Source organism: Arachis hypogaea, chromosome 14, assembly GCF_003086295.3.
Source record: "Arachis hypogaea cultivar Tifrunner chromosome 14, arahy.Tifrunner.gnm2.J5K5, whole genome shotgun sequence".
Lineage (NCBI taxonomy): Eukaryota > Viridiplantae > Streptophyta > Magnoliopsida > Fabales > Fabaceae > Arachis > Arachis hypogaea.
Genome location: NC_092049.1, coordinates 134,800,127 through 134,901,997, shown reverse-complemented (window position 1 = coordinate 134,901,997; position 101,871 = coordinate 134,800,127). Strand labels below are relative to the sequence as shown.

Genomic DNA, 101,871 nt, shown 5'->3' with positions numbered 1-101,871 from the left:
AATTTTATAGTGTGTATGAATTATTGTCTAAATTTTATTTAATTTATTTTTATAATAAATTTTGATTTTTTAAAAATTATTTATTTTTATATTTTTAAATTAAATATTAATTTTTAATTTTTTTGTAAGTAAACATTATTTTTGATATGTTTATTTGGAGGTCATTAAATTGATAAAAAAAAATTTAAATAAAAAAAAGATTTTTTTTTTAATTTTTTTAGTATGTTTGTCAAATTTTTAATAGTAAAAGTAAAACTGTAAAAGTACTAAAAAAATAAAAAAAAACACATTTTTTTATAAGTTATAATTTAAATTTTTTTTAATTTTTTTAAAAAAAATATTTTTTACATAATAAATAAATAAAAAATAATTTTATTTTATTTTATTCAAATATAATTGATAAATAAAAAATTTTTTATATAAAATATTTAAATATAAAATTATTTTTACTGAAAATCTTTTAAAAAAATATTATTAAAAACAAAAATTTTCAAAAATGACGGCCAAAGAAGCATTCATTGCTGTAGTATTTTCCCTTATTTCAATATTCACGTTTTTTTTTTATATTTTTTAGGTTGTTTTGCGTGGGGTTTTGGATGAACTTCTCTGACCAACAGGCCACGGGTATATGAATGTAGGACCCACATGGGCAGTGTTTCATTCTCAATCAAGTGTAAACTGGGAAGTGTGAACTACCAACTGCGTGACTTATTAATTTCACTTTTGCTGTTTCATTCTCTTGACATTTAATTTAACCGGATTTGGATCTTCTAAAATTTTGAATTTCACTTTAAAAAATAAAGTGTGATCCATATCTTTTGGTACTAGCTACTATGTCTCTCATTCTATTTCTATATACTTAGTTTAGTTAGTTATTGTTGCAATATTATTCTTCATTAACTTGACATAATGTAACTTTCAAGCTAAATTTTTTGAAATTTTCAAAAATTAAATTTATATCCGCGTAATTAGGGGTGGCAACATGTACCCTACTCTCAGGTATTCAACCCGACCCCACTCAATCGGGTAGGATTGTCAACTCAATCTGCAGCGGATAGGATAGGGTGCGGGTAAAGTTCTCGTGCAGGTCGGATAGGGTGCGGGTTGTGCCTCAACCCTACTCGACCAACTCGCACCCTATATATGTATATGTTATATACTTATATAAAAATATGTTTTAAGTGGATGTTGAACCAAAGACCTATCACTAAATGCAAAAGATCTTTAGTCATTGGAAGAAGATCATTAATTAATAATTTATCTTTTTTTTTTTTTACATAAAAGTCAGTTCTATTTTAAATTATCATCAAATTATATAATAATGTTGCATCTTTTTTTGTAACTCGCAGATAAGATCGGGTACCCGCGGGTTAAGAGCGGGTAGAATTAGGGTTAAGATATTCTCAACCCGCGGGTAAAGTAGGTGTGAGTTTATATAAAAATCTCAACCCGCTAATAGAGTTAGGGTTGGCTCCAAACCCTACCTTACCCTATCCATTGCCACCCCTACGCATAATGTGCAACAAATTAATGTTATAAAATTTCTGTACATAATCTTTTAGATCATTAAAAATGATTGATGACTTATTTTATTTTATTTTTTGGTCATTGTCAAACAAAAAAAAAAACACAACCAAGTACTAAACAAGACCTAAAGATTTTTGTTTAATAAGAGCATCTAATTAAACCCAAGGTTGGATCCACTTTACAGCGTCACAATAATGACTAATTATTTTCTTAATACAATCTCAATGGAGGACCTTTCTGATTTTACCGATTAAATCTCCATGTTTATTATGAACTCGTTGTTGGGAATAATACACCATTTTTCCTTGAGAAAATATCTTTCATAGAGAAATAAAATAGACACAATCACAACACAAGAATTTAACGTGGAAACTCCAATTACTGTAGAAAAAACCACGGCCGTTGTCAAATGACAACCAGAGAATATCACTATGTGAAAATTGTTACAACACATAGACTTCTTTCTCTCTAACACCGGCACCCCAGTACACCCACACTCTCAAAGCAAATATTTAACTACACTTCACAACACTCTCTAATCAAAGAATATAGAGGAAAAGAAAAGTCAGATACAAGCTTTAAGTGTTTCCGACTAGTGCAAAAAGTATGGAGAACTTAGCCTCATGTTTATAGCCTAGGCCACCCACTCCATTTGCTATCCTAAGCAATGTGGGACTAATTCAACAAAATCCTAACACTCGTTAATATTAAAGAGACAAAAAATAATTAGAATTTGTCTTATTTAATATTTATTAATTATTGCAACAATTACTGGATGCTAAATAGATAAATTATGACTATTTGTAGTTAATTATTTTGTTACCAAATATTTCTGTTATAAACTATTTTAGAAATAGATTCTTTCAATTTTTTTAATACTTAAAAAAATAAAGTGTGATCTCTCACCATTAATTTTATAAATAAAATTAAAAATAAATATAAAAAAGTTAAAAATAAAATTAAATAATTGATACCATCCAATTTTTTTTAGCGGAGATGATCCACTCCCAAATACTTCCCAATTATTCCTAACAAAAAAGAAAGCTTTCATACAATTAGTTTCACACCAAACTTCACGTGCTCGCAAGCAAGAATAAGATCCCTTTGAAAAGTAAACAATTCAGTCTTTAGTATACCATTAATGAGAAATTTATTAGTGCATCCAGTCAGCCAACTCCCACTAGAATTTCACCCAATACAACTGTTGATACAAAAAATTCGACAAATAAATACACTTTGACCATGATTGAAAATGTCGATCACATTATATGTGATATGAGTCGAGGAATGGTATGTCGGACCTTTATCAAACATGTGAATCAATGCATTAACACATGAAAAAATAAAAAACATGGGTAAATACTTATGACCAAAGTAAAATAAAAAAAAAAAGTAAAGTGTTTAGTTTGAAGAATAAAGTCCTTCTTAATCAAGGCAAGATTCTGAGTTGTGAGAACTCAAAAAAAAAAAAAAAAAATAGATCGTGAAAAAAAAGTATTTAATAATTTATTATTGTAATATATAAATAGAAGAAATTTAAAAGAAATGAAAACTTCAATCTAAAATTTCATAATTACACTAAAGTTTTGCAAAATTTTAAGCAATTATATTATACGTACACTAAAATTACTAAAATTAGTTATTAATACAAAATATACATTGAAAATAAACTAAATAATACATGTATTTATACATAAATATATAGTGGCTAATTTTGGTAGTTAATTTTATTGTACAAATAAATAACATTTTTTATTCTAAACCACTAATGTCAAGAAGAACCGTGGAGTGCAAATACATGTGAGTGTCTGAAGTTAACTTTTAATTCATTTTTAATTTGTTTTCTTTTTTCAAACATTTTAATTTCTTTTAATCCCAAATTTACTTTCTTATTTATTTAAAGCTTCATTTATTTTCTTATATTTTTATTTATTATTATTTACATTATTTGATCCAATTTATATCAAATATTTCATACATGAATAATCATCATTCGACACATACACTTAGTAAATTTTGGGTCAATTAGTTTCTTCTTTTAAAAGGAGTCGTATCTGCACTGTGAATTAAAATCTTGACATAAGTTTGATTCGACACCTTGTCAAAATTATCAAAAATCAAGTAAAACAACAAACTAATATAATAAGATGACCCTTTGAAGAATATTAGTATCAAAATTAACCTTAATAGTATTCGATAGGTCCCAAATACTAAAAATAAGGGAGACATCAATTTATTTTGAACACTCAAATTTTGGGTAAATTTATAGGTTGGGTTAGTACAAAAGAATAGATTTTTTTTCGAGCACGTTTTGACTATCAATTGTTTCGATTATGATAGTAGTGTTTTAACTACAGAAGCAAAAACGGACAAACTGAAGTTGAAGAAAGATGGTATAAATAGCGTCAAAGTCGAAATGTAGTTATTGTCTTTCTTTGAGCATCAAAACTTGCTACTTGACCTTCAACATGAGTGGAGAACATGGGTGCAAATTTTGAGGAGCAAACTAAAAAAACGTGGGACTTAAATATTAAGAGAGACATGAGTGTCAAAACTTGAGGGTCAAGATTTTTCATGATCAAGACAAGGTCATGGCCGAAAAAAAGAAGAAGATAGTGGACAACATGCTCCATAGTAAGTCTCTCTCCATATTTTATAAATAGTAGAAATTCAGAAAAGTTTTGGGACTTCAATTAAAAACACTTTATAGTCACACAAAATTTTGTAAAAATTTTCAGTTTCGGTGACGTAACAGAAGGACATAAAGTGCAAATGCATGTGAGTGTTAAAAAGTCAATTACTTTATTTCAATTTGTTAGTGTTCCATTCATTTTTTCAGTTTTTTTTATTTCGTTGATTTTTTTTACATTTTAATTTTATGTTCAGTAATTTAAATTTTTCTCCATATGTTTATTCATTTACTTTACTCAACATAAATTTGTCATTATTAATTTCAACGCAAGTCATTTCGACATTTGCTAAGTGATTCTCAAGTCAAGTCTACTCTTTTTTATAGAAATCGTATCTGTTCCTTGATATTTGAGAGCTTGATACAAGCTCGATTCGATATCCTGTGAAACAATTACAAAAATCGAGTGAAACAAATTAGATGGCGGATAAGCATACACATCTTATCAATACTCCAAAAATCACCTTAATAGAAAATATCATTATTTCTATCCATTCAGATTCACCAAATCGCATCAGCAAACAAGAATTCATAATCATGGCATCATCGTTTACATTGATATACTACATGTCACTAACCGATATATTATCACTTCATTACATGTGGTTAAATTTTATTTTAACGCATAGTATCAATTAGCACGTCATTTATAAAAAATATTCGATAGACTAATGTGAGTCGTAGATATTAATTTTAGAAACTAAATTGAATAAATTGAAAATTCAAATAACTATTTAAAATACCAATATAAATATTAAGTCTTTTGTATTTATTTACATATTTGTGTATATAGATACTAATTAAAAGTAAACTTTAAAAAAGTAAGGCCAATGGGGAATTTTCTATCTTGGCCTTTCTACATTTGCAAGTTTCAACATTAAAATAAACAGAGCTTTAAAAATGAATAAAAAAATTATGGAGACAATGCTGGCTTAAAAGTTAAAACTAGCTACGTTTGGACGGTTTGGGTTGCAAAGTGAAAACCTTTGGGACATGTCTGTGGAGCTAGTCAAAAGGCTATCAAAAGAGATATTATATAGAGAAGTATAGTCACATCAAGAAGATTATAGTAATAACAAATTTTCAATGAAAAGTTGGCGGGAGAAGTCGTTCAACAATTTAAATAGAATTTAATCATATTTTTGAAAGAAAAAAAATTAGAAATAGTAACATATAACAACAAAAACCACTAAAAAAGTTTCAATGAAAACTGGATAATATGCTTAAAATCCAAAAATTGACATCAATGTATCAACAAAAATACAGCAGCGGAGTGGGTGCAAATTATTTTTTTATGATGGTCAGCGAGGGACAGGGGAGGGAGATCGGAGGCACTCGCCTCTCAAATTTTAAAATAATAATAATAATGAAATATTAAGTATATAAAATTATTATATATTATATAATTTTATTTTTTATTTAAAAAATATATTTAATATTTAATTTAATATAAATAAAAATTCAGTCTAAATATTAATAATTTTTAATATCTAAAAATAAGTGAAATAGTATAATAATTTTATTTAAATAAATTTAGTGACTAAGAAAAATTTTATATTAGAATATAAATTTAATATTATAAATTTGATGTTTCTAATCGTATTAAATTAAATAATTTGTGCACAATTTTTAAGTTATGTTAACTGTTAAGGGCTTGGTTCTGAAAACCGGACCGGACCGGCCGGTTCGACCGGATTAACCGGGAACCGGTCATTTGGCCGGTCCGGTTGATGTTGAAAACCAACCTGCAAAAAACCGGAGAAAAAACCGGTTAAACCGGCGATTAACCGGCGAACCGTATGAACCGGCCGGGTTTTTGGGCTTCCCGGTTCGCTACTATATATATTTAAAAAAAAAAAAAAGCAAACGAAACCAAAGAGCACCCTCTTCTCAGTTCTCTCTCACAATTCACAAACGAACTTAGGAAACCCTAGCAGAGCTGCAGCCACCTTCAAGTTCCAGAACGCGTGCCGGCCCCCGCCACTCTCGCCGCTGACAGTGACAGCCCTCTGGAAGGTCTGCTCGGCCCTCTCAAATGTTAAGCCAGTCGTCGTCGTCGGCCCTGAGTTGCTGATTTTTCTGTTTCGTTAAGTTTGGTTCGTTTATGGCTCTCACCGGCGCGCCTCAACTCAGTCGTGGACTTCTCTCATTGCCGTCGCTCACGCACGTTCGCTTCTCCTCGGCGTTTTTCTGCTTCGTCTCTGTTCTCTCTCTCTTTCTCGTAGCTTAGTCACTGTCATCGTTGGTAAGCCTCCATCCCTCTACTGCTTTTTCAGTTTCATTTTTGGGGGTTAATTACTATTTTTCTGGATTTAATTATGTTGATTGTTGATTTTTTTATGGGTTAATTAGTTGTTTTTTGAGTTAATTGTCTTCGTTGTTCATTGTTGTTAACAGGGATGGATTGTTGTTGTTTTGTTCTGTCTTCTGGGTTAATTATTATTAATTATTGGTAATTTTCTGAGTTATTTTTGTGCTATTTTCTTTAAATTCTGATTTAATTTACTCGTTGTTGGCTTGTTTCCGAGTAAAATTAGTTAAACTTAAAAAATTTTGTTATATTGATTCTGATTTCTGAGTTTTGTTAAGTTTTGTTATATTGATTCTGATTTTTGAGTTGTTGGTTGCTGATTTTTTTTCTAATTCTGAGTTGTTGATGGGACTTTGTTGGGAATGAATGTGTCAATACACACTTGAGATACTTGTGCTCTTCAACTGGATCTAGCTCTGATTTGATACTGGAAGAAGAGTTTTCAGTTGAAATCCCGGATGAGAAAACTGATAAGCTTGCTCGCTATGCCAATGTTGCGAAATACATAGCCTCAGCCATAGCCTGCAGACTAGAAAATTGTTGAAAAGCCTTGAAACTTCACTCTATTATTCTTTTGGAGATGTGGAATTCTATGTTATATGAACCTGTGTTAAGTTTGCTTAGTAGCATATATGACTTAATGTTAGTTTCCTTAACATTGTGCTTTATATGGGAATGTCTTAATTGGGTTGAAGAATACCAAATAATTGATCTTAGCTAATATTGAACACTTGTGTAAGTTTACTTGGTGCTGATTATGATCTTTGCTTTTTTTTTTTTTTTGGTTTTTGGATTCTTTGGCTTTGAATGGCTTTGGATGCTGAGAAGTTTTTGGATTCTAATAAATATACTGATTCTAATTTTTGAGTTGTTGGTTCCTGATTTTTTTAATTCTTCTAATTTTGAGTTGTTGGTGGTACTTTGCTGGGAATGAATGTGTCAATATGCAATTGAGATATTTGTGCTCTTCAACTGGATTTATCTCTGATTTGATATTGGAAGAAGAGTTTTCAATAGATGATCTTGTAATGAATGAATGATCTTGTTTTCAATTGAAGATAAGTGTGTGGTTTGTTTGTTACAGAAAGTACAAAAGGCTCTTTTGCAATTTGTCTGCTTTTTAGTTTTTATTTTTTATTTTGAATGCCATATAGAATATTTTGGATTCTGGATTCTGTAATTCTAGATTTTTGAATGTTATATTCAATTTTGTAATATGAGTTATCTTTATGATGGGAACAATGGAATACTTAATGATGATTATGATTACTAATGAGTAGTGTCTTTATTTAGTTGAAAATTTGTTTAATTTTTGAATGCTATATTCAATTTTTGATTATATATTGAATTTTTTTATAATTTTACTGTATATATAATTAAACCGGTTCGACCACGGTTCGACCCCGGTTGAATCATTAAACCATTAAACCAGTCACTTGATCGGTTCAATGACCGGTCCGGTTCTCGCAACCTTGTTAAGGGTTAACTAAGACAGAAAAGTCTTTAATATATCATTTGATTAATTGTTTAATTTGTTTGGTAATAACTCTTTTTGTTTTAATTGCTACAATTGAGAGATTTTTTCAGTTATGAATATTGTGAAAAATTCGAAAACAAAATAAAAAATGAATTTTTTGTTAATTGTTTTTTGATTTACATTGAAAAAAATTATTGAAAGATTTGACACAAATTCTATTATCGATAAATTTTATGATATAAAGAATTAATGTATATTATTTTATTAGGAATAAATACACATATTTTTTATATTTCAAAATATATTTTCTATCTGTATATTTTTATAATGTATTTTTTATTATATAATTTATTTATATAAATCTTATTTTAATATTATATATATTATTAATTTTTTATAATAATATTTTTAGATCTGTCGTCCTAGTAGATAGGTAAAAGAAAAGGGTGTATTTTTGTGTTTCACAAGTGTGTAATGCAATGTAAAATTGCTATATATATATATATATATATATATATATATATATATATATATATATATATATATATATATATATATATATATATATGTGAAAAAAGATGATAATTTTTTATACCATAAAAAAATATTGTCTACAATAAAATTATACAAAAAAAATGATAGAATCATAATTTATATGAATATTGAACTCACATGTAGTATATATTATTATTAGGGTAATTTATCCATTTAAATAAATACATAACCAATATTACCAGATTATACATTATACAAATTGAATACCGAAATGCATTTTTTTCCTAAACTATGTAAACTGCGACAGGGGTATCGCAGTTACAATATGAACGTAATCCGCTACAGGGGTGTCACGGATTACGTTGGCAATGAACCATCACATAAACCGCTACAGGGGTGTCGCGGTTTATGTGTTTGTGATACGTGCATAAACCGCTATAGGGGTGTAGCGGTTTATGCTTTAATGTGGACTTAGGTCATTTTTCATGGAGAATGCGTTTTTGGATGAAAGTTTAACTTCTGTATAGCGCAACATAGGTTACTAATTTGATTTAATTGAAATTAGCCTGTGTACTCATAGAATTATCAAGAAAATTTGAACCCAAAGAGAATCATTAGTACATAGAGAATCGATAAACAAATACAACTTCACTTAACAGTAAACACGACTAAAACAAAAGAAGAACACAAACAAGGAGAGAAATGTGTGGAAGGCAAAGCAGAAGGCAGTTGCCCAGATTTACGGGAATTAGGAAGAGTCATATGCGGAGTTGCTCCGGTGGATCCTTGGGATACAAGCAACGATGGACGGAAGCGTGGCTTTGTTGAAGACTTCTCCAGTGCGTGTTGGTGGTGAGGTTGACGAGTCCACGAAGTACTTTCATCGACTTTTCTGGATGTTCCCTCCATGCGTTGAGGCTTTTAAACATTGCAAGCCACTAGTCAGCATTGATGGAATGCATCTGTATGGGAAGTATGGCGGAACTTTGCTTCTGGCTATTGCGTAAGATAGGAACTCGAACATATTGCCAGTTGCGTTTGCACTTGTTGAGGGGGAGAATGCTAAGTCGTGGGCTTTTTTCTTATCCCACTTGCGTCAACATGTGACCCCACATGAACGAATTTTGGTGATTTCTGACAAACACAACGGCATTAAAGCTGCACTGGAGGCACCGAATAGTAGTTGGAAACCACCTAATGCATATCGAGTGTACTGCATTCGACACGTTGCAGCTAATTTTGCTCTTAGTTTCAAGCGTCAGGATGCGAGGCGGATGCTCGTGAATGCGGCATATGCGAAGACTGAGGCCGAGTTTGACTACTGGTTTGATATTATGGAGGCAGACGGTTCGGCCACATGACGACGAACATATCCGAGTGTGTTAACTCTGTACTGAAGGGGACACATAATCTTCCAGTAACTGCACTTGTGAAATCCACATATGGGAGATTAGCAGAATTTTTTGTCGTCCGAGGGCAGACAGCAGAGGAGCAGTTGGGATCAGGCCAATGGTTTTGCCAGGCCCTGGTCAAGGCGATAGAGTGCAACCTGAAAGATACGAGGTGCTTCACGTTTACTCTGTTCGATAGACATCAATTTGAGTATACCGTGGCTGAGACGACTCCTACCGGGAACTTCTCGCTCGGGACGTATCGGGTTTTTCTCAGAGATCGCACTTGTGACTGCGGGTACTTTCAAGCTCTCCATTACCCTTGCTGCCATGCGATTGCATGCTGTGCTCAGTCCTGGTTAGACTGGGCTACGTACGTCCATGAGGTTTATACCATGAGTAAGGTGTTCAGCGTATACCGGATGGGATTTTTTTTTCCCTATTCCAGAGGGTCTCTGGCCACCATACGTCGGTCCTACTATCATCCCTGATCCTAACATGGGACGTGCCAGAGAAGGGCGACCGAGGTCAACAAGAATCCGTAACACCATGGATGAGGCCGATATTGGTCGGCCGAAGAGATGTGGGCTATGCAGACAGACAGGACACACTCGCAGGACTTGCCCTCAGCGAGGATCCGCCCCCAGTGCCGAGGCATAGTTGTCTTTAGGTCGTTAGGATTAAGTTGCATTTTTCTCTCCTTGTTTGTGTTCTTCTTTTGTTTTAGTCGTGTTTACTGTTAAGTGAAGTTGTATTTGTTTATCGATTCTCTATGTACTAATGATTCTCTCTGGGTTCAAATTTTCTTGATAATTCTACGAGTACACAGGCTAATTTCAATTAAATCAAATCAGTAACCTATGTTGCGCTATATAGAAGTTAAACTTTTATCCAAAAACTCATTCTCCATGAAAAATGACCTAAATCCACACTAAAGCATTAATGTAGTGGTTTATGTACGTATCACAAACACACATAAAGCGCGACACCCCTGTAGCGGATTACGTTTATATTGTAATCTGCAATATCCCTGTCACGATTTACATAGTTTAGAGAAAAAATATATTTCAATATTTAATTTACATAATGTGTAATCTGGTAATATTGGTTATGTGTTTATTTAAATGGATAAATTGCCCTTATTATTATACCCCATAGCCTGCTCAAATATCTTGAAACAAGCTAAAGATAACAATGATGACGAGGGGTTATATATGCCCTACCATTACTTCTTGGAAAGCATGGCAGAATTCGTGCTTTAATATCAGGGAAACGGAGTTGTTTATTTGAGTTCTAAATTTTTAATTCGTGTAAAGTGAGTTTTAACAATCTAGTACAATAAATGTGGTATTCAGGGAGGTCTTTAACAATGTTTCTTGATGTCATTTCAGGTAGTTTTGTATGTAACTTTTTCGCACGGGTCCTTTCAAGAGTCCATTCCATATTATGGATTTGTGAATCAAAATGTGTACTTCTTCTATCTTTGATTTCTGAATATATTGGCCTATCTGTAACGGTACACAACACATATATTTTTTTATATAATATAAGAAATTCCACTCATGAATTTCAATTCTCCCTTCTTTTTCTTCTTTATATTTTGGTAAAAAACTTTTGTAAATTGTTTTGTCTTCTAGATCATGCTACGTTTCACATTTACATCGTGAATAACTATGGAAACATAATTTTTAATTAGTTTATATTAGTCTATGTTTTATTACAATTAAAATTATTTTTTACTTTTAATTTTTGAAAAATTTAAAATTTATAGTTAAAATTTAAAATTTAAAATGTAAAATAAAAATAACTTAAAAATATTAGTTGATATTAATGAATAAAAAATCGAGTCTTGCCTGAACTATTAAATTATTAACTCGGAGCAATTTGGGATTAGATGCTAATATATACTAACTATATTATGTTTATATTAAAATTAACTACTAAAATTAATTATTAGTATAAAATATATGTATACATATGACGAGATTAGCACAAAGGACGAAGGGGAGTTGGGGGTTAAACCTAGCATAGATCGGACGACTATGTATAAACTATTTATTTTAATGTTTTAGTTAAAAATATTAAATATATAAACCGGATCTAATCTAACAATGGTTAAACAGAATGGAATCAAGTAGAAAAGGACAATGATGCTCTATAAATTGTACTCTATGCGGTGCCTGCCAAGCAATTCAATTCCCACATAATACTACATTTGAAAAGCAAAACAGAAAACGCATGGCCACTTCCAGCTTTTACCTTCCCCTCATCATTGCTACATGGTTTCTTCTTCTGCCATTCTTGCCGGAAGTTGTTCACGGCACCGACACCAAAAAGGTAGGTTTGCTCCTCTTGCTGAATCCCTCCCCCCTCTTCCAGCGTTGAACTTTTTTCAACCTGTATGTTGCTTGATCAGTGCTATATTGTATACTTGGGAGCACATTCTCATGGTCCCAGCCCTACATCTGTTGACCTTGATGTCGCTACAAATTCTCACTTCGATTTATTAGCTTCAGTCTTGGGAAGGTATGGTTTATATTTATATTTAGCTTAAATATGGGGTGGTTATCATTATTATGATAATTATATAATTTTTTTAAATATTATTTAAGATGATATTTTTATTATTTTATAAATTTTTTATTTTATTTTTTAAATTAACACTATGTTTAGATCAAAGAAAATTGGGAGAAAAGAAGATGTAAAGAAGAAAAATAAATAAAAAAATAATTTTTTTTTATTGGATGAAAAGAGAAAGTTGGTGAAAGAGAAAAAGAAGTGACGTAGAGTCTATATTTAAATTTTTTCCTCAATCATGTAAAGAAAACTGACGAAAAGTTAACAAATTATAAATTTATTCTTTATGTAACATAGAAAAAGTAATAATAAATTATAATTTATATATAATATAGATAATGATATTAATATAATTGTATTTTATTATAATTTTTTTATTTTTTTTATCTAAACAAAAAAAAATTTTTCTATTTTTTTCATCAATTTTTTCTTTATCTAAATAATACAGAAAAAATCTATTTTTTTTTTTGTCTTGGGAGTTATTTAAAACGGTGATTTGGACCTGAACGTGAGATCTAAACTCCTTTTGAGTCAACGTTCGACTCGTGTTGGTACTGAGGTACCGTCATGAGGAGCTGGGGTAATACCAGCAAAAAACTTAAATCTAGTAAGAGCTTTAAGCGGATTTTGATTTGATTGGATTTTGAATATACCTAAAGGTGTTAGTGTATATTTATAGTAAAATAGATAATCAACTTTTAGAATAGTTCCACTTTTAAGATTGATAAATGAGACTGAACTCATATCGCTGTGTCCAAACTCTATGAGGTCAAATAAGAGTAGATCAATTATTCATTTTGGGTTTACCTAAGTTGTACACCAGTACATAAATATCTTCTATTTTTTTGTTTTTATTTTTTTTTCTATTTTATATCCAAATAATATCAAAAAGTGTTTTCAATTATTAAAAAATATTATTTTAATTCCAATAATACATTTTTTAAGTATTTATTATAAAAATATTATTAATATATCAAAATTAATTATTAATATATTTATATATAAATATATATATAATTTAATTTATTTTTAATATATATTTTATATTGATAACTAATTTTGATGTACATATAATATAATCTTATTTATTATAAGTTTATAACTATACTCATAATAGCCAATGAGTTATAACTCAAATGTCATAGTCTCCCCATATTCATTTAAGAAGTTGCGGATTCGAGTTTCCTATCTTTGGTTAAAAAAAAAAAAAAAACTATACTCATATAATAGCATGCGCTTTATCTTTGGTCATGTATGATTGGATATACGTTAGAAAGATGAAACTTTACTAAACACATCTTTTGAGTTAACTACCTTTAATCTAAATTAAAGGTTGATATGCAAGTGAACATTTATATGAGACTAACGGAAGTAGTACCGGCAGGCGGTTTAGTAAATTTAAGTTTAAAATTTATATATATAATCCATTAAATTCTATGGAAAAGCTAAAACATGAAACGGAAAACACAAACAATTGATTATTATGTAAAAAATAATATGAGTTTATCTATTTTATATTCTAAGAACACAGGTCAAGATTATAATTAAATTTTTAAAATATAAAAATTTAATTTTTAATACATTTATTTTATATTTATTAAAAAATAATTAAAATATTTTATTAATGCTAAATTTATCATGTGCCTTTAGAATATATATTAACTAAATTAAAAAAAAATTAAGTAACTTTAACCATTTTTTATATATTTTTTAATTTAAACCAATACTAATGAACTCTTTATTTGAATATATTAGAAATATAATATTTTTTTAAAATGTGACAGCCATGAGAAAGCAAAAGAGGCCATTATATACTCGTATAATAAACACATAAATGGCTTTGCTGCCCTGCTTGAAGAGGAAGAAGCAGCACATATTGCAAGTGAGAATAATGCTTCTATATACTCCCAATCATATGTCGTTTAATTTTGGTTCGCTGAAGCTAGTCATCTAAATTTGTATGTTTGGAATACCGGGCCAGAAAAACCAAATGTGGTGTCTGTATTCTTGACAAGAAAGCACAAATTGCACACAACTCGATCGTGGGAATTTCTTGGACTAAACAGAAATGATGGCAACTTGGCATGGAGGAAGGGAAGATTTGGTGAAAATACAATCATTGCTAACATTGACACAGGTAATTAAGCTTTTCTAATCTATCTACATCTACTGCATCCTCTGCATATTATTATAATCCAATCCGTACGGATTAATTTACATTATTATATTTTCCGAGAACAAGATTCCCCGTGACTATGGGCCATGATATATAGAATCAATTTTAAGAACAATGATGATGTTTTTAATGTTTTATCATTTTTCTAGACTTCTTTTTGTTATAATTTTTTAATATAAAAGATAAATTTTTATGTCCTTTAGCAAATATTTTTTAAGAAAAAAATTTAAGGGTAAGCATAATTTATTATTTTTAGTTAGTATTTTTAGTTATTAATCTAATTTTTTTAGTCTAACAATCTAATAATAAATTTTTAAATTTTAATCCACATTTTTAAATATTATCGACTAACTGCTAACTAAAAATAATAAATTCTATTTTTGTTTACATTCCTATTTTTTGATACCAAAATAAAAAATATATAAAAACATTAATACTTATATAATTCATCTAATATTTATATATAGCTCAAGCGGCAGCATACATGTGCTTGCTTATTTCCTTGCTGGGTTAAAGCCAAAAGAAAGGACGCCCTGTCATAGTAGTAGTAGTAGTCGTCATAGACTAGTATAGTAACAATAATAAACTGTGTTATTGTTGAAAGAGTTAATGTGTCATAATATATGTATTGCCAAAAGATGATTAGTTGAAGCTAAGTATATATTGATTTCGAGTTAGAAACTTGGATATAAGAAAATTAATAGTGGTACACTTTTTTTTTCTAATATAATCTCTATGATATATGACTTAGGAATATTAAGAATTTAAATGATGTAATACCTTATCACACAGAACTTTATTTTTAGGTCATAAATTAAAAGTGGTAAGATATTACTATATTTAAAAATAAAATATATACATATAGTATTTAAAAGAAAATGATTTAGCTAAGAGTCCGTGAAAAAAGCGACAGAACAAAAATGCAACATTCTTAAAAACGTTAAAGATCGCAAGTGTCGGTGAGCAAAAACGGTCGGTGAACAAGAATGAACGAGACAAAGAAATATATATATAAGAATTCTAAAGGAGATACATATCAAGTCTCAAGTCTCGACCTGCCAAGTAGAGGCTGACTAGAGTATATATATATATCCCCAAAAGTAAATATAAACATAAATCATGTTTATCTAAAATAACCTTTAAGAGAAAAATACAAGAAAAATACAAAAGTGGAAAACACATATAAAATCTAAGTGCAGAAAATAAATCTCAAAGGAAATCTTCGCTTCCCAAAAGCAGATCTTGTACGCTCATTGAGGTCCGTCACGTCCGATACCTATAAAGTAGAAATTCTCGAAACGAGTGAGAACATCATCCTTTACAGGATTTTTAGTAGGGTAAAATTTTCAAATAGAAATGATGTAAAGACTACACGAACACACTAGACAATCCTAAACTCCGATCATTCAAGGTTAAGCCTTGAGTCTTTTCTAATCTAAATGGGATAAACAAACTAAGTCTCAGCCCTTATTAATAGTCTCTAATCTCGATTCTCCCTAACACTAAGCTATTAATTCTCTCAATATCATTATTATTTATTTCAGTATTAAACCCTTTCGGTTCTATAGTCTCTACAATTATTATCAACAACATTCAATCCCCAAAGATATCAATTATCATCACTAGTCATACTAGTGCTCTCATAAATTTCAATTCTCCCCGATACAAATCACCATCTCTCTCTATATTAATTCTTATCAGATCTCAACTCAAAGCAAATGGGATGAGTCACTACCATTGCATCTACCCGGGAAGCTCACATATCAATTAATACTCATTCAACATCCTTCAATCACTCAATCATTCACATTTTATTAAAAAAAAATAGCCCTCAGCGTCACCATTGCCAGCATGAAGGACCTCTCAATTATGCAAATACATACAAGACAGTACAAAGAATACACAGATAGAGATAACAGATAATGCAATTAGATCAAGTAGCATATAAATATAATTGATCAACTAAGCAAGCCAAAAACCAAAAGCACACCCAAATAAATCATACAAATGCAAATGATGCATGTTTGTCCTATGGCCAATGAGCTCATCTGTCGGTTATACAGCCAATCCCGACACCTTCGGTAGCTAACTCAGATATAGAACACCACAACACGGAATATGTATTACTCGTCTACCCATGCTGGTGTTTCACCACAACCCGGAGTAGACATTACTTATCCACTCAGGCAGGTGCCTCAACCATAACCCGGATAGGGATTAGTCATCTATCCTCAGGCCATGATTCAGATAGGAATTACTCATCTATCCTTAAAATTATAACTCGGATAGGGATTACTCATCTATCCTCAAAATCACAACTCGGATAGAAATTACTCATCTATCCTCCAAACCATCACTCACCATTTCAAATGTCCTTAACTATACACCTGATCACCGTCACCATCATCTCATTCAATATTATCAACGCCTCATTAATCCAATTACTCACTTTGCAAATCTCCCTCAATGTCAATCTACTCCCTCTATATGTTCGCTCTTATTCTAAAGCCTAAAAATTAGCCATCGAACCTTAAATAGGAATTACAGAGGTGAAAAAGCAGAATGAATAGACATGTTGAAAAACAGGGTAATCGTGCGTACGCATGAATCCCTTTTTGCGAGTACGCGCACGAAAAAGATATATTTCTAAAAGGCAAGTTGTGCGTACGCATGGGTCATGAATACGCATGACTTTACTTTTGTGCATACGCATGGTATGCGTACAATACTCGCACAACGCTCTTTTACTCTGTAACACGCATCATACGTACACATGGGTCATGTGTACGCATGATTCAATTTTCTGCAACTTCTGCAGAATTCAATTTTTAACCTTAAACTTCAAACACGCATAACTTTTTCGTTAAAATTTATTTTTCGTCCGTTTTTTGAATGTTGTAAACTACTCGATCCAAGTTTCATTTAAGAGAAGTTCTACAAAATTTGAGGGTTTAAGAGTCAAGTTAAAACCCATCAAAGTTGGTTAACAAACAAATTTTCACCCAAAATTTTGCCAAGTCCACTAATTTCAAAACTCCCACTCAATTTCAATTCAACCACACCAATTCAATACAAAACACTCCTATGCATTGTCAAACACTCCTCAATTACCTCTCAATCGTTCCAACACTTAAGTTATTCAATTCATTCAAATATTTCCATTTATAATTCCATGATTAATCCTTAATCAACCCAATTTACTATTATTCGGCAAAATATTCAATTAGCAATTCAACATATATTTATCAATTCCTTATCCTTCCTAACCATTTGTTACACCAAATCAACAATTCCAACTTCAACCTTTATCACGCACATACTCAACATCCATAATTTATAACCACATTGTCATCAATCATTCTATTCAATAATTCACACCGCTTACCTTCACTTACCTTATAGAAAATTTTCTCACCCTATCATAGTCTCAGACCCAACATCTACATCAATTATCAACATAATTAATAATATCACAAGTCATGTCTCATTCATTCATATAAACATTAATATTACTCATTCACCACTCAATTCACAATATCGCAACCAATTGAATCAAGCATACATTCATTCAACTAATCACAACATATTCCAATTTCAATCCAATCCTATCTTCGGGACAATTAATCTGCGCATTCACATAACTTTACATAATGCCTACCCGAAACTCAAATCCGTACCTTAATGACGGCGGTTTCCAAACTTTTGATTTTCTTTCCTTTCCGACCAAACCAAACTCGTCCAACACCAATCGAGTCTCAATCAACAACTCCAAGATCGATCCAAGTTTTTGAAATGCACCAAATCACCCAACAACTCTAATATTACCAATTTCACACACACACACAAACATTAACCTAGGGTTTATAGAATTAGAAAATGAAAAGGGGATAAAGTTTCGTTACCTTAATCCATTGCTCACGGGGATGAAACTCGGTAATAGCTCATACTAGAGCACCACTAAATAATCATCAAAATTACAACATCTGTCAATACACAAAAGCTAAATTCACGAAAATGAGGAAAAGGGAGAACTAGGCACGAAATTCAGAATTTCTTACCATTTTGTTTAGATAGAATCAAAGAGAATTTTGAGACGAATGCATGGCCATAAACAACTCGTCAATCAGAATTCCAAATCAAAAGTTATGAGCAAATGAAATTGAAAGTAAATAGTGTCACTAGTTTTTTTTTGCTCTCTTCTCTCTTCGTGAGCGTTCCTCACTCTCTCAATGTAGAGTGAATGGTGTTTTTTGTGTTAAGGTGGAGTATTTATATAGTAGATTTAGGTCCATTTAGATCCAGTTTACTCGTTTTAGTCTGTTAGTTTAATTTTGGACCATAACCTTTAAAATTAATGTTTTAAATTAGATTATAAATATTTTTATTTTTTTAAATTATAAAATTTAATTTTTTAATTCTTTAATTTATAATTAATTTATTAATTAATTATTTATTAATCAACCGAATTTTACCATTAACATATTTCAATAATAATCACTACTTAACTATATAATTAACAATTTATTATTAACTACTAAAAGATAGTATTAAAATAATTTGTTTTATTTATTAGTTAAAAATCACTATTTTAATTTCCATTGTGTCATTGTACGATTGTTCTTAAATTCTATGGCATTATCATTGCATGTATGGGAACATCACGATAAAATTTAGAGTCTTAGAATCAAAATATAAAAATATATATCGAAATTCACTAATAGTGTCTCTAGTGTAACTGTTTCACCTTGAGCAGGAGTTTGGCCAGAATTGAGGAGTTTCAGTGACAGGGGATATGGCCCCGTCCCATCAAAATGGCGCGGGGGTAACGTTTGTCAAATACCCAAAAACAAGAGAAACCCTTGCAACAGGTTAGTGCCCTACGTGCTTTCTTAATTAATTGAAGCTTAGCTTAATTATTACCAAGATCTTATGTAATTTATGCTCAATGTAACGAAATAAACGTGGATTGTATAAACAGGAAGTTAATAGGAGCAAGATTTTACAATACTGCCTTCGAGGTCTACAACGGCAAGTTAAACCCATTGCTACGCACAGCGCGCGACTTTGTGGGTCATGGGACCCACACTCTATCAACGGCTGCCGGCAATTTCGTGCCAGGTGCCAACGTCTTTGGAGTTGGCAATGGAACCGCCAAAGGTGGCTCCCCAAGAGCCAGAGTTGCATCCTACAAGGTTTGTTGGTCGCTAACTGACTCAGCCAGTTGCTATGGCGCCGATGTGCTGGCCGCAATAGACCAGGCCATAAGCGACGGTGTTGACATCATCTCACTCTCCGCTGGTGGCCAGTACTTAGTCCACCCCGAAGATATCTTCACTGATGAAGTCTCCATTGGTGCCTTCCATGCAGTTTCTAGAAACGTTGTGTTCGTTGCTTCTGCAGGGAATGATGGACCCACACCAGGAAGCGTTCTTAACGTGGCTCCTTGGGTATTCACAATTGCTGCTAGCACCATTGATAGGGACTTTACTAGTACCATCACTCTCGCTAACGGTCAACAAATCAAGGTATTTATTTATAGAGTAATTATCCAAATCAGTACTCAAGGATTTTAGAATCGGACATTTTAGTCCCAAGAAAAATTAATACACAGATCAGTCTCCAAGGTTTTACTCCGGCAGATAAATCAATCCCCAGTTCATTTTTCGGTAGAGTAATTACCCAGATCAGTCCCCAAAAATTTTAAAAACGGACATTTTAGTCCCCAAGAAAAACTAATGTACAAATCAATCCCCAACGTTTCTCTCTGTTAGACATAATAGTCCCCCGTCCAAAAATAAAATAAAATAAAATAATTATTATTATTAATTGCACAATAATATTGTACTATATTTTTTGTATTTTTTAGACAAAAATAATGATAAATTTATTCATTAAATTCTTATATAATATATATATATATATAGTCACTCAATAATAATAATAATAATAATAATAATAATAATAATAAAATTATTAGATATTATTTTACAAGAAATTCAAAGTTAAAATCATTTGATATTTTTGTATTTAATATAATCAAAAGATGTCTTATATAAAAAAAATTATATATGTTTATATTAAAAAATATGTATTAAAACAAAATATTTTAATTTGAATTTATATTAAATACATATTTTTTAATACAAATATTTTTTAAAATAGTACATCTTTTGATTATATTAAATACAAAAATATCAAATGGTTTTAACCTTAAATTTCTTATAAAATAATCTCTAATAATTTTATTGATTATTATTATTATTATTATTATTATTGAGTGACTATATATATATATATATATAAAAGAATCTAATGAATAAATTTATCATTATTTTTATGTAGAAAATACAAAAAATCATGGTATAATATTATTATGTAATTAATAATAATAATAATAAATAAAATTATTAGAGATTATTTTAAAAAAAATCAAGGTTAAAATTATTTGATATTTTTGTATTTAATATAATCAAAAGATGTACTATTTTAAAAAATATGTTTGTATTAAAAAAATATGTATTTAATATAAATTCAAATTAAAATATTTTGTTTTAATACATATTTTTTAATATAAATATATATAATTTTTTTTACCTAGGACATCTTTTGATTATATTAAATATAAAAATATCAAATGATTTTAACTTTGAATTTCTTGTAAAATAATCTCTAATCATTTTATTATTATTATTATTATTATTATTATTATTGAGTGACTAATATATATATATATATATATATATATATATATAAATTTAATGAATAAATTTATTATTATTTTTGTCTAAAAAATACAAAAAATATAGTACAATATTATTGTGCAATTAATAATAATAATTATTTTATTTTATTTATTTTTGGATGGGGGACTATTATGTCTAACAGAGAGAAATGTTGGGAATTGATTTGTACATTAGTTTTTCTTGGGGACTAAAATGTCCGTTTTTAAAATCTTTAGAGACTGATCTGGGTAATTACTCTGCCGGAAAATGAACTGGGGACTGATTTGTCTGCCGGAGTAAAACCTTGGGGACTGATTTGTCTGCCGAAGTAAAACCTTGGGACTGATCCGTGTATTAATTTTTCTTGGAGATTAAAATGTCCGATTCTAAAATCCTAGGGACTGATTTGGGTAATTACTCTTATTTATAATAGTAACACAAGAGTTGTATATAAATTATTTGAGTTAATAAATTACGGTTTAATTTTTTTCTACCTAGGGTGCGAGTCTTTTCGTAAACTTGCCACAAAACCAGGCTTTTCCTCTGATTGATTCTACAGCTGGTAAATTTGCTAATGCGTCAAACCGAGATGCGTAAGTACAACTGTACAATTAGCACTTTCTTGTTATTGAACGAATTCTTATCGTTTTTAATTTGTTCATTGTTGTGTTGCTTTGTGGCAGTCAATTTTGTAGGCCAGGAACACTGGACCCAGCGAAAATAACGGGGAAGATAGTGTCATGCTTTAGAGAAGGTAAAATAAAATCGGTTGCAGAGGGGCAAGAAGCGAAGAATGCAGGTGCAAAAGGAATGTTCTTGCGCAATCAACAGCAAAATGGGAATACTCTTCTTGCCGAGCCTCATGTTTTGTCAACAGTTGGCGATCATGATGTACATAAAGGCGGCTCTCCCTCTTCTCAACCAACTACAAATCCTACTTACTTTACAACTGCCACGTAAGTGTCAATACCAATCAAAGTAATATCCATATCACAGATCCTCATGTATGTTAACTATGCTTATATTGCAGGGCTCCTGCAGCGAGCTCGTCTAATGAGACACTAACGTTCTCATCAGCGACAACAGTTTATGGAATAAAGCCAGCTCCAGTTATGGCTTCCTTCTCCTCCAGGGGACCCAATAAGATTCAACCATCAATACTCAAGGTTGTCTTAAGATACTCACTTCATTTGATTCGTTATTAACTGTATATAGTATGGTCCCCTGAATCCTTGATATTGTGGTGGTTTTCATCAGCCGGATGTGACTGCGCCTGGAGTGAACATACTTGCATCATATTCATTATTCGCAAGTGCATCAGACCTTCTATCTGATAATCGTCGTGGGTTTAGGTTTAATGTGCTTCAAGGAACTTCAATGTCTTGTCCTCATGCCGCTGGTATAGCTGGACTTCTCCGAACCCTTCATCCTACTTGGAGTCCAGCAGCTATCAAATCTGCCATCATGACTACTGGTAATTTCCCTTATCCTTCATTCAATTTATTTTGTACACTTATCTTTGAATTTAAATATGTTTTCAACTTTTTCGTTTTTTATGTGTGTCTTATTTCAATTATTAAACTTTAACATATCATTTCACATTAATCCTTCCTGTCCCCGATAATTAACCAAGCCATTCAAACCTTGTTAACCATTAGGGCCATTAACATATACAAAACATTTATACACATACCCAATGTTTTAAACTCTATTATAATTATCCCAGAGTTATATATAAACTATTGGGAGTTACTTTGGTTCTTTATATTTTTTTTTTTTTTGAATTATTAACTACTACTAAATCACATTTTTCAGAAATCAATAAAAAAATCCAAATAATTTTAGAATTTGAGTTAATAGACACATGGTAATTATTAAGGACAAATAATTAATGAATACCACCAATATTCTGAATTATTGTATAGGCAGGGAAGAAATTCTCCAAAATATTCAAAAGAAATATGGTGATAAGAGGTCAACTGATATATAAGAAGACTGATAAAGTAATTAGAGGTTGTTAGAAGTAGTTGGAATCAGTTGCAGCTAGCATTAGTGGCTGGCTGTTATTGTTAGTAACTAAAGATCACAACTTGATGAACAAGTCACAATAGCTTACATATATGTAATGATGTACATCACTCTCTACTCTCTACAATTAATTAAGACAATAATGATCATCAAGTTATCTTTCTAAATCTCTGTGTTCTCTCTCTGTTCTATTCACAAGTCTTCACAACCTACAGCCATTGATACCATTTTCAAAAATATAAGGTGGTTAGCTTATCATATGATATTTTTTGCACTGAAAAATTGTGTCAAAATTTATGCATGTCATATTATAAGTATTTTTTGTTTTAAGAAAATTACCTATTGTTATGTGTCTCCTTCAGCAACTACACAGGACAACACAAACAAGCCAATTCAAGATGCATTTAAGAACAAGCTAGCGACTCCCTTTGATTATGGATCAGGGCATGTTCAACCCAATCTTGCAATAGAGCCGGGACTTGTTTATGATCTGCACCTTAACGATTATTTGAACTTCTTATGTGCTTCTGGATACAATCAAGAAGCCATTTCAGCTCTTAATTTCAACAGGACTTTCACTTGCAAAGGAACTCACAGCATTAATGACTTAAACTACCCTTCAATCACGTTGCCAAATCTTAAGTTGAGTCCGATAACAGTTACTCGTACACTCACCAATGTTGGTCCCCCAGGCACATATATTGCAACTGCCAAATTAGATGGATGCAAAATTACTATTGTGCCCAACTCATTAACTTTCACAAAGATATATGAGAAGAAAACATTTCGAATTACTATACAAGCTTCAAGTGTGATAAAGCTTTATAAGTATCAATTTGGAGAATTGCTGTGGACAGATGGAAAACACAGAGTTAGGAGTCCCATTACAGTCCAACGCCGAAGGTGATGACAACTCTTCTGAATTTGGGTGTTAGAATATGTGAAATAATTATTGGTAGATGCGAGCTTGATATCTGATTATCTGTTTGTCATGTATTTATTTTTCCGCTTCAAGAATTGTGTGTTGGTGTATGCAGTAAAAATTGTTGTACGTACTATTATCTAATTATTAATCTAAAAGCTTAGATTAAGTTTCAGTATCCAAACATTATGCTCGAAAAATTTTGATAAGGTGAAAAAGGCGTCAAGAATTGAACAATGGTATCTATTTCATGTACTGTAATTTATAAGTTAATAATTGAGTTCATTGATAGATCACCTTTTCTTTGTATACTGTTATCAGAAAGTATGTTCTTTGATGGGGACTAATTGAACCGCTAATGATAACTTTCCTCTATTGTTATTGAAAAGTTAATAATGACATTGCTTTACTTTTATTCATGCGTTCTGACTCAACAAGCCTATCTCCTTTGGTGGGGGACAAACCAGTGAACTGAGTCTCCCCCAAATTGAGATCAATCAAATAAGTGGAGTTTCCCATTCTTCATTGAGTTGTCCAATCCTGATCATAGGAAATTGGTCATCAGGTAAAGGTGCTTTTCCCATCATAAGCTCTTTAGAAACTTGATGCATGGTTGGCCGAAATTGTGGACTTTGACTCAAGCACTCAAGTGCCCACTTCGTGATCCACATGATTTCCCCAACAATTGAGTTCTTAGGATAAGGAGGTCTATGATCTATGACATCAACCAATAACAAATTGTATGTTATTGATGCTGTTGATGGTGACAACAATGAGTTGATCAAATCTCCTGGATGCTTTCCTATGAGGATCTCCAAACAAAGAACTCCAAAGCTATATACATCACATTTCTCTGTCACTTCCATAGTCTGAGCTAGCTCTACATTAATAATTCAAGTTTAAAGTCATAATACAAAAGTGCAGTAATAAACTGAGATAATTTAAAAAGTACAAATAAAAGGTAAAAATAATGGACTTACCTGGAGCCCCATAACCATAGGTGACTGCAAGTGTGGTCCAATTTGAATCTGGCTTTAAAAACTTAGCAGTCCCAAAGTCAGAGACATGAGCTTCATATTCTGAGTCCAACAGAATGTTCTTGCTTGATATGTCGCGATGAACCATAGGGGGTTTGCAATCATGATGCATGTATGACAAAGCATTAGCAACTCCTTTAACCACATTCACCCTCTTCATCCAATCAAATGCACTTGCTTTTGCTTCATTGCCAAATACTTGATCCAAACTGCCACCTTCCAAGAATTCATAAACCAAAAAAGAGAACCGAGAATGCTGGCAGAATCCATATAGCTTTATGATGTTGCGGTGCCTCATTTCTGTCAATGCTTCAATCTCATTCTCAAAAGCTTTCAAATTGGACTTATCCTCTGCATCTGATTCAGTATGAAGTTTCTTCACAGCAACAACCATTCCTGAAGGCAACTCAGCCCTGTAAACGGATCCTTGCCCTCCAATTCCAATGAGATGTTTGTCATCAAAATTATTGGTAGCTTCAATGATAGTTTCAAACGCCATTTTCCCATCATGGCTCCATATGGAAAACTGTTCTTCTACTTGTTGCACTTCTTTAGCTGAGTTGTCTTTGTTTCTAGCACTTCTACAAAGAAAGTACAATGAAACAGCCGCCATACAAAGCACAAGTACTAGTACTCCAAATATAACAAGTAATACCAATAACATGACCTTGTGACTTTTACGGCTAGGACTGCTGCTTGGGCATGGCACCAAGCCAGTGATATTACCACACAAGCCTTTGTTATTTTTCAATGATTCAATCGTAGCATTCTGAAAGGCTCGGTTATTGTCTGGAAGTGGCCCTTCTAACTGGTTGTATGATATGTTGACAGAAATCAAGCTTGACATACCATTAAAACTTGATGGAATGGTGCCAGAAAGATTGTTGTGAGAGAGGTTCAACAATTTCAATTGTTTCAACTCTCCAAGCACTATTGGTATTTGTCCATGCAACATATTCCCACTAAGATCAAGAGAATACAGAGGCTGCGACGACCGGAAGTCAGAGGGGATGCTTCCCTGTAGTTTGTTGTTGCTCAAGTTTAATTCCAACAAGTTGGGTAACTGCACAACTTGTCTTGGTATATTGCCACTCAACTCATTTCCTCCAAGGTGCAAGATTTGAAGATCATGCAATAGTCCTATTTCTGCTGGAATATTTCCTGAGAAATGGTTGTCACTGATCTTGAATTCAAGCAGGCTTTTCATATTTCCCAATTCTCTTGGAATCTTTCCAGTTAATTGGTTGGAGAAAAGGTGAAGTCTTCCCAAGTTGGTAAGTTCACCAATTTCTGATGGTATGCCACCAGAAATGTTATTGTTGGATATTATCAAGTTTTCAAGATTCTGGCACTTCCCCCAATCTGGCGAAATTTGGCCATATAATTTATTGTCACTCAGGTCAATGAATTTCAAATTAGGATAAATGCCAAAGTCTTGTGTTATGTCTCCTTCCAAATGGTTATACTCTAACCTTATTCTAGCAAGATTAGAGCAGTTCTTCAAGCTACTTGGAATTGGACCACTAAAATGATTGTTACCAGCCATCAAGTATCCTAATGAACGACCTAAGCAAATTTGAGGTGGCAAGTGGCCGGATAGATCATTTTCTTCTACCAAAAAGTAAACCATGTTGGTAAGGTTATTGATAACTTGTGGAATGCTACCACTGAGTTTGTTGGCAGACAATTCTAAAGAGAATAGGCTTTTCAACTTTCCAACTGTGTCAGGAATAGCTCCTGATAGATTGTTTCCTTGAAGAGCAAGGGTGATCAAATTGATCAAATTACCAATGGAGCTAGGAATTTCGCCAGAAAAATTATTGTGGCGAAGAAATATCCAGGTGAGCTTTGTCATGTTTCCAATTGTGGAAGGAATGGATCCTGAAAAATGGTTCTTCTCAATTTCAAGTAACTCCAGGTTGACCAAGTTTTCTATTGAAGCAGGGATTGATCCAGAAAGTTGGTTATTATAAAGGTTTAGCCATGACAAGGTAGACATGTTCCACATGGAAGCTGGGATTGGCCCAAACAAGGTGTTATTAGCAAGGTAAAGCCTATTTAAACTGCTCATGTTAGCAATTGTTGAAGGGATAGTACCAGAGAGAGTGTTTCTTGATAATTCAAGATACTCAAGCTTTGTTAACATTCCAATTTCTTGGGGAATGGAGCCAGAGATTTGATTGTTTCCAATCCCAAGAAACACAAGTTTGTTTAGTTTACCAATCTCAGGTGGAATCTGGCCTGACAGATTGTGATTGTCAGATAAATCTAGAAATGATAAGTTGGCCAAATTCGAAATGGAACCCGGGATTGATCCACTTAGATGGCACAAAGAAAGATCAAGACTCTGTAAACTGCTCAATGTCCACAACTCTTTAGGGATAGAACCATCAAAAAGATTTGAAGACATGTTCAAGCTGTTAACTTTGGACATGTTAGCAATTTGTGGTGGAATGGTTCCATTGAACAAGTTGTTGTAGATGTTTATGGAAATGAGGTTGGGGAATGAAGAGAAACTAAGACTGTGAAGTGTACCTTTGAGTCCAAAGTTTTCAAGATTGATGGTTGAGATTGACTTTGATTTGTCACATTGAATTCCTTTCCATCTGCATGGACTTGTGCCGTTGTTCCAAGATGATAACATAACTTGGCTTTGCTTCTCAAGTGTGGCCTTCCACTTTAAGAGTGCATCTGCTTCAATGTTTTGATCAGCTGAAGAGAGTTTTAGAATAAGGACACAAAGGAATGTTAAGACAATAGTAGTATTTTGGAACATTATTGGTGGCATGGTTCAAGACAATTAATCAGAGTTGTTGGTGAACATCCTATGTTGTTGTAAGTAATTATATAAATGAATGATGTGGTAGTGATAGATAATGATGCATGATATGAAAAAACTTGTGTGGATATGAATGAGTGATGCAAATTATTAGAGGAAAGTTAGTCGAGTAGCACGAGTACTAGGGATAGCGTAGGAGACATGAATATACTTTTGAAAGTTTTGCACAAAGGCAATTCATACTTTGAAAGTTCTGCACAAAGGCAATTCACACGTAATTATGTCTTCTTTGAATAAATTGATAAATAAATCTCTAAAAATTTATATTTTTAATAAATTAATTTAAAAAAAAATACTAATAAAATTTTTTAGTATAATAAATATAGATTAATTAGTTTAAATTAAATTTTTTTATTCTAATTATAAAGACTAATTTAAAGATAGTATATCCATATCTGTTATTTTAAAAAATTTTATTGATATCTTTTTTAGAGACTAATCTATCTAAAGTATAAATTTTTTGAAATTTATTTGTTATTTTACTTTTTTTTTTTATAAATTATGTATGTATTTATATATAAATAAAAATTTAAATTTTAATGTTTTAGTAAATATATTCTGATAACTTTTAATGAAAATGAACTCAAAACATAACGTTTAAATAACTGAAGCAATTATCATTAACTCGTCGTTAACAATCCTTGTGATATATTATATTTCAATTAATCCACATGTTTCACAAGTTGCATTACCTTTTAGTGAAGAAAAATCTGCCTAGATTTTAGCATGGGACGATATAGCGTCCCTTTCACATAAGAAAGTCACATTTATTCAGTGATTGGCCATGGGAGAGAGCAGAGAGAGAAAATTTATATAGAGCAGACTTAGAGCTGGAATAAAATGTGAAAGAGGAATAATATATTTGTTTATGGAAAATATTATTATTTTTTAATAATCATCCTTTATTATTATTTTTTAATAATCATCCTTTAATCAGTTTTAAAATTTAATTTATTAATTATAATATTTTTTAATAAATTTATATTCTAAATTTATAAAAAAAATAAAACACATTATGTAATTTTTTTTTACCAATTGAGATTGTTATATTTTTTTTCTCCTCATTCGAAAGAGGGGATACTTTTTAAATTTTAATTTAGAATATCTTAAATCTTTTTTTATCATCATCACGACCACGATTTAACATTTATATTTTTGAGACTCGGCTCTTCTGCTTTATTAGTGTCTGTTTAAATTTATTTCGATATTTATTAACATGAACAAAATTAGCATCTAAAAATTTGCACCAAAATCTCAAAAACACAAACACTCTTAAAATTAATATGAACAATATAAACACATTTAAAATTTGATATTAGCACATCTAAATTATATTATTATTATTACAAATTTTAAATCATTAATAGAGTAGTAAAAAAAAATTCTCAACACAAACACATCCAAAAAAAGAAAAAAATACCATTGATAAAAAATAATTTCTTTTTCATTTGTCCATTTTTTGCTTTCAAAAAAGAGGTTTTTTGTTATTTTTTAATGAGAAACTATAATCATTTAAAACGTGTTTGAAATATGATTTCGTTTTGGATGTGTTCATAATTTATTTTATATGCAATTTTACTATTATTTTGGATAGGATTTTTTATTTTAATAAATAAAATAAATATAATATTTACGAAAATAAATATTTTTTAGAGAATTTACCGATTTAAATTCCCTTGTTATATCTCGTTTACAGTGTAAACGATATGTGTAAACGAGATATGGGCCGTTTGCGCCTATATATAGAAGTCGTTTACAACTGACTTCCGGACCCCAGTTTGACTTTGTCAACATCTTTTTCTCCTCTTTTAACCCTTTTTGACTATACCTTTGACCCAAACGGTGATGGCGCGCCAAGTGGAGAATGACGAGGACATAAACAGACTGAACGAGACGACACATTACGCTGGAATCGGGTGAGGTGGAGGCAGCACATGCCGCGGCACAGCCCCTGCAAATGTCTCCGGCACAAACTCATCCTCATCGCCACCATCGGAAGACTCACTGTCTCCACTGTCTGCCACGTAATCCTCGTCCGACTCCTCCTCACCCTCCTCTGCCTCATGCTCCGGAATCGCGACATGAATGGACTGTGATGCGAGAGGTCGGTCGTCCTGCACATAGGAGTCGTGTGCAGAACCCCCACTACCACCGTGACCCACCTCGGCGGACAGCTCTATTACCTGTTCACACATGATCCTCCCATGAATGTCGAACATCAGTCGCATACGCTGAGTGCGAAACAATATCGGATCCTGACATTCAAATGTCACCCCATTGTCGTCATTTCTCATACGACAATTCGGATAAAGAAGCACAATTATGAATGGATTGTTATTGGCCATTCAGCTTTGTTTTTGAGACAAAGAGAAGACAGAGAAAGAATATAAAATGTGTGTGAAGAATACCAAGAGTTACACATCCTTTTATAGATGCAAAATATTTGTCTTATATATATATCTCGTTTACAGTGTAAACGAGATATACACGTGTCAGCCTTACTAGTCAAATCTCATTTACAGTGTAAACGAGATATGGCAAGGAAATTTAAATCGGTAAATTCTCTAAAAATATTTATTTTGGTAAATATTATATTTATTTTATTTATTAAAATAAAAAATCCATTTTGGATATGTTGTAGATCTTTGATGTAGTATTTTAAATGTGTTTAAGACACATCTAAAATAACAAATAACAAATATAATACTTTCAAAATACATCAAAAACTCATAAATCTTGTAAGAAAATGTACACAAATACAAATACATCCACAATTAAATAAATAACATGAATAAATTTAAAATTAGATATTAACACATCTAAATTATATTAATATTACAAAATTTAAATTAATAGAAGAATAGTGAAAATTTTTTTTAACACAAATACCTCCGAAAAAAAAAAACCACAGATGAAAAAACAACTTCTTTTTCATTTATTTTTTTGTTAGAAAAAAAGAGGTTTTTTTTTTAATGAAACACTAAAATCGTTTAAAATGTATTTTGAAATATAGTTTCGTTTTGGATGTGTTCATAATTCATTTGTGTGCAATTTTACTGTTTTAATTTGAATGTGTTGTAGTCTTGTAGATATTTGATGTATAGTATCTTAAATGTGTTCAAGATACATTTAAAATAACAAATAACAAATATAATACTTTTAAAACACATTCAAAATTCATCTTTTGTTCACACAAATTTTGTACCAAAATGTACAGAAACATAAATACATCCACAATTAAATAAACAATATAAACATATTTAAAATTAGGTATTAACACATCTAAATTACATAAATATTACAAATTTCATATCATACAGAATAGCGCAAAAAAAAATTATTAACACAAATACATTCAAATAAAATACCAAAGATACATCCAAAATTATGGATAGATTAAAAAAATAGAATCTTTTACAATATCAGAAAAAAAGTACGTTGCTGAGATAGAGAGCCGTGGTGAAAAGACACAGAGGAGGCGGGAAAAAAAAAGAACGTGTTGCTAAGACTCGTTTTCGGTATTAATGAAACTGACGGAAGAGCGTGATGAAGATGAGGAATACACAGACAGAGGAGCGCGGCTCGGCGATAGAGGATGAGCTCGGTGCGGCAATAGAGGAGGAGTTTGACAACGGAGACGGAGTGTGAAGCACTGCAGGTCTAAATTTTATGGGAAGTAAAAGGTTTTACTGGGGTGAAGCTTATTTTGAGATATTTAAAGGTTTATTTTAGGATATGTTAATATTTATCAGATTTAAAACTGATTTGAAGATTTAAAATTGAATTTTCTGATTTTTATTTTACTTAGACTGTTTTTTAAATTTGTATTTTAAATTAAAAAATATTAAATCTATTTGTATGTATTGTTTTATTATTTTTTTAAATTAATATAATAAAAGACTAACTAAAAGAATAGTTTAAAAAATACCTAGTTTATTGTAATTTATTATAGAAAAATAAAAAAATCACATATTTCATTCAATAATACCGTTTTCAAAAAATTCTTGTTATATAATTTTAGTCTTTAATAATTCTAATTATTAATTTAATTTTTAAATTTTTATTTTCAGACAAATCAATGTAAAATTTAAAAATGATTTAGTAATTAAAATTATTTGAAAACTATGAAAATTTGGAATATTATTCTACTTCAATACATGTATAAGTACATAAAGGTTATTATAATAAAGATAAGGTCAAATAAATTTTCTTAAAAGAAAAAATGAGAAAATTTTTGCCGTATGTGGCCCATCTAGACACGGCCAACTCCTTATTTCTTTTCTCATTGTTTTTTAATTTTTTTTCCTTTTGCTTTAGTCTCTGTATATACAACTTTTCTCTTTTGTTTTTATCGTTTCTTCGTTTTGGTATAGGTTTTGTTGTTTTTGAGGTTTGGTAGTAGCTAGGGACACCAATGTTTTTTTTTTCTTTTTTTTTTTTCTCATTCAGATATCGCTGTTCATTTTTCATGATGCAAAAAAGAAAGACATATTAGGCTTTATTGAAAAAGACATTTTTAAACATTTCTAATAATTATTTTTTATGTAAAATAATTTTCAACATTTTTTGACAATTGAACTTTACTAAAATCATTATTTTAAATAACAGTAAGAGACTTTTTTTTTTCTTGTAAATAGTGTCCTTTTTTAAATTCTAAAAAAAATATTATAAAATTATTAAATTTATTATTTTTTATTTTATATTTTTAAATATTAATAATTAATTAATAATAAAAAATAATAAATTCTAACGAGTCTTAATATTCTCCATTATAAAATACACACCATCAAACTTTTATATTAGTCACATTTGGGTTAAATAAAGTGTTTATTCATGTTCGATTATCACTTTATGATCTTAGGCTTTATAAAAATTTTCTTGTATGTAGCGACAAGAAAAGTAAATTTTCAAACATTAATAATATATATCAAAATTAAAATTCAAAGAGAAAACTTTTTTTCCAAATCTATCACAGTCGTAAAAGAGTTCCAACAAACAATGATGGAACTATTCTTTCAAGAAAAAAACAAAAAAGGATACTTATGGAATTCCCTTACCAACCATTAATTAAATCAAAGTATTATTGTATTTTATTTAAAAGGTATCTTTTGTCAAAATAAGTAATTAAACTAATGAAACGTTCAATTCAAAATATAATATTATTTATATAATAAAAAGATTGGAAAAGTAAATTAAAGTGGTAGACCGATAGAGTAAACTTTTTTAAAGATTGAAAAACAAAAAAGAAAAAGTCGAGAATATGGCTCCTCACATCTCAAAAGCAACGTTGCATTGTGTTAAGCACTACTTCCCCAAGATGAGTGAAAAAATTTGTGTTAAAAGTGTTTGTTAAGCATCCATGGGGTATTTATCCTATAGAAAGCAATTTACGTAACATAACTCTCACGGATAAGTGGACAACCTGTCACATAATTCTTCATGTTATTTTTTAAGGATTGTGTCATGGATAATTTCAAGTTTCACATTACATGTTATATAGACTTTAATTTTTTAGATATGTGAGATGCTAAACTTGTATAGTGTAAAAACCTTTTGCCATGGTGACCAAGGGAAGATAAATTAGAGTTTTCAAGTGTGTGTGATTAGCTTCTTGACTTGAAGAAGTTAAAGATGCTAGTCTCATCCAAAAATAATAAATAAATAAATAAGAAAGAAAAAAGAAAAGAAAAGAATAAATGTTTCGGCCACAAAGCCCTTGTATATATATGCAGCATGGTAGCTAGCTAGATATGCGTGGCAATCAATTCTTCGGAAACTGAACCATGAACAATTGTAATCTTTACCTTCGAATTGTTGTTTCATCATTTCTTCTTTCTTCTTTCTTGCTGGAAGCTGTCCATGGAAGTAAGAGGGTAAAATCCTTATGCTTAGCTTGTTTGTTATCATTTATATGTTGATGATGAGATTTCCACTTTGAAATTATTGTTTACATTCACATACAGTGTTACATTGTATACATGGGAGCACATTCTCATGGCTCAAGCCCTACCTCTTTTGATATGGAAGCTGCCACAAATTCTCACTTTGATTTACTAGCTTCAGTTTTGGGAAGGTATCGAAATAAATTAAAGCATGCATGGCTTATATTTTCTATATATTAAAAGCTATATATAGCATTAAATAAAAAAAGAATATTGTTTGGACATACAGCAATGAGAAAGCGAAAGAAGTCATGATATACTCATACAATAAGCACATCAATGGGTTCTCCGCGCTGCTTGAAGAGGAAGAAGCAGCAGTAATTGCCAGTGAGATCGATCATCAAGTGTTTTTGTCATTAAGTAATTAATATAATTGCACGGTCACTGTCAACAAATAATATTTGCTTGTTGCTGTCATACAGTAAAACCAAATGTAGTGTCAGTGTTCTTGAGCAAGGAACACAAACTTCACACAACAAGGTCGTGGGAATTTCTTGGACTTCGCAGAAATGCTAAGAACACTGCATGGCAAAAGGGTAGATTTGGTGAAAATACAATCATCGCCAACATTGACACTGGTACATGCTTATAATTAACTACTATTATCCATTATTTACGTATGCACATTATTGTAATTTAATGATGGGTAGATCGTTACTAGGTAGGTACGAAACGAAAGGAGAATAATCTAAATTCCATTAGCTTTTCAGAGCAACATTGTTTACCGATGATAATTACCAAATTAAACTTCTCCAATATATGAAACTTTAAAAGTGGATTGATGTGGTCAGATAACATATAAAAATTACGGTTTTGCATAGTGATTTTTATAAATAATGTGAACAATAATTTTAAAATTGATCTAATAAAATAAAAAGATATTCTACTTCTAAATTATTTTTTAAATTTTTATATTAAAATAATCATTTGTATACCTAGTGAATTAAACATCCAGTCATTGTTAACTGTGTATAAGTAAATCAAATCAAAAGAAATAATCATATTAAAAATAATGAACATAATCATCTGCATACCTATTGAATTGAACATTCGACATATCCATTATTCACATGGTTTAATATTCTCATTATCTATCTATACTTTTTCGTCTTCTTGTCTTTGTTTCAACTTTTAAGTACTTAATGCTATCTTCACCTTGTTATTAGCTAGTAAAGCAAAATGAAAATGATATGTGGTTATTTTGTAAATATGTCTTTCTTTTAAATTTTTTATGGTACAAAGATAAATATAATTTTTTATTTTCTTCATTCACTTTTAATAAAAAAAAATATACATAAAAATAATATATAAAAAACTATCAATTAATTATATTCTAAATTTATTCTTAAAAATGACTCACCCACAAAAGCCGTGGGTACGCTTATAGCTATAGTAATTTTTAATATAATAAAATATATTAGGAGATTAATATTTTTCAATATTTTTAGTTAATATTTTATTTTTATACTATTAAAATTTGAAATTTAAAATTTAATATTTAAAATTAAGTATAAAAATTTTTATTAACCATCTAAATAAAAATAATAAATTTTATTGTTTATCTAACATTCTTCTATAATAAATGTTATCATATTAAAAAAGCGAGATTCGCTTAGAATAATGTATATTATTGGGTCAATCATGTAGAAAGCTGAGTGGACAAACATTTTTTCTTTAACAAATGTAAAAGAAACAAAACGAGAAAAAAGTGTCCTTTTATTGGCACAAAAATAAAAGATATCATCATGAGGCTGCCCATGTATGAGCAGCAAAATACCAAAATCTAATAGCCAGATTCTCTCTGTATTATTGCGTCTTAGATTTTAATTTAAGAATAATCAACTGTGGATACTCCAAGGACATGTGAAAACATGAAGATCATATTATGTATGATTAGATAAATTAACATATTTGCCTGAATATGTGATTTTCATGTGAAAACGGGAACGTAGAAGTATCCATTATAATTAATATATCAAAATTCTAATAATATGGGTTAACTGTGTAGGGGTATGGCCGGAATCGAGAAGCTTCAGTGACAAAGGATATGGCTCTGTCCCCTCAAAATGGCGTGGGGGTAATGTTTGTCAAATAGACAGCCTCCCTGGCTCTAGAAAAACTCCTTGCAACAGGTTAACAATTAACTTATTTTTGGTTAAGCTAAGCTAATTAACACTAATAAATACATATATCTATACATCTTTCTTCTTTAATAAATTTTTTATTATTTAAAAAAAAATAACTTGGGTTAAAGTGATAATTTTAAAATCTAATTGTCTTGTAATAAAACTTATTAACAAATTTATTTATCTAATATATATATTAAAAAATTGATTAAAAGTGATGGAATGATGAATATATCCAATAAAAATAATTTTAGAAAAATTTCAAAAAATAAAAAATTATTAAAATAAAAATATGCCATTTAAAACCTTTTGAATAATAATAACAAATACACAGGAAGCTTATTGGAGCAAGATACTTCAGCAATGCTTATGAAGCGAGTGTTGGGGAGCTGAACCCAAAGTTGCATACAGCGCGTGATTTCGAAGGCCACGGTACCCACACTCTATCAACCGCCGGTGGTAATTTCGTGCCCGGTGCACACATATTTGCGGTTGGAAACGGCACTGCAAAGGGAGGATCCCCAAGAGCAAGAGTTGCAGCTTATAAGGTTTGTTGGTCCATTACCGATCCTGCCAGTTGCCATGAAGCTGATGTCCTGGCAGCAATAGACCAAGCCATAGCCGACGGCGTCGATATCATCTCCCTCTCCGCCGGCGGCCGCCAAGTTGTCAGCCCAGAAGATATATTCACTGATGCTGTCTCCCTTGGAGCCTTCCATGCGATTTCTGCCAATATTTTGTTAGTTGCTTCTGCTGGGAATGATGGCCCAACTCCTGCAACTGTTGTCAATGGAGCTCCATGGATATTCACCGTTGCTGCTAGCACCCTCGATAGAGATTTCAGCAGTACCATTACCCTTGATAACGGTCAACAAATCACGGTATGTTATTACAAATTCCACTCCTTGAACTAACTTTTAGGGCCAGTTGAGTTTCAATCTCAAGACGATTGATTCATTTATGGTAAAATCTGAGGTGCAGATATCTCTGTATAATTGATAGATAAAAATTATTAGATAATAATTTAATAAATATGTCAAATTATTTAACCATTCTCAATTATCAACTTTACACAAAAAGTCGAAGACAACCGTTTTCATCTTAATTAATACATGTTTTTCTTGAATTTTTTAAAAACTGATATTAAGTAACTAACTATTATTAGACATTTCTTCTTTTTTAGGGAGGGAGTCTTTCTGTAACGTTACAATCTAACCAAGCCTTTTCTTTGATCTCTTCTACCGATGCTAAACATGCCAATGCCACAATTCGAGATGCGTAAGTACAAAGTGAACCTGAACCGCATCGTACATAACACCAATAATATAATATAATTTGCTCTAAGATGTTTAATTTGTTGTTCAGTCAACTTTGTAAGGCAGGAACACTTGACCCTGCAAAAGTTAAAGGCAAAGTGGTGAATTGCCAAAGAGAAGGGAATATAAAATCCGTTGGTGAGGGTTTGGAAGCTTATTCCGCAGGTGCAATGGGAATGTTGTTGCAAAATCAAAAGAAACAGGGGAAAACACTTACCAATGAGGCTCATATGTTGACTACTGTGGACTATGCACCACCACCTCCATCTCCGCCTACTTCTTCTCAACCACTACGCAAGCCCAATTATGATCTCATAACTGCTACGTAATTGTTAAATTATACTCATCCCATTTAATTAAATTTCTGTAATTAAGATTAACATCATGAAAGAAGCTAAGATCTGTTGGGATATATACATTGCAGAGCTCTAAGCCCGCCCCTGCCCCCGCCCACCACAGTAAGGCTCTCCCAAGCCAAAACAGTGATTGGAAGGAAGCCAGCTCCAGTTATGGCTTCCTACTCATCTAGAGGACCCAATAAGATTCAACCATCAATACTCAAGGTATATACAAGTATATAAAAATATCATATACATAAAAAATCAATTACTAAATCAGTTACTATACATCTAGCCTGATGTGACTGCACCTGGAGTAAACATACTTGCTGCCTATTCACTCTTCGCAAGTGCCTCTGGCCTCTTAGTGGATACTCGTCGTGGCTTTCAATTTAATGTGCTGCAAGGAACTTCTATGTCTTGCCCTCATGTTTCTGGTATTGCTGCACTTGTCAAAACTCTTCATCCTAATTGGAGTCCCGCAGCCATTAAATCCGCAATCATGACTACTGGTACCCAATATATCTATTCTGCACTTATCTTTCTCAAAGGCTTGTGCATGTAATATTTTCACAAGATTTTTTTATCTTCTTTCAGCAACCACACTTGACAACACGAACAAGCCAATTCAAGATGCGTTTGACAATGAGTTAGCAACTCCTTTTGCTTATGGCTCAGGACATGTGCAACCTAACCTTGCAGTTGACCCTGGACTTGTTTATGATCTACACCTTAACGATTATTTGAACTTCTTATGTGCTTCAGGATACGACCAACAAGCTGTTTCAGCACTTAATTTCAACAACACTTTTGTTTGTAAAGGAACTCACAGTATAAATGACTTAAACTACCCTTCAATCACATTGCCAGATCTTAAATTGAGTGCGGTAACGGTTACTCGTACACTCACCAATGTGGGGCCCTCTGGAACATACAATGCAAGTGCCAAATTGGATGGATACAAAATTAATGTTGTTCCCAGTTCCTTAACTTTTACAAAGATTAATGAAAAGAAGACATATAAGGTGATTGTGCAGGCATCAAGTGTGAGTCAACTTTATAAATATCAATTTGGTGAAGTGATTTGGACAGATGGAAAGCATAGAGTTAGAAGTCCAATTGCAGTCCAACGCCGCAAGTGAACAAATCTTCTTAGAATTGGGTGTGCTTTTGTAATGATAATAATAATGGCTGCGTTGGAACACATCATTACTACTTCACCTTTCTTTGTTTAATTTGTGTGTTTTTTTTCTTTTACTTTTTCCCCCCTCTTAAATGGTGTGTAGGCAGCTGTGAAGGTCCTTAGCTTGTATTATATATACCTCATGTATGCTTTTTCTTAAAATATAAAAGCTAAGCTTAATTAAATTAATTTTCAATATCCATATTTGCTTCAAATTCATTATTCTGACCTGCTAACTAACAACCGTCGTGTGTCTCCATCCATATATAACAAATACTGGGCAGAGACACAGGAAAGTGAAAATTGTATTGTGTGTATTCTTCTTATTACTATTCTGTCTTGTTACAATATATATACAAGAGTTATCCATCAACTATTGAAGAATGGAAAATAAGATGTGATGAAAATAAGTGGCAAGAAATAAAACATGGAGGAAGAATGCTGCTTATTTTGTGTGGGCCTGATATCATATGATATTTCTTGGGCCAATGGAGTGGTTGGTTCAATACTTCATTTAACATCCTCCAAGCATGACCAAAAAGAAAAAAAAACATCCTCCAATGAACTTCTAGGTCTATTCCTCATGCCTCTGGGCTCTGGCTGTATAGTTAGACTTCTAGGGTCCATCATCTATTAAATCAGCTATCATCATTCCAATTTTATCGGATGACCCGAAGGGACAAAACATTTTTATATTTATGGTTTAGGCCTTGCAATAGAACCATGACTAGTTGTTTATGATCTACAGCATAATGATTACCTCAACTTCTGTGTCCCTCTAAAGTCTAAATACAACCACCAACGCATTTTAACAGAACTTTCATTCGTGAAGCCTTGAACTAACCTTCGATCACGTTGCCGAATCTTAAGTTACTAGCTCGTATACTCACCAATGTAACTGCCAGATTAGATGGATACAAAACTACTTTTGTGTCCAACTCCTTAATAACTTTCTAAAAGATTAATGAAAAGAAGAAATTTCTATTTGCTATACAAATTTCAAGTGTGCTTAAGCTTTGCAAATATCAATTTGGGGGATTCTCGTATACAAATGGAAAACGCAGAGTTATTCAAACGAAGGTGAAAAAGTCTTCTGAATTTGCATTCTGAGTTATATTATGGCAGCAATTATAAGTAAGCAAATATATCAAGTAAAACAACAATAAGAGATTTAAATTTCAAAGTGGTCTCTGAGATTCACAAAATGCACCGATTTAGTCCCTGACTTTCCAATTGCTAGGGGTAAGCACGGATCGGTTTGGTTCGAGTTTATGGTAAAATTAGAACTGAACCGATTAAAATGTAATTGGTTCGGTTTGGTTCGGATTTGCATTTTTTTGTACATGTACTCGAACCAAACCAAACCGATTAAGAACGGATTGGTTCGGTTCGGGTAATTGGGTATCCGATGACTTTGAAATTCATAAAAAAAAAAAACCAAATTTTTATCTTAAAAATTCAACAAGTACAATAAACATGTAACATCAATAGAAATAATCCAAACATGTTAAACACCAAATACATTAAAAACTAAACTCATTAAAATCCAAACATATTAATAATGAATAATCATTGTCTAATGGAAAAACTATATATATTTTTTATTTTTTTATTTAATTAATATATGATCGGGTTCGCGGGTTGGTTCGGGTTCCACACTCCCAAAACCGATACCCGAACCAATCGCTAACAAAAGCCATCGGTTTGGTTCGGGTTGGACCCGATTACCCGTTGGTTTCAAAACCAATTTAATTGGTTCGGTTCAGGTTCGGACGGGTAATCGGGTACCCACTACCCGTGCTCACCCCTATCAATTGCACTAATTAAGTCCTCCAAATTGGAAAAATGTATTAACGTGGTCCCCCGCATATTTTCCGGTCATATTCTTTGCTGGCGGTAGTGACATGGCGAATGAGTGCCACGTTGGAGTGTCTAACGGTTGGCTGATGTGGCAAATAAAAGTTTAAACCCCAATTTGGTCCCTGATCTTTTTTTAAACCCTAACTCAGAAGTAGTGCAGCACTTCTTCGTTTTCATGTTCATCTTCTTCTTCTTCTTCTTTCTTTTTCTTCTTCTTCTTCTTCCCTGCTTATTCTCGTACTCATTGCTTTGCTGGTTGGATGATGGTTGGACGTGCAGATGAAGGAGAGGAAAATTTTATGCGATCAACCACAAGGAGGCCAAGTCAGAGCAGAGGCACGCGAGTACCAGAGCGGTGTGGGTGTGGAAAACGTCCTGTGCTCCGATGGTCTGGAACGAAAACCCACCCAAATAAGCCCCTCTTTGGATGCCTGAATTACAACGCGAGTGTTTCCTGAAAATTTGTCGTTGACTATTTTGATGGTAACTGTTACATTTCGTGTTCACAGAGTAGTGGAAGAAGATGGTGTGGGTTCTTTCGATGGTCAGACGTTGTAGAAGATGATAAAAGAAATTTGGAAGACACTGCGGCATACAACAATGAAGAAGTGAGCGTCAGTCTTGCTTTGAGGATTGACAATTTGGAGGTTGAGTTAAGGACTCAGAAATATATGATACAAATGTTAGGATTGCTGTTTTTTTCTCTTTTAGTTGTTGTTTTAGTTGTGATGGTAAAAATGTAAGAACTGTGTTTGAAAGCATCTGTTAATGAATGTATGGGAACTGTTTATCTTATTGGTGTGTTATTTGTAGATAGATTTTACAAAAATAAAATCTAAACTGAATGAACAGAAGAGGTAAATTGATAATAGTAGTTGTAGTTTATAAACAAGACATTGTCAATGTAACACAGTATCAGTTGACCACATAAGGATAAACAAACTGAAACAGCTACCAATTTGGAAACAAGAAGACCTTCGAGTTTAAACTCTGTTAAAGTATTTGTTGAGTTAAGAAATTAACTAAATTAATTAGTGATGACAAACATTATTTTTGGGCAAAATAAATAATTAGTGTTGATTATTTATATCTACTTATTAACAAATTATTTATTGTTGCAGGCCGAATTTCAATAGCCCAAATGGAATAAAAAGCAAACAGCAAGGATATTGGACTGAAAGCAAAATTAAGAGCCCAAGGAAAAGCAAAGAAAGAAGCCAAAGAAATCAAATCGGGCCTAGCATACCAATACCCGATCCAAGCCCGATCTGGTTTCAGAAAAGCAAATCCCTCTCTTTTGCTTAACCAAAAGCAACGTTCATATCTCTCTGACCAAGTCAAATCAGCTTCAGAAAAGTAAGAAAGAGAAAGAGAGAGAGAGCTTCTTCACCAAGATAGTCACCAAAGAAGCAAGAAAGAGAAACTAAGCTTGAAAGGCAGAAGTCATCTCAACAAATCCAAACCAAATCAAGCTTAGGTTATAGGTAAATCTTTTCCTCATACATGCAACTCGGTTTCATCTCTTCTTCCTAACTCTCTGCTCTATCCGAAATGAGATACATGGAAAAGAGGATTTCTGTTCTTCCCTGCTGTGTATCTACGGTCTTAAACAAGACTTGGGGACCAAGTTGGTTTTCAAGGGCTCAGATCAAGTTGACCTTTGGAAGATTTCTATGGTTGCTATTTCATGGCTTTCGGTCAAGATGAGGAAGTCAGAGGGAAAGTTTCTTCTCTAAGGATTAAGGTGAAAAAGTGATTCTGTGGGTTGGTGAAGCTCAAGGATCAAGGTGTTGACCTTGGAAGAAGAACCAAGCAACATGCAAGGAGATAAAAGAAGCTTGCTGTTCATTCAGAAGGCAAGGAGAGAAAACTAGAGTGTGAGAATAGTGTTCTGTAAAGAAGTTCCTCTACTTGGATAATGCTTTCTTTCAAAGAAGCATTCGGCCAATACTGAAGAACTGCATTTGAGGTTTGCGAATCTGGTTTTGCACATAGCTAAGAGGCTGCTGATGAAGTCAATCTCCTTCATATTTTACAGATTATAATGTACTTTTCTAAGTTTATCTTTCTGTAATTTCTTGAGAGAAAAGGCATTGTGAGAAAGCTTAAGAAAAAGCCATGAGTGGAAAAAGGCTGAGAGATACACTTGAGAGAAAAGCCTAGAGTTATTTTCTAATTTCTTTGGGTTGGCTAAGTGTCTTGTATCTTGTACCTGTAAGTTATCCCTTTCTTAGTTGGGTTAGCACTAAGAGGAATAGTTAGGTATTAGCATAGCCAATATCAAGTTAGGTTAGAACTTGAGTGTGAAAGGATTGGGTCAATCCTGTAAAATTGGTGTATGTAATACTGTTAACTATAGTGAAATTCTTCCATAGTTGTGGAAGAGACTGGATGTAGGTAGCATAGCACAAGGCAACCGAACCAGGATACATGCTGGTGTTAGCTTTTCTCTTCTCTGCTGAGTTCTGTTTTCTGATATTCATGAGACAAAAATAAATTGTCTCATAAATTTTCGCTGCTGAGTTCAAACAGAACCTGAATTAAAAGTTCATTTTAAAAGTGTAATAACAGCAACTTAAAAATGAAGGCATAGATTCAACTCCCCTTCTCTAAGCCTACCACAACCTTCAATTGGTATCAAGAGCTAAGGTCTCAAGAATCAAGCTTAACCGCTTGGAGCAAAGATCCAATGGCAAACAACTTGGACACAACCACAGTTGCCTACACCCTCACTGAAGGCCATTCAAACAACCGGCCACCTTTCTTCAACGGGAAGAATTACTCCTACTGGAAAGAAAGGATAAGAATTTTCATCCAATCCATTGACTACAACATATGGAAGATTGTTGTGAGCAGTCCCAAGATCCCAACAAAAACAAGTGCTGATAGAGTGGTGACTTCAAAAGAAGAAGCTGAATGGAATGAAGATGACAAGAAGAAGATAGAGCTAAATGCTAAAGCAATCAACCTTCTTCACTGTGCTATCAGCTTTGAAGAGTACCGGAAGGTGTCTAGATGCAAGACAGCCAAACAAATCTGAGAAAAACTCCAGGTTACACATGAAGGCACTAAACAAGTCAAAGAAACGAGGATTGATATGCTGCGAAAAGAGTACGAGATGTTTAGCATGAAGGATGGAGAAAGCATTGATGAAGCGTTTGAGAGATTCTCAATCATAATCAACAACCTTGATGCTATGGGTACAAACTATGCAGAACAAACCTTTGTGAGAAAACTCCTTAGAAGCCTCACAAAAGAATGGGAAAACACTGCCACTGTCCTAACCGAGAGCAACAACATAAGTCCCATAACCTATGATGAGCTGAGAGGAAAACTCCTTGCCTATGAAGCCACACACACAAACACAGACTCAAAGAAAAAGGGAATAGCCCTCAAGTCACAAATAGAACCGAAAGAGAGTGAGTCTAGTGATGGTATTTCAGATGACGAGCTTTTGTTTTTTGCTAGGAGATTTAGAAGGATGATGAAGAACAAGGGCAAATACAAGGCTTCAAGTTCAAAAGAGCACAAGATCGACTTGAGCAAGGTGACGTGCCATCACTGCAAGGAGGCTGGACACTTCAAGCTAAACTGTCCAAAGCTCAAAAAGGAGGACAAAGGAAAGAAGGAAAGGAAGAGAGTACTCATGGCAGCTTGGGAGGATCTTGAGAATGACTCAAATGAAGAAGAAGAATCTGAAGAAGATGACAAAGACTGCTTCATGGCTGGAAACAACAATCTTGATGAGATTTGCCTAGCATCCAAGAACAAAAAGGACATGTGGTACATGGATAGTGGATGTTCAAGGCACATGACTGGAAGGTCAACCTACTTCATCAAACTAAATAAGTATGATGGAGGTTTTGTGACCTTTGGAGATGATGGTAAAGGTAAAATCATTGCTGTGGGAAAAGTAGGTAATGAGCAATCTACTTTCATTGATGATGAACTTTTGGTATGTGGTTTGAAGCACAATCTTTTGAGTATAAGTCAGCTGTGTGATTTAGGATATTTAGTTGTTTTCAAAAGGCTTGAATGCTGTGTTGTTAATGAAAAGACAAATGAAGTGATGTTTGCTGCCAAGCGTTTCAATAATATGTATGGACTTACTCTTGATGAACTAAAGGATCAAAATGTAGCTTGTCTTCACTCTAAAGAATCTGAAAAGTGGTTATGGCACAAGAAATTGGGCTATGCAAGTATGTTTCAAATAAACAAACTTGTAAAGAAAGAATTAGTAAGAGGTCTTCCTTTGATAAAGTTTGACAAAGATATCACTTGTGATGCTTGCCAAATGGGAAAACAAACAAAAAGTTCTTTTAAACCAAAGGAAGACATCTCTACTAAAAGACCACTTAAGTTGCTACACATTGATTTATTTGGTCCAACAAGAACTCAAAGCCTAGGTGGTAAACATTATGGTTTAGTAATTATGGATGACTACACTAGGTTTGGTTGGGTTTTATTTCTTGCACACAAAAATGAAGCATTTTCGGTTTTTGAACCTTTTTGCAAGAAAATTCAAAATGAAAAGGTTTTGAAAATCTCTTCTATAAGAAGCGATCATGGAGCTGAATTTGAAAATAATTTGTTTGAATCCTTTTGTAAGGAATTTGGAATATCTCACAACTTCTCTTGTCCAAGAACACCACAACAAAATGGTGTTGTGGAAAGAAGAGATAGAAGCATACAAGAGATGACAAGAGCTATGCTTTGTGAGAGTAATGTTCCAAAATTCCTTTGGCCTGAAGCGGTTAACACAGCTTGCCACATTTTAAATAGAACAATCATAAGGAAATTTTTGAAGAAAACCCCTTATGAACTTTGGAAAGGCTACCCACCAAACTTAGACTACTTGCACATCTTTGGATGCAAATGTTTTGTTTTGAATAACAAAGAAAATTTGGGAAAATTTGATCCAAAGGCTTATGAGTGTTTGTTTGTAGGATATTCCACAACTAGTAAAGCATATAGGGTTTATCATCAAGATGCTAGGATTATTGAGGAGTCCATACATGTTACATTTTGTGATACTAACTTGGTACAAAGCATTTTAGAAAATTGTGATGTAGGAAATCAAGCTCAAAAGGAAGATGAAGTTGCTCAAAATCATGAAAAAGAAAATTCTGGACAAGCTGAACCAGAAACTGCTAATGCTGAAAATTCAAGAGACAATTCCATTTTGTCTCATGAATCTGAAGGAAATTCTGCAGCCAGTAGCGTTCAGAATCCCTTGGTGACTGAATCTATCTCCAAGTCCACCAGACCTCGTGAATGGAGATTCTTAAAGAATTATCCTGAGGAATTTGTCATTGGAAATGTATCTCATGGAGTGCAAACAAGGTCTTCCACTAGAAAGGCAAATGAAGGATCAAACATTGTCCTTCTTTCACAAATAGAGCCTCAAAACGTCAAGGAAGCACTTAGTGACCCTTCTTGGGTTAAAGCTATGGAGGATGAGCTTCTTGAGTTTGAAAAGAACCAAGTATGGACTTTGGTTCCAAGGCCAAGTGGAAAGAAAGTGACTGGCACCGAATGGATTTTTCAGAACAAGTTGGGAGAAGATGGTAGCATTGCAAGAAACAAGGCAAGGCTAGTGGCACAAGGATATGACCAAGAAGAAGGAATAGACTTTGATGAATCCTTTGCCCCTGTTGCCCGAATGGAAGCCATAAGACTTCTCTTGGCTTATGCTGCATTTTGTGGTTTTAAGTTATATCAAATGGATGTGAAATGTGCCTTTTTGAATGGAGTGATAGATAGAGAAGTGTATGTGGAGCAGCCTCCTGGTTTTGAAAATAAAGAGCATTTTGATCATGTTTTCAAATTATCTAAAGCTCTCTATGGTTTAAGACAAGCCCCTAGAGCTTGGTATGAGAGACTTAGCTCTTTTCTCTTGAAAAATGGTTTTCAAAGAGGCACTACTGACACAACTCTATTCATCAAGAACTCTAATGATTCTTTTATTCTATTCCAAATATATGTTGATGACATTATTTTTGGATCAGCCAATGAATCCCTTTGTTCTGAATTTGGAAAACTCATGACAAGTGAATTTGACATGAGTATGATGGGTGAACTTAATTTTTTCCTTGGGTTACAAATTAAACAAACTGAAAAAGGTATTTTCATCCACCAAGAGAAGTATGCCAAGGAATTAGTTAAGAAATTTGGTATGGAAAATGCCAAACCTATGGGAACTCCCATGCATCCTAGTTCTAAATTAGATAAGGGAGAAACTGAGAAAGATGTTGATGAGACTAGGTATAGAGGAATGATTGGTTCTCTTATGTACTTAACTTCCTCTAGACCCGATATTGTGCAAAGTATTGGATTGTGTTCTAGGTTCCAATCCAAACCTAAAGAGTCACATATTTCTGCAGTTAAAAGGATCATAAGATATGTTCATGGCACATCCAATTTTGGTCTTTGGTATCCTAAGATTGATGATTTTTCTGCAGTTGGTTATTGTGATGCAGATTTTGCTGGTGATAGGGTTGATAGAAGGAGCACTTCTGGTTTATGCTGCTTCCTTGGGAAGTCCTTAAATGTATGGTCAAGTAAGAAGCAACCAACAGTGGCCTTATCCACTGCAGAGGCTGAGTATATAGCTACTTCTTCTTATTGTTCTCAGCTTTTATGGTTAAAAACACAGCTTACTGATTACAAATTAAATGCTGAAAATATTCCCTTGATGTGTGATAATATGAGTGCCATCAATATTTCTAAAAATTCAGTTTTGCACTCTAGGACTAAGCATATTGAAGTGAAATTTCACTCAATAAGAGAACATGTCCAAAAGGGAGATATTAGTATTCAATTTGTTAAATCAGAGGAGCAATTAGCAGATATTTTCAGAAAATCATTAGCTGAGGATAGATTCTGCATGCTTAGGACTTGTCTAGGAATTCTGAGTTATGATGCTTTATTTGAAAAATGCTGATATATTTGCTGGAGCTTTTTTTTGTCTCATAAACAGGTATGAGACAATTCTAGGCAGGTGATGAACGTTTCCTTTAAGTCAGCGTGTTCTGGGCTTGTTTCAAATGAATAATTGATCTGGACCAACCTCAAATCGGATCTGGGCAGTCCTATGAGTTTCATTAAATCCAAATCACCTCAAGGCCCAAATATGAATGTTACAATTTTTGTTAAAAAAATTTTTTTTTGGTTGGCCTGTGTGTTTATTTTTTGAAAAAGGTTCTTTTAATTTTTTTTGTCCAAAAAGATTTTCAATGTGATTTAATTTTTTAAAATCTCTTTTTAAGGATTTCGAAAATTTAAAATTAAAATTTTCTTGTTTTTAAAATCAAATCAAATCTTTCTTTTATGAGGTCATGTCTTTTCAAGTCTTTTCAAATGGTGATGCAGTTGCATGGTTTTGGAAATATACTTTTGGGTACAGTTACCAACACTCCCTCTCTTCCCTCCATAACTTTTCCTCAATCTCTTCGGTTTCTTCCCACTCACCTTACTGCTTCTCTTCCCTCAAAAGACTGAAACTAACTAAATGAGGAAGAAAACCATTGCTAAAAGGCCTCCTCGTGAAAAAGTGTACAAGCTTCCCACAAAACCTTCCACTCGCTCCCAAGACCGGACCTTTACTCCATCTCCTTCTCCTCCTACCTCTCCTCCTTGGACTGTTCCATGGCATGAACCAAGACCACTCCAAGGTACCCTGCTCCTGCCAAGCCGACGCCACCACCGAAGGCCACACCTTCCAAGCCTGGCTCCTCAAAACCTGGTTCTGCAAAGCCTAGCTCCTCCAAAGGCAAACGTCCGGCGACTGAAGAACCCATTCCCGAACCAACTCAACCCAAATCCAGGTCGGTTCCAGTGCGCTCACAAAGAGGTAACCCTCATTGCCCTCTCAAATCTGTTAGAGAACCAGACATTGATCCTTTTGCTCACAAATCTTACTTCATGACATCTCACTCAGACTATAACCCCCATCATTTCAAATCTGTCATGAACCATAATTTTTATGAGGGAGTTATTCAGTATCGTACTCTATGTCCATCTATTCTTGCTGACTTACCTGATTTGAAAAAGAAAGGTTTTTCTTTTGTTGAAAATTTGGAGTTTTTAGACTGGAATCACCTTTTCAAAATTAAAAAACCTGTATATCCTCAGTTAGTCAAAGAATTTTATGCAAACATGACTTACCATGAAGGAAGTGTGCATTCTTATGTTAAGGGCAGAGACATTATCTTGAATAATGAAACTATCAGTGATTCCTTGAAATACACTGATGTTGGGCCGTGTGCTTATACATCTATGAAGTGGGATGAAGGGGTTGGTATCTCTTACCATGATGCTTTGGCTCACATTTGTGAACATGTTTCCTTGATTGATGGCATCACACCCACTCATAAAGCCCTAGGATATGAACGTGCTCAGTTGCACCGTATTGTCAACCATATCTTGATTCCTTAAAGTGGTTCATATCAAAGGGTTTCCTACACTGACACACTTGTTTTGTATGCCCTAATCACTAAAACAGAAATCTCTTTTGCCTATTTGATGGCTAGATACATGTTTGATTCTGTTCGAAGTATAAAAGATAAAGCACTACCTTATGGCATGTTTTTAACTTGCATATTTGAGAATTTTGGTGTTGACCTGTCAAATGAGGATTATGAAAACAGACATTCATACTTAAAAGGGGGTGGTTCAGTGAAACAGCAAAAAGGACCAACTAGATCTGAGAGAGTGGTTCTAGATGATGATGATGAAGAATTCATTCCAGATGACTCTCCTCCTCCTTCCACCGAAGGTACTTCCATCTCCACTGGGAAGAAATTTGCTCTGCTGAATGTGGTCAAGGATGTCGCTCAAGAGTTTGCTTCCCAATCAAATCACATGATTGCCATGAGCAAGGAACAAAGGAAGCTAGCTAGCAAGCATGAGAACTTCCTGAAGAAATCAAGGGATAGGGTGGCTATGCTCATGACCTTCATTGATAACCTTCAAAATGATGAAGACATTGCCACTGATGTTGAAGAGGAAGATGCTTCGGAGGAGAATGGTTCTGATGCCTAGGATTTGTCTCATAAAAACTGCTACAGCTGCTCTCTTTTTGTCTCATGAACTCTGTTTTATTTTGCTACTGATTGGCCTACTTTTGTTGTCTTGGATGACTGTAATAACTTTGGACACTGATGCCTTTATGGTAGTTTAGTTAGTTAATTTGGACTGTGCACTAACCTTTCTTGCAGGGTTTATAGTGATGTTTTTGTTGTTCATGCTTATTGTCCGCCCTTGATGACAAAAGGGGGAGTAATAGTTAATAGTTAGCTGATTTTGAGTTAGCTGACTTTAATTGACTTATACTGCAACTAATTTTTCTGATTAGAACTGAACTTTGTTTTGCAAATTGCTCTTGTTTTACAATATGCTTTTGCTGCTGTCATGATAAGAAAAACTGAGCTGAATCTGTGTTGATGGTTATATAGAATCCCTTAGTCAAGTTACATCTTGAATAGCTCTTTTTAAGCTTAATGTAAACAGGAACAAAAAGGAAAGAGCATAAATTCAGGGGGAGCTACTGTTGAAAAGGAAAAGGGGAGCAACACATTAGCAAGTAACATCATTCAAAGGGAGTTTCTAAACCTTACTCAAACTCATTTCCTTTTGATTATTGCTTAAACCATGTTTGTCATCAAGGGGGAGATTGTTGAGTTAAGAAATTAACTAAATTAATTAGTGACAAACATTATTTTTGGGCAAAATAAATAATTAGTGTTGATTATTTATATCTACTTATTAACTAATTATTTATTGTTGCAGGCCAAATTTCAATAGCTCAAATGGAATAAAAAGCAAACAGCAAGGATATTGGACTAAAAGCAAAATTAAGAGCCCAAGGAAAAGCAAAGAAAGAAGCCAAAGAAATCAAATCAGGCCAAGCATACCAATACCCGATCCAAGCCCAATCTAGTTTCAGAAAAGCAAATCCCTCTCTTTTGCTTAACCAAAAGCAACGTTCATCTCTCTCTGACCAAGTCAAATCAGCTTCAGAAAAGTAAGAAAGAGAAAGAGAGAGAGAGCTTCTTCACCAAGATAGTCACCAAAGAAGCAAGAAAGAGAAACTAAGCTTGAAAGGCAGAAGTCATCTCAACAAATCCAAACCAAATCAAGCTTAGGTTATAGGTAAATCTTTTCCTCATACATGCAACTTGGTTTCATCTCTTCTTCCCAACTCTCTGCTCTATCCGAAATGGGATACATGGGAAAGAGGATTTCTGTTCTTCCCTGCTGTGTATCTACGGTCTTAAACAAGACTTGGGGACCAAGTTGGTTTTCAAGGGTTCAGATCAAGTTGACCTTTGGAAGATTTCTATGGTTGCTGTTTCATGGCTTTCGGTCAAGATGAGGAAGTCAGAGGGAAAGTTTCTTCTCTAAGGATTAAGTGAAAAAGTGATTCTGTGGGTTGGTGAAGCTCAAGGATCAAGGTGTTGACCTTGGAAGAAGAACTAAGCAACATGCAAGGAGATAAAAGAAGCTTGCTGTTCATTCAGAAGGCAAGGAGAGAAAACCAGAGTGTGAGAACAGTGTTCTGTAAAGAAGTTCCTCTACTTGGATAATGCTTTCTTTCAAAGAAGCATTCGGCCAATACTGAAGAACTGCATATGAGGTTTGCGAATCTGGTTTTGCACATAGCTAAGAGGCTGCTGATGAAGTCAATCTCCTTCATGTTTTACAGATTGTAATATACTTTTCTAAGTTTATCTTTCTGTAATTTCTTGAGAGAAAAGGCATTGTGAGAAAGCTTAAGAAAAAGCCATGAGTGGAAAAAGGCTGAGAGATACACTTGAGAGAAAAGCCTAGAGTTATTTTCTGATTTCTTTGGGTTGGCTAAGTGTCTTGTATCTTGTGCCTGTAAGGTATCCCTTTCTTAGTTGGGTTAGCACTAAGAGGAATAGTTAGGTATTAGCATAGCCAATATCAAGTTAGGTTAGAACTTGAGTGTGAAAGGATTGGGTCAATCCTGTAAAATTGGTGTATGTAATACTGTTAACTATAGTGAAATTCTTCCATAGTTGTGGAGGAGACTGGATGTAGGTTGCATAGCACAAGGCAACCGAACCAGGATACATGCTGGTGTTAGCTTTTCTCTTCTCTGCTGAGTTCTGTTTTCTGATATTCATGAGACAAAAATAAATTGTCTCATAAATTTCCGCTGCTGAGTTCAAACAGAACCTGATCAACTTAAAAAGGAAGGCATAGATTCAACCTTCTCTAAGCCTACCACAACCTTCAGTATTTACTACTAGAAAATCAAATAAACCATACAGTCTGGCTAAGAGCTATTCTTTTAGAGAAATAACAAAAAACCCAAAAAATCAACCAATGCCAAAATCCTATATATATTATGGGCTTTGTAGTGGTTTTGGGTTGGGTATATGATGGCGTTTGGGGTTCTCATGATCAGCCATGGACTTGGTGTCATCATGGATAGGTCTTGTGGTGGGGGTGTTAGCAGGAACTGGGATTGTAATTGGACTGTTTGGAATGGGGATTGAAGTAGGAGGAATTTGGTCAAGATCACATTTGTCATGTGGCATTTCATTTAAGGTATCTTCAGGGGTGTTCTTCTTGTTTAAGTCACCACCAAGCTCCTCTTCCGGAACATAATCCAGACACAGAACAACTTCTTTCTCATCCATCAGTTCAAGTGTCGAAACTCCATGTTCGAAATAAACATCGACTACTCCATCATTCCTCTGTGCATGGAAGCACATCTCCCTTAATTCATCATCAGTGGTCAGAGCTCTCAATCCAACCTCCAAGCTCCTCTCCGGGACCAGCCACCAGCACTCAACTACCTTGTCATATTCCAACTCCTTGAAATAGTTCCTGACGAAGAAGACATCAAGTGTATCCTCATCTAAATCTCCTAAGCAAGCTCTATTGTCCGGTGAGTAAACCAACTTTCCATCAGCATTCTTCTTAAACGTTCCACCATGATGGAACATTATATCCAGCAACTTTTCTATCTGTATCAAAAAAAAAAAAACAACATTTTATCATAAATTTGGAATCAGCAGACAACAACAGATCATATTCCAAAATTGCTAACTAAACAACTACCTCAGTGACTATGCCATTATAGAAATGTCCATATTTTCGGTTTGAAAACAGAGCATTCCGATAACCCCTATCCGCACCACCCAGTGCAAAAACCCTAGCTACTAACATAGCATCCATGGTTTCCCATCAATCTACACATATTTCCCAAGTAAAATCCATAATGATGGATACCTTACCACTATGTAAAACAGAACAAGACTATCTAATATACTGCATGCCTACCTCCGTCACAGGGGATTTCACGCAGAATCTTTGCACCTTCCTTCATCGATCTTCAGCCAACAATGACCAGGTTCCTCTGAAATCTAAATTGTTTCACTCCGAAAAGCTACGCCAGGGCTCTCGAATGCCAGGGTTTGGCGCTTTCAGTTTGCAGAAGATGAAGAAAATGAAGTGATCTTTGAATATTGGGGGAGGGGGTTTGAACGTTTTGTTAATGTTTTCTACTTGAAACGGTGTCGACTAGTTATGGGTTTAGCGCCAAAACCCAATACGATGACGTTTTCCATCCTCCAGCGTGGCACTTATTCGTCACGTCACTTCCGTTAGTAAAGAATATGACTGAAAAATATGCGGGGGACCACGTTGATGCATTTTTTTCAATTTGAAGGACTTAATTAGTGTAATTGGAAAGTCAGAGACTAAATTGATACATTTTGTGAATCTCAGAGACCACTTTAAAATTTAACTCAACAATAAGAACATACCAAATAATATATATCTGCTTTTTGCAATAATTATCTGTTGATACAAGCTTTACAATCTGTACGACATCATGTATTCTTTTTGTTTCCTCTTCCATTGTGTCATTGTATTCAGTAAAAATGATTGTATCATTATCTCATTGTGAATATATAAAGCTTAGATTAAAATGGAAAAGACATTGAAAGTTGAACAATAGTATATAAGAGGATTTTTTATTTTTCAATTGACAAAATTTTTTTTTTATTATATGATTCCAGACGATTATACTTTTGAACTTTCATTCTTTCAATTGCACCTGACAACGTTGACTCCCCCAGTGATTTTTCCAACCACGGTCCACAAATGTTGGACAAAAAATAATGTTTTTTTTTTGGTGAACAACCAAGAGAAAAAACAAAAGAGCAGAAAAGAAAAAGAAAAGAAATCAGGTTCTTAACAATAAGAGAAGACAAACCACCTCTGGTGGCTGGTGCCAAAGGTGAACCTCATCAGTTCCGCTACCTCCAGATCCCATCTTTGCCAACCGATCTGCCACGACATTAGCTTCTCTCGGGATAAGCTCAAAACGAATATCCCAATCCCTTCTTAACTTCAAGTCAAAGATCAGTTGTATTACTTCTTTTTCAAGATGCCAGAGTGGAACTTGCCAACCAGTCACTAGCTCAAAAGCTGCTGCGCAATCTGTCTCACAGACAACAAGCTTAAGACCCGCCTCCCAAGCCCAAGCCAAACCTTTCCATATACTCCACAACTCCATCTTGATGACACTAGATCCAAAGGAATTTCCTGAGCATCCCATTACCCATTGACTGGAGCTATCGCGAATTACCCACCCAAAACCAGCACAATTATCTCCCAAGTTCACACTCCCATCACAATTTAACTTCCAAGCACCAGGTTCTGGCGGAGACCAAGATAGAGGTTTTAATCCCTGGATGCAACACACTCGATTCTGAGTTGTATATTCAAAATCCACCATGCACCTGCGAGCCTTGTATGCAATTGACCCAGCAGATCCGAAAACTCCCTGAAAATTACCCATATTTCTGTCTTGCCAAATTGACCATATTATAGCTGCAAATTTGGAACAACCTTCATTGAGGAGGCCATGCTTGAACCAATCATGCACCTCGTGAGAGCCAAAGAAACACACATCAGAAAAACCTAGAGAAACCCAAACTGATCGCACCACTTCACAATCCCGAAAACAATGAAGAATTGTCTCCGGAAGTTGATTGCAACGTGTACATAAGGATGAGGAGGAGAGATGTCGCCGAAAACGCAGATATTGAGTTGGTACAGCATCATGAAGGCAAAGCCACACTAGGAGCCTCAACTTTTCAGGGACCCGCGCCTTCCAAAGCCAAAGCCAATTAATATTCCTATCCCAATTCAACTTATTCTGAATTAACCATAAATATCCTTGTTTAGTAGAGTAAAGAGTGTGCTCCCAACTCCAACCCAAATCACGACCAGAAGCCGAAATATGTACTAAATTAAGAATGTCTTCCCTTAAGTCCCTAGGAATAAAAGAGTAAATCCTCTCCAAATGCCAAACTCCATCACGGTAAACATCTTCAATGGTCAAAGCAGCCTCACAGATATCAAGAAATTCAACCCTCGCTCCTACTGGCCCAGAGTGCAACCAAGAGTCAAACCAGAAATTCTTAGAAAGAGCTCCCACTTCCCAAACAAACCCTTCCTTTAATACGGAAGCTGAGTGCACAATAGACTTCCATATATACGATGAAGAACCCATTGCTTTAACTGCAAATAGGTTTCTATTCTGGAGGTATTTCTGAAGCATAATCTTGACCCACAGTTTCTCTTGATTCATCAAAATTTTCCAAACTAGCTTTCCTAATAAAGAAAAATTGACCAACCGCGACTCCCGCAAAGCAAGACCTCCAAACTTTTTTGGAGTCGTCAAAACTCTCCAAGATGCTAAATGAAGACCACGGTGATTATGACTACCACACCAAATGAAACTTCTAGTAATCTTATCAATGTTAGAGCACACACCTGATGGAAAAAGGCTTACTTGCATCCTATAAATAGGTATATAAGATAAAACTGATTTAGCAAGGCAAATCCGACCAGCTTTATTAAGGAAGCGACCTTTCCAAGATGCTAGCCTATTAGTAAGCTTATTAACCACATCATTAAAATTAGCTTTAGTAACTCTGCCATGCTTGAGGGGGACACCAAGGTATTTTCCCAGAGAATTAGCAAATCGGATAGAAGAAATACCAGTGAAGAGATCCTTGCGTTGTCTAGAAACATTCATAGAACAGATAGCACGAGATTTGTAAAAATTCACCTTCATACCAGATGCTCTGCAAAAGGTGGCCATAATGTCCAAAACATGAAGCACTTGAGATTTCTTCGCTTTGCAAAAAAGGATAAGGTCGTCTGCAAAAAGGAGATGGGAGATTACAGGACCTCCCCTAGACACGGTCACTGGTTTCCATCTACCAACCTCCACTTGCCTAGCAATGAGGCAACTCAACCTCTCCATACAAATAACAAATAAATAAGGAGACATCGGGTCTCCTTGCCTCAAACCCCTCTTTGGCTGAAAACCATCCAACCGGTTACCATTCCACATTAGAGAAAGGGAGGAAGACTTTACACATTTCATAATAAGAGAAACAATAGTACCTGAAAAGCCAAACATTAGGAGAGATTGCTCCAAAAACTCCCAGCTCACCCTGTCATAAGCCTTTTCTAGGTCAATTTTAAAAGCAAGAATACCTTTCTTTGATTTGGTTTTCTTCATAAAATGGAGAACTTCCTGGGCTACAATGATATTGTCTGGAGCACCCCTTCCAGGAATAAACCCTCCCTGTAGAAGGCCAATGATATCTTGTAGAAAAGGTCGTAACCTCTCCACAATCACCTTAGTTATAATCTTGTATATGACATTACAGAGGCTGATAGGACGAAACTCTTTCATGCGAGACGGGTTATCAACTTTAGGAATCAGCACCACCAAAGTGTCAAACAGAGCACTATCCAGATCAAACCCAGCGAAAGCCTTCTTAACAAGTTCCCATACCTCTGTACCAACCACTTCCCAATATTCCTTGAAGAAAAAAGCCTGAAAACCATCGGCACCTGGGGCCTTAAAAGAGTTCATGCCCATAACCACCTTCCTAACCTCTTCTTTAGAAACATTTCTTGTGAGACTTTCAATAGCTTCACGAGATAAAGAAGGTAATTCCTGATCCCCCATCACATCAAGATCTACCTGTTCCACATTACAAAAAAGATCTCTATAAAATCCAATTGCACATTCTTCGAGTTCTTGCGGATCAGTACTCCATCTTCCATCCTCCAAAAACAACCCCTGAACTTTGTTACGCTTCCTCCGCATAATGGTTTGCATATGAAAGAACTTAGTATTCCTATCTCCAAATCTGACCCAGTGCTCTCAGGATTTTTGATACCAAAACAACTCATCTTGCATAAGCAGATTACTATATTCAGCCTGTAACTCCCTTTCTTCCTGTATAAGGGATAAAGCATAAACTCTCTCCATTCTATGTTGGATACTGGTCACACGCCTCTCCAATTCCCTCTTTCTTTTAAAAATATTCCCAAAGACATCTCGGTTAAAGGCCAAAGCATCATCTCTGACCTGAGAAAGGCAACGAATAGGATTGGGTCTACCCTTGTCCCAAGCACCCCTGACCACCGACGAAAAACTTGGGTGATAAGACCAAGCTACTTGAAAACGAAAAGGTTTTACCCCGACTCTTCTATCATTACCTTGACATTGCACCATAATGGGACAGTGGTCAGAATGCATCCTCGCCAAATTCTCCACATAGCTTTCCGGAAAACGAAAACACCAAGCATCAGTAGCCACAGCCCTATCCAGCCTCTTTGAGATGAACCGATTACCCTGCATATGTCTGAACCAAGTGTACAAGGATCCATGAGCTCCCAAATCAATCAAACCACACTCATCTAGGAGAGCTCCAAACCGCACTGCCCTTCGAGAGACAAAGTTCCCACCTTTAACCTCAGATGAAAGAAGGATCTCATTAAAATCTCCAATAGCTAATAAAGGACCTGAATAATTTCTGGAAAAATCTGTCAAAACCCTCCAAGCTTCTTCCCTTATGCTAGGAACGGGACTTGCATAAATTGCTGCACAGACCCAAGAGAAACCGCCATTCGAAAACTCAACACACACCACTTACGAATTCGCTGCCACGACATTGCAAGATACTCCAGGCCATGCAGAGAGCACCCAAATACCACCACTATGCCCCTGAGCTTCTTCAATATGAATAGGAGTATAACCTAATCTGTTCCAAAAGACAGCCACATTTTGGAAAGCACAATGAGTCTCTAAAATGATAAAAACGTACGGATGAAAATTCTTTACCAATTGTTTCAGATGCACCCGAGCCAGCTTATTACTAGCTCCTCTCACATTCCAAGCTATAATGTTTGCACAATCCATATTAATATTACTTGGAGTGAGACCCACACCTCAAATTATTTGAGGGTAGTGAGTGGGGTCTCCACTGTAACCACACTGTGCCCATTCTCAACCGGGGAATTCTGAAGAGAATTAGGCCTTAATCTCTTTAAATTGCTTCTGAATGGCATTTTAGAAGTCCCCGCGCCTTGCAAATAAGCCCCTACCTGTTCTGAACCAGGTCCTTGCTTGCCACTCGTCACACCTTGAGCAGAGGTAAAACCTGACGAAGCTAATTTAAAGTTCCTCGCTTGTTTTAGCACTTGATTGCCCTTACTTATGTGTAAAGATGATTCAACCCCATTGATGCCTTTCATAGCAGGTTTTCCTTTAGCAACATAATTAGAAGATTTATCCACATAAACTTTTTTGGACTTATCCTGGTCATGCCTACCCAAAAAGACCTTCTTGCCCTTTGCCTTTCTTTCCACCTTGGTCCACGTTGTATCCCCTGCATGTGCCCCTTCCATTACATGCACTTCCTTATCCTTATTCTTCTCTATCCCAATTGTAGCACTACCAAAAACAAAAGGCTTCTCAATATTAGAAGAAAATGGTACCTGATCCATCTTCTCATGATCTTGTTCCTTGTCTTCATTCACCCCTGTTTCATCAATGTTCGTCGAAATTGAACTAATCAGTCCACGCCAACATGCCCATAACAACCACACGTATTGCAGACCAACTCAAGGCTTTCATATTCAACATCCAAAACCCTCCCATCCACCTCAACACTACGAGTAATGGGAACGCCTAAATCAATCTCCACACAAGCCCTCGCATACTTCCCTCTTGCTGCCATCTTAGTTGCTACATCGACTTTCACTGGCTTTCCCACCGCAGCGGCAATCCTTAACATAGCCTTCTCATGGTAGTAACGAATCCCTAAGCCGTAAAAGCATACCCATACCATGGTGGATCCAAAAACCTCCTCCTCTGAATAGAACTCAGGTGACCATGGCTTTACAGCAAGATAGAACCCAGATATCATCCAAGGACCACCAAGTAATACCCTCTCCCGATCTTCGAAAGCATCAAACTTCACCAGAAAATAACCATTTCCTACATCCAGAACTTGAAACCCACCCTTCAATCTCCACACCATACTCAACTTATGCACCATCGCTGTGTAACTCATATGCTTGCCCAAGACTTTGACGACGATCGCTTCCTTATATGGTACAGATAACGCTGCCAGCCCTTCTTCTGAGAAGATGACCCGAGGAGGATGCGAATCCCCGTGGTTTCCTTTGATCACCTTGGCTAGCCTCTCTCCATCTAAAGCCTCATTCCAAAGCATAGGAGACAGAGACTTCTGTCCAGTCACCATGTCGCGAAAGGAAACCTTTTGAAAGCCATGTTTTTCCTTAGAAACCCTAGTACCCTCCTCCTTCTCACCAGATACAAACCCCCCGACGCTCTCCCCCTTAGTTCTACCGCCGACATTACCGGTTACCTCACTATATGTCACCCTCTTCGTGAACCCCCCGCTCACTCCGTCACTCATACCTAAACCCTAGCAGAAAGAGTACAGAAAGAGTGAATTTAGTTGGACAAAAAATAATGTTTACTTACTATATTTGTTTTATATTGTGTATACTAAAAAAAAAAAAACAGCTATGTATATACTAAACATTAATTACTGAATTAATTATTATATATTTGTGTAGAAATATATATATTATTTAATTTATTTTTAATTTATATTTTATATTTTAACATATTTTATATTAATATTTAATTTGATAACTGATTTTTTATGTACATATAACATAATTATATCAAATAATTTAAAAATGTTTTGTTTAGAAACATATAAAGGATAAACACATTTTATAGAAAAATAAAAGGAAAAGTCTAAAAAATTAACATTAGTTCATCAGCCATTTAATTTTAAAGTCAAGCAATAATTAGAATGAAAAAAAAATCTAAATCTAAAATAAATAAAAATATAAAAAATTTAAGTAAAAGAAATATTTAAAAGTGAAATAAATAAAATCAATTTATAATTTAAAATTTAGAATTTAGGGTGCTCAAATGTAGCTATCGGTAATGACCAATAATGTTTACTTACTATATTTGTTTTATATTGTGTATACTAAAAAAAAAAAAAAACAGCTATGTATATACTAAACATTAATTACTGAATTAATTATTATATATTTGTGTAGAAATATATATATTATTTAATTTATTTTTAATTTATATTTTATATTTTAACATATTTTATATTAATATTTAATTTGATAACTGATTTTTTATGTACATATAACATAATTATATCAAATAATTTAAAAATGTTTTGTTTAGAAACATATAAAGGATAAACACATTTTATAGAAAAATAAAAGGAAAAGTCTAAAAAATTAACATTAGTTCATCAGCCATTTAATTTTAAAGTCAAGCAATAATTAGAATGAAAAAAAAATCTAAATCTAAAATAAATAAAAATATAAAAAATTTAAGTAAAAGAAATATTTAAAAGTGAAATAAATAAAATCAATTTATAATTTAAAATTTAGAATTTAGGGTGTTCAAATGTAGCTATCGGTAATGACCAATAGCTCCGGGTGGGGTGGCGCAGTGGATTTGGACCCGCAACCTCTTAATTGAGTATGGAAAGACTATGCCATTTGAGCTATAATTCATTGGCAAATAAAAAGTTAGTTAGTATTGACTTAAATACAAAAAAAAATTATTAATCATCTAACTTTTGTATTTTAGTATCACTCCTATTTCTGTCCTTCAAAATATACAACGTAATAAATTAAATAAGTATTCTATTGTATTATTGTATACACACACGGCTTAATTTCTTGTTGTCTTCGTAGTTTTTCACCTACCTAAATTTTCATCTTTCACATTGGCATTCAAAAATGACGACTTTAATTGTATATCAGAAGAGCGAATACAAATTCACAAACTCTAAATAACTTGAATATATCTATACACACACAAATACACAATCATCATATATCATAGCATGACACAACTAATGGCCGACATCCTGATTCCTAAGGTGTTGTTCCATTGAACCATTATTTTAAAATTTAAAAGATCTTAAATACGTACTTAGTAGAGGGTCTGTCTTTAATAAGCATACACGTTTTGAGCATGTATGATGTGCACAAATTAATATTTGAGTTCATTCTGCTGCTATTAAAAATAAACTTAACATTGACATTGCTCTATTTTTATTCTTGCGTTCTGACTCAACAAGCTTATCTCCTAGAGGAGGTACAAACCACTGATCCATGAGCCATCTCCATACTGGGGTAGATGGTCCAGATCAAAACATAACGAAAGAAAGTGACTTCAACTCACATATATACACATTACACACACTGACAAAGCAAATAAACTTCAGATATGGGTGGATTACACATAAGATGTATATATGAACCGTTAGATTTGATCATAAATGATGAATCACATAAGTGGAGTCTCCCATTCTTCATTGAGTTGTCCAATTCTGATCATAGCAAATTGGTCACCCGGGAAACGTGGTTTTCCCATCATAAGCTCTTTAGAAACTTGATGCATGCTTGGTCGAGATTGTGGACTTTGGCTCAAGCATTCAAGTGCCCACTTTGTGATCCACGTTATTTCCCCAACAATTGATATTTCAGGAAGGGGAGGTCTCTGATCTATGACATCAACCAATAACAAATTGTATGTTATTCTCGCTGTTGATGGTGACAACAATGAACTTATTAGGTCCGCTGGATGCTTTCCCATAAGAATTTCCAAACAAAGCACTCCAAAGCTGTATACATCACATTTCTCTGTCACTTCCATAGTCTGAGCTAGTTCTACATTCAATAATTCAAATGATACACATGTATTGTAATAATTAATAAACTGTGATAATAATTTCCATGTAAAAATAAAAGGTAAAAGTAATGGACTTACCTGGAGCTCCATAGCCATAGGTGACTGCAAGTGTTGTCCAATTTGAATCTGGGTTCAAAAACTTAGCAGTTCCAAAGTCAGAGACATGAGCTTCATGATCTGAGTCCAACAGAATGTTCTTGCTTGATATGTCACGGTGAACTATGGGGGGTTTGCAATCATGATGCATATATGACAAAGCGTTTGCAACTCCTTTAACCACATTCACCCTCCTCTCCCAATCAAATGCAGTTGCTTGGTTTTCACTGCCAAGTGCTTGATCCAAACTGCCACCATCCAAGAACTCATAAACCAAAAATGAGAAGCGTGAATGCTGGCAATATCCGTATAGCTTTATGATGTTGCGGTGCCTCAATTCTGTCAGTGCTTCGATTTCATTCTCAAATGCTTTCAAATTGGACTTGTTCCCTGCATCTGATTCCTTATGAAGCTTCTTCACAGCAACAACCATACCTGAAGGCAACTCAGCCCTGTAAACGGATCCTTGCCCTCCAATTCCAATGAGATATTTGTCATCAAAATTATTGGTGGCATCAATGATAGTTTCAAATGCCATTTTTCCGTCATGGCTCCATATGGAAAAGTGTTCTTCTACTTGTTGCACTTCTTTAGCTGAGTTGTCTTTGTTTCTAGCACTTTTACAAAGAAAGTACAATGAAACAGCCACCACAGAAAGCACTAGTACTCCAAATATAACAAGAAATACCAATAACATGACCTTGTGACTTTTGTGCCTAGGACTGCTGCTTGGGCATGGCATCAAGCCAGTGACATTACCACATAAGCCTTTGTTATTTTTCAATGATTCAATTGTAGCACTCTGAAAGGCTCGGTTGTTGTCTGGAAGTGGCCCTTCTAACTGGTTATATGATATGTTGACATAAATCAAGCTTGACATACTGCTACTAAAAGTGTTTGGAATTGTGCCAGAGAGATTATTGTGTGAGAGGTTCAACAATTGCAACTGCTTCAGCTGTCCAAGCACCGACGGTATTGTTCCATTCAACAAATTCCCGCTAAGATCAAGAGAATAAAGAGGTTGAATTGGATCAAACTCAGAGGGGATGCTTCCATCTAGTCTGTTGTTGCTCAAGTTCAATTCCAACAAATTAGGCAACCCTACAACTTGTTTTGGAATGTTTCCTACAAGTTGATTGTTGCCTATCTTGAGATGAAGCAGGCTCTTCAAATTCCCTAGTTCTTTTGGTATCCTTCCAGTCAATTGGTTTGAAGAAAGTTGAAGCACACCCAGTTTAGTTGCCTCTGCAATTTGTGGGGGTATACTACCGGAAATATTATTGTTGGATATGATCAAGGTATCAAGATTAGGGCACCTCCCCCAGTTAGGAGAAATTTGGCCATGAAATTTATTGTCACTTATATCAATAAATCCCAAATTTGGATATATGCCAAAATCTTGTGCTATATCTCCTTCCAATTGGTTACCTTGTAGCCTGATTCTTTGAATACTAGAGCAATTCTTCAAGCTTCTTGGTACTGGACCGGTAAAGTGATTATTATCAGCACAAAATGACTCTAGTGATCCCCCTGAGCAGATTTGGGGAGGCAAATTTCCAGTTAAATTATTTTCAGATACTAAAAAGATCATGAGGTTGGTCATGTTTCTTATGGGTGGCGGAATGCTACCTTTAAGATTGTTGAAAGACAATTCAAGCAGCGAGAGCTTCTTTAAGTTTCCAATTGTGTTGGGAATAAATCCGAAGAAATTGTTTTCTTGGAGACTAAGTCTTTTCAAGTTGATCAAATTACCTACGGAGACAGGAATTGATCCAGAAAAATTATTGACGCGCATGAACAAGTAGATGAGCTTAGTCATGTTTCCAACAGTGGAAGGAATGGACCCAGAAAGATTGTTTCCATGAAGTACAAAGCGTTCCAAATTGGCCAAGTTTTCTAAGGAAGGAGGGATTGATCCAGATAGTCGATTGCCATCAAGGTATAGCCAGGACAAGTTAGACATGTTCCATATGAGGGATGGGATTGGGCCAGAGAGGGAGTTATTTGAAACAAAAAAGTGAATCAGATTGCTAAGGTTACCAATGGTAGAAGGGATAGTTCCAAAGAGAAAGTTTGTTGATAAAACAAGTACCTCAAGCTTTGTCAACATTCCAATTTCGTGGGGAATGGAACCACTAAGCTTATTACCTGCTAGATCAAGATACTTGAGGCTGTTCAAATTTCCAATCTCAGGAGGAATGTGGCCAGAAAGATTGTTCTGGGCTACATCTAGGTATGATAGGTTGGTCAAATTTGCTATGGAACTGGGTATCGCTCCACTAAGATAAATACACAGGGAAAGATCAAGCCCGTGTAAACTCGTCAATGTCCACATCTCCTTAGGGATGGTACCCTCAAAAGCGTTCAAAGACAAGTTCAAAGTATTGAGTTTGGATATGTTACCAATGTGTGGTGGTATGGTTCCATAGAAGAAGTTGTTGTAGATATTAAAGGTGAGGAGGTTGGGGAATGATGAGAAGCTGAGATGTGGAGTGTACCTTTCAGATTATGATTTTCAAGATTTATTGCCGTAACGGAATTGGCTCTGTCGCATGCAATGCCGTGCCATTTGCATGGATTCGTACCTGCCCACGACGACAACACACTGGTGTTCTCAAGGCTGGCCTTCCACTTTAAGAGTGCACTTGCTTCACTGTTCTCACTTGAAGCAGCAGCAACAAGATGTACACACAGGTACATGAGCATAATGCCCCTGCTGTATGTGCTACCTTCAATCTTTGGATACATTGGTAGAGTTCTTTTCAATGTTAATTTATGTAAATGGATGTTGTATTGGTGATATATATATATGGCCACAGATTTCTTACTCCTAATTTTGTATAGGAGTATGATTCACCACCACTAAAATATTTACAAAACAAACCCTATTTCTTTTATTTTTGAAAGAATTAATAATTAAATATTTGCCCTCTACTTTTTTTTTGTTTTACACATTTCTCCAATTTCTTTAATCTGAATTTCAAAGACTAGAGAGTCCTGCTAGGGCTTTTGCCTTTCTCTCTTCTTCCCATCAACGTTGCTCGCTCCTTATTCCTCCCCTTCCACGGTAGCTCGCTTTCTGATCCTCTCCCTGCGCCGTGGTCGTTCTCTGATCCTCTCCATCCACGGAATTGCTCGTTCTCCCCTATATAGTGCTTGTTCTCTGATCGTCGACGCTGCAACACGTTGCCGCTGCGCCGCCGCCGCCGCTGCTACACTCGAGTCCACCACTTTATTATTTTCTGTCGCCTCTCTGTTCCTCTTCTTCACCAGCGACTCTGATCTCTGTCCTTCTCCCTCCACCTCTGCCTCTGCGACCTACTCCTTTAAGGTTCCATTTTGTTTTTATTTTTATTGTACTTTATTTTCTTTTCTATGAAAATTTTATGTGAATTTGAATGTTCTTCGTTTGCCAGAATATTGAATGATGTTTTGATTTCAAAAGAATTTGACAATAAACTAGTGAAAAGTTTCAAAATGGATTAGGAGTCCTTGATTATGCTTGAATGATTGAATTTGATTGTTGTGATTTGGTTGGTAGTAACTCTTTTGATTTCTAATTGAATAAGGTTCCTACTTTTTTGTTGTTTGAAGTTTAACTTCTATTGTGAAAGTAGGGTAATGATTGGAAAAAACTAAAATACAAGACATGGCGTCTTGCATGAGGGAACTCATTGGATTAGGAGTAAATTTCAGAGATTGTATCATTAGGAAGTCAATAATGTTTCCAATTATGCTGATTTACTGGGTAAAATAAAATAAAATAAAGATGACTAAGGAAAGAGATTTGATTGAGTTTACCTCATGATGTATTTTGTAAAACTTGTTAGTTTAAACTTCAGAAATATTTTGATTTAATTGCTAGGTTATTGTTAATTGGAATCAATTTGTTAAAGAACAAATCAATCAAAGAGGACAAATAAAAAACCTTTCATACTAAATTGATGGAGCCCTCTGCCACTTTTATCAGGTCCAACTGCTGTTGACCTCTCTTTTTCTTATTGCTACTGTGTGATATAATCAATTAAAGGAACAAAGAATTTCGATTAGTAGCAAAATCAAAGGCAGATAATTGCCACTTATATGTAATAGAACACTACCATATTCATACTTATTCCAATTTCTTTTTTGATATACTCAGTAAAAAGAAGCCTTTAGTATAAAATATATTCAGATCAATTAAAAAAAAATCAACAATTCTTCCATAAAAGCAAAAATACAATAAACGTAAAATCAACATGTCAAAGTTGAATTGCACTCTCAATCTTATGAACAATAAATTTTTTTTTTGCTAATTTGTCGCTGTAACACATTTTCGTCTTGTCCCACACTTTTGTATGAGAGCATGTAAATATAAAAAGCACTGAGTAATGATACATCTTTCTAACATGTACTCTTAATAATCCTCAATATGATATTATATTTCAAGGCTTATAAAACTTGCTGTTCTGCATCCATGTTTTAAAATGATTTTGTTGTAATTTATCTTTGTTGTAGTTAGACTGGCTAAGCTAGCTGTTGACAAGGTCATGACTGCACCATGCGAGACATCAATTTTATATCCAAAGCATGGTGGAAATCTGCACTGTTTCACAGCAATAACACCTTGTGCTGTGCTAGACATTCTTTCACCTCCTTATAGAGAAGATGAAGGAAGGAAGTGTACTTACTATCATGATTATCCATATTCAACATTCTGTAAGTAACTCTTCGAACTATCACTTATATTCCATGCACCATAGGATATGCATTGGTACTCGGTAGTAGGAATGATCTTAGAAGTTCTATAAACTCAATTTGCTCCCTTTCTTGAGTTTTGAAGCCTCTGATTGAAGATGTATAAGTTTAGTTATATTTTTAGTTTTTTCCCCCTTAGAAAGTTATCATCCTTTTCAAAACTTGCAAATCACTTATAAATAGATTTTTAGTTTTTTCCCCTTTGAAGCTGCTCTATCTCATATCATTTCATATAAATACCAACTCAAATAGATTTTCCAGGAGCATCAAAAAATAGATAATTGCTATAGTTGAGGATCTACTTTCTTTCTGGATTCAACCATTAAAATGTGCATTAGGCAGTCTGTAGCAGTTGCAACTTGGTAAGCATGTAAGTACTTTTGTAAAATTTTGCATTGTGGTATTATTATTTTGTGTCAATCTTTTCTCAAGCTAAATTTGTCCCTTTCGGTTCTGCTTTTGAAGCTAAAAAGGAATACATCATTGTGTATTTATCAAGCAGGTTATGATCATTTTTTTTTATGTGAGGTCCAAGCAAACACTTTTTGTAGAGTCCCTCTACATCACAATTAGTGTATTAACCTGAACGAATGAATGATCGGATGGTTAAATTCTTTTCTGGTTTACCTGGAGTTCTTCACTCATAGTCCTTCAACTTTGAGGTGTGATTGCAATTCGAGCTCTCTAGCCAAAAAGTTCATAAGCAACGGCTGTCTATTGTATCATTGATTTCACCAATTACTTTATGCGTTTATGTTCTTGTACAAGAATTCTGTATATATGCTTAGTAGTGCTTGTAAGTTTTGACTTTTGAGATTTGTTTGTAGCTTTGATTTGGAAAATAGTAAAAATTTTTACCTTGCCATAGATTTTTTTTATCTCTCACATTGGGAGGTTTAGTGCTCATAACAACTACACTCACAAAATGACAAGCACTTAATTTATGATGGGGCCATAAGTTATGATGGGACCAGAATGAGACAACGGTAGTTTGATACTACAGTTTGAGCAACCTGAAAATATTATTACTTTTTATAAAACACTTGAGCTACTTTTGTCTTATAAATCAGAAGGACAATATCAAAATTTTGATTTTTAGTAATAATGAATGAGTATACAATGAATCCCAAATTGTGGTGGGAGGGAAAATTATGCAGCAAAAATACACTCATTGCATGTTGTCCAAATTGAGGTAGAAATTAATATAGGCAAACTACTAAAACAAAAAATAATAAATACATAGCTACATTTACTATTTAACAACTATCATCTCAACCTAGTGGGATGGACAAGATTTTTACTGCTATTATTATCTTCACTTCGATCATTGATCTTTCCACCTATTCGCTTTCTATCCCTGCTAGAGTCTTTTTGCTCATGATGATAATTGCCACGGATCGCAACGATTCTCCTCCAGTCCTCCGTTCCTACAAGAAAGAATGATAAAATAGTGATAAATGAGAATCAGATTATAGCAATGCTGAATCATCTTGCTTTTGCTCTTCAGTTATGTATAATACAGAGTTCAAGAAAGGGAAAGAACATACATCACCGAATAGGATCTCGTCGGTCTCAAGCATGTGGATTATGTGTCCGATTTTAGGTTTCTTTGTGGCATCTGGATCAACACATTTAAGAGCAACCAACAGAGCAAAGCTTAAGAGCCTTTGAAGACGGCTTTTCAGGAAGTTTCGGATCAATGAGTTCCTCTGATTTTCTATTGCCAACCATAACTTTCAACCACTCAATTAAATTAACCTGCAAATATACCAAATTCTAGTTAGAAAAACAGAAAAAGAGAGAAACTAATCAGCATAGAACAGTGTAAGAAGATTAAAACCAAAACTGTATACTATTATTGGTTATAGCCTCTAACCTCTCCTTGGGATTTACTATAATCAACAGGACTTCTGCCGGTAATTATTTCCATAATAAGTATCCCAAAGCTATAAACATCACTCTTCTTAGTCAGCATTCCAATGCATGCATACTCCAGTGCAACATAACTATAGAATAAGAAAAGAGAACATGAACTTTGAAGCCTGAAATATTTGAGTATAGAAAGTGAAACTAATTGATAAGGGAAAATGTTTGGTTAACTCATACTAACCCAAATGTCCCCATCATACAAGACACCATGTATTGTATTTTAGTTCTTCAAAATCATTGTCCTACTTCCACAAAAAAGTAGGAGCCTTATTCAATTCGAAATCAAAAGAGTTACTACCAACCAATTCACAACAATCAAATTCAATCATTCAAGTATAATCAAAGACTCCTAATCCATTTGAAACTTTTTATTGGTTTATTATCAAATTCTTTTGAAATCAAAATAACATTCAATACTCTGGCAAACGAAGAACATTCAAATTCACATAAAATTTTTTGATAGAAAAGAAAATAAAGTACAATAAAAATAAAAACAAAATGGAACCTTAATAGGTCGCAGAGGAAAAGGTGGAGGGAGAAGGATAGAGATCATAGTCGCTGGTGAAGAAGAGGAACAGAGAGGCAGGCGACAGAAAATAATGAAGTGGTGGACCCGAGTGTAGCGGCGGCGGCGGCAGCTTGTTGCGACGTCGACAATCAGAGAACAAACACGATACAGGGGAGAACGAGCAATCCCGCGAATGGAGAGGATTAGAGAACGACCACGACGCAGAGAGAGGATCAGAGAGCGAGCTACCGCGGAGGGGAGGACCAAGGAACGAGCGACGTTGATGGGATGCAGAAGGGCAAAAGCCCTAGCAGAGCTTTGGACTCTCCTCCTCAGATTAAAAGAAACAGGAAGAATGTGTAAAACAAAAAAACGCAGAGGGCAAATGTTTAAATATTAATTCTTTCAAAAATAAAGAAACGGAGTTTATTTTGTAAATATTTTACTGATGGTGAATCATACTCCTATATGAAATTAGGAGTAAGAAATCCGTGGCATATATATATATATATAACTTGTCATTTTAATTAAGGTAGAATTAGGCTACGTATACACTAAAATTTGTCACCAAAATTAGTTACAGTATAAAATATATAATGAAATATAAATACATATTGAAAATAAATTAAATCACACATGTATTTATATAAAATATATTAATTACTAATTTTAGTGTATAAATAACAATTTTAGTTAAGGTAATAGTCAATTTCTTGTTTTTCCACCAATATATCATATTTTAACAAGGCACATATATAATAACTATTATTATCTTTTTAATGGTTAGAGTGATTGTGTAATTTTGGTAATACTATTAAAATTAAAATTAATTTTTTATTATTTATTAATATTTTTAATTTTAAAATAATAAAAAAATAATTTCAAATAATAAAAAAAATTAATTTTAACAACACTCTTAAAATATAATTGTCTGTCTAATGGATAATAGTAGCATATTCACCGAATCATTATTCTCATGCGCTTCACAATTCACCCTACTCTGAAAGGAACAAACATTAGCCATTAGCCATTAGCAGATTAACTATTTTTTTTTTCGGATAACTTAACAAATTTCAGTGAATGTATTTTTCCAAATTTCTCTTCCCTATTTTTTTATTTTCCCATTTTCTCATAATTTTTTATTTGATCACCATCCATCTTTAAAAAATAATAACAAAAAAAAAATGTTATAAAACACCAGAAGAAAAAAGAGAATGAAAAAAAAAATAATTATTTTTTGTTTTTAATAATTTTTAATTAATTAAAAATTTTATTATTATAAAAAATTTTAATATTCTTTTTCTATTAAATAATAAAACACATTTAAATTTTTTTTGTTAACTAAGTTCAACAGACTTTTAAAGAGTAATTCTCATATACTAACAATCAATTTGAGCTTTTAGACTGAAAACTCAGAGATAACAGTACAAGAAGGCTGCACAGCAGATACATGAGGTACATACAGTACTAAATTATTACATAGCAGTATAGCACACAACACATGCTAGCTAGCTAGCTATTTGAAAAGAAGATATATATTTAACTTCAGTTGCGGCGTTGGACTACAATAGGACTCCTAACTGTGTGTTTTCCATCTGTCCATAGCAATTCTCCGAACTGATAGTTATATTGATGAATTACACTCGATGCCTGTAGAGTAACTTGGAATGTCTTCTGTTCATTTAATTTAATGAAAGTGAGGGAATTGGGCACAACAGTAATTTCGCATCCATCCAGTTTGGCAGTTGCATTATATGTGCCCGGGGGACCTACGTTGGTGAGTGTACGAGTAACTGTTATTGGACTCAACCTTAAATTTGGCAACGTGATTGAAGGGTAGTTCAAATCATTTATGCTGTGAGTTCCTTTACAAGTGAATGTTCTGTCGAAATTTAGTGCTGAAATGAGTTGTTGATCGTATCCAGATGCACATAAGAAGTTCAGATAATCATTGAGGTGTAGATCGTAAACAAGTCCTGGCTCTATTGCAAGATTGGGTTGAACATGTCCAGAACCATAAGCAAAGGGTGTTGCTAGCTTCTCATCAGATGCATCTCGAATCGGCCTGTTAGTGTTGTCCCGTGTGGTTGCTGAAAAACACACGCATACTTAAGTTGGTTAATAAATCTTTGTATATGTAAAAGCATCAAATACTTTTATGTTTTTATCTATATTATCTACTATATATGCCGATAGATAAAGAAATTATCTCATTTAATTGTCACCCGATGCAATTTATGATTTCAGTTTTGCCATTGTATGTATTTTTCAAAACACATATATACAAGGTTAGTAATAGAGTTTGTATGATGAAGGATATCGAGGAGAAAACAGAATTGTTTATTGAATTGAACTTGCCCAAGTATTTTCATGGTATTAACTACACCTGTTTTTTTTTTTGAATTAAAGGGAGCTCAACACAATAGAGTGGAGCAGGTACAATGCCACATGGTTCATGAAAACATAAATTACACACAACGCCTTATTAACTTCGACATTGTGTCAACAACCAAAGGGTTCACTGCCAATCCATTCCTCTGCAGCCGCAAATGACTTGTTTATAATTTCCCGCATACTTGAACTGTGATTTCGAAACAGCCTGCTATTCCTTTCTAACCAGATTGTCCAGATAACAGCAAAGAACCCAAGGAACCACCTCTTTCTCTCCACCTTCCATATTGCCATGTTTATCCAGCTTTCGAAGTGTTCCTTAAGATTACCGGGAGGGCACCAACTCCTACCAAACGCATGCAGCCAAGCACACCACACCTGCCAGGTGATATCACAACCAAGAAACAAATGGAACCCAGTTTCCTCAGACTTAGAGCACAACACACACAGCGTATCATGCTGATCAATAACACGTAGTCTACACAACCGGTCCTTAGTATTCACCCTTCCAATCAGCACAAACCAAGACAAGAGCTCGATCCTTGGAGGGACAAACCCTTTCCAAATGGCCCGCGTGAAACTATAACTTGTAACTTCAGCCGGAAGGGCTTCCGCTTGCATCATCTGTGTAAAAGAGTTCGTTGAATAAACACCTGTGTTATCAAATTTCCAAATCACCGTATCCTCTCTTTCATTTGTAGGCTTAGCTGACTGTAATGTCTCATGAAGTTGTCCTACCAGATCCAACTCCCACTGAAACAACTCTTTTCTCCACTGAAAGCTCCAAATCCAGTCCAAGCCATCCCAAAACCCACAATCTCCTACATAGGCGCCGGTAAGGGCTGAAACCGAGAAAAGTCTAGGAAACTTATCTTTCAACGTCCCGTTAGGCAACCAGCTGTCCTCCCAAAAGCGGATTGTTCTGCCATTCCCGAGCACCCTGGACAAACCACTTATCATCTTTTCTCGCAGTCTCGGCTCACAGACCTGAAGCTGACAGATATCCTTCCAAGGACCTCCTCGGATGGGCACAGGCTGGTCACGCAGCATTACCGCAGGATCCATATTGGTACATGAGCAAACCACCTTCTTCCAAAGTGGGCAATCTTCTCTTGAGAACCTCCACCACCACTTGAATAGCAACGCAGAATTTCGAATAACTGCATCCCCAACTCCCAGTCCACCTGCTTTCTTTGGAGCCATAATAACTTCCCATTTTACAAGGGGTAACCCTTGCCTCCCCCCATCTGAACTCCACAAGAACTGTCGTTGTAATGAAATCAGCTTCTCAGCCACTGCCTTTGGCATCTTGTATAAGCTGAGGTAGTAAATAGGGAGGCTACTAAGCACCGACTTAATTAGGACCAACTTGCCTGCCTTGTTCAGAGTCTTCGCTTTCCACAAACTCAGCTTCCCCTCAACCTTGTCAATTACTGGTTTCCACGTCTTCAATCTTTTCGGATTTTCACCCAAGGGAATGCCCAGATATCTTATCGGTAGAGACGCCTCCATACATCCCAATAACCGACACATCCTGCTGACCCACAGCCTATCACAGTTGACAGGGATAATGTTGGACTTCTCAAAATTTATGCTCAGGCCAGACATCAGTTCAAAACATCGTAGCAGTCGCTGATAATTCCTAATGGTCGCCTCTTCAGGTGGGCAGAATAGAATAGTATCATCTGCAAACTGTAAGTGAGACAACTCAATACGATCCTTCCCAACCAACAACGGAGAGATGCGTCCGTTCCTTACTGCCTCGCCAATCATCCTATGTAGGACATCCACGACTAGAACAAACAGGAAGGGTGATAGCGGATCTCCTTGTCTCAACCCCCTCTCCATTTTAAATGGCTTCGACGGTGATCCATTGATAAGAACCGACATAGAGGCAGAGCAAACACATTCCCTGACCCAGCCCCTCCATCTCTGACCAAACCCCATCTTCTGTAACACAATATCCACAAAGGCCCACTTGACTCTATCATAAGCCTTCTGGAAATCTAGCTTGATTATTGCGGAGCTCCTTTTCCTTGATTTCAACCAGTGCACAGTCTCACAGGCAATCAAAGCTCCATCATGTATTTTCCTGCCCTTCACGAACGCGCTTTGAGTCTCACCCACAAGATCCGGCATTACCCTCCTCATTCTCTGAACCAGCACCTTAGAAATTACCTTATAGACACACCCCACCATACTAATTGGCCTTAGATCCTTTATTTCTCTCGCACCAGTAAACTTTGGTGCCAGCGCCACCCAAGTGACATTCGACTCACTAGGCAGTTTACCGGACTGGAAGAAACCTGACACCGCTCCAGTGAATTCGCCACCTAATTCTTGCCAGCACTTCTTTATAAAGTTCATATTATATCCATCGCTGCCCGGAGCCTTTGTTGACTCACAATCCCAAACTGCCTCCTTTATTTCTGCAGGTGTTGGCATCAGCTCTAGCTCTCTTGCCTCTTCCTCAATAATCCGCGTTACTAGCCCATCCCTAAACCCAATATTCGGTGACGGCTCCTGATGGTACAAGTCCTTGTAGAAATCTCGTATAGCAATTTTTATCCTTGCTTGATTCCTAACCAATCTCCCATTAACCATTAAAGCATCAATCCGATTGGATCTCCTTCGCGAAGAGGCCAGGGTGTGGAAGTAGCGTGTGTTTTTATCCATCTCCTTTGCATGGCGAGACCTTGACATCTGCTTCCAGTGTAATTCCTGACGTATGTACCATTTTTTACAACAGCTCACAAGCGCCTTTCTCCTAGCTTCAACAGTCCCATCATCCACTCCAGAGCTTGTCATATCATCCACTTTTTTAATTTCATCCTCAATCTGTGTAATCCTTTTATCCACATCCCCAAAGTTCTTTTTATGCCAACTGCTCAATGGACTTGTCAAAGCCTTCAATTTTTCCATGAACTGCCGGTCGCCTAGAGCTCTCCACTCTTCTTTTACCATCTTTAGAAATCCAGCATGCGTGAACCAAGAATCTAAACTTCGAAACGGCCTTGGCCCCCCTCTCAACTGATAGACCTCCAAGATCAACGGACAATGGTCAGATAACCCTCTTGGTCCACCCCGCAGCCTAGTTTCCGGAAACATATCTAGCCACTCCAAACTCACCAGAACCCTATCAATACGACTGCAGGACTGCCCTCTGAACCAAGTGAACAACCGGTCAGTGATTGCCAAGTCCACTAACTCCATATCATGTATCCATGATGTAAACTCCGCGGCAGTCACCGTCAAAGAATCAGCGCCCTTCCTATCCTCTACCTGGGTTATCTCATTGAAATCCCCCAGATAGCAAAACGGAACCTGACACATTCCAAATAGGAAACTCAATTCTTCCCATGTAGCAAGCTTTGCCCCCCTCTCATGTGGGCCATAAACCAGACAGAAAGCACAAGGAAAGTTATTCCGAAGCAACACACCCTCCACACACAACCACCGACTCCCCTTATAGCAATTATTCAACTGAAATACTGTCTCATCCCACATCAATAATAGCCCTCCAGAAGCACCAGTCGACCCAATATACTCCCATTTGACAGCATCAGCACCCCACAATTGCACTACATCAAAGGTTGTCACAACTTCTTGTTTTGTCTCTATCAATCCTAACATATTTACCTTAAATTTCCTACGAAAATTCTTTATCATGCTTAATTTACCCACTCCCGCCAACCCCCTAATATTCCAGGAACTAAAAATCATTTTGAAACATTTCCACACACCTTTTTCTGAGTTTTCGGTCTACTCCGCCGTGTTTTCTCCTTCTGCTTAGCCAACCTTTTCTTCTCCGCCAGTGCCTCGTTCTGAGCCTGGAGTATTGCCATGATGTCATCTTCCTCATCATACTGCTCGGCTCCAGATTCCACAGCAAGCTTCCAAGCTTCCCGGTTTTCCATCATTTCAGCTTCCCTTCTATTATTATCAGACATGTCTTGTATGGCTTCATTCCCAGCCACAGAAATTTCATTCGTCAATTCCACCCAGTGATTCCCTGCAGTCCCCGATGCTGGATCTACTGCCCCCTTGGAGTCCCCTGTGGCATCAGCCTTCCCACAAGCCTCTCCCCCCGGTTTGGGTTCCCTGGCTCACCCCCATGCAAAATTATTTCCACCCGTGGGTTTCCCAGGCGGAGCCCGTCCCCCACCATCTGACCGCAAGCCCCGGCCCCCCGGCCGCCTGTACCCGCGCCACCAGCAGCCACCCCCGACGCCGTTTCTCCCTGAGATAGCACCACCACCAAGCCACCGTCCTTTACCAACAAGTTTCCCGCTTCGGTCTCCCCTGAGTCCACCTCCGATCACGTTGCTTGACTTCCAGGCTGGGCGGCCCCGAGCCCCACCCTTCTACTCGTCCTGGCCAAAGGATCCGTTGCCAGACCCCGCGAGTCCATCCTAGCCCCACCGCCATCAGACCGAGTCCTGCCCGGCACCGGTTCCCCTTCCGCCAAACCCACCACTGCGTCACCATTCGTCACCACCATCGGCCCGTCACTCAAACCCCCCTTGGCCGTCGTAGGCGCTGAGGCCCGAAGGTCGCAAGTCGGCCTTCTGCGTCCCACCCTGGTAGCGCCGTTAGTGCCATCAACCCTACTGCTCTCCACACAGCAGCGTTCCACGGGCGTGTTTTCACCAACCCGACCCGCCCGCAAGGCCCCCTTCCCATTGCCTTCATGCATTTCCATCTGAGGCCCAGTACTTAGGCCCACTTCTAATCCCTCATTGACCTCAACATTTGGGCCTTGTGTGTTTTGTTCCCAGTTAGTTACCTTTTTTTGGATGACTCCATTTGGGCCCCATCCCAATAACACTCCCTGCCCGACCCATGTGCCATCATCCCTCCCTGCACCGTGCTTGTTTTTCCATTCCCAATCTGCATCTGGTCATGTACTACCGTTACTGCACCAGGATTAGCCATTACCATTCTAGGAGAAAAATCCGCACTCCTTTCTGTTGCAACTTTCAAATTCAAAAAATTATTTCCCCATTCATTCAAGATCTCAGGCTGAATTACCGCTCTACCCTCCTGGATCTCCTCCATCCTACACGGCATGGCCATCAATTCGGCTGTCGTGTCCCGTCCCGCCACCGTGCTAGAAGTGCGTCGACAGTCCGGCCGATCAATTTTATTCGCTTGATGTTGGGCCACAGCATCCTGTGCCAAGTCTCCCGACGGTTCCCACGCATCCGCACCCAACTCCGTTACATGAACGTCGAAGCCACCCGACCCAACAGTTAACCGGAGGCTGTCAGATATAGTCTCTAACCTCCACGTATCAACTAACACACGTCCAGCCCAGAACGATGTGGCTGAGCGTGTTGCCGCATCTACCTCAATAACTTCTCCCCACTGGCCCCCAATTGCACAGAAAGTCTCTACCGTCTAAACATGCAGCGGAACTCCATAACACGTAAGCCACACCCTTCTCTTGTCACAGCGTTCCCGTTCCTTCCAACGGCAGACTTGATGAAAAATCTGCGGGATCCCATCGACAGAGCTTTTCAGCACCTCCTCTGCACTCTGGACACTATCGAAGATCAACAGAGCCTTATATCTCCCCATATCGCAGATTTTGACAACTTGCGGCCAAACCTTCCGGACGGATTCGCTTAAGGATCGAACATTGAATGCTCTCGTTGCACTCCCAACGACACTCCGATTCAGCCATTCTAAGTTATCCTGTGATGCAGATATCTCCAATCCCCTCTTCTCCACCAAAAGTGGCTCCGCTGCAGGTGTAGGGGCTGAAATGACTAAAGGCATCCGACCAACCCCATGACTCCTGTGCTCAGATGACACTAGTTCCCCTGCACGCATCTCTTTGCCAACATTGACTCCCTGCTGCTTGGGCTGAATCCGACTCCCAGCCATCCCCTCAACAGTAGCTCCCCGCCCCTTTGACTCGTCTCTCCTATATTTGGCTTCCCCTACAAAGATCTCCGATCCCCTTATTCGCAAGTGATTCATCTCCGCAATCGCTTTCAGAGCTCCCCCCTTTGTGGTGTACCTTATGAACGCGAACAGGTAAACAACTTCATTCCTCATCTTCCTAGAAAGATAGATATCGTTTATCCTCCCCGTCCAAGAAAACTTATCAAATAACTCCCGTTTCGAAATGTCACATGGTAATCTGTCCACAAACACACTCAACGAATCCCGTTCCAGGCACACGTACTCCTCACGATTCCAAACTCTCGGGTCCTTCTCCAATCTGGTTGAAGCACTATACCTACCCTGCCCTTTGTTCCCCCACCGTGCGCTATCCCTCCTGTTTTATTAACTTATATATTTTATATTATTGTATGTTCTATGTAATGCATATATTAATAATGCCATGAGACAATATTGTTAATAAAAGTGGAATACAATATATATTGGTTTAAGTGTTTAACCAACTGTTAAAATGACTTTTACATAGGGATCGCAACACTATCCAAACTTGTGGGTATCTATCCCATCCCTACTCGTTTGGAGCAGGTAATCACCCATCTCGCACCGGATCAGATTTTTAGCGGGACGAATTTTTGGAAGGAGGGGATCGGATTTAGGTAATACCCGTCTCTACCCGCCCCGATATATATATAATATATAATGTTAATATATAATATGTATAATATATATAAAATAATTAATAAATTATTAATAATATTGTATCATATTTAAATTTTTATTTTAATTTATATTATGTATGTGATGATGGTTATATAAAATTTGAAATTTAATTTTATTTATTGGAGTTTAATAATTATAGGGGCGGGGTGAGTTAGGGTTCAACATTTTACTATTCGCAGGTAGAAGTGAGACGAATTTTATGCAGATTGTTGTACGGCAGAATGGAGTCGGATAGAGCAAAAATTCTCCCCTACCCTCTCTATTGTCACCCTATTTTTACAGGACATAGGCTATTATACTTGTTTTATTTATAGTATATTATTTTTTGACATTTTAAAAAGTTGGCAAGTTGATGAAAAAATGGTGTTGTGGGTAATAATAATCTACCACTTTCAAAAAATAGCTTGGAGCTACTTTTTCTTTTTCAAGATAATGAACTTTCAGTTTCATAGCTTAAAAGGAGGTTAGGATATAGACTAAGTAATACCAAAAAGGAGATTTTCACCTAAAAAGGAGTAAAAGTAACAAATTAAATAATTTAAAAAAAGGACTAAAATTTTACTAATATCATTTTAATTCATAAATATTATAATATTAGAAATAATAATTTTATTTGGGTTAACTATTAATTTGGTACTCGAAAAATACAGTCACTAACAAAAAATTCATAAAAGATATTATCGACAAAACAACCTTGAATGATTTGAAAATGAGACAAAAATAACTAATAATTATTATATTTTTTATAAGTGACAAAAAAAAAACTTTTATATTTAGCAAACAACTTATCCATTTTATCTAAATTTTTGTGGTAACATTTGAATAAATATTTAGAAGGTGCACACAAAAATTAGAACAAAAGTTGATATCTAGATATTTATTTTTATTTTTCTAAAAATATAGTTATTCACAATAAAAAAAGTTTAACAAAAAATCACGTGACATAAAATTATCACATTTTTCTAATAATAAATAATAATTACAAAAATTTGTATCAAAATCTGATCTCTAAAATTATTTTTTAAAATATATATTTAATATTTAATTTTTTGTCGCGTTTTTAAATCTTTTCGGGACTTATTTTGTTGTTAGAATCTTTTTGTTTTTCGATTTTGCTAGGTAGACAATAACTTTTATAAACAATGTGAATAATAATGGACTCTAGAATTGACCTAGTAAAGTAAAAAAATAATTTACCCCAAATTATCTCCTGAATCTTAACATTACGATAATCATTTGCACACCTAGTAAATTAAACATCTGATATATTCATTGTTCACATCGTTTAATATTCTTGTTGTCTTCCTATATATTTTTTTTTTATCAGCAACGTAAATTTTTTAGTACCATTTTGTTAATTTACTCATTTTATATTTCTCTGTCTGTTATATTTCTGTCTTATACTGTCTAAGCTCTAAAATCTAAATACAAGTATAAAACCTTAGGAAAACACACTATCAAGCATAATTTTACTGTGTACTTACCACTAATGGTGATCATGTAAGGCGTGATACTGTAGTCAAATTAAAAAATTATTTAAGGTGATAATTAAGGAGATATACGTTACCAGTAGTCATAATTGCTGATTTAATAGCTGCAGGACTCCAATTTGGATGACGAGTTTTGAGAAGTCCAGCAATACCAGCAACATGGGGGCAAGACATAGAAGTTCCTTGCATTACATTGAATGGAAATCCCCGACGATTGTCTGTCAATAAGTTAGATACACTTGCAAATAGAGAATAGGCAGCCAGTATGCTCACTCCAGGTGCACTCACATCAGGCTAAAACCAAAACCAGTATCAATATATGCATTATTTTAGATTAAAAAAAAAAACTAAGTATTATTACTTGTAGTAAACCTTAAGTATGGATGGCTGAATTTCATTGGGCCCTCTTGAGGAGAACGCAGCCATAACTGGAGCTGGCTTTCTTCCATAGACTGTTTTAGCCGGAGACAGTCTTATTGTGCTGGTAGTAGGCGTTACGGGACCCCTGGAATAAAAATAGAAAAAGTATAGTTAGCGTACTTGCTTGTGGCTACGGGAAATTATTACTTAATTAGTTAATTTAAATAAATAATTCAAAATTATTTTATTTGATATTTTTTATTATCACTGAATAATTTTGCATACAATAAATATTAAATTGAATAAAATAATATTAAATTATTATCACTCTAATATTGCGGATAATAATGATAATAAAGGGACGGAACTAGGGTGAATAATTTACGTGGCAGTTATGACATGTCTTGAATCTGGACTTCCACCTACTTCTCCACTTTCGGTGTTCACACCTGAGAAAACCTGGGGCTCAGCAAGAACTGTATTCCCCTGGTTCTTTTGGTTGCGCACGATGATTCCCTTTGCACCAGCTCTTAGAGCTTCCTCACCCTCAGACACTGATTTTATGCTATTTTCTCTATAGCATTCTACTATTTTGCCCCTCACTTTTGCTGGATCAAGTGTTCCTCGTCTACAAAATTGGCTGCACAAGAAACAACACGCATGCAGACATATATCGGACCAATAATTAACAAACAAGAGAAGTACTAGGGGTTAACAACTTTTGTGATTGTAGCCATCAAATAGTTATCTATGATGATTTTAATAGTGTGAGATTACTCACTTCACTTTTCTTTTGTTAATTACATGTTGACCAAAATTTAATAAAGTTGCTGAACCCTAGACTTTTCCAACAAATAAACCTTAAGATATAGCTTGTACTTACGCATCTCTAACGGACGCATTGGCAACTTTACCATCAGTAGAGAGTAACAGACGGAAGGCCTGGTTTGGCGGCAAGTCTATGAAAAGACTGCCTCCCTAGAAAGAATTGGGAAAACATATATAAGCTTTTAAAAAATATTTTTTAATTTAGATGCGTAGAATATATATACCGTGACTTGTCGGTTGTCAGAGAAAGTAACGGTACTGCTAAAGTCCCTATCAATGGTGCTAGCAGCAACTGTAAAGACCCATGGAGCCACATTGACAACAGTTCCATGTGCGGGTCCATCATTTCCTGCTGAGGCAACTAATAGTATGTTGCTAGCGGTGGCATGGAAGGCCCCTATGGATACCACATCGGAGAATATATCGTCAGGGTGGACTACATGCTGGCCGCCAGCAAGAGAGAGGGAGATGATATCAACACCATCACTTATGGCTTGGTCTATTGCCGCCAAAACGTCCGCACCATAGCAATCGGCCGAATCAGTTAGAGACCAACACACTTTGTATGCTGCAACTCTGGCTCTTGGAGATCCACCCTTTGCAGTTCCATTCCCAACCGCAAATACATGTGCCCCTGAAACAAAATTCCCACCTGCAATTGATAGTGTGTGGGTACCGTGCCCTACAAAGTCACGTGCTGTACGTAGCTTTGAGTTAAGCTTGCCGTTATACGCCTCAAAACCATCGGCAAAGAATCTTGCTCCAATTAGCTTCCTGTTGCAAACATTTTTTCGGGAACCGCCAACTTTGCTTATCTCACACACATTTTCTCCACGCCATTTTGGTGGAACGGGGCCATATCCCTTGTCACTGAAACTCCTCGATTCCGGCCAAACTCCTGTTCAAGGCGAAATCACAGTGAAACAATTTGGATATGTTGTGTGTTAGTTAGTTAGTTACACTTGTGCACACTTACCTGTGTCAATGTTAGCAATGATTGTATTTTCACCGAATCTTCCCTTTTGCCATGCTGAGTTCCCTCCATTTCTGTTTAGTCCCAGAAATTCCCACGACCGGGTCGTATGCAATTTGTGCTCTTTGCTCAAGAACACAGACACCACACTCGGGTTTTCTGTGCCCGGGAAACATTGGGTTAACTTATAATTTTAAAGATTTAGATAATATGTGTCAAAAAAACACAAATTAATATCATTAAAAAAATGCAACGTTTAATTTTTAATATATTTATTGTGTATTTATTCAAATAAAAAATTTAAAAATTTCTATTAATAATATCCTTAGCATGTGTTCTTTATATGTTCAAACCCTAATTTTAGTTTGACATTGTATTATCGGTTAAATAATTATTGCATAGCAGGGTTAGCGAAAAAAAAAGAATAAAAAAAACACTATGATATTATATTAGCAGATATTATGAGGATAACGACGAAATCATTCTCACTTGCAATATGTGCTGCTTCTTCCTTCTCAAGCATCGCGGCAAAGCCATTGATGTGTTTATTATACGAGTATACCATGGCTTCTTTGGCTTTCTCATGGCTGTGACAAATTAAATCAATTTCGTTATGTGAACTCAGTAAGAATAAGTGTTCAATTCAAATATTATAAAAAAATATTTCTTTTCGAATAATAGTTATCACTCTTCAAAAGTACTTTACTTAAATCATTATTTTTCTTTTGTAGTACATGTATCAAAAAGTTACTTATTATAGTTCATATATTTATTCTAAATACAAAATTCAGAAATATCTCAGTTAGTGGGCTCATCCTTAAACGCTCCTTGCTAAGTATGGAGTGCTGCACACCTTGTGAATTCATTAAATCTGAACTCTTTATTTATTATATTTTATTTGAATGGTTTGGATTTAAGAAGGTTACCTGTTATTCAGGTTAAACATTTTTTTACAAGTTTTAGATTTTTTTTGTAAGTCTCAGATATTGGACTGAAGTTCAAAATAAAAAAATAGTATAGAAATATTAAAAACAATATGTCTGTACAAAAAAAAATTATTGGACTTTATAATTAAAATAAATAATACATAAAAAATAAGTTAAAAATTCATGTACTAAATCTAAAAAAAAAAGATATATTAGAATCTTAAAAAATAATATTAAATATATATTATGTATATAATATTAAAATTTAACTAAATTTTGTTTTGTGTGAAATAAAATTATAATATTAAATATAAACATAATGATAAAAAATTTTGTGTTATATATATATATATATATATATATATATATATATATATAATTTTTTTTGTGAGAAACAAAATTAAAACATTAAATATGAATAAAATGATAAAAAATTTTGTATTATATTAATTTAATTGAAAAAAGATATATACAACGTAAAAAGCAAACAAACATATAATAATTTTATTTTGTGTGAAACAAAAATTCATATAATTTTTATTAACAATTTTTTTATTGAAATATGTCATTTTACTATATTTATAATATATTATTTGGGATAATTATATCATTTTAGTTAATATATATTATTTAAAAAAATATTTAAAATTTATTATTTTGTATTAAGAATATTATTAAAAATATATTATTAATTTTTCTTAAAATAATACTTTCTTTTCTTTGGTTCAAATACTATGACAATAAAATTTTTTTACGTAATTGCGTCTACTCAATAAATATTATATTCATTTATTTCTATATTGTATGTAAAATAAATAATTAATGTTTAAAAAAGTTAATAAAAAAAAGAAGTATTCTTTTTTTTTACCAACTCTTAGGTGAATATAGAGACTATGTCATTTGAACTATAACTCGTTGACAAAGAAAGAAATACTCTTAATTATATATTAAATAGAATAATTATTTATTAGACTCATTCTTATACAAATAAATTTTTTTTTAGTTTTATATCCGTAATATTTTATACCAATTAGCTTCAAAATTTAATTATTTTTTGAATAAATTAATAAAAAAATAATACAAATAATTGTTTAAATATAATTGTATTTTAATTTTTCATTCTATTACGTACACGTTGAGAATAATTTGAAATAAAAAATAATATACTTGTTGTAACTGACTGCATCGTCATCTGAGAATCATGGCGCCTTCATGGAAACCAGGTTCTTCTACAGAATCAGTTTTACATTTAGAGTTAGCCAGCGTCTTTCTTTTCTATGGCAACAATTCTTTGGGCTTTGAAGGTCAATTTATGGTAGAAGTGAAATGGGGTGAGTTCAAGAGCGTCAAAATCTATGCCTAGGCAGAACAATAGTGGAAGAATTCGATCAATTTTTTCTGAGTACTTTTCTGGTGTAAAGATAGTCTTGTGTTAAACGAGCGAATTCGTTTTTTTTGTTAGTGTCGGTTTGTTTGTTCAGTCCATGACAAAAAAAAATAACAATAATAAATAAATTTAATTTACCTGATCACTTTTGATAGTAGGTTAACTTTTAAAGAATGCTACACTCCCTACTTTGTCTGGAGTGCACTAGCTTTCGCCCAGTTAGTGTTTTAAATATTCCTTTTTATTTATAGTTTATTAACAGATTTTTTTATTTTGAAATTTATGTAATTCAAAAAAAATAAAAGAATGAAGTAAAGGAAATGGGAAAAGAAAGTTCGTGGGATGGGAATTATAATTCAACGATATTTATGCATAAGAGAGTAACTAAAGAGGTTATTTTGAAGATAAAAACTTAGGTGAAGACGACTTCATATGAAGTTGATATATGAGAGTTGTTAGATGAAAATTTAGTTAAATCAGTCAAATTATCTAACAGCAACTTGAAGTCGACTTTACCTGAGTTTCCACCTATTTTAAAACATTAAGACAATTAAATGAGGATCAATTTAAATTACATAAAACCTATATGGACCAAAAAATTTAATAAAAAAAATCAATAAATACTATATTTTTTTATAAGTGGCAACATATTTAACAAATAATTTATGTATTTTATTTGGATTTGTGTTAATTAATTATTAAAAAAGTGTACACAAAAAATCAGAACAAAATTTAATGTTTAAAATTTTTTTATAAAAAATGTGGTCATTTATAATAATTTTAAAAATAATATTATTTAACAAAAAATTATCAAATTTTAAGAATAAAAAAATCTTATTTTTCTAATAATTTATACAAAAAAATGGCATCAAATCTCATCTTTAAAATCATTTTAAAAATATATATTGAGAAATTCTTAAGAAGTAACAATTTTTAGTATTTTTTTGTCATCATTTAACTAGTATAAATATTAAATTATTTTTAATAAATAAATTTTATCAATTCATATGTATAAATTTTGAAAAAATATAGATGTAAATTGTATTTAATCATATACATGTGTATAAATTCTAATAAATATAAGTACAAAATATATATTTCTTATATATAAAACCTTAAATTATTATCGTATTAACTAATAATAATATTTACTAGCAGCCATATAACACTATTCATATATATTTAATGGTGTCTACTTTCATACACAATGAAACTGTGCAGTGATATAGAGAGAGCAAGAATGAATGATAATTTATGCGTTTCATCACCTTTTTTTTTTTTATAAAATATACTTTTATCACCAATAATATGATGCCAACACTTTTTGTATGCTATGTATATATTTGTTCTGTATGTAAGTATTGCTCATATTTCTTGTTCATATTTTTTAGAGTTACTTTTGTTAGTAATATAAATTTTTGGGTACTATTTTAGTAATTTATTTTATAATTTTTTTAGGAGGACTATATCATTCACTTGAAAACTAAAATTATTTATACCTTTCGAGAACTGAAGATAGCAAATCGTAATGAGAATATGTGGCAGCTTCAAAGTCTACTGAAGTGGGGCTTGGACCATGAGTATGTGCTCCCAAGTATACAATGTAGCACTGTAAAACAGAGAGCGAGAGAAGATCATCAATTGTGAAATGCGATCCAGTAATAAAGCCAGGACCAAAGAAAATTAGAAAGCAATGTGGGGAAGTTCAGGAAAACAGCGAGCAAAAAAATCAAGGCCACAATTTCCAAGTATGAGAATTCTTCGAAATTACTAAGCATTAAGCAATAAAAGAAACAGCTTGCCTTTTTGCTGCCATGAACAGCTTCCGGCAAGAGAACGAAAAGAAGAAATGTTGAAACTATAAACCTGAAGTTGCCCATGTTTTCACAAGTAGTCTTTGGAAATTACTTGGCAAGTATACTTATATATAGCATATGGGGTCTCCTGTCCTTATATAGCTACTACTTTAGTACTTTTGGGTTGTTTTAAGTTTATTTTAAAAAGGGTCAGTTTTAATTTGTTAAAGGAAAAACTCATATAGTAAGATAAAAAAAAAAAATTTAATGTATACATAAAGTAACAGAGTTCAAGAGTTCACTAATATTAAAAAGGAAAACTACAGGAAACAAATTGTTCGGTGGTCGTACCTAATTTTCACGGGAGTCACTCATAAAGATATAAAGATAAAATTTAATATATATAATTAATTAAATTGTGTTATTTTTATTAAAAATAAATTAGATAAATTGATTTATTTAAGAAATTAGTAAATTATACTTTGAACCGATTTAAATTAATATTTTTAATAAAAAATAATTATAATATTTTTATTATAAAAAATAATTAAAATATTATTATTATTATTATTATTTTAAAAATCTTAAATTCTAACCTTTTCTTTTTTCTGTTATTATAGGATTAGGATTTAGGGTTCTTATATATATAATAGGAGTATTTTAGTCTTTTTCTATAATAAAATTATTGTAATAATTTTTTATAAAAAAAAATTAATTTAGACTGATTCAAAATTTAGTTCGAAAAAACTCTACATCCATGTAAAAGTTACATGGATGCATGGTATCCATGTAACTTTCACTCCACGCCCTCACACCCCTGTTTGTTTTACACGCGCCACTTATAACCTATATAACGAATCCTTATTTTGCTTTATCAACGTTTCTCAATGTAAACCTTCTCATACAACATAAACCTCTTTCTTCTTCTTCTTCTGGATTGATTCAACGCAATTAGCTTCGTCGTTCATCTTCTTTGTTTTCTTCTTCGATCTGCACTTTTGAATTGAAACAATGAATGAATCAACTTCAAATCACTTGAATAACTGCAATTTGGATGATTCTTCTGAAACGCATCAATTTAATGAGGTTTGGATTATTGAATTCTGTATTGAATTTAATCGAATGAAATTGCTAACTTTATTTGAAGTGAAATGAATGGACTGAGGTGATCTACATCTGAATTGAATTCAATTCAATTGATAATATGTAACTGTGAGTAATTGTGAGTCTCAGTAACTGTGAGTAACTCTGAGTAAATTTGAGTCACTTTTCGGTTCGGTAAGTACTAAAGAAGTGGTTCATCACGTTCATGTTTTCGGTTCGGTACGCAGAAAGGAGTCTAACAAAAATTAGACCAATATGTTCTGTTTTCATCCCTTAGCACCATATAATTGTTTCACCGTAATTAAGATTTCGGTTCACCGTGCAGACCAGCTGTGTTGTGGATGAAAAATTTGTCCCAAAGGTGGGAATGATTTTCAAGACACTAGAAGAAGCTGCAAAGTTCTACAAACATTATTCCAAACTTGCCGGTTTTTCTACCAAAATCAGGAACATGACTCGGGACGGAGACAAGATTAAGAATCAACTAATTGTATGCTCTAGAGAGGGGAGGTGGAAATCAAAGATATCTCCAACTTTGAAGACAAATCCTTCAGCTGGGTTAAATTGTCGGGCCAGAATTTATGTACACATAATGAAGAATGTTGGTCTTTGGACGATGGCGATCGGATTTCTGCTAGTAAAGAAATTCACAAATATAATCACGTTGTAAGTATAGTTTCTAAACCAACAGAGAATCCTTTCGTACAAAAGTTTTGTTTGTCACTAAAGCAAACCCAATAAAATTAATAACCGAAGTATTGAAACATCGGGTCGTCTTCTCAAGGAATTGTAGGGAGGTATGATTTATTATTGGTTATGGAAAAATATATTTTTGGGTTTTTGAGATAAGGGACAAGTAACTTTAAATGACGAGAAAATTAATAAATTAATAATTAGAAAATCTCTTGGCAAGGTATGAAAACTGGACGTCCTATCCTAGTTATCCTTATCAATTGTGATGAGAATTAGATTTTGCTCCCACCTTGTTAACCTCTAACTATGAAGGTAAGTTAAGTGGATGAATCAATTTGATTCCTCTGGTCCTAGTCAATTCCTATGGAAAGACTAGCTTTAGAGAGATCCAAATCAATTAGCAAAGATAACAATTATCAATCACAAGGAGTTTGATAACTCAAGTGTCTCCAATTAATCAATTCATCAATTAAAGCCAAGAATATAAAAAGCTAAGTAAAAATCATAGATTTGAAATACCTCAAATTGCATTAATAAAAGAAATCAAATCTAACATGGAAATTCATAAATTAAATTGGGAAAATAAATAAAAGGAGCATTGAACCTGTGATTGAAGAAATAACCATAAACTAAGAGAAATCCTAATCCTAAACCCTAAGAGAGAGGAGAGAGCCTCTCTCTCTAAAAACTACATCTAATCCTAAAATTATGAATTATTTGTTGTATGAATTGTTGCTTGATGAATGGATGGATTATCCCACTTTATAGCCTCTAAGCTGTATTTTTTGGGCCGAAAACTGGGTCAAAAACAGCCCAGAAACCGCTGATTGCGAAATCTGCCACGCTGGTTTTTCGTCACTGCGATGCATCCGCGTGGAGCACGCGTTCGCGTCATCTAGCTGTACGTTCACTATAGCAAATTATATATCATTTCGAAGCCCCGGATGTTACTTTCCAACGCAACTGGAACTGCGTCATTTGGACCTCTGTAGCTCAAGTTATGACCGTTTGAGTGCGAAGAGGTCAGGCTGGACAGCTTAGCAGTTCCTTCAGTTTCTTGTATTCCTTCCACTGTTGCATGCTTCCTTTCTATCCTCTGAGCCATTCCTGCCTTGTAATCTCTGAAATCACTTAACACACATATCACGGCATCGAATGGTAATAACAGAGGATTAAAGTTAGTAATTTTAAGGCCTAGGAAATATGTTTTCAATCATAGCACAAAATCAGGAAAGAAAATGTAAAACATGCAATTAGTATGAATAAGTGGGTAAAGAGTAGTTGATAAAAACCACTCAATTGAGTACAAGATAAACCATGAAATAGTGGTTTATAAACCTCCCCACACTTAAACATTAGCATGTCCTCATGCTAAGCTCAAGAGAAGCTATAAAGTGAATGAGTAGGGAAAGGTAAGACTCATGCAATGCAATACAACCTATGTATGAATGCAACTATATGAGTTTGTCTACTTGGTTAAAAGTAAATAAGTTCTTTAAGATAGACATAAATCAAATTCCAATAATTCTAATCATATAATAAAAGACAAGTAAACTTGTAAGAAGATAGCTCATGAAAGCAGGGAACATAAAATCAAGCATTGAACCCTCACTGGTAGTGTATGTCACTCTAATTCTCTCAAGTGTCTAGGGTTAATTACTCCACTCTTCTCTAATCATGCTTTCTAAACTTTGTTCTTCATCTAACCAATCAACAAATATTTAATGTACCAATGCAAACATCATGAGGTCTTTTCAGGGTTGTAATGGGGCTAAGGTAAGGGTGAGGATATATGTATGGCCAAGTGAGCTATAATATGAATCTTTAATTAACCTAAGCTCTTCACCTATACACACACTCTATGTACTTCTAAAATCATGCCTAGCTACCAAAATTTTCCATTTTTTTCATATCATACTCATGTATCAACTTTTCTTTAATTTTATCACATATGCATTGATCTTTTCATTAACTTAACTTTGCATTTGGGGTAATTTTATCCCCTTATTTATTTACTTATTTATTGAATATTTTTGAATTTTTTATTATTTTTTTTATTTTCTCTCTTTTTTTTAAATAGAAAAATAAACATAACTTATCAATGCACATGAAAATTTTTTTTTTGGTCTCACATGAGTAGGTACCCAAATTCTGAATATTTTATCAAAGTAACACAGCACCATTTCATCAACCCAAGTTTCCACAGTTTCCCATACTTAATTGATACACAATCTCTAACTTAAGCTAACCAAAGATTCAATTGGGATAATTAATTATTTTTTCGCTTAAGGCTAGTGATGTGGTAAAATATAGAACAAATGGGGATTAATAGGCTCAAAGTGGCTAACAAAGGTAATTGAAAGGTAGGCTATTTGGAATAAGTGAGCTAATAATCAAATAATGGCCTCAATCATATGCAAGCATGTAAATACACTAAATATTGGACATATAGAATGGAACAAAGTAAAGATTGCAATCATAGGGAAGAAAACACACAAGAATAAAATATTATGGTTAAATAATGTAACCATGTAATTAGGCTCAATTCTCACAGGTTTGTGTGTTCTTAGCTATAATTCACGTTCCAATTTACAATCTTCAAACAAGTTTAACACAAAAATTTTGATTTAAATTAGTGAAAATTTTCAAAAATATGGTCTTAAAAAGAAACTTATTATTTTTCAATCAAGTAGAATATGTATAAAATCAAACAAACATGCAGTTAAACATGCAAATGCAATAATGAACTAACAAATAAAGTAATATATTGGTGTTGAGAAGAAAATAACTAACCGATGGAGATCGGTATCGACCTCCCCACACTTAAAGATTGCACCGTCTTCGATGCATGTAAAGCTGTGTAGGTGGGCGGGGGTTGTGGTTTGTCAGCTGGTGCTCTTTTTGTTCTGCTCTTGGCCGGTGTCTTTGTAGAGGCTTTCTCTTTACCCTTCTTGGTGGCCATCCTGAAAGAGGGGGAAAGGAAAGGGACATGTAATTCAAATAGCTAGAACCGGGAGGAGGAAGGTTCAAGTGATAATCGATGCCAAGGTAAAGGATAATGTCTTAAATACATGGTCGCGACTACATGCAACTAGGACATCAATTGAAGTCAATGAAGGCATATTAGAGCAACTAGATGCAAGAGGTTTAAAAGCATGCAAGCAAAGGCATGAGAAGCATAATTCAAGCATCGAGTAATAAATGTGCCAATTAAAAGAGCATATGTAATTATGACAATTGTGAATAATAGTCTCAAATACATGTGGAGCACAAGTATTGTGAAGAAGAGGCATTCAAGTAAAAGAATAAAACAAAATAGAGTTCAAGATGCCATAGGCTTTTTCACAAACACTTGGTGAGCAAGTTAAAGTAGGAATAAAAATAATATAATCCAAATGTATATGAGAGCCAAATTAAAATATCAATTTTCAAATCACTTCTCATAATATCCACAAGCTTTAGTATAGTAAGGTAATATCCAAATAAAATTCCAACACCAATATGAGAATACAAGAGTAAGAAGATAAAAAGAAACCATGGATAATGAAACTCAAAGAAAAATAAAGTAGAAGGAAACATAAATTAATGCAATAATGAAAGAAAAAAAAGGAAAGAAGAAAGTTAAAAAAGTAAGAAGGAATAAAGAAGAAAGAAGGGAGAAGAAAGAATTAGGATTGGGAAAGAAAAGATAAGATATCTGGCGCTGATCTGGATAAGCTGTGCGTCGCATGCGACGCGGACGCGTGGGTCATGCGTTCGCGTGAGTTGCGATATTTTCAAGTGACGCGGTCGCGTCGGTCACGTGGACGCGTGACTTGATTTGTGCTAGTGGCGCGAGGGCAGCCTCGCGTTCGCGCAACTCTCTGTTTCAAACGCATATTGCCAAAATTTAGGGTGACGCGGGGGCGTCATTCACGCGATCGCGTGAATGGTCATATTTTGAAAATGACGCACACGCGTGGGTGACGCATTCACGTGATAGGGCTTGCTTCTAACATCATTCCAGCCCCACTCCATCATAACTTGCTGCCATACACCTCTTTTACGTTGATTTTTAGGGGCACGCGTTCGCGTGGTTGACGCAGACGCGTGGGCATGTTTGTGTCTAAGGCACGCCTCCAGCCACGCTCTCGCGTGACTTTCTGTTCAATTTTTTTTTCTTCCCAACGCACTTGTGACGCGGACGCGTCAGCGACGCTTACGCGTCGCGTGCGCGTGTGTGTGTGTGTGTGTTTTTTTTTTTAATGCAATATGCATATGCAAATACAGAATGCAGGTGAATATGCAGAAATTATGAATGAACACTAGTAAAAATAAAATAAAATAAGATTAAGAATAAAAAGGAACGAATATACCATGGTGGGTTGTCTCCCACCTAGCACTTTTAGTTATAGTCCTTAAGTTGGACATTTGATGAGCTCCTTGTCATGGTGGTTTGTGCTTGTACTGATCCAGGAATCCCCACCAATGTTTGTAATTCCAATATCCTCCGGGATCCCAAACTAGGTGTAGAAAGTCTTCAAGCAAGTTGAAGCAAGTGACAAGGCCCCAAGAGTGTTGATTGCCAGAATGAATTCCGGGGTCCCAAACTTTGCTTTTACACCCGTCTTCTTATTGATCATTATTGTTCCAACCAGGTGGAAAGCAATCTGAATTCTCACTAAATTGGCCAAACAACTTCCTAGACCCATTCAATTTAGTATTCTTCCAACCATGATAATTCAGCCGTGAGCTTCCTACCACAATGAACCTAGGATTGTGTTGCCAACCACTAGCCATCTCCCTCTTACTCTTAAAGCCACAAAGAGCTCTAAGCTGACCATCTGTCTCAAGTAAAGCATATTAAAGTGAGCTTATTAAGCTTAGAGATGAAAGATTTACCCAATTGAATGAAGGAATGGATGGTGATGGCTTTGGGGGAGAGGTCTCCAACAGCATTGGCAAGGTGATTTCCAGCTCCATTCCCTTGAGTTCTTCCTTGACAACTTCCACCTCCTTGCAAGCTTCTTCAATTTCAACCTCTTCCTCTTGGTAGCTTTCTTCCAATTTGATCTCTTCTTCATTGTTCACCAAGGGCTTGGGAGGTTGTACTTCTTCTTCTTTAATCTCCATGTCAAGTCCAATGGGAGATGATTCAACTGTAGATAAGAATTCATCAATGATTGAATCCATCTCTTGATCATCCCCTTCAAAGTCTTCAACCATGATATGCCTTGGAGGTTGTACACCCTTTTTGGCATCAAATTCAAACATCTTGGAAGGAGGTTCTATGACTGGACTTTCCCATGGAGGTTCTGCATCTCCTAAATCTTCAACCACTTCTTTCTCTTCAATAATTACTGCTTTGTCCAGTTGTTTTAGTATAAAATCGTACTCATCCTTGATGATTTCCTTTCCATGACAATTCCTTTCAATTGTTTCTTCATCTTCAAGGGTCTCTCCTATCTCCATATTTTGGTCCTCCTCTAGCTTCTTATGAAGTATGGATTTGTGAAGATGATTCATATCAATAGCATAATTGGGATCATCTTGCTCTTGGATTGATGGATGTGGGTGCTCTTTCATGGAGGGTGGTGATGGGATGGAGAGATTATTATGTGGTTGAAAAGGAAGTGCACTAGATCTTGAGGGTTGAATATTGGAGGTAGAGGGTTGGTCAATGCGGGATATAAGTTCTTGAAGAGTAGAGGTGAGACTAGTGATAGAGGCAAGTGTATTGGTATGAAGCTTTGTTTGCCCTTGGTGAATAACACCAAGGGTGTTGTCATCCAGTGGAGGTTGGGGTGGATATAGGGTCATATGGAGGTGAATGGTGTAAAGGGGCTTGTGAGTTTGGTGGTTCAAAGGTATGTTGTGGGGGTGGTTCATAGGCATATCATGGGACTTGTTGGTAACTACAAGGGAGTCCACCATATCTATCATCTTTGTACGCACCTCGGAATGGTTCTTGACCATAGTAATTTGGTGGAGGTGGTTTGTCACGAAAGGGTCCACCATAACTATTGCCTTGACATGCATTGTGGAATGGTCGTGGTCCATGGTATCTTGGAGGTGTTGTTGCCGAAAGGGTTGATCAGATCCTTGTGACTCCTTCCATCTTTGATTGCTTTGACCTTGATGCATGTTCCTGTTATAGCTTCCATTCCTTTCAACAACATTAGAACCAAACTTAAAGCCAGAGGGGTGAGAACTCATAGTAGCAATTAAAGACAAAAATTAATAAAAATTAATGAAAATAAACTCCTAAAACTAGAAACACTGACAACAATATAAGATAAAAATTTGAAAAAGGTTTAAATTTTGAAGAGGTTTGATTTTTAAAATTTTAAATTTAAATTTTGAAATTTGAATTTTGAATTTTGAATTTTGAAATTTAAATATTGAAATTTGAAATTTGATTTTTGAAATAAGATAAGATAAGATTTTCAAAAAGATATGATTTTTGAAAAAGATTTGAATTTTGAAATTTAAAACTAAGATAAGATAAGATAAAAATTTTAAAATAAAAATCTGAATTTTTTTTTTGTAATTTTTGAAAAAATCAATTAAAATAAAGAGAAAATATATTTTTGAATTTAATGAGGAAAGAGAAAAACAATAAAATGACACCAAACTTAAAATTTTTTAGATCAAAACGAAGAAAACAACCAAGAAAAATATTTACAATAACCAATAATAAGGCACACGCTTGCAATTCCCAGGCAACGGTGCCATTTTGGCAATCGGATTTCTGCTAGTAAAGAAATTCACAAATATAATCACGTTGTAAGTATATTTTCTAAACCAACAGAGAATCCTTTCGTACAAAAGTTTTGTTTGTCACTAAGCAAACCAATAAAATTGATAACCGAAGTATTGAAACCTCGGGTCGTCTTCTCAAGGAATTGCAGGGAGGTATGATTTATTATTGGTTATGGAAAAATATATTTTTGGATTTTTGAGATAAGGGACAAGTAACTTTAAATGACGAGAAAAATAATAAATTAATAATTAGAAAATCTCTTGGCAAGGTATGAAAACTGGACGTCCTATCCTAGTTATCCTTATCAATTGTGATGAGAATTGGATTTTGCTCCCACCTTGTTAACCTCTAACTATGAAGGTAAGTTAAGTGGATGAATCAATTTGATTCCTCTGGTCTTAGTCAATTCCTATGGAAAGACTAGCTTTAGAGAGATCCAAATCAATCAGCAAAGATAACAATTATAAATCACAAGGAGTTTGATAATTCAAGTGTCTCCAATTAATCAATTCATCAATTAAAGCCAAGAATATAAAAAGCTAAGTAAAAATCATAGATCTGAAATACCTCAAATTGCATTAATAAAAGAAATCAAATCTAATATGAAAATTCATAAATTAAATTGGGAAAATAAATAAAAGGAACATTGAACCTGTGATTGAAGAAATAACCATAAACTAAGAGAAATCCTAATCCTAAAACCTAAGAGAGAGGAGAGAGCTTCTCTCTCTCTCTCTAAAAGTTACATCTAATCCTAAAATTATGAATTATCTATTGTATGAATTGTTGCTTGATGAATGGATGGATTCCCCCACTTTATAGCCTCTAATCTGTGTTTTCTGGGCCGAAAACTGGGTCAAAAACAGCCCAGAAATCACTGATTGCGAAATCTACCACGCTGGTTTTTTGTCACTGCGATGCGTCCGTGTGAAGCACGCGTTCGCGTTGCCTAGCTGTACAGCCATGATGAGCGGATAATTTATACGCTTTTTGGCATTGTTTTTAGTATGTTTTTAGTATATTTTAGTTAGTTTTTATTATATTTTTATTAGTTTTTATTTAAAAATCACTTTTCTGGACTTTACTATGAGTTTGTGTATTTTTCTGTGATTTCAGGTATTTTCTGGCTGAAATTGAGGGACCTGAGCAAAAATCTGATTCAGAGGCTGAAAAAGGACTGCAGATGCTGTTGGATTCTGACCTCCCTGTACTCAAAGTAGATTTTTTAGAGCTACAGAAGCCCAATTGGCGCGCTCTCAATTGCGTTGGAAAGTAGATATCTTAGGCTTTCCAGCAATATATAATAGTCTATACTTTGCTCGAGATTTGATGGCCCAAACAGGCGTTCCAATTTAGCTCAAGAATTCTGGTGTTTAACGCCGGAACTGGCACAAAAGCTGGAGTTAAACGCCCAAACTGGCACAAAAGCTAGCGTTTAACTCCAAGAAAAGTCTCTACACATAGAAGCTTCAATACTCAGCCCAAGCACACACCAAGTGGGCCCAGAAGAATATTTCTGCATTAATTACCTATTTCTGTAACCCTAGGCTACTAGTTTTCTATAAATAGGACCTTTTGCTATTGTATTTTCACACTTTCACATACCTTTTGATCTTTATGTTCACGTTCGAGGGCTGGCCTCACGGCCATGCCTGGACCTTTTGTTCTTATATATTTTCAACGGTGGAGTTTCTACACACCATAGATTAAGGTGTGGAGCTCTGCTGTTCTTCATGAATTAATACAAGTACTATTGTTTTTCTATTCAACTCAAGTCTATTTCTTCTCCAAGATATTCATTCGCACTCAAGAACATGATGAATGTGATGATTATGTGACACTCATCACCATTCTCACCTATGAACGCGTGACTGACAACCACTTCTGTTCTACATGCAAACAAGCTTGAATGTGTATCTCTTGGGTTTCTAATCTAAGATTAGAACCTTCGTGGTATAGGCTAGAATTATTGGCGGCCATTCCTGAGATCCGGAACATCTAAACCTTGTCTGTGGTATTCTGAGTAGGATTTGGGAAGGGATGACTGTGATGAGCTTCAAACTCGCGAGTGCTGGGCGTGTGACAGATGCAAAAGGATCAATTGATCCTATTCCAACATGATCGAGAACCGACAGATGATTAGCCGTGCGGTGACAGCGTGCGTAGAACAATTTCACTGAGAGGACGGGAAGTAGCCATTGACAACGGTGATGCCCGACATAAAGCTTGCCATGGAAATGAGTATGAATGATTAGAAGAAGGCAATAGGAAAGCAGAGGTTCAAGAGGAACAAAGCATCTTCATACGCTTATCTGAAATTCCTACCAATGAATTACATAAGTATCTCTATCTTTATTTTATGTTTTATTTATCTTTTAATTATTAATTCTCCATCACCATCTGAATTCGCCTGACTGAGATTTACAAGGTGACCATAGCTTGCTTCAAGCCGACAATCTCCGTGGGATCGACCCTTACTCACGTAAGGTATTACTTGGACGACCCAGTGCACTTGCTGGTTAGTTGTGCGGAATTGTGACAAAGTGTGATTCACGTTTGAGAGCTCCAAGTCTTTGGCGCCATTGTTGATGATCACAATTTCGTGCACCAGGACACTATAGCAAATTATATATCATTTCGAAGCCCCAGACGTTAGCTTTCCAACGCAACTGGAACCGCGTCATTTGGACCCCTATAGCTCAAGTTATGACCATTTGAGTGCGAAGAGGTCAGGCTAGACAGCTTAGCAGTTCCTTCAGTTTCTTGTATTCCTTCCACTGTTGCATGCTTCCTTTCTATCCTCTGAGCTATTCCTGCCCTGTAATCTCTGAAATTACTTAACACACATATCACGGCATCGAATGGTAATAAGAGAGGATTAAAGTTAGTAATTTAAAGGTCCAGGAAACATGTTTTCAATCATAGCACAAAATCAGGAAGGAAAATGTAAAACATGCGATTAGTATGAGAGTTGATAAAAACCACTCAATTGAGCACAAGATAAACCAAGAAATAGTGGTTTATCAGATGATTTCCAAATTTGTTTTGAATCACTCACATCCTTGTTGTGCAGACCAGGCTGAGATGCTCAAACAACACAGGGAGCTTAGCATGTTCGTGCGTCGCACCATTGAAACCCATGGGGAAGCCAGAATCAGGCCGAGCAAAACTTACCAATCATTTGTGGCAGCCGCTGGCAGCCACCGTAGGTTTTATAGAAAAAGATGTAAGGAATTACATCACAAGGGAAGTACGGAATATTTTCGAAGAAGATGATGCCAATGAATTTGGGAAGTACCTAGTTAGAATGAAAGAGAAGAACCAAAATTTCTTCTTTGAGCTCAACCTTGAAGGTGATCACTGCATTAAACATGCATTCTGGGCTGATGCAAGAAGCAGGGCTGCATTTGATTATTTTGGAGACGTGGTTTCATTTGACACCACCTATAACACAAACAGGTTATCGGTTCATTCAAACAATTTTTTTATTTTTGTGAGTGTATATATTTTGGTTCACCAACTTGTGGTTGTTATTTATGTAGGTACAATTTGGTTGTAGGTTCTTTTGTTGGCGTGAATCACCACGGCCATTCGACACTTCTTGGATGCGCACTGATGAAAAATGAGGACATTCAATCATTCAAATGGCTGTTTGAGTGTTGGCTACGTTGCATGGGAGGGAAGGCACCAAAAGGTATTCTTACCGATCAATACGCATCAATTCAAAGGGCAATTGAGCTATGCATGCCAACAACAATTCACCGCTGGTGTATCTGGCACATCGTGAAGAAGATCCCAAGCAAACTAAACGGCTATAAGGGACACATTGATATTTAACAAGAGATGAGCCATGTTGTTTGGAACTCGTACACAAAAGACGCATTTGACAAAAACTGGAACGATTTCCTCACAAAGTATGGTCTCGGAGTCAACAAGTGGCTTTCAGGTAATTGAGATTTCAATTCGAATTATTTTTATGGTCATATCTTTTTTTCCCAAAAGCATGCACTATTTTTGGTTCACCACACCTTATAAATTCGGTTTGGTATGCAGAGCTGTACGAGGATCGGCATATATGGATCCTGGTTTACTTGGATCACCACTTTTGGGCTTGGAGGAGAAGCACACAAAGGAGCGAAAGTATGCATTCATTTTTCAACAAGTTCATCACACGGAATAGCTCCTTGAGACAACTCGTGAAGCAATACGACAATTTCCTAGCAAGCAGAGAGCAAGCAGAAAGAGAATTCGATGCTGCAGATTTTCACACTGTGATATCGTGTGCAACAAAATCAGCAATAGAGGCACAATTTCAGCGTGTATATACCCATGAGAAGTTCAGGGAAGTTCAAGCTCAATTTAGAGATAAAGTGAATTGTATCACAAGATCAATGCATTCCACCCTAGGTTTCACAACATATGAAGTCATAGAGCAGGTTTCCAACTCCACATTCAACATTTGTCATCAGCTATGATGCAGTATCACAAGATGTAAAGTGCCATTACTTACTATTTGAGTCTAGGGAAATATTGTGCCGCCATTCCCTAAGTGTTCTAAGCTTTGAGAGAGTGGATAACGTGGCACCGAAATACATATTGGAACGCTGGAGCAAGAACATAAAGAGGAGGTATACACACATCAAGAGCAGCCAAGATGAACCTCTACTGGAGCCAAAAATTAAGAGATTTGACGAATTGGTGTTTCGGTCACACAATATATGTGAATTTGCATCTAAGTCTGAAGAGCTGACCAGAATTTTGCATCAAGCATTTGACAAGGTCATAGCGGAGATGGAAGAATATCAAGGGAAAAGGAAAGGAAAAAGTTTGTTAACCCACGAAGAAGCGACATTAAGCAATGTGAATGACCTTCAAAGCCCACCACGTGTCAAAACAAGAGGTCGTCCCAAGAACAGACTTGGATCAAACCTGGAAAAAAAGATCTCAAATGCTATGAAGAAAAAGAAAAAGACAGTTCCAAGCGAGGTAAAATTGACTTGCTTTTGATTAGTTAAAAATTGAAATGTTCATTTTGCTAATACACAATTATGTTTTTTGTAGTTGAACCTTTTAGACTTCGGATCATCGATTCATTCAAGCTCCACTCTTTACAATACACCAGATATGAATTATCCAAGAGTGGATTGTAGAGGTTTTAGTTTTTATTAATGTAAATTTTTGTTCACCCATGAGCAAATTTCGGTTCACCATGGTTATAGCAGGTTTAATTTCCGAATGTTGATAGTCTTTAATGAATAGTCACTTTTTTTTTGAAATTCTATATTGATATATGCAGTTTTTTGATACATCTAGTTTATTAATTTCTAAGTTGAATAATTAGAATTTGTTTTTTGGTTCAAGGTTTAGAGTTTAGAGTTCAGGGTTTAGGGGTTAGGGTTTAGGGTTTAAGGTTTAGCATTTAGGGTTTCATGGTTTAGGGTTTTAGAGTTTAGGATTTCTGGGTTTAAGGTTCAGTGTACAGGGGTTCAGTGTATTTCAAACTTTCGGTTCACCGTGTTCATGGTTGAGGTTTATGGTTTAGGTGTCCTGGGTTTGCGGTTCAGGGTTCAGGGTTTTAGGGCTTTAGGGTTTACAGCAGCAGTTCAGGGTTTAGGATTTAGCATTCAGGTTTCAGAGTTCAGTGTTCAGGGTTCATGTTTAGAGTTTAGGGTTCAAGATTTAGAGTTGCAGTGTTTAGGGTTTACGGTTTAGGGTTTAGGTTTTAGGGTTTAGGGATTTAGGGTTTATGGGTTCAGGGTTCAGTGTTTAGGGTTCTGGTTTTAGTGTTTAGGGTTTAGGGTTTACGATTCAGTGTTTAGGGGTTTAGTGTGTTTGTACCTTTCGGTTCACCCAGTGTATTAATTTCGGTTCACTGTGTTCTTTTGGAGTTCATAATGTATTGGTAATCACCCTGATCTCTTTCACTGTGAACCTGCAACAAAACAGTAGCCAGGCAGTTCCAAAAGGTATATAACAACACAAGGAGTAATCCATCTTGAATCAGTATATACATTAACATTAGATCTATACATTAATATTAACATTTACATTAATGTTGACATATATACATTCAAAAGAAGCAGTTTTTGCTTTTTTAAACAAGTTAAACAAAATATTGTTAATTAGAACCATTCAAACTGCACTGGTTTTGAGATTCGCTTGATGTTTCTCAATCCGTTGGAACAATTTTTTCTTTGTTCATGAGCCTCTTTTGTCTTATTCTTTCTGCCAGCGTTATATTGTCGAATTTTGATTCTGAGTTGGATTCTGAAAAGATTCTTCTTCCGAAGAGGAATCTACAACAACAACTTTCTTTTCTTCTTTCTCCCATTTTCTTTTCTCTTTCCCCTTCAGAAAAGTTTCCTTTATTTGCTTTCTATACAGAAGTCCCTAAAACACAAAATTATTTAGTTAGCAGAGTATTTTAAACGAGGAAATATAAAAACAATAAGGTGAATCAAAATGAACACAACCACTCAACCGAATTCAATTCATAATACGTGATAAACATTCAATTATCAAGAAAAATATTTCTGCATGCACAATACTTCAAATCAACACATTACCATTACGTCTGTTGCTTCCTCAAAAATCCAGTCGAGTATCATCTTCTTTGTCCAATAGGACACCCACGGTGCCGGGGGAGCATCAAGTCCATCCAAGTGAGGAAACTTGGTTTCATGGAAGTATATCAGCATCAAAACAAAAACACAGCCCTCAACGGACTGTTTCTTCCCCTTTCTCTTGTTTTCGATTCCCTTTCTCAAGAAGCTGAGCACATGACATGCCCAATCCCACTGTTGGATGTTGTCCACACAAAAGATAGGCGGCTTATGGATTGTGGAGGCCATGCTTACCGTCGTCCGCAGCAAGAAACACTTCTGTATGAAGACGACAAAAGTCCTGCAGAATTTTTGCCGGTTTTCCTCCCCTTCAACACTCATATTTAGGATAGACTTTGTCAAAGTTGCCAACATAACACATTTGAGGCTGTCAAATATTGCCTTGTCTTCCTCATTCAGTTTGCGATAGTCAACCTTTTTAGGAAAATGATCCCCTACAGTATTTTAATAGCAACAAATGAGCCAAAAAGGTTTAGTTTAATTTTTTACATACCAATGAACCAAAATTAAAGGTAGCAATGAACCGAATTTAAAGGGAGCAATGAACCGAAAATAAGCAAGAAGTGGAAAGTGTATTA

At 34.7% G+C, this 101,871-nt stretch overlaps 7 protein-coding genes and 3 long non-coding RNA genes across 16 annotated transcripts; 4 read left to right on the top strand and 6 right to left on the bottom strand.

Annotated features, from left to right (window-relative positions):
• The first annotated feature begins 9,856 nt into the window (after positions 1 to 9,856).
• Positions 9,857 to 10,550, top strand: LOC114925238 (uncharacterized). The gene is made up of 2 exons (XM_029292537.1): positions 9,857 to 10,289; positions 10,339 to 10,550. The coding sequence occupies exons 1-2, from the start codon at positions 9,857 to 9,859 to the stop codon at positions 10,548 to 10,550; spliced, it is 645 nt and encodes a 214-aa protein (XP_029148370.1).
• A 1,462-nt stretch (positions 10,551 to 12,012) lies between these two features.
• Positions 12,013 to 24,499, top strand: LOC112744370 (subtilisin-like protease Glyma18g48580). Its single transcript, XM_025793979.3, has 11 exons — positions 12,013 to 12,227; positions 12,307 to 12,416; positions 14,252 to 14,349; positions 14,449 to 14,604; positions 19,397 to 19,511; positions 19,622 to 20,168; positions 21,864 to 21,958; positions 22,049 to 22,321; positions 22,396 to 22,531; positions 22,623 to 22,839; positions 23,756 to 24,499. The coding sequence occupies exons 1-11, from the start codon at positions 12,129 to 12,131 to the stop codon at positions 24,298 to 24,300; spliced, it is 2,391 nt and encodes a 796-aa protein (XP_025649764.1). The 5' UTR covers positions 12,013 to 12,128; the 3' UTR covers positions 24,301 to 24,499.
• LOC112744373 (uncharacterized) lies at positions 18,329 to 18,858 on the bottom strand. Its single transcript, XR_003172751.3, has 3 exons — positions 18,702 to 18,858; positions 18,546 to 18,600; positions 18,329 to 18,458 (listed from the first exon to the last, which is right to left on the bottom strand). It is a non-coding gene; the product is annotated as an uncharacterized lncRNA (long non-coding RNA).
• A 45-nt stretch (positions 24,500 to 24,544) lies between the features above and the next one.
• Positions 24,545 to 28,385, bottom strand: LOC112744366 (uncharacterized). The gene is made up of 2 exons (XM_025793976.3): positions 25,296 to 28,385; positions 24,545 to 25,195 (listed from the first exon to the last, which is right to left on the bottom strand). The coding sequence occupies exons 1-2, from the start codon at positions 28,138 to 28,140 to the stop codon at positions 24,813 to 24,815; spliced, it is 3,228 nt and encodes a 1,075-aa protein (XP_025649761.1). The 5' UTR covers positions 28,141 to 28,385; the 3' UTR covers positions 24,545 to 24,812.
• Positions 28,386 to 33,587: 5,202 nt separating this feature from the next.
• LOC112744369 (subtilisin-like protease Glyma18g48580) lies at positions 33,588 to 39,285 on the top strand. The gene is made up of 11 exons (XM_025793978.3): positions 33,588 to 34,064; positions 34,155 to 34,264; positions 34,363 to 34,460; positions 34,556 to 34,711; positions 36,142 to 36,265; positions 36,594 to 37,140; positions 37,443 to 37,537; positions 37,625 to 37,900; positions 38,000 to 38,138; positions 38,209 to 38,425; positions 38,511 to 39,285. The coding sequence occupies exons 1-11, from the start codon at positions 33,975 to 33,977 to the stop codon at positions 39,053 to 39,055; spliced, it is 2,397 nt and encodes a 798-aa protein (XP_025649763.1). The 5' UTR covers positions 33,588 to 33,974; the 3' UTR covers positions 39,056 to 39,285.
• Positions 39,286 to 57,187: 17,902 nt separating this feature from the next.
• Positions 57,188 to 58,228, bottom strand: LOC112743271 (uncharacterized). The gene is made up of 2 exons (XM_025792490.1): positions 58,021 to 58,228; positions 57,188 to 57,909 (listed from the first exon to the last, which is right to left on the bottom strand). The coding sequence occupies exons 1-2, from the start codon at positions 58,226 to 58,228 to the stop codon at positions 57,188 to 57,190; spliced, it is 930 nt and encodes a 309-aa protein (XP_025648275.1).
• A 3,177-nt stretch (positions 58,229 to 61,405) lies between these two features.
• On the bottom strand, positions 61,406 to 64,932 carry LOC112744368 (uncharacterized). The gene is given in 3 exon segments (XM_029292344.2): positions 61,406 to 62,058; positions 62,159 to 64,663; positions 64,666 to 64,932. Coding segments are annotated over 3 exon segments (3,147 nt in total). The 5' UTR covers positions 64,925 to 64,932; the 3' UTR covers positions 61,406 to 61,675.
• A 162-nt stretch (positions 64,933 to 65,094) lies between these two features.
• Positions 65,095 to 67,780, top strand: LOC112744372 (uncharacterized). 7 transcript variants are annotated; one of them, XR_011871446.1, is made up of 4 exons: positions 65,107 to 65,507; positions 66,674 to 66,874; positions 67,175 to 67,283; positions 67,416 to 67,780. It is a non-coding gene; the product is annotated as an uncharacterized lncRNA (long non-coding RNA). The 7 variants fall into 7 exon arrangements; XR_003172750.2 differs by having other exon boundaries at positions 65,108 to 65,507; positions 67,166 to 67,283; XR_011871451.1 differs by having other exon boundaries at positions 65,126 to 65,507; positions 67,175 to 67,275.
• A 194-nt stretch (positions 67,781 to 67,974) lies between these two features.
• Positions 67,975 to 68,919, bottom strand: LOC140178370 (uncharacterized). Its single transcript, XR_011871452.1, has 3 exons — positions 68,790 to 68,919; positions 68,461 to 68,671; positions 67,975 to 68,340 (listed from the first exon to the last, which is right to left on the bottom strand). It is a non-coding gene; the product is annotated as an uncharacterized lncRNA (long non-coding RNA).
• Positions 68,920 to 70,706: 1,787 nt separating this feature from the next.
• Positions 70,707 to 86,343, bottom strand: LOC112744371 (subtilisin-like protease Glyma18g48580). The gene is made up of 10 exons (XM_025793980.3): positions 86,138 to 86,343; positions 85,835 to 85,944; positions 82,512 to 82,609; positions 82,026 to 82,181; positions 81,274 to 81,947; positions 81,105 to 81,199; positions 80,607 to 80,861; positions 80,234 to 80,366; positions 79,939 to 80,155; positions 70,707 to 71,440 (listed from the first exon to the last, which is right to left on the bottom strand). The coding sequence occupies exons 1-10, from the start codon at positions 86,213 to 86,215 to the stop codon at positions 70,896 to 70,898; spliced, it is 2,361 nt and encodes a 786-aa protein (XP_025649765.1). The 5' UTR covers positions 86,216 to 86,343; the 3' UTR covers positions 70,707 to 70,895.
• Between the last annotated feature and the right edge of the window lie 15,528 nt (positions 86,344 to 101,871).

What these genes read in the sequence shown, in the direction of transcription:
- LOC114925238 (XM_029292537.1), top strand. Translation starts at nt 9,857, where the DNA reads ATGACGACGAACATATCCGAGTGTGTTAACTCTGTACTGAAGGGGACA. An exon ending in CCATGAGGTTTATACCATGA is followed by an intron (nt 10,290 to 10,338) that starts GTAAGGTGTTCA and finishes TCCCTATTCCAG; the next exon opens with AGGGTCTCTGGCCACCATAC.
- LOC112744370 (XM_025793979.3), top strand. Translation starts at nt 12,129, where the DNA reads ATGGCCACTTCCAGCTTTTACCTTCCCCTCATCATTGCTACATGGTTT. An exon ending in AAGAGAAACCCTTGCAACAG is followed by an intron (nt 19,512 to 19,621) that starts GTTAGTGCCCTA and finishes TTGTATAAACAG; the next exon opens with GAAGTTAATAGGAGCAAGAT. An exon ending in CTAACGGTCAACAAATCAAG is followed by an intron (nt 20,169 to 21,863) that starts GTATTTATTTAT and finishes TTTTCTACCTAG; the next exon opens with GGTGCGAGTCTTTTCGTAAA.
- LOC112744366 (XM_025793976.3), bottom strand. Translation starts at nt 28,140, where the DNA reads ATGCCACCAATAATGTTCCAAAATACTACTATTGTCTTAACATTCCTT. An exon ending in CTATGGTTATGGGGCTCCAG is followed by an intron (nt 25,196 to 25,295) that starts GTAAGTCCATTA and finishes TTATTAATGTAG; the next exon opens with AGCTAGCTCAGACTATGGAA.
- LOC112744369 (XM_025793978.3), top strand. Translation starts at nt 33,975, where the DNA reads ATGAACAATTGTAATCTTTACCTTCGAATTGTTGTTTCATCATTTCTT. An exon ending in AATGCCACAATTCGAGATGC is followed by an intron (nt 37,538 to 37,624) that starts GTAAGTACAAAG and finishes TTTGTTGTTCAG; the next exon opens with TCAACTTTGTAAGGCAGGAA. An exon ending in TTCAACCATCAATACTCAAG is followed by an intron (nt 38,139 to 38,208) that starts GTATATACAAGT and finishes CTATACATCTAG; the next exon opens with CCTGATGTGACTGCACCTGG.
- LOC112743271 (XM_025792490.1), bottom strand. Translation starts at nt 58,228, where the DNA reads ATGGATTGTGCAAACATTATAGCTTGGAATGTGAGAGGAGCTAGTAAT. An exon ending in AGCTCAGGGGCATAGTGGTG is followed by an intron (nt 57,910 to 58,020) that starts GTATTTGGGTGC and finishes GGGTCTGTGCAG; the next exon opens with CAATTTATGCAAGTCCCGTT.
- LOC112744371 (XM_025793980.3), bottom strand. Translation starts at nt 86,215, where the DNA reads ATGGGCAACTTCAGGTTTATAGTTTCAACATTTCTTCTTTTCGTTCTC. An exon ending in CTGACAACCGACAAGTCACG is followed by an intron (nt 81,200 to 81,273) that starts GTATATATATTC and finishes AATTCTTTCTAG; the next exon opens with GGAGGCAGTCTTTTCATAGA. An exon ending in ATCAGCAATTATGACTACTG is followed by an intron (nt 71,441 to 79,938) that starts GTAACGTATATC and finishes TGTGTTTTTCAG; the next exon opens with CAACCACACGGGACAACACT.